The sequence below is a fragment of the Lithobates pipiens genome, unplaced genomic scaffold (assembly GCF_037356315.1).
Source record: "Lithobates pipiens isolate NorthernLeopardFrog02 unplaced genomic scaffold, aLitPip1_a1.2 Scaffold_23, whole genome shotgun sequence".
Classification (NCBI taxonomy): domain Eukaryota; kingdom Metazoa; phylum Chordata; class Amphibia; order Anura; family Ranidae; genus Lithobates; species Lithobates pipiens.
Genome location: NW_027507785.1, coordinates 21,922,636 through 22,066,814, shown reverse-complemented (window position 1 = coordinate 22,066,814; position 144,179 = coordinate 21,922,636). Strand labels below are relative to the sequence as shown.

Sequence of the window (144,179 nt, the reverse complement as noted above, 5' to 3'; positions counted from 1 at the left end):
AGGAGAGATCGACTTTACATTTTTTTTCAAGATGGAGTTTTGTGAAAAGTTATTTTTTTGTTGTAACAAGTTGTAAAACAAAGATATCCCTTTTGTAGTCCCATTTGGGTCTTTCCAATAGGCCCATTATGTGGTACCCTAATGGGGTTTAATTCAGGCTGGACTTCTGTTGTGGGGAGTCAGTGGGGAAGCATAAATTGGTCATTATAGTGAGGGAGGTGGGCTATCGGAAGGCATGGTCAATTTGGCCCTGGATGGACAGGTGACAGCGTCTCTTTTCAAATAATATAATCTCACAAAAGTGAGTACACCCCTCACTTTTTTGTAAATATTTTCTTCTATCTTTTCATGTGACAACACTGAAGAAATGACACGTTGCTACAATGTAAAGTAGGGAGTGTACAGCTTGTATAACAGTGTAAATTTGCTGTTCCCTCAAAATAACTCAACACACAGCCATTAATGTCTAAACCGTCGGCAACAAAAGTGAGTACACCCCTAAGTGAAAATGTCCAAATTGGGCCCAAAGTTTCAATATTTTGTGTGGCCACCATTATTTTCCAGCACTGCCTTAACCCTTCTGGGCATGGAGGTCACCAGAGCATCACAGGTCGCCACTGGAATCCTCTTCCACTCCTCCATGACGACATCACAGAGCTGGTGGATGTTAGAGACCTTGCGCTCCTCCATCTTCCATTTGAGGATGCCCCACAGATGCTCAATATGGTTTAGGTCTGGAGACATGCTTGGCCAGTCCATCACCTTTACCCTGTGTTTGGGGTCGTTATCATGTTGGAATACAGCTCTGCGGCCCCGTCCCCTAAGGGAGGGGATCATGCTCTGCTTCAAGCGGGATTCCGCTCTTTTTTTTTTTTTTTTTTTTTTTTTCTTACCTGTGTCACAGGTGGGCGACTGCTACCTTCGCTTAGCATCCACGTCCGGCGTTTTTTTTACCCCCGGCGCGACGATTCTTTTCCTCGGGATGACTTTTTTAAAAGTGCCCTGGCGTTTTCCATTTTAAGTGTGGGCGTCTGAAGCCCACAGGCATTTACTTCCTGTATATCGATGACGCTCGGCTCCCAGCATGCTCCGCTCCATCTCGCGCATGCTCAGTGATAGCAGTGGTAATGGCAGATACAGCTGCCTGCCCACTTTAAAAATGGCAAATTCGGACACGCCCTTGTCACGTGACCGGCGTCCTAACGAAATCTCGCGAGATTTCGCAATTTCATTGTCCCCCCATGGATTCTTGGGAAATAGCTTAGAAATTTCCCAGGGAGCATTGCGAGGACGATAACCACGCCTACTCCCATGGGAGGACAACCCGGAAGTCAGCAGAAACATCTGAAATAAAAGGTAAGTAAAGAATAATTTTTTTTTTTTTAGGGTTCATTTAGGCAAGTATTCAATCTGGTGATTTTAATAATATGAAGTTTCATTTTTAGGTACCAAACCGCTTTCAGTATGTCACAGTACATGTTGGCATTCATTGTTCCCTCAATGAACTGTATCTCCCCAGTGCCGGCAGCACTCATGCAGCCCCAGACCATGACACTCCCACCACCATGCTTGACTGTAGGCAAGACACACTTGTCTTTGTACTCCTCACCTGGTTGCCGCCACACACGCTTCACACCATCTGAACCAAATAAGTTTATCTTGGTCTAATCGGACCACAGGACATGGTTCCAGTAATCCATGTCCTTAGTGTGCTTGTCTTCAGCAAACTGTTTGTGGGCTTTTTTTGCACATCATCTTTAGAAGAGGCTTTCATCCATGCAGACCAATTTAATGCAGTGTGCGACGTATGGTCCGAGCACTGACAGGCTGACCCCCCCCACCCCTACAACCTCTGCAGCAATGCTGACACCACTTATACATCTATTTCCCAAAGACAACCTCTGGATAGGACGCTGAGCATGTGACCTCAACTTCTTTGGTCGACCATGACGAGGCCTGTTCTGAGTGGAGCCTTTCCTGTTATATTGCTGTATGGTCTTGGCCACCATGCTGCAGCTCAGTTTCAGGGTCTCGGCAATCTTCTTATAGCCTGGGCCATCTTTATGTAGAGCAACAATTCTTTTTTTTTTCCTCAGAGTTCTTTGCCATGAGGTGCCATGTTGAACTTCCAGTGACCAGTATGAGAGAGTGAGAGTGATAATCCCAAATTTCACACCTGCTCCCCATTCACACCTGAGACTTTGTAACACTAGCGAGTCACATGACACCAGGGAGGGAAAATGGCTAATTTGGACCTTTTCACTTAGAAGTGTAGTCACTTTTGTTGCCAGCGGTTTAGACATTAATGGCTAATAAAGGTATTTTCAGGGGACAGTAAATTTACACTGTTATACAAGCTGTACACTCACTACTTTACATTGTAGCAAAGTGTCATTTCAAGTGCCATTCCATATAGAACCTGTGCTCGCCGCTCCGTCTCGGGAATCCATAATCTATGCGAAATGCGGTGAGGCTAGTTGAGCGACACTGACGTCACATCCTGCCCTTGAACAGTAGCGAAATTGATGCTTAAATCACATGCCGGCTTCCTGAGATGGAGCGCCAAGCACAGGCTCTATTTGGAGTGCTGGATAGACTTCGCGCCGGTCTAAAGGTGTATATATACTATACATAGAGTGAACACTTGATAAAAAAAATTTTAAGCTAAATAAAGTAATATTGCACAATGATGGCCATTTGTTTTGAATGAGAATCAATGAATACTAAATGATGGAGATATACGAAAAGATTATTGCTGCATCCACTGGGGAAAATTTTGGTACATTTATATAGAGAACCAAATGAACCAGGCTTTGGTGAGGCTTTTTTGGTTACTGCTTTCTGGTGAGTGACCACTTTTGAAGGTGGTGCTGAATCCCGAGCTTTGGATTGCTCAAACACACATTTATATTTGGATACTTGGGATTATTTTGTGAAGAAATATCACTGGAACTTTTGTGCAGTGAATGAGGTTTTTTTTTTTTTTTTTTTAATCACACAAATAATAATTTATTATAGTTTTATTTGTTGATATAATTGAGCACTAGATAAAAATATAAAGGTTGGGGTTGGCGCAGCTTCTTATTCCTACCGATATACCATACACCGCAATTAGTGGGGAAATTGTAGCTGCAGCTGACCTTGTATTTTTAATAATGTTTTTTTCGCCGGTGACACCTATTGTACAATTTATATATATAATTATCCACATCACTGTCTTGTTTATCCATAGATTATGTCTGAGAGGCGCAGTACACGCTCACTGGTGGATGGACTTTTCATGGACCATTCGAGAATGGTGGACATTCCTTTCCAAGGTGCCGCATTGCAGCCTCAGACCTCATTCACACTTCTGCATTAGAAAGCACATGTGTTTTTACATCTATCCAACTGGCATTTTAGTGTTTTTTTTCTTGCATTGCTTTTAAATATTCACATTTTCTTGGTGAAGTTCTGTGACAATGCTGTTCTCCTGTGTCTGCTTTAGAGGTCGGCCGATAATTGGCGTTTTTTAAAGTGGTTGTAAACCCTTACAAACCACTTTGACCTACAGGTAAGCCTAGATTAAGGCTTACCTAAAGGTCCAAGAAATATCTCCTAAACCTATACGGTTTAGGAGATATTTGCCCGAAGACGGGCACCGCTGTGTACGGCGCATGCGCCGTAGACAGCGGTGCACAGGCGCACTGGGCAGATATGCAATATGCCGCTCGTGTCACGTCCCATGCGCATGCGCGGGAGTGACGTCATCGCGGCTCCGGCGAATCACAGCGCCAGAGCAGCGAGACCCGGAAGTCACTCCGGGATACATGGCAGCGGTGAACATGAAGACGGAGGACCGCTTCGGGGGGCTTCGTTCTCAGGTAAGGTATTCATAATGAGCTAGTATGCTATGCATACTAGCTCATTATGCCTTTGCCTTGCAGGTTGCAATTTTTTTTTAGCTGCCTTTACTTCCTCTTTAATCGGCATCGGCCGATTGTGCTGTTAAAAAAGGCCGATGAATCATTGCGACTTGCAAATGACTTCAGTAATAGAAGTCAATGTAAGTTGCCTGAAGACATCAGTGAAGCGACTTTCCTCCTCTCTGGGCAGTTTGCCAAGAAAAGAGCAAAGAGATACAATGTTTCCACTTCTGAATGAATTCAACTCAGTGTGTAGAAGTTGTTTAACCATTTACAAAAATCTTTTCTGACACTTGATGCTTACAAATAAAAATCCTGTATTTTCTGCTAGAAAATCACTTGGAACCCGCAAAACTTATATATATATATTTTTTTAGCAGAGATCCTAGGGAATAAAATAGCGGTTGTTGCAATATTTTATGTCACACGGTATTTGCGCAGCGGTCTTTCAAACACAATTTTTTTGGGGAAACAAATGCACTGATTTAAAAAAATAAATAAAACGGTAAAGTTAGTCCATTTTTTTTTTCATCCAAAAGTTTTGATTACCTGTTTTTGTGTGTATATATATATATATATATATATATATATATATATATATATATATATATATATATATATATATATATATATATATATATATATATATATATATATATATATATATATATCTAAATCATACATACAAGTGAACTGATTGGTGTTTGTTTTGTTTAATAAATGTAAGACATTTTCTGTATCACTTAAGGCTGCTTTCACACTAGAGCGGGCAGGCGTTGACGGTAAAACGCTGCCAGTTTTAGCGGCGTTATTCGGCTGCTAGCAGGGCACTTATAATCCAGCTAGCGGCCGAGGAAGGGGTTAAATGTGCCCGCCAATCGCCGCTGCCAAATCGCATTGCAGGTGCTTCGGCAGCGGTGCCCATTCATTTCAATGGGCAGGAGTGGTGGAGGAGTGGTATATACCACTCCAAACATGCTGCTTGCAGGACTTTTTTTTTTTTAACGTCCTGCCAGCGCATCGCCTCAGTGTGAAGCACACAGACTGCAGGGGAGCCGTTTTGCAGGTACTTTACAGGCGCTATTTTTAGCCGAAAAGCGCCTGAAAAACACCCCAGTGTGAAAGGTGTCTGTTAGATTTTATGAGATGAAGGGAAAAAAAAAATAATCGGCCCAAAAAAACGGCATTAATATATCGGCCACGGCGATTTCTAAATATCGGCATCGGCCAGAGAAAAACCCATATCAGTCGACCTCTAGTCTGCTTTGTGCTAGCGCAGTGCCGCTTCCTTTGTTCGTGATGCTTTACTCCTTCTGTGTCTGCCCTGTGATGGCCCTGTACTCCTGTGTCTGCCCTGTGATGGCCCTGTACTCCTGTGTCTGCCCTGTGATGTCCCTGTACTCCTGTGTCTGCCCTGTGATGTCCCTGTACTCCTGTGTCTGCCCTGTGATGGCCCTGTACTCCTTCTGTGTCTGCCCTGTGATGGCCCTGTACTCCTTCTGTGTCTGCCCTGTGATGGCCCTGTACTCCTTCTGTGTCTGCCCTGTGATGGCCCTGTACTCCTTCTGTGTCTGCCCTGTGATGGCCCTGTACTCCTTCTGTGTCAGTTCTGTGATGGCCCTGTACTCCTTCTGTGTCAGTTCTGTGATGGCCCTGTACTCCTTCTGTGTCAGTTCTGTGATGGCCCTGTACTCCTTCTGTGTCAGTTCTGTGATGGCCCTGTACTCCTTCTGTGTCAGTTCTGTGATGGCCCTGTACTCCTTCTGTGTCAGTTCTGTGATGGCCCTGTACTCCTTCTGTGTCAGTTCTGTGATGGCCCTGTACTCCTTCTTCTGTGTCTGCCCTGTGATGGCCCTGTACTCCTTCTTCTGTGTCTGCCCTGTGATGGCCCTGTACTCCTTCTGTGTCAGTTCTGTGATGGCCCTGTACTCCTTCTTCTGTGTCTGCCCTGTGATGGCCCTGTACTCCTTCTTCTGTGTCAGTTCTGTGATGGCCCTGTACTCCTTCTGTGTCTGCCCTGTGATGGCCCTGTACTCCTTCTTCTGTGTCAGTTCTGTGATGCTGTTGTGATCCTGTCTGCTCTGTGATCATCTGTTCTTTCTCTGAGATGTTGCTCTACACCTGTTTCTGCTGCGTGATGACCCTATACTCCTACTGTGTCTGCTCTGTGATGCCGTTGTATCTCTCCTGTGTCTGCTCTGTGATAGCTCTATATCCCCCCTGTGTCTGCTCTGTGATGGCCCTGTGTCTGCTCTGTGATGCCACTGCATTCCCCCTGTACCTGTGTTGGCCCTTTACTCCCGTGTCTGCTCTGTAGCTCTCCCGTGTCTGCTCTGTAGCTCTCCCGTGTCTGCTCTGTAGCTCTCCCGTGTCTGCTCTGTAGCTCTCCCGTGTCTTCTGTACTTGTACTGTTTTCCTTCATGGATAATATGAGCAGGAAGGCCTCATTGTTAATCTTTCTGCAGGATGTTCTTGCCGTGTTCTTGACAAACATAATTATCTTAATTGTCAGTTCAATCCACATGCACCTATAGTTATCCTCTTCTGATCACCTTTTCCTTCTCTTTCAGTTGAATTTCCAGCCCCAAAGAATGAACAGGTTCAGGGCTTCCAGGTGTACTATCTGGGCAATGTTCACGTCACCAGGCCTGTAGGTAAGTGGCATGGCCCTGTTTGACCCTTCCTGGTTGCCATTGATTCTGTGATATGGCTCAGCAGTTTTTATACCAGTGATTCTCCCCCCTGACATAAACACACCATTGGTGACTGGTCTGATAACATGTAGAACGCTCCAGGCTGTGTATCTGTCTTTAATTCTCGGCAGGGCTACTCCCTCAAATACTGGTCTGATACCTGTAGTATGCTTCATGTGTTCAGCATGCATTTCCACACAGTGCACTGAGGTGTTCAAGAATCAACATTAACTAGTTCAGGTCCACCCTATAGCAGTTAGTTAAACTGCTATGTAAACAAGGCAGATTGCCATTCTGTCAGTAGGGAAGGCTGTGATCTTGTGTTCCTGGAAAACTGGCATGGATCCATGCCTTCCCCTAGTAAAAGCGCCTCCCACACAGTGCATAAACACTGGCTAGGCACACAGCTTTGATCACCACTGATGTTAACCCCTTCCCAGCCAATGTCAGTACAGTGACAGTGCATATTTTTAGCACTGATCACTGTATTAATGTCACTGGTTATCAAGTGTCAGTTTTCAAATTGTCTGCTGCAATATCGCAGTCCCACTAAGTCCCTCATCGCCACCATTATTCGTAACAAAAAAAAAGAAAATACATAAAAATATCCCATAGTTTGTAGATGCTATAACTTTTGTGCAAATCAATCAATATACAATTATTGGGATTTTTTTAACCAAAAATATGTAGCAGAATACATATTGGCCTAAATTTATGGAAAAAAAAAATGATTTACATTATTTCTATTGGATATGTTTTATAGCAGAAAGTAATTTGTATTTTATTTTTTTTTTTTCAAAATTGTAGGTTTTGAAAAAAAAAAAAAAATCTGAGGTGAGATCAAATACCACCAAAAGGAAGCTGTATTTGTGAGGACATACATTTTATTTGGGTACAGCGTCACACGACCGCACAGGAAGGTCCCATTCACACCTGAGCGTTTTGTAGCTTGAAGTCTGAAGCTACAAAATGCTGGAGGGGAAAAAAAAAACAATTATTCTCTATGGAGATGGTTCACATCTCCACTCCAAAACGCCTGAAGCTCAAACAAGTTTTGGAACTTTTCTTTTAGGCAGATGTGAGCTTTTCTGCTTTTTACATTGGTGACCTTTTGACCTGTAAAAAATCGCGCGACTTTCTGCCTGAAAACGCTACGCTCAGGTGTGAATGGGGCCTTAAAGTAACGCAGTGCCATATTGCAAAAAAAATGACCTGGTCATGAAGGGGGGTAAATCCTCTGGAGGTCAAGTGGTGCAGATCAATACTTACTACACCTCCTCTTCGCTTAGGAATTTGGCTAGGGGAAACTGAGGCTGAGCTGCCTGTTTTTACTGCCCATGTGAAAGGCAATAGATCATTCATCCTTTGACTCACAGGGAACGCTGAGGGAAAACAAAGTGGAATTATTGGCCCATAGAATTGAATTCTGTTTGTCCAGTTTTCTCATCCAGACACACGAGCAAGATCCTCGCCACTTCCTTTTTTTTTTTTTTTTAAGTTTATTTTTATTATTAACAAAGAAATGTTAGAAAATCAGCGAGACTATGCAATCCAAGCTCTATCTGATCTTTATTTCTCCTTTTGCCTTCCAGGAATGGATGTGATAAACAACAACCTGCAGACAGCGCTGAGCACAGATAGATCCAGCTGGGTCCCCGTCATTGTGAACGTGGCATCAGCAACTGTTACCGTCTTACATCAACAGGTGTGTGGACAGGAAAATGTCTGAGCGTGAGGACTAATGCTACAGCAAATTTGTGGCCCCAGAGCCTCATCTGGCTCTTTGGCTGTGGCCCTCAATTCCTCTACTGTCTGCATGCCTCTCTGAGCCTGTCAAGCTTCCTCAGTGAGGGAGTTGATTGGCTCAGAGGCACACGGCTAGATACACTATATTGTCAAAAGTATTGGGACACCTGTCTTTTTACACACACACACACACACACATGAAAGGGCATCCCAGTCTTAGTCCGTAAGGTTTAATATTGAGTTGGCCCAACCTTTGCAGCTGTAAGACATTCAACTCTTCTGGTAAGGCCGTCCACAAGGTTTAGGAGTGTGTCTATGGGAATGTTTGACCATTCTTCCATAAGGGGATTTTGTGAGGTCAGGCACTGATGTTGGATAAGAAGGCCTGGCTCAGAGTCTCTGCTTTAATTCATCCCAAAGGTGTTCTATCGGGTTAAGGTCAGGACTCTGTGAAGGCCAGTCAAGTTCCTCCACCCCAAACTCACTCATCCAAGTCTTTATGGACCTTGCTTTGTGCACTGGTCCAAATCATTTGGTGGAGGGGGGATTATGGTGTGGGGTTGTTTTTCAGGGGTTGGGCTTGACCCCTTAGTTCCAGTGAATGGAACCTTTTAAGGTGTCAGCATACCAAGACATTTTGGACAATTTCATGCTCCCAACTTTGTGGGAACAGTTTGGGGATGACCCCTTCCTGTTCCAACATGACTGCGCACCAGTGCACAAAGCAAGGTCTATAAAGACATGGATGAGCGAGTTTGTGGGGGGAGGAACTTGACTGCCCTGCACAGAGTCCTGGCCTCAACCCGATAGAACACCTTTGGGGATGCATTTGAACAGAGACTGCGAGCCAGGTCTTCTCATTCAACATCAGTGCCTGAACTCGCATTTGCACTACTGGAAGAATGGTTAAACATTCCCATAAATACACTCCTAAACCTTGTGGGCAGCCTTCCCAGAAGAGTTGAAGCTGTTATAGCTGTAAAGGGTGGGCCAACTCAATATTGAACCCTACGAACGAAGACCGATGTGCCATTAAAGTTCATGTGCATGTAAATGCAGGTGTACCAATACTTTTGACAATATAGGAGCTGATCGGTACAGCGGCAAAGGCTTGGTTCTGAAAACATGACCTGTCGATGGCCCCTGGAGACTAGTTTGATAAACCCTGGGCTAAGATGATGATCATGGTCCACCATCAAAGAAGCAAGGCTCTATCCCTAGTAGGGCATTTTGGGTCAGCTGTATCTGTCATTTCCCTAACCATCTCCTTTTTTTTGTCCTTCCAGAGCGAAGAAACGATCACCGAGTGCCGTGTTCGTTTCCTGTCTTTTATGGGTGTCGGACGTGACGTTCACACGTTCGCCTTCATCATGGCGGAGGCTTCTGGAATATTTGTGTGCCACATGTTCTGGTGTGAACCCAATGCAGCTCACCTGTCGGAGGCGGTACAGGCTGCCTGCATGGTAAGACTGAGGCTTATTTTATAATATTTCCTAAACATCCATATGGGCCTCATTTATAACCACTTGCCATCCGTCCTATAGCGGTTTTAGAGCAGTTTTAGTGCTACAGGGAGGCTCTCCTGTGCAGAATTATATATATATATATATATATATATATATATATATATATATATATATATATATATATATATATATATATATATATATATATATATATATATATATATATATATATATATATATATATGTGTGTGTGTATATGTATGTATGTGTATGTATGTGTGTATATATATATATATATATATATATATATATATAATAAATTTTATGTAGTTCTGCACTTCCGTCTGCCGGTGCTAGGCACTTGATGTCCTCCGGCACCTGCCAAATGTCGATAATACACACGTTTTGGTGGAGGAACAATGTTTTTTTATTTGTGTAGTTTTTTTTTTTTTTTTTTTTTAAACCTTCACTTAGTGCTACAAAACCAGCAACTGTAAATCAGTCTGTATTTGCAATAAAGCATGATTGTTATACTCACAGTGGAAGGGGTTAATCCTCTGGATTGTGTAAAAAGACTGTTTGACCCTGTCTTCCCTGATCCTCCCCTTCTGTTGACCCCAATCCATCTGCTGATAGAACAGAGCCTTGGGGGCATTCTGTACATGCTCAGTTTGGTGTGTATTTTTTTTGGGGGGGGGGGGGGAGGGTGCATGTGATCAACAGAGCTAATCACTGTCCAGACAAAATGTTAGGGGTCCTTCAGCTCAATAGGACAGTCAGAGGAGAATGAAAACTTCTCCTACAAGCTTTAATCAGACACTGATGGAAGTCACTGCTGATGAGAAAAGGAGGTATTTAGCAGTTTATATTTACTAAACTAAGTGCATTTCCATGTTCTGTGTACTTTAGGAGACCAGATATAGTAAATTCAGGCTTCTTGGTTTAGTAACACTTTAACCTGTTGCATGCATAAAACACATGTGCAGTGGCAAAAGGGTGAGCTTTAAAGCCTAAATGCTTCATTAGACGGCCGATGTGTCTGTGCTTAGAGTGCACGCCCAGCAAAGAGTCTGCACCAAGAGCTGTCTTAGACAGCTCAGTCTAATGATGAGTACCCCAGGGGACGGATTCCTAATCGTGTGATCACTGTGATAGCCAATTACAGTGGTCACATGATTGATGATCCTTGATTGATGAACTTTTTATAGGAGATGCTGGGGTGTGCAGGAAGAGGATAACTTCACGTTCTATAGCTTCCAATTATAGGGCTACGTTGTTAGGCTTCATGTACACTACGGCTCATGAATTTGAGTCTAGAAGCTGCTTTTTTTTATTTTTTATTTTTTTTTGCCAAAGCTCCTAAACTTAACTCCATAAAAGCCTATGTGTTGACTTCTGGTTCCGGCACCACATGAGGAGGAGGTAGGCAGAGCAAGCTCCCGCTGCACACCTTTCCAAACTGCATCCAAAGCCTGCTAATGCCTCGGGCACACCCCCTTCTATCTCCGCTACCAGGCAAGACCCTCGTGGATCGGTTTGGGGAGCGATCCCACAACCGATCTCTCTCCTCCATTATGCAGCCCTCAGCCGACAAAGAGACGGCCGTCGATGGCGCTATAGAGGCTATGCAGTCTCACACAGGCACAACAGCCAGCGATCCTACCTCTCCTGCAGGCATAGCCCAAGTGGATGTAGCCCTTTTTACACCCACTCTGGCTGCCACAGTGGATGCAGCAGGGCAGAGAGGTATGGAGCAGCTCCATATGGAACTCCAGAACCAGGCTCAATGCATCTATCATATAGAGGAGCAGATCTCCTCACTGGAGGATGATACTACAGCTAACGCTGCTGTCATTGCACGCCTTACACACTCTTAATAGAGAACTGTGGGAGGATTTAGAAAATCGATTGCGACAAAATAATCTGCAAGTTATTGGCTTGCCAGAATCATTCTGAAACGCACAGATCTCTGTGCCAAAACTATCCCTGAGCAACTTGACCTCCGTACACCATGTGTCATTGAGCGTGCTCACCGCATAGGCCAGCACACAGAACACAATGCTAAACCCAGACTAGTCATCGCCAGATACCTCAAGTACGCCATCTTACAGAAGTTCCATCGCACGCGAACCCTCTCTGTTGATGGCGTAGACCTGCTACTGTTCGCCGATTACTCTATTGAGGTGATGAAACAGCACAAAGCATTCCCATCAGTTTGCTCGACCTTCACCCTGGCCTGCCCGGCTATTCTCCACATCCAATCTCCTACAGGGAAACATCTCGCTTTTTCATCTCCAGCTGAAGTGGAGCACTACACCAATCATCCTTCAGACATGGACATGGAGCACAATAGTTCTGCTGCTGACTCTCCCGTTTAAGGCCTCCTGGGCTTCAGCTAAGAGCCAACCCAGTCCTGAAAAGCCCCCGTACAAGTGTAGTCTTTTTTTTTTTTTTTTGTAAATAATTTTTTATTGAGTTTTACAGTAATACAGAAGCAGGTATAACAGAAGTCAATCGCATAAGTTGAAAACAGTCATCAAGATGTCATCTAGATACAAGACATTTTAATTATATTCTTTACTTCTACAAAACGTTTGCTAATTAACTTGGAGCTGGGAGGTCTAACCCTCTACCCAGACGCCCCAATGGGGTCTAACTGCGACCAGGAGAGGAGTACCCCAGCCAACATTTGAACTTTTAAAACCGTTTTTATTGAGGTTTGGAATAGCCTAACAAGGACTAACATATCCTGAATGATTAGTAAACAATTGCGGATGCAGCCGCTATGATTCTTATTCTTATATTTTGCAATAACAATATCTATAGTATTGTAAATAAAATCCAGTCGTTTTCAGTATTTTCATCTTGTGTTGGCCGTTAAGCCTACTAAATATGGAATATTTATACGTATACTGTATTATCGTTCTCAGAAGTTCAGAAAGATAATTCTAGTGTTTGTTTGGGGTAAATTTGAGTGTTGGTTGAATGTATGTATGAAATTGCTGATGATAGCTATATCTATCTATCTATCTAATGTGTGTGTGTGTATGTATGTATATGTGTGTATGTATATGTATGTGTATATATATAAATTAGGCTTTGAGGAAATGAAAAGAGGGCAGTTAGGAAAGATAGCGTTTACGTTATGTAGTTGGTTGTGTAGGTTTCATTGAGTCACCACAGCTCTTGTCGGTGTATTACATAAGTCGTCTGCGATATTCGTTCGTTGTACAGAAATGTAACCAACATGACCACGTTTGGGTAAATTTGAAAGGGGTGTCTCTTGCTTGGTGGATTAAATCCTCAATTTCTATGGTTTTGTTGACCCGGCGGAACCAGTCTATCAGGGAGGGAGGTTTTGTGGGTTGCCATTTGGCGGGGATGCACATGTTTGCTGCCATAATGCAATGCATGGTAAGTGAGCGCAGGTATGTGCGTTTTTGTTGGGTTGAGTGGTGTAGTAAGAGTTGCGCCGCAGAGTATTCTATTGTGTAGGTGGTGATTTGTTAGGTAAGTTTGTGTACCTCTTTCCAGAAAGGTTGGAGCAGGACCACCATATATGTAATAATGAACCATTTTCTTTTCCACATCTCCAACATAGTGGAGCGCTTGTTGGGTAAATACTATGTAATTTGAGGGGTGTTCTGTACCACCTTGAGAGTAGTTTAAAGGCATTTTCTTGGGCATATACCTTTAACGAACCTTTGTGTGTAGTCGTGTAAATGTTTTCCCAGTCCACGTCTGTCAGGCAGATACCAAGATCTTTTTGCCAGTTGCTGGTGGTCCAGTCGTTCGAGGAATGTTGGAATGTTGGTTTGGGAATAGTAGATTGTATGTCAATGAAATAAGGTGTCTTTTTTTTCCTACACGTTTCTTTGAAGGGTGTTTGTCGTCTTGACCAATCTGCACTCTTAGCTTTTGGTGTCAAGGAAGTGTCTAATTTGTAAATATATCCAAAACGGGAAGTTATCAGTATTCAGTTTGGTCTTTAAGTTGATGTATGAAAGTGGGGAATTGTTTTCGAAGAAGTGTTTAGCTGTTACTGTGGTGCATGGCCATGATTCCGCTAGGAAGGCTGGTTGCATTCCTGGGGTAAAGGCAGGATTCATTCTGAGTGGGGTCATTGGTACAAGTGAATTGAAAGGTGGAGAGTGTTGGGGAAATTAATGGATGGGAGATGTATGCAGTCGGGATTTGTTTCGGATCCAGCCATGGAGTTTGGGCCACTGGGATAGAGGCTAAGGAATTTTCTAGATGGACCCAATCTTTGGTGGTGGAGAGGATATTCCAATCGTGATTCTGGATAAGTGACAGGCTTGGTAATATTTCTTGATGTCTGGTATGCCTAGGCCTCCCTTAAATTTGGGTTTGGTGAGTTTGTCGTAGTTCAATCTGGGTTTCAATGTACCCCAGATAAAATTTGTACATGTTCTGCGATATGTTGTGAAAAATGAGGCTGGGATTTTGATCGGCATTGTTTGTAATAAGTATAGAACTCTGGGTAGAATATTTATCTTCATTTATAGCAGTTCTGCCAAACCATGAAAAAAGACTCCCATAGGCCATTTTTTTTTTTTTTTTAATCTTTGGCAACATTTTGTAGTAAAGCCAGGTGGTTTGCATGATATAAATCTGCTAAGGAAGCAGTTAATTGTATGCCTAAGTCAGGGCTCGACAAAACCCGGGTGCCAGGTCGCATTGGCGACTAGAAATAGCGACCTCGCGCCTGGGGCAGCACAGCTGGGGGTATCCTGTCTCTGTGGACCCCCCCAGCGTGATGGCGTCGGGCCGTTCCGCCGGCGGCCGAAAATTTAGGCCGCGGCTTTGAGGCCTTCTGCGGTCCTATGATTCCTTATGGAATCTGGCGCCCTCTTGTGGTCGCTGTTGGTATGACAAACCAGCAATGCTAATTTCCTCTGCAAAGTTTCCTCTGCCTGTTTTATATTACCTGCATCTTCTTCCCTTTATTTAGAACCCCCTAAACATTATATATATTTTTTATTCTAACACCCTAGAGAATAAAATGGTGGTTGTTGCAATACTGTCTGTCACACCGTATTTGTGCAGCGGACTTACAAGCGCACTTTTGTTGGGAAAAATAATTTAGTTAATAAAAAAATAAGACAACAGTAAAGTTTGCCCAATTTATTTTTTATATTGTGAAAGATAATGTTACGCCGAGTAAATTGATACCCAACATGTCACGCTTCAAAATTGCACCCGCTCATGGAATGGCGACAAACTTTTACCCTTTAAAATCTCCATAGGCGACGTTTAAAAAAATTCTACAGGTTGCACGTTTTGAGTTACAGAGGAGGTCTGGGGCTAGAATTATTGTTCTCGCTCTACCGATCACGGCGATACCTCCTATGTGTGGTTCGAACACCGATTTTATATGCGAGCAGGACAGGGCGCGTTTAAAAATTATTATTTTTTCTGCTTATTTTAACTTTTTTTTTTCCCACTGTTCTTTTAAAAAAAATGTTGTGTCACTTTTATTCTTATTACAAGGAATGTAAAAATCCCTTGTAATAGAAAAAGCATGACAGGTCCTCTTAAATATGAGATCTGGGGTCAGAGAGACCTCGGATCTCATATTTACACTAAAATGCAATTGGAAAAAAAAAATTGTCATTTGAAAAAAATAAAAATAAAATGTCCCTCTAAGAGCTATGGGCAATGACTTGGAGACGGGGGGGGGGGGGGGGGGGGGGGCTCAGACGGCGCTATCTTCCCCTCACTCGTCTCCATGTCAGGCCAGGGACAGGTCCGGATCGCCGTCACGGACCTGGCTCCTAACTTTTTAAGCTGGCTCCTAGATTCCAAGCAAATTTGTCAACCCCTGGCCTAAGTATGTCAATTTGTCAGTGTTACAAGTGTAGTCATTTTACCAACCAAGCTAACCACTCAAATTCACAGAATTGTCCCGATACCATTTTGATTTCAGAGTCCTGTTGGGAGCTGGTAATTTCATCTTCTGCTCCCTCTACGCTTCCGGTTACGTACAATGTAACCACTAGCTTAGTTGCTGTTAGATATGCACTGGTTTAGCAGCACTTGGTTTATTAGCCACTTTATATGTCCCTTATATTGTCACCTGTTCTCTTGCTCACTCGGTGGGTTAAAACTCTAAATCCTGTTTGGTTGCTTGTGTACTGACTGCTCCTACCTGCTGTAAGCGGGCCTCTTTCCCTCATCCCCCCCCCCCCTCCCCCCTTGTGGGGGCTCTCCCTTGGTTTCCCCTCTCCCCCCGAGGCTTGATTTTTCACCCCTGAGAGAGGAACAAGCATTAGCTGGGAGCTCTGCGTGGGTAATGATCCCCATGTGGAAAAAAAGTGGCGTCAGTAATGTACACCAGGTGGTTTTTCCACTTGGCTCTGTTTTTGATTTATTATTTTTCTTCGTGTTTGCTTGAGTAATTTACCTGTTATGCCTCTCTACCCTCAGAGGATTTCCAATGTATTTATCCCCCTCATTTTGCTGGAAGAATGACTATCATAAGGTTCGATAACATTTTAACCACTTAAACCCGGACCATTTTGCTGGCCAACGCCCAGACCACTTTTTGCGATTTCCGTACTGTCGATTTAGCTGACAATTGATCACCCCTGCGGTTTTTATTTTTTGCGCTATAAAACAAAAAGCGCAACAATTTAAAAAAAAAACTTATATTTTTTACTTTTTGCTGAAATAAATATCCCCCAAAAATGTGTATATATATATATATATATATATATATATTTTTCTCTTATCCTCCGTTTAGGCTGATACTTATTCTTCTACATATTTTTGGTTAAAAAAAATCGCAATAAGCGTTTGATTGGTTTGCGCAAAAGTTATAGCGTTTACAAATTAGGGGATAGTTTTATGGCATTTTTATATATATATGTATATGTATGTATGTGTGTATATATATATATATATATATATATATATATATATATATATATATATAATGTGTGTGTGTGTATATATATATATATATATATATATATATATATATATACACACACACACACATATATACATACATACATACATACATACATACATACATACATACATACATACATACATACATATACACACACATATATATATTATATATATATATAGTGTGTATATGTATATATATATATATATATATATGTGTGTGTGTGTATATATATATATATATGTGTGTGTGTGTGTATATATATATATATGTATATATATAAATATAAATTTAATTTTTTACTAGTAATGGCGGTGATCAGCAATTTTTTTTATTTTTATTATTGTGACTGCAACATTGTGGCGGACACTTCAGACATTTTTGACACATTTTTGTGACCATTGTCATTCATACAGCAATCAGTGCTATATAAATGCACGGATTCCTGTGTAAATGACAGTGAAGGGATTAACCACTAGGTGTCAGTGTAGGTGTTAAGTGTGTCCTAGGGGTGTGTTGCTAACTGTGGGGGGGCGTGGCTGTGTGTTACACATCACTGATCTCTGCTCCAATCACAGGGAGCAGAGATCAGTGTCACTGTTTCTAGGCAGAACAGGGAGATGCTTGTTTACTTTAGCATCTCCCCATTGTTCCTCTCCGTGAGATGATCGCAGGTATCCCCACGGCGATCGAGTCCGCGGGACCCGCAACCCAACTCACGGAGGTCCCACACGCGATGGCACGGCTGCAAATTTAAAGGGACGTACCTGTACGCCTATTTGCCTGTCCGTGCCATTCTGCCAACATACATCGATGTGTGCCGGTCGGGAAGTGGTTAACATTTTTTTCAATCTTTTGTTCAACAGACATGGCTCAAAGTGATGGGGATCACCTAAAGATTATAACCTGGAATGTTAACGGACTTTGTTCCCTCAATAAGCATATGCAAATTCTTAGACATCTAAAACGTCTCCAGTTCAAGAGACCCATCTATCCGCTGATAATTTACCACATCTTTATAAATTATGGGTTGGGAATGTAGGCCGCAAAGCTGTGGTGGCTATTTTGCTTCATAAAAATCTGAGACACACTATTCGGGATATCCAAGCTGACTCGACTGGCCGCAAACTGACACTACATTTTATCATTGGCTTCTAGGGACATCGCTATCACCAACATCTATGCTCCCAACTCCCCTGATAATCTCTTCTTTCAGGACATGGTGTCTTGGATATTGAACGCTCCTGAGGCTCTCCTCCAAACAGGCGGAGAGCCTCAGGAGCGGACTATAACTTTGTCATGCGTCCATCAGAGGACTGAAGGATGTCGATCCCAGACACCACAGAATCCTGACTGTCCGACTGCAGACCTCTTCCTACTTGCCTGGGCCATTTCATCAATACATTTTGTAGACTTGGGGTGCCTAACTCCCCTGACTGACCGAGATTTTACTTTTTTTTTTTTCATGCGCCCCCCCCATAATTCTTTTTCACATAGATTATTTTTTTGCCTCCCAAGCTTTACTGTTAACGATCCGTGATGCAGAAATTGGCAATACAGTGATCTCAGATCACAGTCCAATTATTGTACACCTGACCAGTGTCAAACCGTCGTCGCCCTTGCCCACTTGGCGATTCCCCTCATATTTAGCAAAAATCTCAGATTTTTGTCACATACGCTATGATGCCTGGGCGGATTATGCCTGCACAAACGGAGCACACCTTACCGATCCAAACCTCTTTTGAGAGACGGGTAAGGCCTTCCTTGGAGGAAAGATTATCTCATGTACTGCGCAATTCAAAAGAACACTCCCGACAGCAATATTTGCATGCTAGTGAGATGTTACGATCAGCACATGCTACTTTAACGCGTAATCGCACCTTGGATAACATTAAAGCCTGGCAGCTCGCTAAACAGAACTTTGCTCTGTGGGCAGAGCAACAGGAAGCAGCCAAGACATCCTTCTCTACACTTTGTTTCTACAGATTCGGTAACAAGGCGGGGAAACTTTTGTCTCGACTGTGTACAGGTCCTCAATGGCGTAACTGTATTTCTGCTCTTAAGAATACTGCTGGCTCCCTTGTTACCTCCCCTGCAGAAATTGGTAAATTACTTACTTATTGTTATACATCCCTCTACTGTGAGTATCCGGCCGATTAGGAGCTGGCGGAGATTTTGTTATCCAGGGTGCGACTGTCCCAACTCCCCTCCGCACACTTGTAGGCCCTTAATGCTCCCATTTCAGTGGAAGACATCTCTTCCTAGCCTCATCAAAGGCCCCAGGCCCTGATGGATACACTGCCAAATTTTTACAAACTGACTAGTGATTTCATCCCTGACAGTTTGAAACATGTCTTTATCGCCATGTTGGAAGGGGGCACGTACCTCCCCACAGGAAATCGGGCACACATTAACCTAATATCCAAAAAAGGGAAAGACCCGTTACACCCAGGTTCGTATAGGCCAATCTCGTTGATTAAATGTAGACGTAAAGATTCTTTCTAAAATAGTTGCCTCACGTCTAGCTATCATACTCCCTTCCTTGCTTCACCCAGCTCAATTGGTCTTTGTTTCTGGGAGCTCAGCGACTTTGAACATTTGTAAAGTCTTGCTGGCACTGGAATTTGCCAAATTACATCTGGATCAGGACAATGCTATCTCTAGACCAGGCATGTCCAAAGTCTGGCCCGCGGGCCAATCGCGGCCCGGTTTTGAACAGCCCGCCTGGTTATCTAAACATATATATCTTTTGTGGCCCCCGACGATCTCCCAGTGCCGGGGCCACAAAAGATATATAGTCTCAGTCTGGCTGAGATGGGAGGAGATACGAGTGCCGTGCACACAGGAGTGTTTCCTGTTTACACGGCAGCCTCTGTAATAGGAAGTCCCGTCTCCGCCATGGGACGACTGTTCTGTCCATCAAAGGAGGCGGGACTTTCTCTTAAAGAGGCTGCGGTCTAAACAGAAGATTCTCCTGTTCTTTGGCGCTCGTCCTGCCCCCTCCATGTCCCCTCCAAGGCTGCACTGATGGCAATGGTGAGTACATTCCTGGCTAATAGTGAGTGAAATCCTGGCTAATGGTGGCTGCATTCCTGGCAATGGTGGGGGCTGCATTCCCAGCAATGGTGGGAGCGCGCAGATGGGCACTGACCCTTATTTTGCTTCAGTTTTTTTTTATTTAAAAAAAAAATTCCTGAAACTTCCCTCTTAAAGTGAAGGTGCGTGCTATTCGCCAATAAATACGGTATATCCAAATAACACGCCCAAGCTCATCTCTTCAACACACACAGCCACAAAGGCAAAAGAATTCTTGTTGGGCCGTGTATTCGTGTTCGAACGAACACACTTAAGCCCCGTACACACTATCAGATTGTCTGCTGAGTTTTTCCTTCAGATTTACCAAAACCATGTAGTAGAAGGGCCTGCCTGATTGCATACACATTGAAACTCCTAAGGTTTGACCTCATATTATATGGTTTTGGTAAATCTGAAGGAAAAACTAAGCAGACAATCTGATAGTGTGTACGGGGCTTTAGACTGAATTTTAATGGTTCAAAGAATGTCAGGCAAAATGGTCGGCCCTCGCGCATGTTCACTTCATCAAATCTGGCCCTCTTTGAAAAAAGTTTGGACACCCCTGCTCTAGACGCCAAAAAGGCTTTTGACAATATTCATTTTTCATTGTTATTTAAGGTAATGAGTGCATTTGGTTTTTCAGATTTGATTATACGTTTTTTACATCAAATGTATGCATCCCCAACAGCCCACCTCATTACTCCAGATTTTATCTCAGACGACATACCTCCAACTAAGGGAAAAAGACAGGGCTGTCCCCTCTCCCCTCTGCTCTTTGATATAGCGATTGAACCTCTATCTAGAATCCTTAACTCAACTGCTGATGTTAGTGGTGTCACTATTGGCAACCAAACTTTCTGTTCTGCTTTATTTGTGGATGATATTCTACTTTTCTCATCCAATCCTCTCTCAGATTTTAATACACTTTGTGACCTATTTGCGGCCTTTCGACTCAGCTCTGGCTTTAGAATGAATTTTGACAAAAGTGAGGTTCTAGCATTAAACCCTCGGTTATCCAATAAATGGCAGTTGTCTTCTCATTTACTTTAGCCACTCATTATATCACATACTTGTGCATGCACATAGGCCGAGAGCCATCATCCTTATACACTCTCAACTACACACCTTTAATAACAATTATAAATGAGTTGGAAGCTTTGGCAACCCTCCCCCTCTCGCACTTTGGGAGATGCTGCCTCTTTAAAATGGTGTAATTTGCATGATTATCCTCTCTTACTAAAACACCCAGATGTGCAAAAAATACACAAGGCTCTAACTGCCTTCTTATGGATAAACATAAAACCACATATAGCTCTCCAGAAACTTTGTCTCCCTAAGTCCGAAGGTGGTACAGGCTTGCCCAACTTACATTTTTATAATCTCTCATGTCTATTTAGACAAGGTCTAGATTGGCTGTTGGGTAAATCTCGATGTTCAAACTATATGCTTGAGGGAGCTTTGGTTACCCCGCACACCTTTCCAGCCATCCTCCACTCCACTCTTAAAGCTTTTCCCCTACATCTTCGATTGAATGTTCTCATCAGGGACACAGTGGTTGCTTGGAGGGAGGTGTGGAGGTTGCTAGGGCAACCCTCAAATATTTCCAGCCATCTTTACCATCCAGGGTAACCCCATGTTCCTCCTTACCACTTTCTACACAGCCCTCAACTTTTGGAACACACGTGGCCTCACTACTGTTACTCCTTTATATTGTGACAAACCGGGTGAATTTAACTCAGGTTCTCTCACAGGATTTCTCTTTGCCACCATCCCATGCTTTTCACCACCATCAATTGCTCAGCTATCTACAAACTTGTCATGGACCTCAAACAGATCCCCTTCAAAAATCCTACCTTGATGTAGTGCTCCAGAAAGACGATTACTTCCAGTCTCTACTCTTATTACTCATCAATCGGATAAATATCTCATCCCATTGCAGAAGTGGTCCTCAATCTTCAATGACACTGAACTGCTGGAAAGGATCCTGCAAAGCTATCGCCACATTCACAAACGCACTATATCAGAAGCGTGGTGGAAAACCCACTTTAAAATCATCCACAGAGCATGTTCTCCATTCTGCACCAACATCTCGGAACCTACCCAAGCTCAATGATCTTGGTGCTCTTTATCCCGCCCTACACTGCTGCACCGTTTGTGGGAATGCTCTGCAATATCTATGGTTTGGGAATCCGTGCTCACATATATCTTTAAGGTTAGCAAGATATGGCTAATGAAAGATCCACTCTCTTGTGTCTATTTGGATGTGATCCACCAGTCTCCCCCCTCCAGGATCACCCACTCCCACACAATGGTCTCATATGTATGTACTGGTGGCTCACAGAACGATCATGTGCCACTGGTTCAAACCATCTCCACCTTCCCTACAAGCTGTGAAGCTAGTAATACTGTCGCTTTTCCATATTGAGAGGCTGGACACCATAGTCTTAAATTTCCGCTCAACTACTCATTTTTTTTTGCCAGGTGTGGAAAATGTATGGAACGTACCTTCCCTACCGAAGAATTATAATCTATCATACATCCATTCCGATATACTGTACTTGTACTTGAAAGGAGATCTCACTAACACCTTGGGCAAACTCAAAATATCTGATCTGCCCAATCCTTTCATCCCATATGTCACTTTTGAGCCCCCCTCATTGTGCCACTGTTCTAGTATTATTCACTGGTCACAATCTCTTAGTCCCAGACGGGCAACCCTATTTATCAATATTTGAATTTTTGATTTTATACCACATATGACAGTCCTCACTCTAATACAGAGAAGGTTGCTTCCACTCCTGAGGGTTTCACAGCTTATGCTGCTATTGTGTCTTCCATGATATGTAATAATTCACTATAACATTGTTTACAGGTAAATACACCCCCTTTTCTCCCCTTCCCCTACTCCCTCCCCTCCCCCTTAAACCCCTTATCCCTCTAACCCCACCCCCTCCCTTTTATCCCCCCTTGCTTATCTTGTACATTGGAATGCTACCGTGTTTCAGCGTTTCTCGGCTCTATACTTTCCATTGTAGGCTGGTTTATACCATGTATTGTAATAATCCAATAAATATTTTACAACAAAAAATAAAAATAAAGCCTGTGTGTCAATACACATAGGCTTTTATTAGAGTTTAGGAGCTGCTAGGTGAGGTTCAGCCTTCCTCTCATGATCACGGAAGAGTCGCGTTCAGGATAGGAATGTTTTGATCACTGGCCATCAAAAACGCAATACTGTGATGTGATTTTTTATTTTTTTTTGTCTTGTTTTGCGTTTTCACACAGTAAAGGTAACTGATGGCCAAGTGTCCATGAACCGTGACTCGGACTGTAATATTAAAGCTGGACCTCCGGCCTCCACTTTTCTCTTGCATAGTAGTACCGGCCTCCTCTCCTGCACTGAAATGGCTTACTCCAATTTCCCTGCACATTGTGAGCTTCCCACAATGTGCATTAGAAGCTGCAGCAAGTCAAATAGAGCACGCCTCATTGCATGAATGGAGTGTACAGCACCATCAGGCTCTTTCCTCTCCAGCCAGACAGTCTCTGGTCCGTCCCTTTCATTGGAACTCCGTTCTTACATGTGGGTGTTAACTAGGGCGATGTGCATGCAATTACAGCTGTCTAGGAACACCCTTCAAGGTATTTTATTTGCATAACTCCTCCCAAGGTCCAGCCCACTGCTTGCTTTAGGACTGAAGTACTAAGGAGTACTGAGGCAGGGTGCTGCGATGTTTTTAAGAAGCTATGTACAGCAGGTAAGTTTGAAGATATCCAGCGCACACATTGGGGAGCTTACAGTTCAGTTTGCAAGATCATCTGTCAGGTGCCCAGGCTCAGTGTGCCCTTATACACCACAACACAACCAAGTAAAGGGATTGAGCCAGCAACTGTAGTCCATATAGTGATTTTAATGGTTGGTTACATGTAGTGAGAAGCAAAACAGCTGACGTGTTTCGGCAACAACCTCAGTCGCGCCCTGCCAGCCCCGCCCCCCCAACCATAAGTATTGCACAGAGACATATTGATGACATTGCCGGGTCTAAAATAAGATATGTAATTTATAATAGGTTTTATATAAAAAAAAAATTGTTGATGTGGAGGGGAGGGAGGAACCATGGAAGGCAAAATATTAAATTATTTAATTTCAGCTTTAAATGGTACATTTGTTAATCCAAATTCATAGAAATATTTATATGAAGAAAACCCAGTGTCCTCAGTAGAGGCGACTGCAATACTGAACGTTTTTTTTAGGTTGAAACTTTCTTTTTTTCTGTATTGTAATGTGATCTTATCATTCATGTCTCCCGCAGCTCCGCTATCAGAAGTGCTTGGACGCGCGGCCTCAGAGCTCCTCCTGCCTACCTACTCCTCCCGCTGACTCCGTGGCTCGTCGAGTGGGCACCTCTGTGCGCCGAGGGGTGCAGACACTACTTGGCTCCTTCAAAAACAAGCGTCCTGGTGGGCAGACGCCGTGACCTCCCCCCTCCCCACCACCTATAACCCTTGAGTTCACCATCCACGTCCCTTGTCCTGCGCGCTCTCTGCCTGTTAACGTCCTTATTAATTCCGCAGGCCCGAGGTGCAGCACATCCATAGGCGGTCTTATTTTCCACTGGAAGGGCAAGAAGACACTTCAGGAGTCGGGTTATCTCTAGTCATGGAACCCTCAGAGGCCTTATCCATAGCAATAAGGCACCAGGAAGCTGTTTGGGAGGGGGGGGGGGGTTGAACGGTGTCCTTGGCAGCCCCCCTCCCACTTTGCACAGCTGTATTTGTGCTGTGTAACTATTGTGTGTGTGTATGTGTGGCATAGCGTATTACTATTCTCTGTCTTATGTTGGCTAATTATTCCCGAAAAGTTTTAGAGGACATCAATATCATCTTAGGGGCTCTAGTTATTGACAGGGTGTCATTCATCACTTCTTCAGCGACATTGGCGCTCTCATGCTACACGTTCATAAGCGGTCTTCCTGGTACCGACTTTCCTGAGGGACTTCTGCTGCAGTTCTCGGGGTCTGGTCTCTCTTCTTACCTTCCTGGAATAATCGCTTTCCTTCAACTCACTATATTGTGTATAGTATGCAGGTCACGTGACACCAAAAGCTTAGTGATGTCTGCGATACATTTCCTCTGATCGTCTTATAGTGGCCTCACAGAATTGGCAATATCTTTAGGGGGTCTCCTAGACTGGCTTTAAAGGATCCCCTCTAAATTTATCCACTCACGCTCAATTATTTATTGCATCGTTACAACAGCCATTTTGATCAAATCCATAATCTGATCAATTGCAGTTTACGAATTTCTGCATTTTTCCAATTGAGTGGTAAGACGTGCTTGTATGATTTGCAAACACCCATAGTCATGTGATATTAAGGAGAAAAAAAACAATGGGTAACCCATGTGGCCAGCATTAGCATCCCTCCTCTATCCTCCCCCCCCCCCCCCCTGCCGCCAGTTGGTGTGACAAGTGTGTCGGTGCGTACGGCATGTCTCCTGCTGACTAAACACACCGGACCATATAGCTGCTATGCCATGTACTAATAACACTAAATGTATATTATAACCCCTATCATCTCAGTCCCTGTGGTGCCGCATCTCCGGCGTGTTCTGAGCGCTGTCCAACTATTAATCATATCTTCCTCTGCTAACTATAAATCCGGTGTACGTCAAGATCGATTTTATTTTTTATATATTGTGCCTGAAGTTGTACAGCTCGCGGTGAGACCGCCCAGCATCGAGCGCTCGCGGGTGGTGCAGGCGGCACAACCCATCAGTGAGCGATGAGATTTTATTTACAGTCTTATTTATTTGTCTGAATTTTCTGTGTATAATGTAGACTAACATCGTTATGGACTTTTGCTTGATTGTGTGCAGATCACTTGTGATCTCATGTAATATATTTGTCATGTGTGTCCCCCGATTTATTGTGTAAGAGAAACCTGTTACATGGAGTCTTATGTAGAAACAACTTTAGGGCCAGTGTCAAGGGGCTTTTGGTGGGACAATGCAGTCTGAGAAGGCTCTGAGATCATTCAGAATTCATTGCAGGGGCAGTTGCCTGAAATCGACCTGCTTTTGTCTTGCATTTGACCTTCTTCAACTGGTTTTGCTTTGCCATAGGTTTGCATGGAATGAAAAGCAGGTCTTAAAGAGGGATTTCACTGTAAAAAAAATATATATATATATATATATATTAATACTACAAATACTGCAGCTGCTGACTTTTAATAAATGGACACTCACCTGTCCCAAGATCCAGCGATGTCGGCAGCCGAGGCCGATCGATCTCTCGGCTGCTGCCGCCAACATTTTCTAGGTGAGGGAATCGGCAAGTGAAGCGTTGCGGCTTCACTTTCCGGTTCCCTCCTGCGCATGAGCGAGTCACGCAGCGCAATAGGAATGGTCCGCGCTGTCTCTGGGACCCGTGTGTGTCCCAGCAGACAGCGTGCCAGGACAGGAAGAGGCATAGACTCTGTGGGAGTCTATGCCCGGAAGTGGGGGCAAATACCTGTCTTAGACAGGTATCTGCACCCCCTTCCCCCCCTGAAAGGTGCCAAATGTGACACCGGAGGGGGGAGGGTTCCGATGAGCAGAAGTTCCACTTTAGGTTGGACCCCCGCTTTAAGTCAATAAAAGCCATTTGTGTAAACAAAGAAGGTGGTTGCACTCTAATGACATTTAACATAGACCAAACTTTATTGTTCTGGACAAGATCAAAAGAATTTGTCCAGGCCGTCCTTGCTTTTAGAGCAAGGGTAAGCAACCTTAGCAACTCCAGCTGTGGTAGAACTACAGAGCCCACCATGCCTTTTGTAGCTTTGGGTCATGTCTGGGGCTGTCAGTCTTGCAATGCCTCATGAGACTCTTAGTTCCACAGAAGATAGTGCCCAGGTTGCCTACCCCTTCTCTAGAGTGAGATTGATCTCGTCTGGAACAATAAAGCTTTGTCTATGCTGGAGTGTGGCTACAAGGGCAGGCTGAATGGAATTTGGCAGCACTCCCTATGTGTAGTAAACAGAGGTGGGCCGACTGAGCAACACCTTTTTCTCATTACTTAAAAGCCATTGGACCCTGGCCCTTAAAGTGACTCTATCACTGGAATAGTGAAAATGGCCATTACTGTATGGTAGAAGGTCCTGCTTCATACCATTGGCTTGTTAGAATTGCTTACCTAAATAGTACACTAGTTTATATAACATTACTCAGTAACAGATTTTCTTGAATTAGTACAGGTGTGTGTGCTGTATGTGATCCACCTGAACACGCTCCTGTACCACTCGTGTTGTATGAACCGGTAATACGTCATTGAATGTCAGGAGTGTTGTATAGTACCTGTTAACCTGTATTCACCTTAGGGTAGCACACATGTTGTATGTAAGTGAGGAGCCGCCGGTTGTGTGTCAGAGGTCTTGTATGTATGTATGTATGTGTGAGAAATCGTCCCAGAACACGCCTGGGGCCCGCAGGGAAATGTCTATATGTGCACTACTAGAGGTGTAAACACTGAATTTCCTCAGCACCTAGAAACTATTGTACCGAATTTACTTCAATAAAACTAACATGTCAAGAAGATGGTGTGCGTCTGATCTGTGACCACAAGAGAAATGTTACTGTACAGAGTTCATACATACAGAACAGGAGAAGTGATACTGTGCAGAGTCCATACACACAGAAGTAATACTGTGCAGAGTCCATACAGAACAGGAGAAGTGTTCTGTTCTGCATATATGTATTCTGCACAAGAACACTTCTCCTTGTGTAGACATGCAGAAGTGTTACTGTGCAGAGTCCATACATACAGATTCTAGAACATAACACTTCTCCTGTTCTGTATGGACTCTGCACAGTATTTCTTTTGTTCTGCATGTATAGACTGCACAAGAACACTTTTCCTGTTCTGCATTTATGGACGCTGCACAAGCAGTGTTAGGCTGCGTACACACGGGCGGACTGTTCGCCCAACCTTGTCCGCTGAACAGTGTTTGGGCGGACAGTCCGCCCGTGTGTGGGCTTTCAGCGGACAGTTTCAGCGGACAGTTGGACGGACAAAGTCTTTCGGAAATTCCGAAAAACTGTCCGCTGAAACTGTGTTTGAGCGAACAGTCCGCCCGTGTGTGGGCCTGTCCGCTGTACTTTCGAAATGAGCGGACTGTTCCCGCTCGGAAAGTCCGCCCATTTCGAGCGCGTGTACAGGTAGGCGGGGCCCGCGAAGGAGACGTCGCGGGCTCCGCCGCCTGGAATGGGCTTAAAGGGGAACCCCAACGCCGAAAAAAATCGGCGTGGGGGTTCCCCCAAAGTCCACACCAGACCCTTGTCCGAGCACGCTACCCGGCCGGCCAGGAAAGGGGGGCGAGCGAGCGCGCCCCCCCTCCTGAGCCGTACCAGGCCGCGTGCCCTCAACATGGGGGGGTGCCTTGGGGAAGGGGGGGCCGCGCGGCCCCCCCACCCCAAAGCACCTTGTCCCCATGTTGATGAGGACAAGGGCCTCTTCCCGACAACCCTGGCCGTTGGTTGTCGGGGTCTGCGGGCGGGGGGCTTATCGGAATCCGGGAGCCCCCTTTAAGAAGGGGGCCCCCGGATACCGGCCCCCCACCCTATGTGAATGAGTATGGGGTACAATGTACCCCTACCCATTCACCTGTGAAATAAAGTACAAAAAAAAAACACAACACAGGGGAAAAAATATTTTATTGCACAGCTCCGGGGGTCTTCCGTCTTCGGGGGTCTTCTCGCCGGACTCCTCCGCTATCTGTGTGTAGCTCTTTTACTAGCGGAGGAGTCCGGCTTTCTTCCTCCCCGCCGCCGGCCTCTTCTCCCGACTTCGGGGGTCTTGTCCCCCTCTTCGGTTCTTCTGCCGGGCCACCGCGCCTTCTTCTAGCTCTTTTACAGGCGGTGGCCCGGTCTTCTGTCGCCGCTGACTTCCGTTCGTGTTCTTCTTCTTGTTCTTCTTGTTCTTCTTGTTCTTCTTGTTCTTCTTGTTCTTCTTGTTCTTCTCCAGGAGATGTTGACACGTCGCTCCCTCCGGCCGGAATGCCAGAGCCTCGCTGTGCGGTCACTTATATAGTGACAATGGGGCGGGGTCACATGGTATATGTCACATGGGTTGGTCACATGGGTTGATGTCACATGGGGACTATGACATCGTAAGGGGGCGGGGTCACCATGTGACCAACCCATGTGACATATACCATGTGACCCCGCCCCATTGTCACTATATAAGTGACCGCACAGCGAGGCTCTGGCATTCCGGCCGGAGGGAGCGACGTGTCAACATCTCCTGGAGAAGAACAAGAAGAAGAACACGAACGGAAGTCGGCGGCGACAGCGGCGACAGAAGACCGGGCCACCGCCTGTAAAAGAGCTAGAAGAAGGCGCGGTGGCCCGGCAGAAGAACCGAAGAGGGGGACAAGACCCCCGAAGTCGGGAGAAGAGGCCGGCGGCGGGGAGGAAGAAAGCCGGACTCCTCCGCTAGTAAAAGAGCTACACACAGATAGCGGAGGAGTCCGGCGAGAAGACCCCCGAAGACGGAAGACCCCCGGAGCTGTGCAATAAAATATTTTTTCCCCTGTGTTGTGTTTTTTTTTTGTACTTTATTTCACAGGTGAATGGGTAGGGGTACATTGTACCCCATACTCATTCACATAGGGTGGGGGGCCGGTATCCGGGGGCCCCCTTCTTAAAGGGGGCTCCCGGATTCCGATAAGCCCCCCGCCCGCAGACCCCGACAACCAACGGCCAGGGTTGTCGGGAAGAGGCCCTTGTCCTCATCAACATGGGGACAAGGTTCTTTTGGGTGGGGGGGCCGCGCGGCCCCCCCTTCCCCAAGGCACCCCCCCATGTTGAGGGCACGCGGCCTGGTACGGCTCAGGAGGGGGGGGCGCGCTCGCTCGCCCCCCTTTGCTGGCCGGCCGGGTAGCGTGCTCGGACAAGGGTCTGGTGTGGACTTTGGGGGAACCCCCACGCCGATTTTTTTCGGCGTTGGGGTTCCCCTTTAAGCCCATTCCAGGCGGCGGAGCCCGCGACGTCTCCTTCGCGGGCCCCGCCTACCTGTACACGCGCTCGAAATGGGCGGATTTGCCTCCTCCTTACGTGGGCGAGTCCGTTCATTTAAAAAGTTGAGCCAACTGTTTGGCAAACAGCTCGCTCAAACAGTCCGCTCGTGTGTGGGCAAGTCCGCTCATGCAAATTTTGAGCGGACTGTTTGATGAAACTGTTTGACGAACAAGGTTGGGCAAACAGTCCACGCGTGTGTACGCGGCCTTACTGTGCAGAGTCCATACATACAGAACAGAAGTGTTACTGTGCAGAGTCCATACGTGCAGAATAAAAGTGTTACTGTGCAGAGTCCATACATGCAGAACAGGAGAAGTAAAACTGTGCAGAGTCTATACATGCAGAACAGGATAATTAACAATGCAGAGTCCATACATACAGGATAAGAACAGATACTGCAATTGCTTCTTAAAGGAATTTATCACAACTGAAGCAGACAGAATCTGGAGCTATTGAACAAGGCAACCAACTCATGGCTTCTGTCTTTCATTTACACAATGAGTGTAAACAAGACAATGAGTCTTTTGAACAGTTCATTTTTTTTCCAGAAGTTTTTGGAAAATGTGTAAATAAAATGAAAACACTTTTTCTCAAATCGCCTTTCAGGACAACCCCGGAGAGAGTGTAGCTCCACCTTGTCATTATGAAACACATGCCCACTTTAAAAACACCTCCTCTTCCTCCATGGCTTCAGTTATTGTGTTTCCTCCTTGGAGGAAGCATGTGCCTGAACCAGGGGAGAGCTACACTCTCTGCAGGGGAGTAAGGCTTACCTTTCGTTACAGGTTGTTTTTTCTTTTGACCCCCAGCAGCATCTCCAGTGGGGGAGGACTCCTGGAGCTCCTGGTCCCGCAGTTTTACGGGAGTAAGGACCCTTGGAGTGCCGGCGTCGGGTGCCCGGTGTCCGCTGATTTAGCACAGGGAGGGCTCTGTCGCTGGCAGAGGTCGCTGCAGGTCAGCGGCGTGGCTCCGTTTTCGGTCCCGGGCGGCGACAGCGTCGTTTACGGTGACGCGCAGGCGCTCTGAGGGGGCGTGGCGCCGTGGTTCAAGCGCCTGGAATGCAGGGATCATGGGGCGGGTCAGGTGACGTGTGCTTCCGCTTCCGGCCGGCCCTGATGACGTGGCGGCCGGGAAAATTAAAAAAATTACGGAGCTGTTTGTGATAGCTGCCTTACTCAAGCGATGGAGGAGTGTAAGCCAGCTATGGCGGAGACAGGCGCCCCTAGCACCGGTCCAGCCCAGGTACGTAAGGTGCCCTGGCACCCTCTGCTTCACTGTTGGGCTATGTCTTTGTCTGTTCCCCCCTCTTGGGGGGCCTGTCGCTGCAGGTCAGAGGTGACTTCGCTCTGACCTTTTGCAGCCTGGTTCTGGGGTCTCACTAGTGGTCTGTTTGGTGGTGGGTCTCTGCACTGGCTTGGTGTTAAGCAACTGGTTGTTGAGAGCTTTTAGTGAGTTAAACCTGCATGTCGTTTCAGGAAAAATCACTAGGAAAAGCTAGACCAGGTCAGAGAAAATGCAAGACCCCCCTCAGAGATTCATGGCAGAAGGCAATGTGCAGAAATTGTATCAGAGAATTGGTGGAAGAGGAAACATCCCAGCAATATAAGGATTTGTTTTCTTCAGTTAAAGAGCTGACAAACTCCTTGAGTTCAGTCAGGTCCATCCTGATACAAAACCCTCCCGCACAGACCGAGCCTCAGAACTTACCGCCCAGCCCCAGGGCGTCGTCGTCCAGACAGGTGGATACCGAGGATTCTGGAGACGAAGGGGGTAGTACTCTCATCTCCTTCAGGGATTCTGAGGAGGAGGAAAAGGAAGAAGATAGCAGGGGCTCTAAATACAAGCTATCACTAGAGGAAGTAGATGACATTCTTAAAGCAATCTACACTACTCTAGAAATTCAAGAAGAAAAAGTACAACTGTCAATTCATGACAAAATGTACCAGGGGTTGGACGAAACAAAACGGAGAGTTTTTCCAGTCCACAGGGTCCTCTCAGATTCGGTGAGAAAAGAGTGGAAGGACCCAGAAAAAGCCCCTTTCTTCTCTAAAGCTCTCAAAAGAAGGCTTCCCTTCGAAGATAAAGACTCAGAGGTTTGGAACAAAAAACCCAGAGTTGATGCAGCTTTCTCGCAGGTATCCAGACGAACGGATCTAGCCTTTGAGGATATGGGGATCCTTAAAGACCCAATGGACAAAAAAGATGACTCCATCCTTAAAAAGGCTTGGGATGCTGCGTCAGTCAGTCTAAAACCAGCTATGGCAGCTACGGTAGTGGCCAGGGATCTGGAAGGTTGGGTAGAGAAGCTGAAGAGCCATATTAAAGCGGGGACACCCCGCAAGGATCTCTTAGAGTCCTTTCCACTGATCCTGAATGCAGTCAAATATATGGCGGATGCATCAGCAGAATCGGTTAAACTGGCCGCTAGGTCTTCGGCTCTTGTAATTTCAGCCAGGAGAGCAGTTTGGCTGAAAACATGGTCTGGGGACACTGCTTCTAAGGTCAAACTGTGTGGTCTCCCCTTCTCGGGTGACTTGCTCTTTGGACCCGATTTAGAGTCTGTGCTGGATAGGACAGCCGATAAAAAGAAGGCTTTTCCAGCTAAGAAAAAGCAGGTTGCGAAAAAGAATTTTCGTGCTTTTCAGCAATCCCATAAAAAAGACCAGGATCGCAAGAGCAGATGGGGTTCACAGAAGGGCAAAGGCAAGGGTGGAGTCCTCTTTAGATCTCCCCCAGAGCAGTCCCCTAAGAGCAAGTGACAATATCTCCCCAGTGGGGGGGAGACTGTCAGCTTTTCGCGAACAATGGGACAGGCTGTCTCCAAATCTGTTCGTGAAGAGTATTGTCGATCAGGAATTTTCAGAACCACCCCCGAGCAGGTTTTATGTGACAACATTGTCAGGGGATCAGGAGAAGGCCTCTGCAATGAAGCTTTTGTTACAGGAGCTGATACAGCAAAAGGTTCTGATTCAAGTCCCAGTAAACCAGCAGGGCAGGGGTTTTTACTCATATATTTTTCTGGTGAAAAAACCCTCAGGGAAGTACCGTTTAATCCTGAATCTGAAAGTTCTGAACAGGTTCATTCGGTACAAACATTTCAGGATGGATACAATTTTCTCCATCACAAAGTTGTTGACCCCAGAATGCTTCATGGCATCCCTGGATCTAAGGGATGCCTACCTTCATATACCCATTCATCAGGCATCGCAGCAGTTCCTGCGCCTGGCATTGAAGGTGGGGAGTTCGGTATGGCACCTCCAATTCAGGGCTCTGCCATTCGGACTCTCGTCCTCTCCCAGGGTCTTTACGAAGATTATGGCAGAGGCTTTGGAGCCCCTGAAGTTGAAGGGGATTCCAGTCGTCCCTTATCTGGACGACCTTTTGTTTTTTGCAGACTCCAGGGAGCAGGTCCTAGTCAATCTCCAGAGGGCCCAGTCTCACCTTGAGGGCCTGGGATGGCTTCTAAATCTAGAGAAGTCAATCCTGACCCCCTCACAGGAAATGAAATTTCTGGGGTATACGTTAAATTCGATTCTCCAGAAAGTTTTCCTGCCGCTGGAAAAACAGGAAAAGTTGCAGCTAGCTGTATAGCGGATACAGAGCAACCAGACAGTCTCAGTCAGGACGGCTATGGCAGTTCTGGGCCTGCTTACGGCAGCAAACCCGGCTGTTCAGTGGGCCAGGTTCCATTCCAGACCCCTTCAGAGGGAGGTTCTGTAAAGCTGGTCCCATCAGGATCCTTTGGAAAAACAGCTAAAAATTTCGTCAAGGACGAAAAGGGCTCTTTGGTGGTGGAGAGACCAGGCAAACCTCTCAAGGGGCCTGGTGTGGACCTTTCCTGTGGACAAGCGCCTTACTACAGACGCAAGTGCCTGGGGCTGGGGAGCCCACCTGGATGGTCAGACATCTCAGGGGGTCTGGTCCAAACAGGAAGCTCAAAGATCATCCAACTGGAGGGAGTTGAAGGCGATCTTTCTGGGATTAGTGGCCTTTCGGCAAAGTTTGAGAGGCCACCATGTCCAGGTGTTGTCAGACAACACAACAGCGGTTACCTACATTATGAAGCAAGGGGGAACCAGGAGCTTGATGGAGCTGGCCAATCTGTTGTTAGCCTGGGCAGAGCAGAACACAGCCTCACTATCGGCAGTGCATCTGAAGGGCTCTCAGAATTTGTTTGCGGACCTCCTAAGCAGGCGCAAATTGCTAGAGGCAGAATGGAGTCTGAATCAGGAAGTGTTCCTGATGATCTCCGAGGCCTGGGGGGTTCCACAGGTAGACCTTTTTGCCAGCCAGCAGAACTCAAAGGTGGACAGATTCTTTTCTCTTCACCGAGGAGATGCAGCAATAGGGTTGGATGCATTTGCTCACCCCTGGCATTACCAGCTGTGCTACGCCTTTCCCCCCTTTCCTCTAATTCCACTAGTACTGAGGAAATTCAGGGAAGAAGGGACAGACTTAATACTAGTCACTCCTTTTTGGCCAAAAAGGCCTTGGTTCGCGGGTCTTCGAAACCTAGCCTCGAAGCCCCCATGGAGGTTACCACTCAGAAAAGATTTGTTATCCCAGGGGACAGTAAATCATCCAGAGGTGGAACTTCTACAGCTAACCGCCTGGTTTCTGAGGAGGACCTATTAAAAGCCAAAGGTCTCTCAGATAAAGTAGTAAAGACCCTGCTGTCTAGCAGGAAGGCAGTTACACAGGCAATTTACATGAAAGTCTGGAAAAAGTTCAACTCCTGGTGTAGTTCTAGAGAGCTCAAGGTCAAGAGCACGGTGTCCGTATTGGAGTTTCTCCATGAGGAAATGGAGAAGGGTCTCGCAGCCAGTACCCTGAAGACTCAGGTGGCTGCCTTATCAGTTTTCTTTGAAAAGACTTTATCTAAAGAAACTTTAATTTCTAGATTTTTTAGGGCTCTTGCTCGAAGTAGACCAGTAGCCCTTAAAGACTTTCCCAGTTGGGATTTGTCTACAGTTTTACAGGGTCTCTCGGGAGCACCGTTTGAACCCTTACAAGAAGCTTCTTTACAGAAGGTGGTTTTAAAAACAATCTTTTTGGTGGCCATCACCTCGGCCAGGAGAGTCAGCGAGCTCCAAGCTCTAGCTATTACAGAACCCTTCCTTAGAGTTTATCAGGACAGGGTGGTACTGAGGACGGATCCAGCATTCCTACCGAAAGTATCCTCAGCTTTCCATCGATCGCAGGAAATAGTGTTACCTACATTCTCTGCAACCCCAGCGAATGCAGGAGAGGAAGTTTTTCACACATTGGATGTGAGAAGGTGTCTATTACAGTTTCTGAAAATGACTAAAGATTTTAGAAAATCAAACGCCCTTTTTGTGATTTTTTTTTTCTGGATCATGCAAGGGGGAGAAAGCTTCAAAAAGTACGCTGGGTAGGTGGCTTAAGTTGGCTATAATAGAAGCCTATAAAGCAAAAGGAGAAAAACCTCCCTCAGGTATTGCTGCCCACTCTACTAGATCCACGGCAGTTTCCTGGGCTGAAAGGGCCGGTGCAACGCCTGAACAAATCTGCAAGGCTGCCACTTGGTCCAGTTATTCGACATTTCTCCGGCACTACCGGTTAGATCTACTGTCTGCAGCAGATCAGGCCTTCGGCAGGAAGGTACTGCAGGCAGTAGTCCCGCCCTAGGGTAAGTTTCTCGGTTATCCTCTCTGGGATTGTCCTGAAAGGCGATTTGAGAAAGACTAAGTTAGACTTACCGGTGACGGTATTTCTAAGAGCCTTTCAGGACAACCGTTACTTCCCTCCCTAGGTTATGCTTAGTAAATGTATTAAGTTCTACCATGGTGTTGTGCTTTCTGTGCTTTGTTTTCCAGTGTCGGAAGGCCACAATAACTGAAGCCATGGAGGAAGAGGAGGTGTTTTTAAAGTGGGCATGTGTTTCCTAATGACAAGGTGGAGCTACACTCTCTCCGGGGTTGTCCTGAAAGGCTCTTAGAAATACCGTCACCGGTAAGTCTAACTTAGTCTTTTTTTTTTTTTTTTTTTACACAAAGTTGTCAATTTATAAGATATTGCTAACACAGAGCATGTATATAGGAAAAATGAAACCCCAAAATACATTCTGCTACTCTTCCCGAGTATAGCGATACCACATGCGTGAGGCTTTTACACAGCCTGGCCACATACAGAGGCACAAAATTGAAGTAGTACTTTCAGGCGTTCTACGAGCATAATTTACACATCTCATTTCATTCCTACCTATCACACTTTTGAAGATCCTTGAGCACAAGGACAGTGAAATTACCCACACGATGACCCAATTTTGGAAAGAAAACACCCCAACATATATTCTATGAGGCATGGGCTGCAGATAGGTACTCGGGTACTCTGATGGCCTGGTGACAGGTACTCTGATGGGCTACAGATAGGTACTCAGGGACTCTGATGGGTTGGTGACTGATATTTGGGTTCTCTGAAGGGCGGTAACAGGTACTCGGTACTCATGAACTGTGACAGGTACTCAGATGGACTGTGACAGGTACTTTGATGGGTGATAACAGGTCTTCTTTATGGGAGGGGGGGGCACAATCACTGTGTGTTGGTGTACACTGTAAGCAGTAACAAGATGTTACCGCACTCTCCTTCTTGCACACAATCGGTGTGTGAGGAGGAGAACCTGATAACATCTTGTTACCGCTCTATGTTTACATTTAGTGATGGGCTGTGAAAGAATCAGAGCTGATCAAGTGCTAAACAGTCACCGGCCAATGGCTGTTTACCAGTGTTGGTGACGAGCAGTGTTCCCGGAAACATGCCGCCACAACGTGCGCGCTCATGCACATGCGCCGTGCAAAGTGGGGGGGGCGCCATCTGTGATCGGCCATGATCGCGTAGTAAACGGCCATGCCCAGTGGTTGTTCACCCCCCCCCCCCCTCGGTGGCGAGCAGTGTCTCTGTGACACGCCGCCACCCAAGGTACAGGCCTGCGTGCATACGATCGCGCGCATGCCCTGCTTAAATGGACAGACGTAATTTCTTTCTTATACATCACGGGACACAGAGACTCAATAATTACTGATGGGTTATAGGGTATCACTAGGTGATTGGACACTTGCACACCCTAGACAGAAAGTTCAATCCCCCATATAACCCCTCCCCCTACTGGAGGTACCTCAGTTTTTTCGCCAGTGTCTTAGGTGTTGGTCACAAGTAAAGTCGTACTGTGCTGAGCTCCACTGGAATATCCTTACTGGGGCCAGCTATGCAACCGGATCCAAAGTGTCTTTTCCAGACTGAATTGAATGGTGCCCGGGCCTCGTGTCTGAAGAAACAAGTTTTTACCTATAACGCTTCTCTTTTTAGAGAGCTGGACCCTGGGACCCAGTATTGTGTTTTTTTTTTTTGTTTTTTCAGCCATATTCCTGGCAGGGTGCTTTACGGGCCCAGAACTGCGGATCACCCTATTCAAGGGGGCCCCAGTCTCTGAAGGTTTTTTTCCCTAATGGAGTCCACCGTGAGAGGTGAAGATTGGGTCTGTTATTCAAACCCTGCAGCTGGATAAGGTAAGGAAGACTCCAAGAATTTTTATAATTCTAGTAGGTTTTCTCCTTTTAAGTACATGTATGCTATGCCTATAGTCGCCACTGGGGGCTGCCAAGAGCACATACCTTTCATGCCTGATCTGTCTGCTTGGTGTCTATGCTCTATGCTCCTCCAGGAAGGATAAAGGTAATAGGGTTTTTTCCTTCTGTGATTCTCCCTCCACGGATTAGGGGACTGAGACAAGCCCCATTACAGCGGCTTCATGTCCACCGGCCCTTCTCTCTCCTCTGCCCCAGCCTCCCCTCCATTCTTGTCAGCAGGGTTAGAGCCTCTACTCACGCGGGAAACGCTTGTTTTAAAAAAAAAACGAGCAGGGGGGCGGAAGTGGGCGGAGCACTAGGCTACACAGGCTTTAAAGTGCATTTTTTCAGATGCACACAGCCTATGGAGGGATACAGAGCTGACAGGCGCATGTGTGTGGAGGACACAGGCATTCCCAGGCATCATTTACCGGGTGCCAGACTGAGTCTTGGTAGCAGCGGCAGTTGCTGAACTACCGTGCTCAGCAGTCAGTGCATTTTTTGTGGTACCTTTTGTTGCTTTGCACTATGGGTAGAAGAGGTACAAGTACCCTGAAAAATCGGGGCTCAAAGGGGTCCCCTTCAGACTCTGAGGACCCCCCTCTGCAGGACCCGGGGAGGCTGGCCTTGGAGAGCCGTCGGGCTGCAGCTGCTTCTGGCCCTTCAGCCCCTGTATACATTAGACAGGAGGTTTTTTCCTCAACGATAAACGGTTTAGAGGAAAGATTAGTGGCCTTAATTGCATCTTCACTCAGTGGAAGAAAACAACCTAGGCCCCTCTCTGTCACCCAGGACCCTCAGAGTGAGGAACTCTGGGATAAAGGAGAGGAATCCCCCTCAGAGGATCGGGAGGAGACTGATGATTCCACTATCTGAGGAATCTAGTGGAGATTGGCCCTCTTCAGCTTCTCAGGATGAGAAGATGGTGCAAATTCTTGCTGGATTGGTCTGTTCCACATTTAAGTTACCCATTCTTAAGTCAGTTAAAGAACCCACTTCTTCTCTGGGTTCACTGAAACCTCCTCAAACTGCACATGCCTTTCCTGTTCATGGTTTATTGGAAAAGCTTATCAATTCTGAGTGGGATCACCCAGATAAACATTTTTTTCCTCCTAAAAAGTTTTCTACACTTTATCCTATGGAGGAAAAATTTACTAAGTCTTCTTCGGGCTACTTACTGGGGTATACCGGCAGTGGACGCCGCCATTTCCTACGTAAACAAAAGCCTGACTTGTCCTGTTGACAACGCTCAGATGTTTAGGGATCCAACTGATAAGAAAATGGAATTCCTATTAACAAATGTTTTCTCCTTGGCAGGTTCAGTAGCTCAAGCTGCAGAGGCAGCAATTGGAGTCTGTCAATATTTGAGAGACCATGTTAAACAGGTGCTTAAAGCTTTACCTAAACAGCAAGCCCGGGGGTTAGCTAACCTACCAGCGGCTTTGTGTTTTGCTGTTGATGCTATCAGAGATTCTATCCTTCAGACCTCTCGCCATGGGTGTCCACAGGTAGGGGCAAGGGGGGTCAAGTGCCCCCCCCCCCCGGAATCGGGGATCAGATCTTAAATTCAATACAGTTCCATCGCTATCGGGGTGCGGGCAGCCCACACCCGTGTGCAACCAGCCAGTGGGGTGACACCATCACTGTCAAGCCTCCCTATCAGTGTAGTGTGACAGGCTCGTTTTCTTGCTCAGTCCAGCAAAGAACTCGGGGCACTGTGACAGGAGAAAAACGAGCTGTGGGCTATCAGGTTTCCTCTGGTCACCCCCCCCCTTTCTCCTGTCAGGGAGAAGAGCCGACGGCTCTCACCAGGTTCCTCGCCCAGCTTCCTTCCCGCTCCGTTCCTTCCCTATTGGCCATAACTGAGGGCCAATCAAAGGAGACTAGGAGAGGAGAGCATCATGGGACATGTAGTTCCAAAGATTGGCGGCCCCATTTTCCACAGGGAGGAGGCTACAGCTCAATCAAGAGAGAGATTGAGAGACTGCAGCCTGGAAAAAAGCTGAGGGAGAGAGTGCTACAGGAAAAAGAATGAGGAGTGTGCTGGGCAAAAACCAGAGAGAGAGAGCTACACTGCCCTGCAACACCAGAGAGAGCCATACTGTCCAGCGCCACCAGCGTGAGCTACGCTGCCCAGCACCGCCAGAGACAGACTGAGCCACTTTCAGGGTACAGACATGTTACACTACTGACCAGAGTCGTCCCGGGGAACCCAGAGTGAGCGAACGTCCAGCCGGACGGATCACTGTTGTAGTTTCACTGGGTCTAGTAAGAGGGCCTGTTGGCCATTATTCATTACGTATCCTAAGGATTGTACTACATCTGCAGTTTCTGACCATGATAATGACATTGTCGAAAAGGGGCGGCGCATGGGTGACCCTAAAATTATGCCCCCCCTGAAAAAAGTTCTGCGGACGCCCATGCCTCTCGCCTTACGTTTGGGTTGGTACACATGCATAGAATTTTATGGCTGAAAAATTGGTCACCCGAATCACCATGTAAGAAACTCCTGGCGGGATTTCCCTTTCGTGGTGCAAAACGATTTGGAGAAGATTTGGACAATTATATATGTAGCGGCCATAACCCGTTGCAGGGCGGCCTTGACTTAATGGGCTTGCCGGTTTCCTTCTCTCGGCCTGCTCTTCCACTTCTAGGGGTTCCCAGGGTTGATACCCAACGACTTGTAGACTGACACAGAGGAAGTCCTTTCAAAAAGGTTTTATTTTGCAGTAGAACTTTCAATTAGCACAGTCTCTTATGCCGCGTACACACGATCAAACAAGCGGGTGGAAAAGTCCGGTAAACTCAAGTCCGCCGGACAATCCCCCCGTGTGTAGCCTCCGGCATACTTTTTTGACCCGAAAGTACGGCGGACTTAGAATGTAGTTTTACACTCCAATCTTCCCGCCGGACTCGCATTTCGGCGGACAATCCGGCCGTGTGTGCGCCAGTCCGCCGTACTTTTGAAATGAGCAGACTTTTCCCGCCCGGAGAAAAGTCGGCTCATTTCGAGCGGGTCTCCAGGTAGGCGGGGCCCGCGAAGGAGACGCCGCGGGGCCCGCGAAGGAGACGCCGCTGGCCCCGCCACCTGGTATGGACTTAAAGGGGAACCCCAACGCCGAAAAAAATCGGCGTGGGGGTCCCCCCAAGTCCACAACAGGCCCTTGTCCGAGCACGCTACCCGGCCGGCCAGGAAAGGAGGGGCGAGCGAGCGCTGATTGGCTCAGAGAAGGCTGATACCTGAACATCCAACCAGACTTGGTTCTAGCCTGTCATGTGCACCTGACTGTCCACATGACCAGGCAGAACTTCCAAACACAGCCTGGCCAGACTGGTGTTAAGGCCCACCTACACGATTAACCCTCAGAACCTTTACTTTTCTGAGGCCAAAAACTAAATTTACAAGCGTGTGACATTTGATCCAAAATGTCATCCACTACATATAGAAAGAATCTCTAGTGGGAAAAGCACCCCTTTTCCAGTCAAGAAAAGGAGTAAACGTCCCTCCTTTAAACGGGAGCTTTCTCCAGTGCCAGGCTCATTAGCCTCCAGACAGTCACGACGGCCTCCTCTGTCAGGCTCAAAGGTTAAATCTCAGAGTCAACCCCAGGAACAAAAGAAGTCTTGGGGGAGAAGGTCTTCAAGACAAAACTCTAAGACCTCCTTATGTAGGGGCGCCCCCGCTTACTCGAGTGGGGGGAAGAATACTAAAGTTCTAAGGGCTCTGGCACGACAAATGGGTGGTCTCCACAATAACTCTAGCTTACAAACTAGAATTCCGAGAATTCCCTTCTCCTTGTTTCCTCAGATCAAATGTACCCAGAGAAAAATAAGTCTCTCCTAGCGTTGGAGCGACTATTGTTGCAAAAAGTTATCATGGTAGTTCCCATGCAAGAGCAGGGAATAGGGTTTTGTTCAAACCTTTTCACAGTACCAAAGCCACACGGAGATGTCAGACCCATCCTAGATCTCAAAGATCTAAACCGATTTCTAAAGATACGGTCCTTGCGCATGGAATCGATCCGATCGGTAGTATCCATCCTGCAAGGAGGAGAACCTCTGGCGTCAATAGACATCAAGGATGCGTACCTGCATGTACCTATTTTCCCTACTTTATCAAAAATTCCTGCATTTCGAAGTAGAAAAACGCCACTTTCAGTTTGTAGCTCTGCCTTTCGGGCTAGCTACTGCACCTCAGGTGTTTACAAAGATCTTGGCCCCCTCCTCTGGCCAGATTAAGGGCCCAAGGTATAACAATAATAGCATACCTAGACGACTTGCTCTTGATAGACCGGGCGGTAGCCTGCCTGGACCAAAATTTGGTCACCACAATCAACTACCTAGAATGCCTAGGTTGGGTCCTGAACTTAGAGAAATCTTCTTTAAAACCAGTAAGAAGACTAGAGTATTTGGGTCTGGTCATAGATACAGCCCAGCAGAGGGTATTCCTACCCCAAGCAAAGATCGGTGCTATAAAAGAACTGATTCAGGTAGTCAGGGCAAAGAAGGGTCCTTCTGTTCGTCTTTGTATGAGGTTATTGGAGACAATGGTGGCTTCATTCAAAGCAGTTCCCTACGCTCATTTTCATTCAAGGCTTCTGCAAAACTGTATCCTATCGGCCTGGAACAAGAGGGTTCAGGCGTTAGATTTTCCGATGCATCAGTCCCCTACAATGCGTCAGTGCCTCAGCTGGTGGTTGATACCCGAAAATGTGCGGAAAGGGAAATCCTTATTACCAGTTACCTGGACAGTGGTAACAGATGCCAGTCTTTCGGGTTGGGGGGCAGTTCTGGAACAGTCGACTGTCCAAGGGAGATGGTCCAAGACCGAGAGGGCCTTACCCATCGACATTCTGGAGATCCGTGCGGCGTATCTAGCCCTAAAAGCATAGACACACAGGTTGCAGGGTTGCCCTGTCAGGATCCAGTCCGACAATGCCACAGCAGTGGCTTATATCAATCACCAAGGGGGCACCAAGAGTCGTGCAGCACAGAGAGAAGTAAACCAGATCTTAATCTGGGCAGAAAGACATGTGCCATGCATATCGGCAGTCTTCATTCCGGGAGTAGAGAACTGGCAGGCGGACTACTTGAGCCGCCAGCAGTTAGTCCCAGGGGAATGGTCTCTTCACCCCCACATCTTCTTGGCCATTTGCCAGAGAGGGGGGGTTCTGGATGTAGATCTTTGTGTCCAGGTTCAACAACAAGGTTGAAAACTTTGTGTCAAGAACGAGGGATCCTCTTGCATGTGGGACAGATGCATTGGTAACTCCTTGGCATCAGTTCTCTCTGATTTATACATTACCTCCTATTCTGCTACTGCCAAGACTTCTTTGCAGGATCAGGCAGGAAAAGAAGTCGTTGCTGCTGGTGGCCCCAGCATGACCCAGTAGGCTTTCCTTGGACCTTACCGTCCCGCCCAGACCTGCTATCCCAGGGACCAGTATTCCATCCTACCTTACAAACGCTAAATTTAACGGTTTGGGTATTGAAACCCACACTCTGAAGAATCATGGGCTTTCGGGCCCTGTGATATCTACCTTGATTAATGCAAGAAAGCCAGCTTCTAGAATGATTTATCACAGAGTCTGGAAAGCATATGTCTCCTGGTGTGAATCCAGTGGTTGGAACCCCAGAAAATATGTCATAAGCAGAATCCTCAAATTTCTGCAAAATGGGTTAGAGATGAAACTGGCCTTGAGTACCATCAAGGGCCAAGTCTCGGCCTTATCGGTTCTGTTTCAACGTCCACTTTCTTCGCATTCTTTGGTTCGAAGCTTTATATAGCCCTTAATCCTCCGATTAGGGCGCCTCTGAACACCTGGGATATGAATTTGGTTCTGTCAGATTTACAGAAGCAGCCTTTTGAACCAATACATCAAATTCCCTTAGTTCTGTTGACAAGGAAATTCATTTTTCTGGTGGCCATTTCTTCTGCCAGAAGAGTATCAGAATCAGCGGCCCTCTCTTGTAAAGAACCGTATCTGATAATGCACACGGATAGAGTGGTGTTACATCCTAGTTTTCTACCGAAAGTGGTCTCAGGTTTTCATCTAAACCAAGATATTGTTCTGCCTTCCTTTTTTCCAAATCCCTGCTCTATGGAAGAGAAGTCACTACATTCTTAGGCTTTGAGTGCTCTCACTACATCCAATCTGGAAGCGACTGCTCAGGTTCGCAAAACTGATGTTTTGTTCGTATTGCCAGAGGGTCCTAAGGGAGGACAGGCAGCGTCAAAATCTACCATTGCTAAATGGATTTGACAAGTAATTGTTCAAGCTTATGGTTTGAAGCAAAAGATTCCGCCTTTTCAAATCAAGGCGCACTCCACTAGGGCTATTAGTGCTTCGTGGGCGATGAATCACCAGGCCCCCATGGCTCAAATCTGAAAGGCCGCAACCTGGTCATCAGTCCAAACATTCACCAAATTTTATCAGGTGGATGTGAGAAGGCATGAGGATATCGCCTTTGGGCGTAGTGTGCTGCAGGCAGTGGTACAGGGTACGCTATGTTGTCTGGTTTCCCTCCCCTCAGATAGCATTGCTCTGGGACATCCCATCAGTAATTACTGAGTCTCTGTGTCCCGTGATGTACGAGAAAGAAAATAGGATTTTTATAACCGCTTACCTGTAAAATCCTTTTCTTTTGAGGTACGTCACGGGACACAGAGGTCCCTCCCCTCTTCTAATACACTTATATTGCTTTGCTGCAAAACTGAGGTACCTCCAGTAGGAGGAGGGGGTTATATGGGGGATTGAACTTCCTGTCTAGGGTGTGCCAGTGTCCAATCACCTAGTGATACCCTATAACCCATCAGTAATTACTGAGTCTCTGTGTCCCGTGATGTACCTCAAAAGAAAAGGATTTTACAGGTAAGATGTTATAAAAATCCTATTATGACGCCCGCCCAGAATATGATGGCCGGTGGGTGGCAAGTGGTTAAAAATAATAAACCTTTTACACTTACCAGTGCTTTTGCACAGAGCAGCCCCTCCACTTTTCGGATCCCTCGCCGGTGTTTCATCAGAATAGGCGACCCATCAGAATTTTTTACGGAAGTGACATTCCGTCGCCACCATCTTGCTATACCCCGCACTCATCCGGAGTAAGGATACAGTGAGACGGTGGTGAGCGGACATCTTGTTACACCCAACGGAGTCTTATTACATTTCACACTTGTTGTTACCACTAAACTCTGCTTATATAGTGAAATACAGTATTTGCAAATCCGTCTGACTGTTTTGACTGTCTGCTTGCCGCCTTATCACTGTATACTTACTGTGGAGGAGTGTGGGGTGTAGCAAGATGGCGGCGACAGAACATCACTTCCATTACCAAACCTGACGGGTCACCCAATCTGATGAAGCACTGTCTTTCTTAGCCCTTTCCTCTTCTCGAGTGGGGTGGAGGGGTGACCACCCAGGACACATTGGCTTTTTAATATTAATGATCATGCAATAAAATATCCTTCTGGACTCTAGTGGCGTTGTGCTCTTGCTATGTTTTACATTTCATGACTTCTCAGCTTCGTGCTGAGAAGTCACATTATGTTAAAGCCCTGAAGAAAGGGGAGTGTGTGAACTCCTGAGATGCGTTGGCTCTTTTATATTATTGATCATTCAGTGTGGTACCCTTAGTTAGCTATAGTTTTCATACCATGACGTCATGAGAAAGTGTATGAAGTGAAATTATTTCCTCGGGAGAGAGAAGTGACAGTTCATTTTTTACTTTTCTCCCCTTATTCCATTATCTGCTCCCTCAATGCCTCCTCTATCTTTATAATAAACAAAATAGTGCAGCGCTAAAAATACCCTTTAATCGTTATACATAAAGTCTCTCAAAAAATGAAAAGTATCATAAAAAACGTATTAAGGAAACAATAATATATTCCTCTAGGTTGATAGAGATGCATACAGATATCCTTAGATGTCAGGAGACTCAGTGATCCTACCACCAGACAGCCAAACCACTCACCTTAAAGTATAGACCTCTGACTGAACAGATAGGTCAAACAAACATTCGCCACTGCCAGTGGTCACACACCAAGGTTCAGGTAGGCCAGATAGATGAAGCTCGGCTTCTTGGATGCTATGGAGCTGTCATCAATGGTAACTCGATTTCCCAAAGTATGGTATCATAAAATAAAAAGATACATATAGTGCAGACCGTATAGGTAAAAAAAATTGATTTTTTTTACTAATGAACAGGTACTTGTATACAGAGCACTAAACCTAGTGCTGGATTGTAAACATGAACAAAAACGTTCCACAAGCTAAAAAGCAGTAAGGTGGTTGCAGTGACATTCCAGGGTCCTCCCGCACACGTATCGTCCTGAACGGGACTTCGTCAGCAGGACTTCCTCTATCTTTACACAGCTGTCTGTGAGTTGCTTCTCTGTGGAAAATGGTCAGCTGCAGCTCCTCTCCCCCTTTCACCTAGAAACAATCAGAACATTCTCTGTCTCCTCTCCCAATGAAAAATTATCAGCTGCAGCTATTCTTTCCCTTGAACTTCCAAGAACAATCAGAACGTTCTCTGCCTCCTCTCCCTTCCTACTCCCAGGAACAATCGGAAAGTTCTCTGCCTCCTCTCTCCCACCTGCAAGGTACAATCAATGTTCTCTGCCTCATCTTTTCCTTCCACCTCCCAGGTACAATCAGAACATTCTCTGCCTCCTCTGTCCCTTCCACTTCCCAGGAACAATCGGAACGTTCTCTGCCTCCTCTCTCCCTTCCAAACCCCAGGAACAATCAGAACATTCTCTGCCTCCTCTGTCCCTTCCACTTCCCAGGAACAATCAGAACATTCTCTGCCTCCTCTGTCCCTTCCACTTCCCAGGAACAATCAGAAAGTTCTCTGCCTCCTCTCTCCCTTCCACCTCCAAGGTACAATCAATGTTCTCTGCCTCCTCTCTCCCTTCCACCTCCCAGGAACAATCAGAACATTCTCTGCCTCCTCTCTCCCACCTCCAAGGTACAATCAATGTTCTCTGCCTCCTCTCTCCCTTCCACCTCCCAGGAACAATCAGAACATTCTCTGCCTCCTCTCTCCCACCTCCAAGGTACAATCAATGTTCTCTGCCTCCTCTCTCCCTTCCACCTCCCAGGAACAATCAGAACATTCTCTGCCTCCTCTGTCCCTTCCACTTCCCAGGAACAATCAGAACGTTCTCTCCCTCCTCTCTCCCTTCCACCTCCAAGGTACAATCAGGCAGAACCCCAAAACCATTCTGCCTATCGGAAGCCATTAAAATAATAATATTCAACCGAGACTCCACTTTTGTAGAGGAAAATAAAAAAAATAATCCCTTCTAGGTGAGCTATGTACATTTTAAGGATTTTAACAAACATTTTAGCAGAGTCCTATCTTTCTCTGTTCTGAAGAAGAGTATTTCCCCCCCCCCCATCATGTCCTTTGTAGATTGAGTCCTGAATGGCAAGGGGCTCGTTCAATATAACCTCCTGGTGCGCTCTGTTCTAATAAGGAAAGTTGCAGTGTCTGCATTCCTTTAGAAGAACAGTATTTAACCCTTAGAGAGTATCTCGCCAAAAATGAAATTCATATTGCAGAAGATGCCTAAATGCAGTAGACCAATAACACAAGTAGGAAATACATTTCTGGGAGCATTCTGTACACATACTGTGTACAGAACACCTCCAGGATACCATATTGGATGAATGATAGCAACCTCTGATTAAAATTGTAGGGTTATTTTTAACAACATTAACTTACACAAATTTTTATGAGAGATATATATATATATATATTTATTTATTTATTTTTTTATGAAAGTGGATTTCCTCTTTAAGAGACTTTCTCTGCCTAGTGCAGGTTAAAGCATTCAATAGATAAACATGCATGTTATCTCCTTTACAAATTGTGCACATGTGTGGGGCCATATATTTTGTTCATCATCACTGTTCTTTGCACTGCTTCATACTGTGTACCAGTTCTTAGATGTGGTGGCTGCATTAGTTGTCTTTTTGCAGACTTATTGCTTCCTGTCCTAAGGTGACAACCTTCTCCCAAGCTTCATCTTTGGAGCAGCAGTGTTGTCACCAGAGGATAGGATGTTTGTTAATCTCTTGGCGCTGATGGCACGCAAATATGTGGCCTCTTGGAGGGTGGGTCTTAGAGCTGAGCAGCCACATATTTGCGTACCACATTGCAAACACAGCAGTGCCAAGAGCGTGCGCTGCACACTCCCGGCACAGTTACTAGCAACTAAAAGGAAGCTTCTGAATGCCAGCAGCTTTCCGATTATGTGATTGCTGTGACAGCCAATCACGGTGGTCATGTTATCATAAACCCCCTCCCCGTCTCCCGGCATCCGAAACTCCTTAAAGCAGTGGTCATCAACCCTGTCCTCAGGGCCCAATAACAGGCCAGGTTTTCTGTATTACCTTGGGTAGATGCAGACTAGAATACTGCAATCACTGAGCAGCAAATGATATCACCTGTGATGTATTTCAGTTATCTTGCAAACCTGGCCTGTTAGTGGGCCCTGAGGACAGGTTTGATGACCAATGCCTTAAAGGACCTGGAGGCGCTGGAGCCTGCGTCAAGGGGTTAAGACTACAGAACAACCCCTCCCCTTATTTACATAACATGTGAGTGGGTGTGCTGTAGTTTTCAAAGAGAAATAGGGAGGGCTGATAACATTGCAGAGTACTCAGAAAAGCATTAGAATTTTGGCAGGATCAACAGGTATAGAAATCAGAAAAAAGCAGGGGGCGCCTCTGTCTGAGGGTGGAGTATTAAAAACAGCTATTTGGTAGTGATGAATAAATATTAAACTCACATTTGATGGAGGAAATATTGGCTTGTCATCTGTGGAAGTCTTAACATCTCTAGCAAAGATCGTCAGGCAAGCAGCTGGAGTTGTGCAGAGATCGGCCTGGGCAGCTGCTGGGTGGTAATAAAGAAGCGCTGGAGAAAGGCGAGGCCAGGGGCGTGGTGTGCATCAGCGTCTGAGTGTCCTTGGCTTGCTTGACACTCTTCTGAAATGCAGAGTTTGGTCAGGAAGCGGCTGGGCAGAAACAGGCCATCGAGAAGCCGGCGCTCTACAGCATTGTGGTTTAGCTTCCCCAGGCACAGCGTTCCTGTCTGTTTCTGCCTGTTCTTTGCTTGCCACCCCCTAAAAGAAAAACCCATCAGCCGCCACTGCCTAGACCGACAGCCACGGGGAAGAATAATCTCCCCACATCTCATCACAATGTTGGACAGTGCTCAGATCCCAGAATTAAACCCAATAAAGGACCTTGGAATGGAAATAGACACAATTCCAAGAAAGGACAATGGAACAGACCTAAGAAATCTGACCAACCCACGATTAACATCCCTAACTCCAAGCATCCCCATGGACAATTTCCCCACCCCAAGGGAAATAAACTGGAACACACAAACAAGGTCACACACCAAGATTACAAGGATCTTTCTAGGACAAGGAGACTTGCCCTAACCATCCCCCATGGATCATCTCCCTATAGAGACCACTACACAATATCATATGTCTACATCCATAGATTGCCAAGAAAGATATAATTTGGAAGGATCATGCCCTAAGAAATTCCCCTCTCTACGAGGATAATTTTTTTGGATCACCTTTCACACTTGCCATAAAACGGTAATTAGAAAAAAAAACATGAGGATGTAGAGGAGGGCACAAAAAGGCTAAGAAGCAAGAGCTCCAAGATTCCAGAGCTACAGTAAAGATCTTCAATTTATCTTCTAAGCCCTTGTACACACGGTCGGAGATTCCAACAGAATGTGTCCGATCGGACCGTTTTGTCGGATATTCCGACTGTGTGTGGTCTGCATCAGACTGTTTCTGTCTGAGTATGCGACGGACCAACTTTTCCGGTAAAATTTTCCGCCAAACTGCTCCGATCGGACATACTCTGATCATGTGTAGAGAATTCCGATCGGACAAAGTGCCACGCATGCTCAGATCAAATTCCTACACCAAAGCTATTGGCTACTAGCGTGAACATAGTCCCGTCGTAACAAAATAACGCCATCACGTCGGATTTTCCGACAACTTTGTCCGACCGTGTGTATGCAACAGTTTCGGACAAAATCCGTCGGACAAAATCCGACAGATTTGGTTGCCAGAATCTCCGACCGCGTGTACAAGGGCTAAGACTCTTAATCCCTACAAAATATCCCTGCTGTACCAAGGTCTCAACTTTGCACCATCCACTACACCCAATAGCTTTAATCTCTTTAAGTACCTTAACAGGCTCACATGGTCCTTATCCATCATCAGATTTTACCACAGACGCAATCTTGCAGATAAGAAGTCATTCTTGCAACCACCAGATGATATTGACACTGTCACCACGTCCCCTGAATTTCTGGATCCATACATTTTGGAAATATTACAAGATTTATGGTCCACTAACTCTTTGGAAGACTATCAGGATTTTTACAACCTTGAACTACAGGATTACAGGCCTATGATTTTCTATATTAAGTTGCGCTAAACCCTCATATGATGTACATCCGTGCAATAAACATTGATAGTGCTAAATTTTTGTACATAAAGTGACTCAGTGCAAATAAAAAATCCATTATTTAATTATGATATTGCATCACATTATGAATAGTACACTGTATTAAAGATGGTTTCAAATGTGAAACTGACACACAATGCACCCAAGAGTCATGGTTAGGAAAGATAAACCTCCACCTCTAGACAAACTGCTGCTTACCGACTCCAAATGATCTTCTATTACAGGAGATCAAACACACTTTTGGTTTAATACCCAGCCCGGGCATCTTCCCAGGTATTATCCAAAGGCATGTATTGCCAGTTGATCCCCATAAAGAAATGAAAGCTTCCATAGTGTAAAATCTCGTACATGTGTGGGTGTGAATGTCATTACTACACATGGCTCACACCTGATTCAGGCCTATGATTCACACCCACTTCAAACCCCCTTTGAAAATGTAATCCTTATCAGAATAAAGGTCTGTATGTAGAGACCTTTTACTCCTTGGTATACGAAGACCTCGAGGCTTTATGTACATCAAGCACCACACACAATAACCTTACATGTTAAGAAGAAAGGGCTTTACACACTCTACAATCCAATACCGAGATCATAATCAGACAAGGGAGGAGGGATAGTCCTCTTAGACAAAAAAAGGCTATCTTGCAGAAGCAGAGAGGCTCTTGGCAGACTCTGTTACTTACAAGAAACGTAAACAGGGTCCCCTTCGGATTTTCAAGGGGGAACTCAAGGATCTGATAGAATTAGCCTACCAGAAAGGCATCCTCTTCCTTATTCCTTATTTTCATTTCCCGCCCAAAATTCATAAAGACCCCCTTCAGCCTCCAGGGTAACCCATTTTGGCTTCTATGGATGGTCGTCTCACCAGTCATCTCTCTGATTATGTTGACCATTTTTTACAGCCGATTGTACAAAAACTTCCTGCGTATGTAAGAGACTGGGGCCATCTTCTCTAAACTTTCACTCAATACCAATGGGATAATGAATATCATTGGATTCCTCTTGATGTAACATCTTTATATACTTCCAATTCAGAAGAATTAACAGCCATACAATATTTCTTGTCCAAAGATTGTTTCTACCCCTTACAAACAAGTTTCCCTTTTCAGGCTATTGAGTTCATACTACACCATAACCATTTTCAGTTTGATGGTGACATTTTTCTCCAAACTCACGGGACAGCCATGGACACTAGTTTTGCTCCCAGTTATGTAAATGTATTAATGGATGCGTATATTTGGGCATCCAATTGATTCTCACATCATCTAGTTTTCTATGGCCGCTATATAGATGGTAACATCATCATCCAATAATTTTCAAGTACTGCAACAATAATTATCGTGGGATACAATTCACCTTGGTATTAGATCCCCATACACTCATCTTCCTGGATTTAGAACTCTTTCATGACCAGGATTGAAAAATCTGCTCCAGAACACATTTTAAACATACCGCTGGTAATTCACGTGTACATAAGTCCAGCTTCCACCATACGAAATGTATCCAGGATAGTCCCTAGAGACAGTTTTGTAGGCTGAAACATAACTGCAGCATCATGGAGGACTACAAGTCCCAAAGCCTTATTCTCAAACAAAAATGTCTCAAAAAAGGCCACTCCGAGGAGGCTATAGATCAGGCCATTCAAAAATATCTTGATCAATGTGCGACAACGGCCCCTGCCAATATTAACAATGAACTACCTTGCAATAAAGGTCAATTTTTTATTACTCAATATAACATTAAACATTGGGCAATTAAAAAATCCCTGTATAATTATTGGGGTATTCTACTAAACGATCCTAAATTACGGGATAATATCCCCTCCAAACCTGGTGTTGTCTTCAAGGAGGCAAGAAACATTAGAAACAGGGCAGTCGTCAGAAATGTTGGGGCCCCTTACACATCTTCAGGCCTGGGCCCCCCCGGGGCCTGACCACCAACATTCCCATGGGCCTTCGGTGCACCCACTTTTATTTTAACACTATCCCCACCTCCGCCCAGCATCATCCATCCCTCTCCACAATATATCCCCACCTCCGCCAAGCATCATCCATCCCTCTCCACAATATATTCCCAATGGATGAGGTGAGAGTATATTGTGGAGAGGGATGGATGATGCTGGGCAGAGGTGTGGATATATTGTGAAGAGGGGTGGATGATACTGGGCAGAGGTGGGGATATATTGTGGAGGGAAGGAAGCTGAGCGTGTGCCAGCCGCGATCACCGCCCGGGGGGTTGGATTTGTGCTAGTGAAAGGCATCGGCGGTGGGGGCCCAGGCTTGTATTCTATATAGTTCTCTTTTGTGGGTGCCGCGCGGCTTGCTGCAGATGATAGTTTATTTTCAGGAGCGGGGCCACCACCGGGCCCCTTGAGGCATTCGGGCCTCTTACAAGAGTACTGCCTGTACCCCCCTGATGATGGCCCTGATTAGAAATTACATTGCAAAATCAGGTCAAACAGCAACCATGACGTCCAAATCTCCACCCCCAGGTTACTATCTCTCATTGGTATGTGCCGTTCCTGCAAGAAGCCCTTTCTTACATGTGCTCATGTCACACATGGCCAAAAAACGTTCAATGATCAAAGTGGCAATACATATACCATTCAGGAATTCCTCACCTGCACTTCATGCTATGTTATCTACCTTATCACCTGTCCCTGCAAGAAGTATTATGTAGGACGTACCATCCGGATGCTTCGAGACAGATTTGGAGAACATAGGAGGAGCCTCAATGATGACCCACCTAGATTCAGTATAGCATGCCACTTTGACACCCACCATAAAAAATACCCTACACTTCTCAAATTCACAGCTGTCCAATCAATTCCAATTTCTTTACCGGAAGGTGAAAGGTTTAGGAAACTGCGCACAAGAGACATTCTGGATATACAAACTTAACAGTTTAAAGCCTGAAGACTTGAATGAAGAATTGGAGGTGAACACAATCCTTGAATTTCTAGTCTTTTAGGTCCTCTACCCATTGTTTCATCTTTGACCTGTTACATTGTTGACTAGCTACCCTCAAACCGTGTTCTCCCACCCTTTCCTCATATTTCATTCTATCATCATAACACCATAATACATTAATACGTTTACTCATCCATCATGTACACTATCCCATCATCCCTTTAATTCAGGCTGGTTTGTTTTCCTTTCCACTCACTTTTTGATCATTTTCTATTCTTCACATATACAATGAGGCAAAAAAGTATTTAGTCAGCCACCAATTGTGCAAGTTCTCCCACTTAAAAAGATGAGAGAGGCTTGTAATTGTCATCATAGGTATACCTCAACTATGAGAGACAAAATGGGGAAACAAATCCAGACAATCACATTATCTGATTTTTGAAAGAATACTTTGTTATATATCCTATATTGGCAAAGACAGAGGTCAAACGTTTTCTGTAAGTCTTCACAAGGTTGTCACACACTGTTGCTGGTATGTTGGCCCATTCCTCCATGCAGATCTCCTCTAGAGCAGTGATGTTTTGGGGATGTCGCTGGGCAACATGGACTTTCAACTCCCTCCAAAGGTTTTTTATGGGGTTGAGATCTGGAGACTGGCTAGGCCACTCCGGGACCTTGAAATGCTTCTTACGAAGCCACTCCTTCGTTGCCCGGTGGTGTGTTTGGGATCATTGTCATGCTGAAAGACCCAGCCACGTTTCATCTTCAATGCCCCTGCTGATGGGAGGAGGTTTGCACTCAAAATCTCATGATACATGGCCCCATTCATTCCTTCGTGATCAGTCGTCCTGTTCCCTTTGCAAAGGAACAGCCCCAAAGCATGATGTTGCCACCCCCATGCTTCACAGTAGGTATGGTGTTCTTTGGTTGCAACTCAGCATTCTCTCTCCTCCAAACACTACGAGTTGTGTTTCTACCAGACAGTTTTACTTTGGTTTCATTTGACCATATGACATTCTCCCAATCCTCTTCTGGATCATCCAAATGCTCTCTAACAAACCTCAGACGGGCCCGGACATGTACTGGCTTAAGCAGGGGGACACGTCTGTCACTACAGGATCTGAGTCCCTGGCGGCGTAGTGTGTTACTGATGGTAGCCTTTGTTAAGTTGGTCCCAGCTCTCTCTCTCTCTATATATATATATGTATACACAAAAAACATTTACTTTTCCAACAGGGTCATCATCCCTGTCTTTTAGTTTTTTTGTTTATGTTTTTATTTATTGCCATTTTTAACCACCTCCCGCCCGCCCTATAGTCGAATGACGGCCGTAGAGCAGGCGGGTTCCTTCGCCTGGACGGCCTTGTGTTTTGCGGAAGTTTTGTATTCGCCGTGTCTCCCGGAGACAGGCAAACACAGATCGCTGTGAACGGCCAATCAAAGCGGCCGTTCACAGCGGGATCGCAGCTGCCAATGGGAGATGATCTCAAATGTAAACATATGAGATCATCTCCCATTGCCGTGTCTCTCCCTCCTCACACAGAGACAGCGTGTGAGGAGAGGATCTGTGAGTCAGCCCCAGTGCCATCTGTCAGCCCCAGTGCCATCTGTCAGCCCAGTGCCATCTGTCAGCCCAGTGCCATCTGCCAGTAGTGCCAGTGCCGCCAGTGCCACCTGCCAGTGCCACCTGCCAGCCTTCAGCCCCAGTGCCGTCAGCCCCAGTGCCGCCAGTGCCAGTGCCACCTGCCAGTGCCACCTGCCAGCACCAGTGCCAGCGCCAGTGCCATCCGTCAGCCCCAGTGCTGTCAGCCCAGTGCCGCCAGTGCCACCTGCCAGCACCAGTGCCACCTGCCATCCGTCAGCCCCAGTGCCGTCAGTGCCACCTGCCAGTGCCACCTGCCAGCACCAGTGCCACCTGCCAGTGCCCTCAGCCCCAGTGCCGTCAGCCCCAGTGCCGCCAGTGCCACCTGCCAGTGCCAGTTCCACCTGCCAGCACCAGTGCCACCTGCCAGTGCCACCTGCCAGTGCCATCCGTCAGCCCCAGTGCCGCCAGTGCCAGCGCCAGTGCCACCTGCCAGCGCCAGTGCCACCTGCCAGCGCCAGTGCCATCCGTCAGCCCCAGTGCCATCAGCGCCAGTGCCGCCAGTGCCAGTGCCACCTGCCAGTGCCACCTGCCAGCGCCAGTGCCATCTGCCAGCTGCAGTGCCATCTGCCAGCCCCATTTGCCAGAGCAATTAGCCAAAGCAAATAGCCAGCACCATCTGCCAGTGCCATCTGCCAGTGCCAGCCCCAGTGCCATCTGTCAGCGACATCTGCCAGCGACATCTGCCAGCCCCATCTGCCTGCATCATCTGTCAGCCCCATCTGTCAGCCCCATCTGTCAGCCCCATCTGCCTCCAGTGCCATCTGCCTCCAGTGCCATCTGTCAGTGCCACGTGTTGTCAGTGCCACGTGGGGTCACTTTGTGGGCATTTCCATTGTCCTGGTGCTCCAGGGCCTTCAAAACTGTAATAGGTGGTTGAGAAATAAGATGTGTAATTTATGCTCCTAGAACGCCTGATGGTGCTATTTCAATATTGGGCCTCTGTATGTGGCCAGGCTGTGTAAAAGTCTCACACATTTGGTATCGTTATACTCAGGAGGAGTAGTAGAACGTATTTTGGGGTGTCATTTTTGCTATGTACATGCTATGTGTTGGAAATATCTTATAAATGGACAACTTTGCGTAAAAAAAATGCGTTTTCATTTTTTTTTCCACATTTTCCCAAAACTTCTGGAAAAAAAATGAACCATTCAAACGACTCATTATGCCTCATAGATTATACGTTGGGGTGTTAGCTTTCCAAAATGGGGTCACTTTGTGGGCATTTCCATTGTCCTGGTGCTCCAGGGCCTTCAAAAATGTAATAGGTGGTTGAGAAATGAAATGTGTAATTTATGCTCCTAGAATGCCTGATGGTGCTATTTCAATATTGGGCCTCTGTATGTGGCCAGGCTGTGTAAAAGTCTCACACATTTGGTATCGTAATACTCAGAAGGAGTAGCAGAAGGTATTTTGGGGTGTCATTTGTGCTATACACATGCCATGTGAGAGAAATAACCTATTACATTGAAAATTTTGTGAGAAAAAAAAAAAATCTTAATTTTGCAAAGAATTGTGGGAAAAAGATGACAACATCAAAAACCTCACCATGCATCTTAGTAAATACCTTGGAATGTCTACTTTCCAAAAAGGGGTCATTTGGGGGGTATTTGTACTTTCCTGACTTGTTCGGGTCGCAAGAAATGAGATAGGCCACCAGTACATCAGATGTGATCAATTTTGTGCGATTCGCACCACAGCTTGTAGACTCTCTAACTTTCACAAAGACCAAATAATATCCACTAATTTGGGTTATTTTTACCAAAGATATGTAGCAGTATAAATTGTGGCCAAAATTTATGAAAAAAAAAATATAATTTGCAAAATTTTATCACAGAAACAAAGAAATATGCGTTTTTTTTCAAAATTTTCGGTCTTTTTTCATTTATAGCGCAAAAAATAAAAACCACAGAGGTGATCAAATACCACCAAAAGAAAGCTCTATTTGTGGGAAAAAAAGGACACAAAATTCATTTGGGTACAGTGTTGCATGACTGAGTAATTGTCATTCAAAGTGTGAGAGCACCAAAAGCTTAAAATTGGTCTGGTCAGGAAGGGTGTTTAAGTGCCCAGTAAGCACGTGGTTAATGTTAATTTTAATTTTTATTTTCATTTATTTTTATTTTTTTATTTCTCATCTTTATTTAGATTTTTATACTTATTTTTTTTTTTTATAGTTCATTTTTCATTCACTAACACAGATCCAACAGGGCTTCCATCCTTATCCCCATAGATCATTTATTTTTATCATATCAGCCCTTCCACATATTCAGATATTGCATTTTTGTTATATACTGACATATGTCACCATTTCTGCTTTTCACAGCCTCCGATTTACACACACACATATACATTATACATACATACATACATACATATATATATATATATATATATATATATATATATATATATATGCACTTTTTGGTACTTATATTACTGGATATAGCAATTTCCCACAATCTTCAGAATTTTTCGGCTTATAGGTACCACTGGCTCTTTCTAGTTTTATTTACATCATTTATTTATATTGTGTATTTATATAATTTTTTGATCAGTTACTTGTATCAGCAAACCGCCTCACATTTTTGTTAAATTGATACTTAGAATTGTAAATAACAGCAGCTGATTCCCCCTGCATTATTACACCTGTGGATAATGTTGACATCTGCTCAGGGCTACAAATACAATCAGCCGCTCCTATAAATTCCCAGAGGTATTCTCATCCCATCAGGCTGACGAAGGAGGCGTGGCTAGCTTCCAAAACGCGTTCCAATTGGTCCCCACAGTGGATGGGCTGGCAGCTTTTTTTGACACTCCAGCTGGAGAATCAGACACACCCTGAAAGATATCCTCATGCCGGACGACTCATCCCAGCCTTTGAGGGCCACCTGATGCTTCGTGACGGTTCTCTGGCTCATCCCGCTCCCTCCATACGGCTCTTTATACCATCCCGGATAGAGACTCCTCACATTCGGACCTTCCCTTATGATCTGTCATACCTCACCCAACCCGCTTGTGAGTGCATTTACACACTATGTTATACTTTTAACTCATATTAAACTATGCTACACTATGCCTGCGTGGCGCTAACTTTCCCTGCTCTCTTGTTTAAGCCCTTGTACACACAGTCGGACATTCCAACAGAAAATGTCGGATCGGACCGTGTTGTCAGATAATCCGACTGTGTGTGGGCTCCATCGGACTGTTTCCGTCGGAATATCCGACGGACAAAGTTTTAGAGCTGGGCTATAAAACTTTCCGACAACATGATCCGATCGGACTTTGTCCGATTGTGTGTAGAGTATTCCGATCGGACAAAGTGCCACGCATGCTCAGATCAAATTCCTAGACCAAAGCTATTGGCTACAAGCCTGAACATAGTCCCGTCCTAACTAAATAACGTCATCACATTACGTACGATCGGATTTTCCAACAACTTTGTCAGACCGTGTGTATGCAACACAAGTTTCGGACAAAATCCGTCAGACAAAATCCGACGGATTTTGTTGTCGGAATGTCCGACCGTGTGTACAAGGGCTTACAGATTATGGATCCACTTTTAAAAGGCAGACTGCAAACATCCATTTGTGTTAGCCAGACTTTTAGATAGATTCTCCTACCTGCGGGAATACAGACTCTTTTATTGATCCAAATATTTCCAGTTTTGTTATATTTTATGAATATGGTATTAGCACAGAGTTAGTGCTGTATTATATTGTGGTTTTTGCTTATTTCTTCCCTCTAAATGTTGATCTTTTTAACCCCCTTTTCATCCCTCACATCCACCCTACTGCATTACTGGTCTGGCTACAGCAGCACCATCTTTTTTTTTCTACTCAACAGGTCTATTTTGCACTCAAATAATTATAACACAATGCTTTCATTGGTACATTTAATGGACCATAAAGGAGAAAATTTGTGAAGTTTATTGTTAGGCTTTATATACACTTTAAATGTGGTATTATTCTGTAGCTATTAAATGTTACTATTTATTATAGTAATTATTAACATTGGTTTCCATAAAGAGCCAAATGAACATAATCTGGGATCTGATGGCATTTCATGGAGCTTCCCGTGTCTTTATCTGTATTGTACAAGCATATGGGTCATTTTACCCTTCAGCTATTTCACAAAAATAACGATAGAAAGAGTGAGAAAATATTACTGACTGAAACTCTGAGTTGTTAGGAAATTGCTTACAGCTTCTACCAGCTCTACCAGCTCACTAGATAAGTAATTAAGGGCAAGAGAAACATCACTGGGGTCGATCCAAGTGGTTTGCTGAAATATTTGATCTATTATTTGGTCTATTTTGTTTTTAATCCAATTCATTTCTTCATCAGGAAGAGTGTTAGATAAGCTTTCAGCTAAAACTTTCAAAATTTCAAGAACTTGAAGAAGGTCACGAGCTGGTGGATATAGATTGTCCCCTGGTAAGGTGGAGGTTGCAGTTGAGGCAGAGATTATAGTTATGGGCACAGAAAGTGGTTCTGTTGAGAAGGTCATTTCAGGGGGTGTTTTAATTATGGTTGTAGGTGGTGGTATAGGCGTTGTTGTGTCTAGGTTAGGAATTGTAGTCGTTGGGGTAGTTGGTGTACCTATAGGTGGGGGGGTGATTGTTGTAGTTGGAGGAATCTGTGTTGTTGTCATTGTTGTTGTAGTTGGGGGAGTAGGTATTGTTGTAGAAGTAGGGTTGGTTGTTGTAGTGATAGTAGTGGTTGGGGGAGTAGGTGGCATTGTAGTTGGGGGAGTAGGTGGTGTTGTAGTTGGGGGAGTAGGTGGTGTTATAGTTGTTGGACTGGTAGTAGTAGTTGTGGGAAACGGGGTTGTTGTAGTTTGGCAACAAGTTACTGTTGTGGTAGAGGTTGTTGTAGTTAAGGGACTGATTGTTGTAGGCGGGGTTGATGTTAGAGTAATCCTTCTAGTTGAGGATGTATTTGGGAAATTGATTGCTGCATCTGAAATAAAACACCAAAATAAATGTCAGTAATTTATGATATATAATGCATTCTATTGGTATCTTTAACACAGCAGTTTTTATTTCTCTGACCCCCTCCATAACATAGTTAGGATACCCAGGTATCCTGCCAATAGATACTTAATTTTCCACTTCCTTTAACAGTGTGACAACTGATGGGTAGTCTTAAGCTGGCCATACACTAGCAGAATTTGGTTTGAAAGTTTTCATTTCAAGGATGTTTGGTTTTCTAACCATTAGTTGGGTCAAATCGAAGGACCAGGATAGAAGATTTTTCTCTCACAGATTGTATGTGGTTTTAGTTAGGGAAAGTCCATTCACTCCAAAAAAGAAAGTTGAAAGCTAACTTTTTTTTAAGTTATTTTGAACGAAATTCATCACATCATCATCCTTTACCCTTATTGAGTAGACCATGGACAGGTGACCTGGTCCTCCTCTACATTCTCCCAGTAAAAGGGAAAAAAACAGCTACTGCCCCCCCCCCCCCCCACCTCTCAGCAACAATCAGTCACTCCCTATACTTTTCTGTTTTTGTTTTCAGCAACAATCAGTTACTCCCTATACTTTTCTGTTTTTGTTTTCAGGAACTTATGTGCTTTTTTTGAATTTCTCAAAATGATCCAACAAAGTTCTTTCAATAATATATGTTCAACAGACCAAAGGGGACCAAATTAGAGACTTTCATTGTTGGAGATTACATACACATGAAGCAGATTGCTAAAGAGGATGATCATGCGTCCCATTGAATTCTGTGTAAAGCCCCGTACACACGAGCGGACTTTTCGACATCCAAAGTCTGACGGAATGATTCCGTCAGACTTTTCGATCGTGTGTGGGCTGCAACGGACTTTTGATTCGCAAAAGTCTGACGGACTTTAGAAAATGGAACATGCTTCAAATTTTTCCGACGGAACTCCGCCGGACCCGGTCTTTAGAAAATGGAACATGCTTCAAATTTTTCCGACGGAACTCCGCCGGACCCGGTCCCTCCGAAAAATTTGCTCGTGTGTATGCTATTTCGACGGACTAAAACTGACGCTAGGGCAGCTATTGGCTACTGGCTATGAACTTCCTTTTTCGAGTCCAGTCGTACGTCATCACGTTCAAATCCGTCGGAGTTTGGTGTGATTGTGTGTGGCCAAGTCCGCTCAGTCGAAAAGTCCGTCAGAACTCTGTCGGAACTCCGGCAGAACTCCGGCAGAACTCCTTCGGAAGTCTGTCGAACATAAGTCCTCTCGTGTGTACGGGGCTTAAGGCTAAATTTAGATGTGTGGCAGACCTTACAGCCCCTCTGAAAAGCAATTTGCAGTCATTTACTTTTCAGAGGTGGTTGGCAGGTGATCCTCACCGCCTGTTTTTTACCCTGTAAATGCCACCCTACAGTGCCACAACAATGTGCAATGAATGTGGTTGCAGGGCAGTTGTGGCATGGCTCCATTCACTTAAAGCCCCACCAAATGTAAACATTACCTAAATCTAAACACAGGAGTAATGGCTGTGTTAAGGACAGGATAGGTCTACTTCCACCATATAATAAAGGCAGCCATATGGTACTCCCTATACTTAATCAACTGCTGCTCTACCTACCTCTCTCCCATCCACAATCATCTTCCACTCTGTTGGCCAACAATGCTTAACCGCACATTATGTATTCTTGGTCACAGACCTCTTTCACTGTCCGTAATCATCTAATCCAGGTATGTCAAACATGTGGTCTAAGGCTGCCCACTGAAGGTGCCCTCTGTAGGTGGAAAGTGTGGCAGGGGACACATCTGCACTGATTGATGATGGTGTGTGAGGAGCTGCCATTGATGTAGAGTGACTGACAAAAAGGTATCACCTGCAGGTGATAGAGGTTCCATTCTAAAGATGATGGGTGGACAGGAAAAAGCTTGGCAAGTATGGCAAAAAAGACTGTCTGAAAGTGGTGGGAGGGAGATGCTAGAGCAGCAATAAAGTTGCCCCCCATTAGGTAGATTCCCCCCATATTTGTCCTCCTGGTAAATCTTCTAATGGGCACACCTGTTTTGGTGATTACAGGCATACCCCACTTTTAAGTACACAATGGGGTGTATTTACTAAAGCTGGAAAGTGCAAAATCAGGCTCTCTTCTGCATAGAAACCAATGAGCTTCTAAACCCAGCTTGTTCAGTTAAGCTTTGGTAAAAAAAAACAGGAAGCTCATTCGTTTCTATGTATAAGTGAGCCTGATTTTGCACTTTCCAGCTTTAGTAAATAAACCCCATTGTGTACTTAAAAGTGGGTTATGCCTGTAATGTCTTGTTTTGTAGCGATTTTCACTGACTTTCTCTTCAGTCTCTGGGACAGAAAGTAAATCTCCCCAACAAGTCACAACCAGAAAATAAACTAACATGGGTTTCAACCCATTCTATGACATTCCCACAACTAACATAAGATATTTTGTCTATACATACTAGGGAACACATATACAGTATCTCACAAAAGTGTGTACACCTCTCAAATTTTTGTAAATATTTTTTTTATATTTTTTCATGTAACAACACTGAAGAAATGACACTTTGCTACAATGTAAGGCCCCTTTCATACGGATCCGTAATGATCTGTCCCATGATGATCCGCTTGCTCAGCGGGGATCGATCCGTTTGTTCCCGCTGAGCCAGCGGATGACAGAAGACCGGGCCACTGCTAGTAAAAGAGCTATAGGAAGAAAGCAGAGGCCCAGCAAGAAGAACCGAAGAGGGGGACAAGATCCCCGAAGTCAGAAGAAGAGGTGGCTGCGACAGAAGACCGGGCCCTAGTAAAATAGCTGGGAGAAGAAAGCGGAGGCCGGGCAATAAGAACCGAAGAGGGGGACAAGACCCCCAAAGTCGAAAGAAGACCCCCGGGCGGCGGCGGGGACAAGGAAGAAGAAAGCCGGGCTCCTCCACTAGTAAAAGAGCTAGCAGAAGATAGCGGAGGAGCCCGGCAAGAAGACCCCCCAAGACAGAAGACCACCAGAGCTGTGCAATAAATTATTTTAAAACCTTTTGTTGTGCTTTATTTATACTTTTTTCACCAGGTGAATGGGTAGGGGTACATTGTACCCCATACTCATTCATATAGGGTGGGGGGCCAGTATATGGGGCCCCCCTTATTAAAGGGGGCTCCCGGATTCCGATAAGCCCCCCGCCCGCAGACCCCGACAACCAACGGCTAGGGTTGTCGGGAAGAGGCCCTTGTTCTCATCAACATGGGGACAAGGTGCTTTGGGGTGGGGGGGCCGCACCCCAGATGTTGAGGGCATGCGGCCTGGTATGGCTCAGGAGGGGGGGCGCTCGCTCGTCCTCACCCCCTTTCCTGACCGGCCGGGCTGCGTGGCTGCGTGCTCGGATAAGGGTCTGATATGGACCTTGGGGGGGACCCCCACACCACTTTTTCGGCGTAGGGCTTCCCCTTTAAGTCCATACCAGGTGACGGGGCCAGCGACGTTTCAATCTCGCCGATGGAGGGGGCGTCATTGACCTCCTGCGCTAGTCCCGTCTCCGTGTGGGAAAGTCCGTTGGCGGTATGGCGGACTAGCTCACAGATGGCCGCATTGTCCGCCAGACTGCCGAGTCTGGTGGACAATTTTGAGTCAAAACTTCTTTGAGTCAATTTTGAGTCAAAACTTCTTTCTAAGTCTGCCGGACTTTTGGGGGAAAAAAAGTCCACCGGAGCCCCCACACGGGCGGATTGTCCGGTGGACTCTGGTCCACCAGATCGTGTGTACGGGGCATTAGGCTGACCACAATAAAAGGCCATTCTAAAATGTGCAGTTTTATCACACAGCACAATGCCACAGATGTTGCAAGTTTTGAGGGAGCGTACAATTGTCATGCTCACTGCAGTAATGTCCACCAGAGCTCTTGCGCTTGAATTGAATGTTCATTTATCTACCTCAAGCCATCTCTAAAGGTGTTTCAGAGAATTTGGCAGTACATTCAACCAGCCTTACAACTGCAGACCACGTGTAACCACACCAGCCCAGGACCTCCACATCCAGCATCTTCACCTCCAAGATCGTCTGAGACCAGCCACCTGGACAGCTGCTGCAACAATCAGTTTGCATAACAAAAGAATGTCTGCACAAACTGTCAGAAACGATCTCAGGAAAGCTCATCTGCATGCTCGTCGTCCTCATCAGGGTCTCGACCTGACTGCAGTTAGTCATTGTAACCAATTTGAGTGAGCAAATGCTCAAATTTTGTGTCTGGTACTTTGCAGAGGTGTTCTCTTCATGGATAAATCCCAGTTTTCACTGTACAGGGCAGATGGCAGACAGCGTGTATGGCATTGTGTGGGTGAGTCGTTTGCTGATGTCAACGTTGTGGATCGAGTGGCCCATGGAGGCGGTGGGGTTATAGTATGGGCAGGCGCATGCTATGGACAGGAGATACCGTGACGAGATTCTGAGGCCCATTGTTGGCCATTCATGCACGACCATCACCTCACGTTACAGCATGATAATGCGTGACCCCATGTTGCAAGGATCTGTACACAATTCCTGGAAGCGGAAAACATCCCAGTTCTTGCATTGCCAGCATACTCACTGGACATGTCACCCATTGAGCATGTTTGGGATGCTCTAGATCATCGTATACAATAGCACGTTCCAGTTCCTGCCAATATCCAGCAACTTTGCACACCTATTGAAGAGGAATGGACCAACATTCCACAGGCCACAACCTGATCAACTCTATGCATGTGCTGCACTGCGTGAGGCAAATGGTGGTCACACAAGGTACTGACTGGTTTTCTTATGCCCCAATACAGTAAAACTGCACATTTTAGAGTGGCATTTTATTGTGGCCAGCCTATGGCACACCTGTGCACTAATCATGCTGTCTAATCAGTATCTTGATATTCCACACCTGTGAGGTGGATGGATTATCTCGGCAAAGGAGAAGTGCTCACTAACACAGATTTAGACAGATTTGTGAACAATATTTAAGTTAAATAGGCCTTTTGTGTACATAGAAAAAGCCATAGATCTTTGAGTTCATCTCATTATAAATAGGGGCAAACACAAAAGCGTTGCATTTATAATTTTGCTCAGTGTAATTTCTGCGTTGTTTCACTCTGCATGGTATTGGATCAGCTCTGCTCTACCTCTCCACTCCCATATTGTTCATGAGCTCCTGCATTGCCTCCTTTCTGACATGTTGGTGATCAGCTCCTGCATTGCCTCCTTTTCCCCTGTTGGTGATCAGCTCCCGCAGGGCCCCCTCTCTGCCATGTTGGTGATCAGCTACCGCATAGCCCTATCTCTTCCCTGTTGGTGATCAGCTCCCGGACTGCCTCCTCTCTCTCCTGTTGATGATCAGCTCCCGGACTGCCTCCTCTCTCTCCTGTTGGTGATCAGCTCCTGCACTTCCTCGTCTATGCCATGTTGGTGATCAGCTCCTGCGCTGCCTTCTCTCTGTCCTGTTGGTGGTTAGCTCCCAGACTGCCTCCTCTCTCTCCTGTTGGTGATCAGCTCCTGCACTGCCTCCTCTATGCCATGTTGGTGATCAGCTTCTGCACTGCCTCCTCTATGCCATGTTGGTAATCAACTCCTGCACTGCCTCCTCTATGCCATGTTGGTGATCAGCTTCTGCACTGCCTCCTCTATGCCATGTTGGTGATCAGCTCTTGCCTGCCTCCTCTATGCCATGTTGGTAATCAACTCCTGCACTGCCTCCTCTATGCCATGTTGGTGATCAGTTTGTGCACTGCCTCCTCTATGTCATGTTGATGATCAACTCCTGCACTGCCTCCTCTCTGTCCTGTTGGTGGCCAGCTCCCACACTGCCTCCTCTCTGCCATGCCCTGCCTTGTCCATGATAAGCTCCAGCACTGCCTCCAGTATCCATTGTCCATGATAAGCCCCAATACCATCTATTTTCTTCCTTGCTAATAATAAGCTCCTGCGCTGCCGTTTCTCTCCATTGGGCATGATAAGCTCCAGCGCTGCCTCTTCATAAAAACCTATTTTATTCCCATCTGTGATCAGCTACCACACTGGTTCCTCTCTCCCCTGTCTGTGATCAGCTACCAACTGCTTTCTCTATAGCTTGTCTGTGATCAGCTCCTGCACTGTTCCCTCTCTCTATTGTCCAAGATAAGCTCCAGCACTGTCTCTTTTCTTCCCTGTCCATGATAAGCTTCAGAACTGTCTTCTCTACCCATTGCCCATGATAAGCTCTAGCACTGTCTCCACTCCCCATTGTCCATGATAAGCCCCAGGACTGTCTCCTCTTCCCATTGTCCATGATAAGCTCCAGCATTGTCTCCTCTCCCCATTGCCCATGATAAGCTCTAGCACTGTCTCCACTCCTTATTGTCCATGATAAGCTCCAGGACTGTCTCCTCTTCCCATTGTCCATGATAAGCTCCAGCATTCTCTCCACTCCCCATTGTCCATGATAAGCTCCAGGACTGTCTCCACTCCCCATTGTTCATGATAAACTCTAGCACTGTCTCCACTCTCCATTGTCCATGATAAGCTCTAGCACTGTCTCCACTCCCCATTGTCCATGATAAGCTCCAGGACTGTCTCCACTCTCCATTGTCCATGATAAACTCTAGCACTGTCTCCACTCCCCATTGTCCATGATAAGCTCCAGGACTGTCTCCACTCCCCATTGTCCATGATAAACTCTAGCACTGTCTCCACTCCCCATTGTCCATGATAAACTCTAGCACTGTCTCCACTCCCCATTGTCCATGATAAGCTCCAGGACTGTCTCCACTCCCCATTGTCCATGATAAACTCTAGCACTGTCTCCACTCCCCATTGTCCATGATAAACTCTAGCACTGTCTCCACTCCCCATTGTCCATGATAAGCTCCAGGACTGTCTCCACTCCCCATTGTCCATGATAAACTCTAGCACTGTCTCCACTCCCCATTGTCCATGATAAACTCTAGCACTGTCTCCACTCCCCATTGTCCATGGTAAACTCTAGCACTGTCTCCTCTCCCCATTGCCCATGATAAGCTCCAGGACTGTCTCCTCTCCCCATTGCCCATGATAAGCTCAAGGACTGTCTCCACTCCCCATTGTCCATGATAAGCTCCAGGACTGTCTCCTCTTCCCATTGCCCATGATAAGCTCCAGCATTGTCTCCTCTCTCCATTGTCCATGAAAACCTTTTTTTATCCCTGTCTGTGACCAGCTCCCACATTGCCTCCTTGGTCCCTGTCCACAATCAGTTCCTGTTCCCCCTCATCTCTGCCTTGTCTGTGATCATATGCTGCTCTACTTGAACTACTTTCCACCCTCCAGCCGCAACCTGCACTTCCAATGGTCCATGATCAGATATCACTCAGCATCCTCTCTCCACAGTGCATCATTTGCTCCCTTTTTGTCTTTTTTATCAACTCCATCACAACCTATCTCTGTATAAGTTGAGCTTCTATTCTTTCCCTGTTCCATAATCAGCCCTTGCCTTGCCTCTATACTCCCCCCCCCCCCCCCCCCACTCCCATTCAGTTAAACTCTGTCCCCTACACATGACCAATCTGGTGATTCAGGCACTAATGCCAGTCTATTTGTTCAATCAGAGGGCAGAAACCATTCAGACTAAAGCAACTTTCAGCCATTTTCACTTATGATGACAATGGTCACCAGAGCAAACAGAGAGGGAGAATTCACAAAGCAGGGACACATACAGTAATAAAAAAAACCTGACAGGGGTTCCAAACACTATCCACTCTATCCAAAACTAAGCAAAAGGTTCTTTTAGATAAACTTTAATCAAAATAAGTAAAAATATCCCCTAAGACGCATATTTATAAAGCTGCGTAAATGTGACTTTCACAAAACATTTACTAGCATTCACTTTTGGTCCATCAATCACTATCATTGAACTGTAGACAATTTGTGGTACAATAAATAAAAACACTTACACTGAGGTTAAAAACTATCAGCATGAGGAAAATCCTGCAGCGGTGCATCTCCTTGCTTGTTGGTTCAACAGACTGTGTCACTCAGAAACCCATAGAAAGCTGTCCCCTGGCTCTGTACATTCTATGGCTCAGATGGTAATACAGAGGAGAGATCTGAGGTGTTCGTGGACCGCAGAGGCGTCTGACGTCACAGGAAGTGTTTGCAACGCCGTTTTTCTGAGCCTGCGCACTGTCAGTGGAATGGACAGGCGCGCTCCTTTGTCAAGCTCACCTCAGACCTCTCTGACCTATCTGAGCCACAGAGTGTACAGAGCCGGCAGATGGCTTTCTATGGGTTCCTGAGTGACACAGCCTGTTGAACCAGTGAGCAAGGAGATGCACCGCTGCAGGATTTTCTTCATGCTGATTGTTTTTAACCTCAATGTGAGTGTTTTTATTTATTGTACCATAAAGTTTCTACAGTTCATACTTAGAAGGTGCCTCTTTCTTTACCCTTTTTCTACATGTTTTGGGGTGTGCTTCTGCTATCCTGAAGAGGCCTGCCCTGAGTTATGGACCGTTTCTTCTTCACCCCTGGATATCACCAGCCATCTTGAACGGTTTGTGCTCTCCCCTGATCCACACCATTATGATAGCGCAGACCCAGGTTCTCTGGCATCATTTGAACTACAGTTTGCGCCAGAACCACCCCCATTTATGCGCACAAAGGAGAAGTGGCTAAAGATTAATTCTGGGCAGATATAAAAGAAAAATGAATGCAGCTCTGTAATTATTAACAGCTTGCCGACCAGCCTCCACCAGCATAGCTCGGCTGCGCGAATCACCATTATGCTATGTCGGTAGCATAAACGGCCACTAGGGGGTGCTTGCTCGCTCCCTGAGTCGATGCGAGTGCCCGGCGGTCTCAATCACAGCCCGTCTCCCGCAATCGCTCGGGTCACATGGAGAATTGGAAGCTGTGTATGTAAACACACAGTTTCCGGTTCTCTGAGTAGTGAACTGACAGATCGTCTGTTCATACAAAGTTTGAAGAGCAATCTGTTAGTTTCCCTGCACAGTCCCATCCCCCCTTCAGTTAGAACCTTTCCTAGGATACATGTTAAGTTTTAACACCTACACTGCCAGTGACATTTTTACAATAATCAATGCAATTTAAATCGCACTGATCGCTGTATTAATGGCAATGGTCCCAAAAATATGTCAAAATTGTCCGACGTGTCCACCCATAATGTCGCAGCCATTACTAGCTGATCGCCGCCATTACTAGTAAGAAAACAATTATTAATAAAAATGCCATAAAACTATCCCCTATTTTGTAGACGCTATAACTTTTGCGCAAACCAATCAATATATGCTTATTGCGATTTTTTTTTTTTTTTTTTTTTTTTTACCAAAAATATGTAGAGGAATACGTATTGGCCTAAACTGAGGACATTTTTTTTTTATATATATTTTTAGGGGATATTTATTATAGTAAAGTTAAAAAGAATGCGTTTTTTGTTCAAAATTTTCACTCTTTTTTGGTTTATAGCGCAAAAAATAAAAACTGCAGAGGTGATCAAATACCACCAAAAGAAATCTTTATTTGTGGTAAAAAAAAGGATGTCAATTTAGTTTGAGAGCCACGTGGCACGACCGCGCAATTGTCAGTTAAAGCGACGCAGTGTCAAATAGCAAAAAGTGGTCTGGTCTTTGGCCAGCCAAATGGTCCGGGGCTTAAGAGGTTAATACATTATTACATTTTTTTTGTTTATATATGCAGTTTAAGTACCTCAATGTGACCTGGTATGAGCCTGTTGTAGTTCCTGTACAGCAGGGCTGGAGTGTGAGAAGATGCAGCAAAAGGAGACATTCAGCTCCAGCTCTAAAAAGAAGCATGCTGATAGGAGAAGAGAGCATAGTGACAGAAAACTGAGCTCATCGCTGTGCTACTTCTTGTTTTACTGTCCAATAACAGACTTTGGGTGGCTACACGATGACCTGGAAGATTTCTGTGGAATAATGCTGGCCATTAGACAGAGGACATCTAGTAGCCGAATCTCTGGACTGAAGGTAAATATTGTAACCAGATTTGTTTTTTGTTAATTTATCTTTTAATAGGCCATTCACTTTTATCTTTTTATTTATTTTGAGCCAGTGTTCTGCCTTAAAAGACAGCTAAACCCAAGAACAAAAATGCAATATGTTGCAGCTTACAGTCCTTAGATGCGGTGGCTGCACTTGTTTTCTATTTTTTATTTTTTTTTTTCACATTAGGAGCTAAGATCCTGCCAGAAACATTGTGTCCTTGTCACTTTCTATGAGCTGAACCAAAGAATATCTTTCCTCCTTGTTATCTTCTGTAGACTATCAATTGCCTTTCCCCTTATATAAAAGAAACTTGAAAATAGAAAATGAATGCAGACATCACACCAAGGACTAGTAGGCTGCAATATATTACATTTTTGATTTTAGATACACTTAAAGCCTCAAGATGGTAGGTGAAGGTTTAATACTCACTCTGTGCTTGGCTGAATGCAAGACAAAAAGTCAAACACAGGATGCCCAGCAAACACCCGGTCTTCTTCTTATCCATGGTATCTGAAGGGAAATCCATTCAGGAGGAGGAGGAGGTCAGACAGAGTGAAGATCCTCCAGTATTCAAGAAAAGATTTTGATGGATCTATTGATAGTCGGGTTGTAAGCTAGAGAAGAAAGGAGACACAAGTTAGGAGAAGACATATCTAATGATTACTTAACTCCAGGTTAGAGTAGTACTGGATTGGGGAGCCCCAATGCTAGTCAGCGCTCAATCTTGTGATGGTCTGGTCATTGAAGTCCTACATACCTTCTAAGTCCTAGACAAGTCTGAGGAAGTAGGGAGAGGTTCCTTTAGAATAAATCCCTGCATCTAACATCATTGCAACGTCAGTATAACAGGTGTGGCTCATATTATAATAATGGTAATTAATATGAAATAAACCATTAGTGATATCCTGCTAATGTCAGATGTCCCTCTCTAACCTTCCAAAATAGCTCAGATCTGGCCCCAAAGATAAGTGGTACACAGCAAGTGTAAGGTATGAAGATATAACATGCTTATCTAACAAGGAAAAGTCCTTGAGACTATAAAGGAGTTGTCCTGTGAAGCGTTAACTCTTTTACTTCTACTTCCTAGCGGGATCTTAAATTTCCCAACAACAGATTTCCTAAATTGTATTTAATTTTTGTTTCACCCCCCCTGTTTTTCTAGCCTTATGTAAGTAATCAGATTATAATAATTTTCTTTTTTTTTTTGATGCCGTAGTTCTTACCAGAACTTATCGGTATCTTTATATTATTATTTCTTACAGAGTCCATCCACTCCTGATGAAGTGTCTTTACACAAAACACGTTGAGACACAATGCAACTTTGTTTCAGTTAGTCATCATTGTCCCTCTCATTACCTGCTTTTTTTACTGTTTAACTACCCCATATATTGGTAACTGCAATGTGCTGCTACATCAATTTCAGAAGTTGTAGTTACAGTACATTAATTATTTGGATTATGTGGTTGTATTGTCTAATTATATTGTACATGAACTGTACCTTACTCAACAATTACATGTATGTACTAGCTTTTAATGTTTTTCATATTGAGTGCGATTTTATACCCTCTTTGTGTCAATAAAATGTATAATTTTTGTTTCCAATGGACAGCTTTGAGGCAGATAAGACCTTCATCTAGCAACAGTAGTTGGGCGATTTTTCTTGTGCAGATGGGGTGTTTGATTCAATTCGGTCTTTTTAAATTGGATTTGAATTTCATTGTGTCTGGGGCAGCTGGAGATATGTTAACTCACAAAAGACTCTCAATGTAATGTATATTTTTTCCTTTAGTAATGCAATTTCAATATACTATAAGCCCTTGTACACACGGTCGGGCATTCCGACGGAAAATGTCTGATCGGACCATGTTGTTGGATAATCCGGCTGTGTGTGGGCTCCATCGGACTGTTTCCTTCGGAATATCCGACCAACAAAGTTTTAGAGCTGGGCTATAAAACTTTCCGACAACATGATCCGATCGCACTTTGTCCGATTGTGTGTAGAGAATTCCGATCGGACAAAGTGCCACGCATGCTCAGATCAAATTCCTAGACCACAGCTATTGGTTACTAGCCTGAACGTAGTCCCGTCGTAACTAAATAACGTCATCACGTTACGTACGATCGGATTTTCCGACAACTTTGTCCGACCGCGTGTATGCAACACAAGTTTCGGACAAAATCCGTCAGACAAAATCCGACGGATTTTGTTGTCAGAATGTCCGACCGTGTGTACAAGGGCTAAGACGGAAGGGGGTATTCCCATGCACCAATGGCCACTAGTATAAAGCTTACTTTTATTGAGATTTTATTAAAAGTGTATAGTAACTGTATTCAGTCCTATTATCACCCATTTTTGGATGGAATGAAAAGTCCCAATATCATTTTACTACTCCCGGGGGGGGGGGGGGGGGGGGGGGGGGTCTAATAGTTACTGTCTTCCAACCAAATCAGGCCTTGGAACAGTCCCTGTAGAAATACAGTATCGCCACAAGGATCCAAAACTGCAAGCGGGGAAAGATAATGCATTCTATATCTTATGCCATTTAAATTGCCTGATCAAAGCTGTATGTTACTCACCAAATGAAAGCAACAGTGCTCAACCAGAGTCTGGAACCCCCTCAAAAGGAAACCACGTGTGCATCAAAAAGAAGAAGAATTAAATATGTGCTCCCAAAAATAAACCTAAGGCCGCGTACACACGCGGGGACTGTTTGCCGAAACTAAGTTCGTCAAACAGTCCGCTCAAACTTTTGAATGAAGGAACTTGCCCACACACGGCACTTTTTTGAGCGGACTTAGTTCGTCGTACTAAGTCCGCGCAACTTTTGAAAGCCCACACACGATGCAACAGTCCGCTCATTTCGAGCGCGTGTGAAGGTAGGCGGGGCCCGCGACGGAGACGTAGCGGGCTCCGCCGCCTGGAATGGACTTAAAGGGGAAACCCAACGCCGAAAAAAATCGGCGTGGGGGTTCCCCCAAAGTCCACAACAGACCCTTGTCCGAGCACGCTACCCGGCCGGCCAGGAAAGGGGGCGAGCGAGCGCGCCCCCCCTCCTGAGCCGTACCAGGCCGCGTGCCCTCAACATGGGGGGTGCCTTGGGGAAGGGGGGGCCGCGCGGCCCCCCCCACCCCAAAGCACCTTGTCCCCATGTTGATGAGGACAAGGGCCTCTTCCCGACAACCCTGGCCATTGGTTGTCGGGGTCTGCGGGCGGGGGGCTTATCGGAATCCGGGAGCCCCCTTTAATAAGGGGGCCCCCGGATACCGGCCCCCCACCCTATGTGAATGAGTATGGGGTACAATGTACCCCTACCCATTCACCTGTAAAATAAAAGTACCCAAAAAAAAACACAACACACGAGATAAAATATTTTATTGCACAGCTCCGGGGGTCTTCCGTCTTCGGGGGTCTTGTCCCCCTCTTCGGTTCTTCTGCTGGGCCACCGCGCCTTCTTATAGCTCTTTTGCAGGCGGTGGCCCGGTCTTCTGTCGCCGCCGCCTTCCGTTCTTCTGTCGCCGCCTTCGGTTCTTCTGCCGGGCCACCGTTCTGATATTTCCATAGGGGATGCTCCAAGGCCTGCTTTGGTTTAATCTGGGTGGAAGATAGTAAGTCCACAAGGGGGTCACAAATTAGACCTCGAACTAGGATTACTAAACTTATATTAGAACTTTTTATTCCACCCAAAATTGGTGATAATAGTACCTCTGTTTGAAGTTCTTGACAATTCACTCCATATTGCAGTCTTTTGAAAGATTTAAATTGCAATTGGATTTGTAGACCATTAGTTAAACTGGCCTTTGTAAACTACCTAATTGGTTGGGAGGTCTATCCCAGCCTGGAGGGAGCATAATTGACTTCTTTTCTAACTTATTTTCTTTACCGGAGCTCCTTACCTCTCCCTATGAGTATATGAGTCACAATCAAACATACAATTACTACATACAGTAATCTCATAAAAAGTCAAGTTTTATCCTAGTGACCATTGCTGCATGGGAATTTGCACTTCCGCCTTATAGTATATTAAAATTGACATGCTATAGGAAAAAATATCCTTAAAATTGAAGGCCTTTTGTGAATTAACATACAGTATCCATAATATAAAGACTGTCCTATAGTATATTGTACCTGGAGATATGTGTAGCGCCCTGCTCCTAATAAGCAGACACTATTGTTTTTGTAAATTTAAGTTTGTCTTAAGCTGCAGTTTGGCTCAGACTAATTATGTCAAAGTTTTGCTTTCTGTACTAGTTCAGCTGGGTTGTGCTAGTTTCCACTTGGCCGTCACCGCCGGTAAGTGTTGGAAATGCAACAGGCTGAATGCATTGGGTACCCCTTTTACTCAGAAATAGCCCAGTGGGAGTGATTCACCCGCTGTGCATTCTGGGTAAGGGTACTTAAGCTACAGACACCATATTTTTGGGGTTCCTTATCCTGACCTCCTGGCCCTCCTGGCCTGAGGTGTGTGCTGCCTGTCTCTATGTCTTGGGGCCGGCTGGCCCGAGGCTTTGTAACTGAAAGGGTGGACCCAAAGGTCTTGGGGCCTACCTATCCAGGGGTGGTCCTGTGCTGTCTTGCCTGTGGGGAGAAGCCAAGCGACTGGAGGATCCAGGGGAGGACTTTTTCAGGAGAGGACCGAGCAACAAGGCTGGTATCTCAGGAAGAGCCTGGAGACTCATCCCGGGTCACCTAGTACACAGTATCGCCGGATCGGCTGAAAGAAACTGGTACTGTGTGACAACTCTTTAATTTTCCAACAAGATGCTGGTTGTGATTTCCTGTGGCAGAGCATTGCCCAACGATTTTGTTGAATTGACAAGTCTGTGGCAGAGACTTTGTTCGAGCATCTCACCGGCTGCTAGGTCAGTAAGAGAGGCCTCTCCGGTGATTGCTAGATCCAGCCTCTGGAAGATGTTTATCCTCTGGATCAAGGAAATACCTCTAACCTGCAATTATAAGGTACCTGAACTCCCCTTAACCCTCTATCCCTCTATTGCAAAACTTCATGTTCTTTCAAATAAATCTTTGGAAAAAGGATTAAGTTTCAGAGCTAACATTCTTTAATCCACTCTTCAACTGGACCCCTAAGGTGGGCACAGTGAGCTGGTGAGATAACGGTAAGCCCAGCAAAAACCAGCAGCTCCTTCAGGGGTTAGTGCTACATATGGTTTTCCTGTTTGGACAAATTATACAAACATGGAAGAGTGACTACAGAAAAAAAGATCAAGTGGCCCATCCAGTCTGGCCAATTTCTTTATATATTTTCTCTGTGTGTAGATTTACTTTTGTCCCAGGCATGTCTGAATCCCCTTACTGTTTACTGACTCGCTACCTCTGCTGAAAGCCTCTTCCCAGGTTCCACTCCTCTTTCAGTAAAATACAACTTTCTAAGGTTAGTTTTGAACTTTCATCCTGCTAGTTTGAGGTCATATTCCTGTGTTCTAGATTTTAGCTTTCTATTGAAAATACTGCCCTCTCTTGAACCTTTTTGTGGGATATACAAGTCCCCTACCAAGAGGTAGTAAAATATTCACGCCAGAAAATTTCGTTTTGAATGCATTTTGTTAATTGAAGTATTTCATTTTGTCATATTGGTTATGTTGACCCGATTTATTTTCGGAATTTGTTTTGAATCTTTTGCATTTGTTTAGTATATTCTTTGGTCTGGGTGGCGTTGAAAAATTTTGCAGTTTTTTCAGAAGATTGCTATATGTTCAATATATTTATGTAATGAATAAGCGCCATGGGGCATGAAATGCGTTAACGTTACTCCTATTTGCACTCCTATCCTGTGTGCTATGTTTTTCTACACATTTGTGAGAAGGATCAATAAAAATATTTTGTCCTAACAGAGTGTGCAGCCATCCAATCAGGGGCGACCGTCCATCCATATGTCCAGCCCCTTTCGGGACACTGCCACATGGATTCCAATTTTTTTTTTTTTTGAAGCACCAATTAGAACCAGACAATCTAATAGGCTTCATTAAAGGGTGGGCTCAGGTCGCAGAGAGTGCGATCCGATCCCACCCAGGTGTGTTACAACAGCAAATGAATATTCACTGTTGTAACACTGATCCTCCTCCCAGCCAATCAGGAAGCCGCTTTTGACACCAGTCACCCGATTGACTGAAAGGACAGGCGTTCCTATTGGATGCCTAGGAGGAGGATAGGAACTGGAAGCTGCCATGGAGGAGAGGACACAGCGTCGCTGCACCACACTGCCTGCCACCGATGGGGTAAGTGCCGGACCAACCGGCAAAAAGGGGGGGTGGTTGATTGTTTGCCATCCCCTCTAAAAAAAACACCAATAGCCACTGCAACCAATTCCCCTTTTACTGCTTCTGGAGGCGACACGGCGAGCACCTTTGCAGTGGATGTGCAGTGTGGATCCAGCTTTACACCTACCTTGAGCGGTATAATTCTCAATGTATCATATCAAAATATTATTAAATCGGACCGATTCAAATCAAATGGATTCAATATTTTCGGACGCTAGTCCAACTCAACGAGAAAAATGGCATGAGCTGATTGGACAATATTGACTGTGCATCATGTGCATCCAAATTATAGAATCAAATGAAATTTGGATCCACTCGTTATCCGAATCAAGATGATCAAACATTCAATTAATTTCCCCAAGGGCCCGAAGTATTATTGCATCATGCAATTTCATTTGAATGAAGTGATTGCATTCAGTAATTTTATATAACTTTTTTCGGATTGGTTAACATTCAGAGATTTGTATACATCCACATTTCTGTAAATGACATTTTTGTTTGAAAACCAAATTGTAACAAAACGCATGTCTAACAATTAGTATTCCTAAGTGGCCTTACATTATATGCCCAAAAAAAGATGCAAACCCACCTCCAAATTATTGAGTTCAGTTATTTCCAGTGCATACTTGTGGTAAAATTTTGGTGAAGACCTTTTTTCTGTCCAAGCATGACTGTGCCCCTGTCTACAAAGTCAGCTCCATAAAGACATAGTTTGATGAATTTGGTGTTGAGGAACTCAAGTAACCTGCACAGAGCCCTGACCCTGCTGTGAGGCAGGCATTCTCATCCAAAATCGGTTGACCTTACAAAATGCTCTTTTGACTGACTGGACACAAATTTCCAAATACTCCAAAATCTTGTGGAAAGCTTTCCCAGAATAGTGGAAGATCATTGGCGGCCCATCAATAGAGGGCACACGGGCGCTGCCCCCCCCATACATGAGTCCTGCCCCCTGATCTACATATCAGACCATAAGGCTATAGATTCCAATGCGGGGGTGTTTTTTTGAAGCACGTGATTAGAGCCAGAGGCTCTAATAGGATTCAAAAAAGAGTAGGCTCGGGGGGCGCACAGCACTGCGCTCCGAGCCCACCCATTTGTGAAGACAGTAGCAAATCCATTTTTGCTATGTTCACACTAAGGTCCCCCCCCCCCCAATCAGGAGGCAGGTTGTGAGGCCTGTTTCTCAATTAGCCAAAGCATCAGGTGATCCTATTGGAAGCCTAGCGCTTAGGTGGAAGAGAAAGGAGACACACAGCGGAGGAAGCTGCTGGGGGAGGGGACACATGACAGGCGAACCATGCTGGAGGACACCACAGCCCGCCACCTAGATTGGGTAAGTGCCGACCGCCAAACCACCCGGGCTGAAAAAGTGGTAGTGCTGCGCTGCCGCCCCCCCCCAAAAGAAAAACCCACCAGCTGGCACTGTGGAGGATGTTATAATAATATTAATGGCCATGATTTTGGAATGGTTGTTCAAAAAGCTCCTTATATTGTAGGTGTGGTGACCAGGTGTCCACCAGCATTTAACCATATAGGAGCATAATTATAAAGTAGTTATTCACCAAACATTCACTGGTGGTGAACCTCTCACTATAATTTAAAACACATGCACCAGGACGATTTGCCTGCAATGAATACTGGATGAATGTCAGATTCACTGCTTTATAACTATGGCCCATAGTGTATCTGGCACCAAGTTTTATTGACTAAAGCATAAAAGTGTTGTGAGACATGTGGGTGTATTATCTTTAGAGTATGTGAGACAGGAAAAATGCCTGGCACTAATCTCTTGCAGGATTTTCCCCAGACTGAAGACCACAAACACGTAGAATATAAACCATTTATTTTTTATTTTTAACTGTTACTGGAGCCAAAAAAATCTTCACTCAGAGATATAAGGGTTATTGATTTGCTAATGGCTAGTGGGCTGTTCCCAAGGTTTTGTTAATGACGTGAAGCTCGGAGGACTTCCATCATCTAATCACTTGCAAGCAGAAATTATTTTTTTTATTTTTTTTGTCCTTGCATGTGTTTGGCTAATCTTTGCAAAGAGAATTTTCAACACACTTACTAAGCTAATGGAACATTCTCTTTTAAAGTAAACTGTCTATTTGTCTTTAGTAAATCAATCCCATTGTATTACCTATACCTGGGGGCTTATAGAGATGGGAGCAGTGGTGGCTGGTGAAGTTTTAGGATAGGGTGCCCTTCCTTTTTGACCCCTTCCACTTCTAATAAGCCCCACCCCTTATAGAATTCACCCACTCTGTCCTCAGTATTCCACTTGCTCCCACTCATAGTGTCAGAAGTATACAGCTCGGCATCACAGGGCAGGGTATGCAGCCCCAGAATCACAGGACACAGTATACAGCTCAGCCTCACAGATCAGGGTATACAGCTCAGCATTACAGATCAGGGTATACAGCTCAGCCTCACAGATAAGGGTATACAGCTCAGCATTACAGATCAGGGTATATAGCTCAGCCTCACAGATCAGGGTATATAGCTCAGCCTCACAGATCAGGGTATGCAGGTATACATCATCTGTTCTGTATACAGCTATTTATATACAACCACCTTTCTTCCTGTATATAGAGACCTGCCTCCATCATCACTGACTGCAAATATACATCATCTGTCTTGTATACAGCTATATATATGCAGTAACAGGACAGATTATGTATATCTGCATTGAGGAAGGTCTCTAATTACAGGAAGGAAGAAGGTGGGTGTATATAGCTGAATACACTACACAGGACAGATGTACTCACAATTTGTGTATATTATGTAGTGTATACAGCTTTATATATACACACACACACACACATGACATCCAGGAAGAGTAAAAATAATCCCCAATATGTCACCCTAGTGGCTCCAGTCAAGTCACGTGATCATCTGCCCTGGCCTGGGCCCAGTCTGAGTAGAGTGAATGACTGCTGAGAAGCACAGGGAAGTGTGTGTGGAGGAACAGAGGGGCGGCTAGATCTCAGTATGAGACAAGCCTGAGTGCAGTGCAAGTCTGGCCTTCCTCAATCCATCACACCAGGTCCAATGCGCACAGTCGACTGAGACTCCACTCCTCACACAGCACACTGACTCATTGAATGGTGGCCAGGAAACCATAAGTGACGCTGCAGTGCTGCAAAAAGCACCACCCACCATCCCTCGGAACCCCCCAATCAAACACAGACAATGAGCCAAAGGGACAAATGAGTGCAGAGTGGGAGTGTGTGCGGGCGCACTGGCAACACTGGCAAATCAGCTTCCCAGCTTGCAATCAGCTGATTGCAAGCTGGGAAGCTTCCCATAGACCTCTGTGTTTCGGGCACTTGGACATTCTTGAAGTGACCTTTTTTTGTTTTGAGAATAGCTTAGGGGGGGCTGGGAAGAAGCATAATAGGAAAGTACTAGCACCATCTCTATTAGCGTTCAGTGTTGGGGTCATTACTTTTTACCTATTTATAAATGATAAAGTACAACTCTGTGTCTGAAGATGACTCCGATATATTGCAATTATATGCCTACAAGACGTCTCTAACAAGCTGAACTCAATGCACTAATTCATGGGGCAACTTTTTGGTAAATTAAGTATAATAATGATAAAAATAAAGTCTAATGAGAATTCATCATGGGAAAAGAATACCGTAGAGGATATATCAATTTGCCCAGTGGTACTCTGTAACATGCCTAAAAATCCGCTGTTGGGCAGAAATGAGTACACTTTAGTTGTAGCCAGTACTGGACCCCCTGAGGATCTCTTGAGGACCCATAGAATTCCACAGAACACCAGTTGAGGAAACCTGCTATAAAGTGTTATCCCAGAGAGTCTTCAATTGCCCCAGGGGATTAGGAGGCAAATTAGACCATACTTTATAAGTAATGTTTTGTTTCCTCTGGATCAGATTTGGGTTAAAGTGTTTGTTAACCCAAAAAAAATAAAAAATCTGATTCTGGTCCCTTAAAGCAGATTACACAGCACAGTGCTTGAGCTGTGTAATCTGCCTCCCTCTAAACTGTGAAAAAAACTCCCTGAACCTGCCACTTCCTGTATGCCCTCAAGATACTGACCATGATAACCAGGGCTGCTCAGCCCTGACCCCCGCTTGGTCAGAGTATGTCCCTCCATCATACGTAGCTGTCCTCTCTGCTCTCCTCTCTTCTCCCCCTCCTTCCTGCCCGCCAGCGCCTTCTCTGTGTCTCTGTCTCCACCCAGGCCCCCCACCGCTACTATTAAAAATAAAAACCCTATATTGGTCACTGCCAGCCTCTCTATTAGATGCTGGCATACCACATTATGCAAGTCCTTTGTAAAAACGAGAATTCTAAATACCTCTTTAGAGCTGTCTTCAGGCCAGTCACATGACTCCTGGCTGCTTTAGAGCTCCAATACATTGCTTCTGTGGGAGGTCACATGATCTCCCCAGCTGATTCCAGATGGAAATCAAGGCCCCTCCCACAGACCGGCCTGAAGACAGCTCTAAAGAGGTATTTAGAATGCTAATTTTTACAAGAGACTTGCATAGTGTGATATGCCAGCCTCTAATAGGGGGGCTTGTAGTGAATAAAATAATAGTCTTAACAAACACTTTAAGGTTTCTGGAGATGCAGGTTTTTGTCTTTTGGTTGAACTGGATACAGTTGGACAAAACTGAGTTGGTGAAGGACTTGGGAATAGTGACTTACAGAAAGGTTGGTAGCACCAAGTGGCAGCTGCCAAAGCAAACAAAATCTTAAAATGGATAACAAGGGAGATAAAAAAAAAACATGCACCGGTAATTCTATTTACCTCTATGCAAATCACTTGTAAAGGAATTTTGGAGTAGGTTCAAATTAGAGAGAAGGGATGGAAAATATTTCTTACGGTGAAAGATTAGAAAAATTTGTCATGTTCATTTTGGAAGAAAAGGCACCTTAGAGGCAACTTAGTTTACATGTTCAAATAAATCCAAGGTCAGTATAAAGATTTGGTAAATGTATGTATTATATCAAGAACAGTACAAGGGAGAAAAGAAACGTCTGAATAATATTTTACCATGTATCTGAGAAGTAGTTATTTATGGCAAGAGCTGAGGCATTGACAAGTATGTTGATATGAAGGGGATGCCTTTCTTCCTTCAGGCTAGGTTCACACTTTTGGAAATTAGACGTAGGTTTCTTTGCATCCAATTTGCATGTCAGGAGATTGTGAATGGCTCTGAATGGTATGGTGTTCTGTCAGATTACCACTCAGCTTGTGTAACGAAAGTGACGTTCTGACCAAAAATACTTACTGCCTATGCGCTATGCATTCCAACATGCGTTCCATGGCATGCTATGCGTTCCACACACTTCTCCACTTCACTACCAACAGAGCCCATCAGATTGTTCAACTACAGCAGCAGTGGGCATCTTACTACACCCAGCTACGCCTTGAATCTCAGAGTCATTTTTTTTTTTTTCATATGAAATTTTTATTAAGAATAAATTCTACACATTTACAATACACATTTTTGTGCAAACAAAAGGTGGTTGAACATCATGAGCATGTACCGAATTGGTATGGTCTTACTGTTTACAGCATAGCAAAACAAATAACATAACCAGAATTTATAACTAATAATAATAATAATGATTATTATTTATTAAATTATAGGTATTGAAATTTCCTTTCAAATTTCGCTGTTAGTGAACATAACAAATACAAATTAATCTGAAGCTCCCACTGTGTGACGCTTCTCTTCTTCTGACAGTTCTTTTATAACGGAGGGAGGGGCCACCCGGTGACTCCGCCCCCTCTGACGCATAGTTCCATGCCTCCGTTATAAAAGAATTGTCAGAAGAGAAGCGTCACACAGCGGGAGCCTCCCATTTTGCGGAGCGGCCCGTGAACCAAGAAGAGACGCTGTGGAGGAAGATGCCGGACGAGAACACTGGACCAAGAAGAAGCGGATCGAAGAAGAAGAGGATCTGAGGAAGAAGAAGATGGAGGAAGAAACCGAAGGATGGAGAAAGAAGAAGGAAGAAAACCAGAAGAAAGAAGATGAAAAAAAACTTTAATAAAGGAATGGTCAAAGACCGTCTCCTGTAATTTTTAACACTTTTTTTTGTCACTTTTTTGGTGAACTGATAGGGGTGCTTTTGTACCCCCTTACCATTTCACACAGGGGGAGGCCCAGATATGGGGGTCCCCTTGTTAAAGGGGGCTTCCAGATTCCGATAAGCCCCCCGTCTGCAGACCCCCACAACCACCGGCCAGGGTTGTGGGGATGAGGCCCTTGTCCTCATCAACATGGGACAAGGTGCTTTTAGGGGCTCCCTCAAAGCACCCTCCCAATGTTGAGGGCATGTGACCTGGTATGGTTCAGGAGGGGGGGTGCTCTCTCTTCCCCCCTCTTTTCCTGTGGCCGGTCAGGTTGCGTGCTCGGATCAGGGTCTGGTATGGATTTTGAAGGGGGCCCCCACGCCATTTTTTTGACACGGGGTTCCCCTTAATATACATACCAGACCCGAAGGGCCTCGTATGCTCTTGAAGGGGGACCCATGCCGTTTTTTTTTACATTAAAGTCGTGTTGTAAGTGGCGCTGTGATTCACACTCAAGTCGTGTCCAAGTTGCCTTGCCTCCCAAGGTCGTGCTGGAAGTCGTGTTGCCTGTGTCAATGAATGGACTGTTATGATACAAGTTAAATAAACACAGATTGTTATTGTTAGAGTCACGTCAAATCTCCTATCTGTATCAAACTGTGTCAAAACAAAAACAAAAATAAAGCATTTATGTCGGATCTTTCTTTTTTCAGACTCTGTGCTTTCGTTATCGTTTGTCAAAATGATAACGAAAATACCTGAAATTCGGACGAAAATGCATTTGGACAAAAATGAATGCACATGTCTAACATACATGCCTGGCACACGTGGACCGCTCTGACCCATGGCTCGGGTAATTTTGAACTCTGAACCTTTGAGTGCTCAGCATTTCTATGCAGGTCCTGGCTGCCTGGGATGTTTTTCCATCTTTCCCTGTTTGTCATCCAGTTACCGCTGAATTCACTGTGAGGACTGATGCCGGAGCATTCGCTATGTAGATGCCATGTCCTCCTATGTGGGGCAGGGTTCACCCACACCACCTACACCTCTCCTGCAAGAATGGTCCCCAGAGTGTGCGACGCACAAAGTAACCCCTCGCCCACATCCAAGATGGTGGTGTGGGTGGGGTGACGTTATGCATCGCGCTCCCACCGACACGTGTGTGCACAGATCCAATGGAAACTGCAATGACAACTGTAGAGTGGACGGCACAGTGGTAGTGGGCGGCACAGTGGTGTAGTGGTTAGCACTCTCGTCTAGCAGTAAGAAGGGCTGGTTCATATCCCAACCATGACACTACCTGTCTGAAGTTTGCATGTTCTTCCTGTGCCTGCATGGGTTTCCTCCGGGTACTCCAGTTTCCTCCCACACTCCAAAGACATGCTGGTAGGTTAATTGGCTTCTGTCCAAAATTGGCCCTAGTATATGAATGTGAGTTGGGGACCTTGGATTGTGGGGTCCTTAGAGGTAGGGACTGATGTGAGTGTGCGATGTATGTGTGGAGCACTGCGTAAATTGACGGTGCTATATTGGTACCTTAAAATAAAAATAATAATATAATAGAGTGATAGTGACAATTGTAGACATGCACCCACACTCACCCAGGTTGAACTGGATGCCCTGGTGTGTTTATTCAACCTTACTAATAGGGATGAGCTTCGAGTTCGAGTTGAACTCATGTTCGACTCGAACATTGCCTGTTCGCCTGTTCAGCGAACAGTGAACAATTTGGGCAAATTCAAAAAGCCGGAACACCCTATACAAGTCTATGGGAGAAATCTAAAGTGCTAATTTTAAAGGCTAATATGCAAGTTACTGTCCTAAAAAGTGTTTGGGGACCCGGGTCCTGCCCCAGGGGACATGGATTAATGCAAAAAAAAGTTTTAAAAACTGCAGTTTTTTCAGGAGCAGTGATTTTAATAATGATTAAAGTGAAACAATAAAAGTGTAATATTCCTTTAAATTTTGTACCTGGGGGTGTCTATAGTATGCCTGTGAAGGGGCGCATGTTTCCCATGCTTAGAACTGTCCGTGCACAAAGTGTCATTTTGCAAAGAAAAAAAGTCTTTTAAAATCACTTTCCATTGTCGGCTCTCGTAATACAGAGAACACTCAATGAGTGTTCTCTATATTAGCCGACAATTCATTCATTGATAAAAATAAAAAAATAAATAAAAAAAAAGCGTGGGGGTTCCCCTAAATTCAATTACCAGGCCCTTCAGGTCTGGTATGGATATTAAGGGGAACCCCGTGTCAAATAAAAAAAAAAAAACCTGGCAGGCCGCAGGAAAAGAGGGGGGTATGAGAGACCGTACCAGGCCACATGCCCTCAACATTGGGAGGATGCTTTGGGGGTCTGTGACCCCTCAAAGCACCATGTCCCCATGTTGATGTGGAGAAGGGCCTCATCCCCACAACCCTGAGCGGTGGTTGTGGGGGTCTGCGGGCGAAAGGCTTATCACAATCTGGAAGCCCCCTTTAACAAGGGGACCCCCAGATCCCGCCCCCCCCCTTTGTTTGAAATGGTAAGGGGGTTTCCTTTACGTCAGAGGGGGCGGGGTCACCCATACGTCATTAGGGAATCCCTGGCTCCCCTCACCAGCGTCAGAGGGGGCGGGGTCAGGTGACGGATGGCCCCGCCCTCTTAATATAAGAAACTTCAGCGCTTGGATCCCCGCAGTGTCTCCGCAGTGGAGACAGAAGATGGATGTATGGACAGCGCTGGACTGAGAGATCCCCCGTCGCTGGATCAGATAAGCCATCGCTGGACCCCGGAGATCCGTCGCTGGATAGCAAGAGTAGATTAGCACCGCTGGAATCTTTTTTCTATTTATTTTTTATTTTTAATAAAGGAATTTTTCAAAAGTGTGTTTGTCTTATTTAACCATTTTTACACTTTCTTTGTGAAATGGTAGGGGTACTTTTGTACCCCCTTACCATTTCAAACAGGGGGGGGCTGGATCTGGGGGTCCCCTTGTTAAAGGGGGCTTCCAGATTCTGATAAGCCCCCTGTCCGCAGACCCCCACAACCACCGCTCAGGGTTGTGGGGATGAGGCCCTTCTCCACATCAACAAGGGGACATGGTGCTTTGAGGGGTCACAGACCCCCAAAGCATCCTCCCAATGTTGAGGGCATGTGGCCTGGTACGGTTCATGGGGGGGGGGGGCGCTCTCGTCCTCCCCTCTTTTCCTGTGGCCTGCCAGGTTGCGTGCTCTGATTAAGGGTCTGGTATGGATTTTTAGGGGGACCCCCACGTCAATTTTTTTAAACAAATTGATGCGGGGTTCCCCTTAATATCCATACCAGACCTGAAGGGCCTGGTAATTGAATTTAGGGGAACCCCCACGCTTTTATTTTTTTTATTTTTTATTTTTTTTATCAATGAATGAATTGTCGGCTAATACAGAGAACACTCATTGAGTGTTCTCTGTATTACTAGAGCCGACAATGGAAAGTGATTTTAAAAGACTTTTTTTCCTTGCAAAATGACACTTTGTGCAGGGACAGTTCTAAGCATGGGAAACATGCGTCCCTTCACAGGCATACTATAGACACCCCCCAGGTACGAAATTTAAAGGAATATTACACTTTTATTGTTTAACTTTAATCATTATTAAAATCACTGCTCCTGAAAAAATGGCCGTTTTTAAAACTTTTTTTTTTGCATTGATCCATGTCCCCTGGGACAGGACCCGGGTCCCCAAACACTTTTTAGGACAGTAACTTGCATATTAGCCTTTAAAATTAGCACTTTAGATTGTGAACGTTCGAGTCCCATAGACTTTAATAGGGTTCTAAAGTTCACACGAAGTTTAGGTCTGTTTGCAGGTTCTGGTGCGAACCGAACCGGGGGGTGTTCGGCTCATCCTTACTTACTAACTATGCAACTATGTAAATATGCTATATTCCCTGGATTGATGTCTGCTTTGGTTGTGGATCCTTCTTAAGCTAGACTGATGTGGGGATGTTTTTTTGTTTTTAGATGTTTTTTAACCGGCTACTTCACAGTTCCAAGATTTCGGTGTACCCTTTTTTTTTTTCCTGTTTCCACCTTTTTACATATATTGTGATATGCACTAGGTCCCAGCTATGTGGTCGTTTGTACCTTGATATGGGTATATTGCTATCATACCATATTAGATTCTTTGTAGGGGATATCTGTATATAAGAAACACTTGTCTGGTTTCTTTCTTTCCCCCTTTTGCCCTGCTTGACCTCATAGGCATTTCTCAGGGCCTTGAGGGGTATACCCATCAGACTGCATCACATATAAGCTGACTCACAGCCATCATTCATTAGCTACAGTCTATACCCACAATTATCCCAGGTATTATTATTATTATTATTATTCACGATTTATATAGCGCCAACAGTTTATGCAACACTTTACAATGTATAGGGGGAGTGGACAACACAATTACAGTTCAATAGAAAAGGTACAGGAGGGTCCTGCTCATAGAGCTTACATTCTAAAGGGAGGGGGAGGTGGTACAAAGGGTGATAGATGCGGGGAAAGATTTGATGGGGGTGGCTCGGGGACAGTTGTTAGGTGGGTGTGGGATAGGCTTCCCTAAATAAATGAGTTTACAGGGATCTCCTAAAGGTGGACAGGGTAAGGGCTGATCGGATATACTGGGGCAGGGAGTTCCAGAGGATGGGAGAGGCTCTGGAGAAGTCCTGAAGGCGAGCATGTGAGGAGGTAACAAGGGAGCTAGAGAGCAGGAGGTCCTGGGAAGAGCGGAGAGGACGATTTGGGCGATATCTGCAGATGAGGTTGGTGATGTAGATGGGGGCGATGTTGTGAATGGCCTTGTATGGTATGGTTAGCATTTTGAATTTTACATGGTGGGGTAGGGGAAGCCAGTGAAGGGATTGGCAGAGAGGAGCAGCAGTCATTGATCGGTTAGTGAGGAGTATTAATCTAGCAGCAGAATTCATAATAGACTGAAAGGGGGGGGGGGATAGGTATGTCCAATATGGAAGTTATAATATTGTGTCTTGCAAACCTGGATAAACTTGTCCAGGAATATAAATATACTTTATATCATTATACTTTCTATATTTTACTTTTTTTCTTTCCCATCACAGGGATGCCGCTTGGTCCCAGTATGTGTGTTTGTGGCTTCATATCCAGATATCTTTGACCAATTGTCTTACTGTGTCTTTTCTCGGTCATCTATTTATTCTTGGTCCTCTGCATCTTTTTATTTATTTTTTTGTTTCTCATGCCATGTGTGGGGATCAGTAGCCAGGGGCAGTGTAAGTATCATAGGATGTGGACATATGCCCTATTGTTTTTCTGCCATTAAATATGTGATGGATATACAATGTACATTCTCTTTACTTTTTAGATTATAAGTGTTACTAAAGTACATTTTGAATTATCACTGAAGAAGGAGTCTTAGCTACTCTGAAACACATAGGATCTGTATGTGCAATCTACGCCATTGTGTGCACTGTCATGTTAAAGTGGTTGTAAACCCTCCCCCACAACTTTGTCCCATGTAAATTAGCATAAACAAACCCTAATGAACACTGCTTGTAGATATCTCCTTACTTGCTTAGTATTGTTTAATCCTTTTTGTTCTTTAGAATGACTTCCCTGAGCATGCCCAGATCTCCCTTGATTTACGGCACACTCTCTATGTGCTTGTCTATCTGTTATCAGGAATTTCTACAGCACACCACTGATATCCCAGGAGACTTCATAATCACTCAGCTTCCTCCTACACACCATGTGACATGTGACCTCACATGCAGTGTAAAGCAGGGCATGGGACAGCATTACTGCAGTCTTATCAGCTGAAGCTGATATGATTCACACAGGCAAACACTAGATAATCAGCACAAGTAAATACTATGAAATAAAACAAGCTATTAACAGGGAAGCAGGGTTGCCATAGAAACATTGGATTGAGAAGGAGGCTTGGTTAACAGTACAGGAAGCACTCAATGTAAGGGTGGAAATACACTCCACTGTGGACTCAGAAAACAATATTTAACATGGCCCCTGCCTAACCCTTGGAAACAAGTTTTTAAAAGTTTCTTTAAACAGTAAGTAATATGTGATTTGGGCTGGATTACAGTGGCTATAGTTTGATAATTACTTATTATAATGGACTAAATGAAAAGAAGCATCAGAGTGGGAGAGTTTACTTCCTCTTTAAGTACATCATATCAAATTATGTTGTCCGTACAATTATTTGCCTAGTATTCTAACTATACATTGTTTTTATTGTATTTCATAATTTCTTTATGTATTCACTACTTTTGATACTATTAAAAATTTAAAAAAATTTATAAATTGTTGTCACCACTCTGTGCCTTCAAAGTCCCACCCCTAGGGGATACAGTAAGTTGTATTTTTATGCATCTGAACAAATGGAACATAACAAATGTACATTTTTCCAAAGTTACAAATTTACTCAAAATAAAATTACATAGGTTGGACTTGATGGACTTGTGTCTTTTTTTCAACCTCACCTACTATGTAACAAATTTCAATCATAACGAATGACCCAAAAAACTAAATAAATACATAAAAGGAACAAATCAAATGAAGACGTAAACATACAAATTTTTTGGTAGTGCATATATCTAATGTTGTACCTGTATTTGTCTACAAGATAAAGCCAAAGGGTAAATTGTTCCCAATGGACAATGTTGTACCAGTATTTGACCACAAGATGGAGACAGAGAGTAGAATGATTTCCCAATGAGTGATGTTGTACCCATATTTGTCCACATGATGGAGCAAAAAAGAAAAATTATTTTGCAATGGGCAATGTTGTATCCATATTTAATCACAGGATGGAGCCAGCCAGTAGAGTGATTTCCCAATGGGCAATGTTGTACTGGTATTTAAAGTGGTTGTAAACACTTACAACACACTTTGACCTACTGGTAAGCCTAGATTAAGGCTTACCTGTAGGTCCAAGAAATATCTCCTAAACCTACACGGTTTAGGAGATATTTGCCGAAAGACAGGCACCGCTGTCTACGGCGCATGCGCCTTAGACAGCGGTGCACAGGCGCACTGAGCGCGGCACCCATCAACTGCGATATGCCTCGCGTGGCGGCTCCCGTGCGCATGCGCGGGAGTGACGTCATTGCAGCTTCGCCAAATGAGAGCGGCGGAGCAGCGAGACCCACCGAGAAGATGGATGCACCGGACTACAGGGGACAGCGGTGAATTTGCTGGCTCCTGTGTCAGGTAAGTGACACATAATGGACTACTATGCGATGCATAGTAGTCCATTATGCTTTACCTTTGCAGGGAATGAAAGAGGAAGTAAACTCATCAGGGTTTACTTCCTCTTTAACCAGAGAATGGAGCCAGAGAGTATAATAATTTCCCAATGGGTGATGTTATACCCATATTTGACCACAGTATAGAGCCAGAGAGTAAAATGGTTTCCCAATGGGCAATGTTGTACCAGTATCTGTGAACAGGATGGCGTCAGAGAGTAACACAATTCCCAATGGGCAATGGTGGACTGTATTTGACCACAGGGTGGAGGTAGAGAGTAGAATGATTTCCCAACTGTGTGATATATAAAATTGCCCATTGTGAAATCATTCTACTCTTTGGCGCAATCCTGTGCTCAAATACCTGTGTAACATTGCCCCTTGGGAAATCATTATTCTCTGGCTCCATCTTGTGGTCAAATATGGGCACAACACCGCCTTACAGGAAATCATTTTACTTTCTGGTGCCATCTTGTGGTCAAATAAGGGTAAAACATGAAATAAATGGAAACTAAGGCTAATCACAGCTAGATACAGCATTTGTTCTGTAATACTAATATAGAGATCACTGGAAACAATCTAAATGATAGGAGTGCAGAACAGGCAGAGCACAGGAATTTATCAGCTCTCTGGATTTCTGGCAGGATCAACAAGTATTTTATGCACTTTTGAACAGATATAACTAAACACTTCTAGGCTCCTCTCCTGTACTGGAATGTCTCTGATTTCACTGCACACTGTGAGCTTCTTACAATGTGCATTAGAAGCTGCAGCAGGTCAAACAGAAACCTGCCTAATTTCCTGACATCACTGTGTATAAAATAAGATATGTAATGGAAACAGAAAAAGTTTTGTTTAATAACTTTATCATGTTGATGAGGGAGAAGAGGAACATGGGAAGGGAAAATAAAAGTAAATTAAACTTCAGCTCTGAATGCTCTGTGCAGGAAAAGGACGCAGTGCACAGCCATATTGTTCAGAACGCACCTACTGGAAATGATATAATGTTGTGCTCTGCCGCCATCTGGTGTACATACATGGTTTTGCAGTGCACTGAGTGCTGGTGAGTTTCCTGGACAAGAGAAGTGGTACTGTGCAGAGTCCATACATACAGAATAAGAACAGATACTGAGAATTTGACCCAGCATACAGGGCAAGAGAAGTGCTACTGTGCAGACTAACATCCATTCATCAAGTCATTTTGATATTAACATAATTTCCTTCCACTGCTTACATCAGGACTGATGGCTCCTGAGAGGAGTATGGTGGGGTGCTGTTTTCAAAAGCTAAGTACAGCACCCTGATGGCCCCTCCCCCCAGACGTGATCCTTCTGCATTGCATAGAGAAGCTCAGAGAGCCAGTGATGGGTCACACTAAATGCAGAGGAGGCATCAGGATCGAATAAACCACTAGATTACCTTCCACTGTCTATATATGATTACACCAAGGCTTTGTAAGAGAGGTTAACTGATTTAATTTATTTTTTTCCTACTGCAGATTGACTTTCACTTACAAGTCCCACCCCCAGCCTATGACTGGATAGTGAAAGGAAAAGCAGAAGACTGATGAGCTGATGTTGCTATCACTATGCTCTCTCCTCCTATCAATGTGCTCATTACATAGTTACATAGTAGGTGAGGTTGAAAAAAAGACACAAGTCCATCAACCTATGTGTGTGATTTTATGTCAGTATTACATTGTATCCAGAGAGAGAATAAGTTCAGTGCTCACAACCTTTCCCCATAACTAATATCCTCCAGACCCTTTATAAGCTTTGTTGCCCTTCTTTGGACTCGCTCCATTTCCAGTACATCCTGGAATTATTGCCCTGCTTAGCTGAGTATCATCAGCAAATACAGAGATTGAACTGTTTACCCCATCCTCCAGGTTGTTTATGAATAAATTAAATAGGATTGGTCCCAGCACAGAACCCTGGGGGGCCCCACTACCCACCCCTGACCATTCCGAGTACTCCCCATTTATCACCATCCTCTGAACTCACCCTTGTAGCCAGTTTTCAATCCATATACTCACCTTATGTTCCATGCCAACTGACTTTATTTGCACATCTAGAGAGGGACATTTTTGACCATTCTTCTTTGCAAAATAACTCAAGGCCTGTCAGATTGTATGGAGAGCGTTTGTCAACAGCAATTTTCGAGTCTTGCCACAGATTCTCAATTGGATTTAGGTCTGGACTTTGACTGGGCCATTCTAACACATAAATATTCTTTGATCTAAACCATTCCATTGTAGCTCTGGCTGTATGTTTAGGGTCGGTGTCCTGCTGGAAGGTGAACCTCCCCCCAGTCTCAAGTCTTTTGCAGACTCTAACAGGTTTTCTTCTAAGATTGCACTCTATTTGGCTCCATCCATCTTCCCGTCAACTCTGACCAGCTTCCGTGTCCCTGCTGAAGAAAAGCCTCCCCACAACATGATGCTGCCACCACCATGTTTCACGGTGGGGATGGTGTGTTTAGGATGATGTGCAGTGTTAGTTTTCCACCACACATAGCATTTTGCTTTTAGGCCAAAAGGTTCATTTTTGACCAGAGCACCTTCTTCCATATGTTTGCTGTGTCCCCCACATGGCTTCTCACCCACTGCAAACAGGACTTCTTATGGCTTTCGTTCTCTACAATGTTTTTCTTCTTGCCACTCTTCCATAAAGGTCAGATTTGTGGAGTGCATGACTAATAGTTGTCCTGTGGACAGATTCTCCCACCTGAGCTGTGGATCTCTGCAGCTCTTCCAGAGTTACCATGGACCTCTTGGCTGCTTCTCTGATGAATGATCTCCTTGCCCGGCCTGTCAGTTTAGGTGGGCAGCCATATCTTGGTAGGTTTGCAGTTGTGCCATACTCTTTCCATTCTCAAATGATGGATTGAAGAGTGCTCCGTGAGATGTTCAAAGCTTTGGATATTTTTGGATAACCTAATCCTGCTTTATACTTCTCCACAACTTTATCCCTGACCTGTCTTCTTTGGCCTTCATGATGCTGTTTATTCACTAAGGTTCTCTAACAAACCTCTGAGGTCTTCACAGAGCAGCTGTAGTTATACAGAGATTAAATTACACACAGGTGGACTCTCTTTACTATTTAGGTGACTTCTGAATGCAATTGGTTCCACTAGATTTTAGTTAGGGTTATCAGAGTAAAGGGGGCTGGATATGAATGTACACCACACTTTTCAGATATTTATTTGTATAAATGTTGAAAACCATTTATCATTTTCCTTCCACTTCACAATTATGTGTTGGTCTGTCACATAAAATCCCAAAAATAAAATAAAATTAATTCATGTTTTTGGATGTAACATAACAAAATGTGGAAAATTTCAAGGGGTATGAATACTTATTCAAGGCACTGTACTTGATCTATTACAACACTATGGATTTAAGGATGATTTTTTTTACATGGTTTACAAGCTCTGTATCACCACCCTAAAACTAGAGTAAAAATTCCTGGTTGTAATTCTGGATTTTCACACTGAGAGATACACATCAGGTCTATCCCATAAAATCCCAATAAAATACACATTTCTGGTTGTAACATGACAAAATGTGGAACATTTCAAGGGGTGTGAATACTTTTTCAAGGCAATGTACATCCTCCTCCAGCCTTTCCTGACTGGTTCCTCTGCTGGTTGCCAGGATGGAGAGGGAGTGCATGAGAAAACACACACACACAACTACACACAACTACTACGAAGCTGAACATCATGGGAGTTCTGGGTGAAAGGCGGCTGGTGCACACGTGTTCCGCTGTTTGCACCGATCCCAGCAGTGTGGGGGAGGGATTAACACAGCTGGCGGAACACCTGGCTACACACTAAACTAGGACTAAAGCCAAACTAGCTCTCCCTGTCCCTCTTGTTGCATCACAATTGTGTCCAATGCTAACGAGTTGGCCGAAGTGATGAGAGGGCTCCCCTTGTGGCTGGAGGTGGTGACGGAGTGCTGCGCCCAAAGAGGCACCAGTCGCCAGCTGTGTAGTTGCCTGAAGATCTGGGTTGATGAGGCACCAGATGGAGACAGGACCGGACAGGCTGGTGACACTCTGGGTGAGCAGGACAGGAGACAGAATGAGAAGCCAGGGCCAGGATCATACTCAGGAGGTCAGTCAGGATCAAGAACAGGAGCGTGATAAAGATCAAGTTGGGGTCATGCACAGGAAGGCAGGCAGTAGCAAAGTCCATGAGAAAAAGTCAAGGTCACAGCCACAATAGAAGCAAAGATAGGTCCAAGGAGAAGCCGGGTCAGTAACGGGTAATCCAAGAAAACAGCAAAGGAACACAAGATACAGGGGGCTGACAATTATCCAGCAACTTGTGAGCAAGACTGCTGTACTTGTAAAGGCCACTGGGTATAAGAACCGATCACGCTTTGTATGTGTCATGGGCTTTGAGCAGCTCTGGGAGGTTTCTCGACACAGCTTTGGCAAAGACAAGTGTTAAATCAGTCAGAACAACAGATCAACAGTACCTTATACCGTATTTATCGGCATATAACGCGCACAGGTGTATAACACACACATTCATTTTAAAAGGGAAGTTTCAGGAAAAAGAAACTTTGGGTCAGTGCCCATCTGCAGCCTCACAAGTGCCATCAATGCAGCCTCATCGGTCCACATCAATGCAGCCTCACCATTGCCATCAGTGCAGCAGCCTCACCATTGCCATCAGTGCAGCCTGGTCGATGCCCATCTGCAGCCTAGAGGGGACAGGTAGGGGGGTGGGACAAGCGCTGACAGATTACATACAGGGAGAATCTCCTATTATAGACAGAACAGTGGTCCAATGGTGGCCCAGGAGACGGGAATTCCTATTACAGAGGCCGCCAAGTAAACAGGAGATTCTCACCATATGTAATGTGATGGCGCTCATCCCTTCCCTCTCCCTGTCCCCTCCGAGGCAGCTAAAATTGAAGTATTGGCGTATAACACGCACACGATTTTCACGGTGAAAAAGTGAGGCAGAGGGAATCTTGACATCTGGTGATCCTACATTCTCACTTATCACAACATACCAGCAAACTTCTTAATTGGATGTACAAATTGTAGTTCCCCTATATTAGGTTAAAGTGGTTGTAAACCCTTACAAACCACTTTGACCTACAGGTAAATCTAGATTAAAGCCATGTACACACGGGCGGACTGTCTGGCCAACTAAATCCGTCAGACAATCCGACAGACAGTCCGTCCTACTTTCAAATGAACGGACTTGACCACACACGATGAACAAACAGTCCGTTGAAAGCTTGCGCGATGACGTGTACAGCACGTACGACGGGACTAGAAATAGGACGTCCAATACACAGCAATGCAACCTTCGCCGTGTAAATCCTTTCTGATCATGCACCATACTTGGTCCATCCAACTTGCCTACTCATGAGCGGACTGTCCGCTGAAACCAAAGTTGGACGGACAATATTACGGAAATTCCGAAAGACTTAGTCCGCCAGACTGTCCGCTGAAAAAGTCCGTTGAAGCCCACACACGAGCGGACTGTGCGCTGAAATGTGTTTCAACGGACTAAGTTGGACAGACAGTCCGCCCGTGTGTACGCGGCTTAAGGCTTACCTGTAGGTCCAAGAAATATCTCCTAAACCTACACGGTTTAGGAGATATTTACCCGAAGACAGGCACCGCTGTCTACGGCGCATGAGCGGGAATGACGTCATCGCAGGTCCGCCGAATCACAGCGCCGGAGCAGCGAGACCCACCAAGAAGATGGACGCTCGGAACTACAGGGGACAGCGATGACTTCGCTGGCTCCTGTGTCAGGTAAGTGACACATAATGGGCTACTATGCGATGCATAGTAGTCCATTATGCTTTACCTTTGCAGGGAATCAAAGAGGAAGTAAACTCATCAGGGTTTACTTCCTCTTTAAGCAACAGTTGGCTTCTTAGCAAAACAATGTATTACTGCTGAAATTCAAGTCTCAGCAAGGCTTCTGGCCTCTTTCACTTGCATCAGAGAATGGAGGAAGGGAAAACCGTAATGTCTACAGTTTATAGGCTATAATTATATATAGTACCCTAGAAGTTTATTATCTTTCACCTGAATCAAATAATATTGCACAAATATATGTGTACGTAATGTAAAGTTCTTTTGTTCTTTCCTCTAGTAATGTCTTAATAAAAAAATATTATAGTAGAAAGAACTTTGTTACTTTATGACCTCTTTAAATTACAAAGGTGTTAAATACTGTAGGATGCTTCTATCTCATGCAATGTAGGATGGGGGGGGGGGGGGGGGGGGGGGGTGCCCATGCCTAATGAATACTATCTGTTAGGCATGCTTGAAGCTTTCAAATACCAAAAATATAGATTCTTTTATATTTGGCTATGCACCCAAACTGACTTAATAAAAAATTCATGCTAACATCCATCCATTCATACATACACTACATTGTCAAAAGTATTGGGACGCCTGCCTTTACACACATGAACTTTAATGTCTTCCCATTCTTAGTCCGTAGGGTTCAATATTGAGTTGGCCCACCCTTTGCAGCTATAACAGCTTCAGCTCTTCTGGGAAGGCTGTCCACAAGGTTTAGGAGTGTGTCTATGGGGATGTTTGACCATTCTTCCAGAAGAGCATTTGTGAGGCCAGGCACCGATGTTAAACGAGAAGGCCTGGCTCACAGTTTCCGCTCTAATTTATCCCAAGCGTGTCCTATCGAGTTGAGGTCAGGACTGTGTAGGCCAGTAAAGTTCCTCCACCCCAAACTCGCTCATCCATGTCTTTATGGACCTTACTTTGTGCACTGGTCCAAATAATTTGGTGGAGGGTGGATTATTGTGTGCACAGAGCAAGGTCCATAAAGATATGGATGAACGAGTTTGGGTTGGAGAATCCTGACTGGCCTGCACAGAGTCCTGACCTTAACCCAATAGAACACGTTTGGGATGAAGTAGAGCAGAGACTGCGAGCCTGGCCTTCTTGTCCAACATCAATGCCTGACCTCACAAATGCGGAAGAATGGTCAAACATTCCCATAGACACACTCCTAAATCTTGTGTACAGCCTTCCCAGAAGAGTTGAAGCTGTTACAGATGCAAAGGGTGGACCAACTCAATATTAAACCCTACAGATTAAGATTGGGATGCCATTAAAGTTCATTTGCATGTAAAGGCAGGGGTTCCAATACTTTTAGTAATATAGTGTATAATTATTATGAGTATTTGTAATATGTAGGTACTGTAAATATATATTATATTCTAACAAGGATCCACCAAAATCTCTTACCTAGAATTGTTTTATAGTGTCTCCTTTTATTTTGTAAAGCTCTGAGCAACCTTTTGGTGTGATATAAAGTATCTCACAAAAATGAGTACACCCCTCACATTTTTGTAAATTATTTATTCTATCTTTTCATGTGACAACACTGAAAAAATGACACTTTGCTACAATGTGAAGTAGTGAGTAGGGATGAGCCGAACACCCCCCGGTTCGGTTCGCACCAGAACTTGCGAACGACCCCCGCATCGGTACGAACGTTAGAACCCCATTGAAGTCTATGGGACTCGAACGTTCGAAATGGAAAGTGCTAATTTTAACGGCTAATATGCAAGATAGTGTCCTAAAAAGGGTTTGGCGACCTGCCTCCTGCCTCAGGGGACATGGGTCACTGCAAAAAAAAGTTTTAAAAACTACCGTTTTGGCGGGAGCACTGATTTTAATGACGATTAAAGTGAAAAAAAAAAGTGAAATATTCCTTTAAATATGGTGCCTGGGGGGTGTCTGTAGTATGCCTGTGAAGTGCCACGTGTTTCCGGTGTTTAGAACAGTCCCTGCACAAAATGACATTAAACGGAAATAACACCATTTAAAACTGCTTGCGGTTTTAATGTTATATCTGGTTCCTGCAATATGGTTGAAAATCATTGAGAAACATGGCATGGGTAGCCCTCCCTGCCCATTACCAGCCTATTTGGGTCTTGTACGCATATTAAGGGGAACCCTGTACCCATATTAAAAAAAGGAAATGCGTGTGGCCCCCAGGCCCTATATACTCAGAACAGCAGTATACAGGCGGTGCAAACAAGACAGGGACTGTGTAGGTTTGTTGTGTTAAGTTGAATCTGTTTGTCATTTTCAACCGGTACATTTTTAAAGTGTAGCTCCAGTCAAAAAAAATATCTTTAAGCTTTTTGGAAAACATAGGGAAGGGTTATCACTCCTGTATAATTTGTTTTGTCATCCATCTTTTTTCATCTCACTTGCTGCTGTCTCCTTGCGTTTGCAAGTGGGAGATGTTTGTAAGTTGGATGTTTGAAAGTAGGGGCCTGCCCTATATTATAGCGGTATGTACTGGGTACAGAGCACGCAGACAGCACGCACTATCTCCTCACACTACTGACTGCAAGCTCTATTATTAACCACTTGTTAGCCCAATGTTTGCATAAAGTGAAAGATGAAGTTATGCTGAGTAAATAGATATCAAACATGTCACTCTTCAAAATTGCACATGCCCGTGGAATGGCGCCAAACGTCGCTACTTAAAAAATCCCCATAGGCGACGCTTTAAATTTTTTTTTACTGGTTACATGTTTTGAGTTGCAGAGGAGGTCTAGGACTAGAATTATTGCTCTCGCTCTAACATTCTCGGCGATACCTCACATGTGTGGCACATGCGAGCACATGGGGACATGGGCGCTTTAATTTTTATTTTATTTTTTTATTGTTCATTTTACTTTATTTATTTTAGTTTGACATTTTTTTCCCCAAAAATATATTTTTGATCACTTTTATTCCTATTACAAGAAATGTAAACATCCCTTGTAATAGGAATATGGGGTGACAGGTCCTCTTTACAGTGAAATCTGGGGGGTCAATATGACCCCACATCTCACCTCTAGGCTGGGAAGCCTGAAATAAAAAATAAAAAAAATATTCTGGCTTTGATCGTACTGGCGAGTTGGTAGAAGCACCGGAGGGCGGTGACGGGTGGGGGGCGTCTAAGGCTGGGTATTTCAGGGTATCACCGAGTATGGCTGGGTATCTCTGAGTATGGCTGGGCATGGCAATTTATGGCAGGGTATTACAGAGTATTGGCGGGGTATTGGCGGGGTACTACAGAGTAATAGCAGGGTACTGCAGAGTATTGGGGGTACTGCAGAGTAATGGCGGGTACTGCAGAGTAATGGCGGGTACTGCAGAGTATTGGGGGGTACTGCAGAGTAATGGGGGTTACTGCAGAGTAATGGGGGGTACTGCAGAGTAATGGCGGGGTACTGCAGAGTAATGGCAGGGTACTGCAGAGTAATGGCAGGGTACTGCACTGCAGAGTAATGGCAGGGTACTGCACTGCAGAGTAATGGCGGGGTACTGCAGAGTAATGGCAGGGTACTGCAGAGTAATGGCAGGGTACTGCAGAGTATGCACTGGTATTGCAGAGTATTGGCAGGGAATTGAGGGGTTAAATTCGGTGAGCAGCGATGTGGGCACTGCAGATGCAGCCCACATCGCTGCTGACACCGATCTCTTTCCCCTCCGCTGTACCGATCGGTACAGAAAGGGGAGGGAGGAACAGGCGTCATAACATGACGCCGGTTTGTTTCCAAGTGATCACTCCGTCATTTGACGGAGCAATCACGTGGTAAACGGCCGCTATGAGCGGCCGTTTACCGTGATGCGCCGGGTCCTATGGACCCGGCGGTCACGGATGCTCTCGAGTGCGCACACCTCGGGGCACGCGAGAGCAGAATTCTGGGAGGCCGTTAATTAACGGCCTCTCTGAGTTAAACAACCGCCCTGAAGCCGTTAATCGGCAATGGGCAGTTGTTAAGTGGTTAAAGCTAGATCACTAGCTATATAGGTGAGGTGAATATAGTGGTGTATACTGCAGTCAGGGCACAGACAACAACCACTACACAGCAGCAAGATAGGAAATCAGCCAAAAACGATTGGTGTGTACTGTGTTGAAGGTACACAGAACACCCACTGCTTCAGATGCAAAGTAACACACTACAGGAGGCCGCCTTAAAGGCGGCCTTATATAGTGTGGGGCGTGCACTACACAGCCTGAGCTATGATTGGCCACAGGCATCCTGCCTGTGGCCAATCATGGCTCTCCTCGCTGCCGGCGCTGAGATTGGCCAAGCATGCGGGGTCACAGTGCATGCTTGGCCAATCATCGGGCAGCAATGCACTGCGCCAACGCAGTGCATTGTGGTCCGCACGCGCGTCACTCGAATTTTGAAGCGAACAGCCAAAACGTTCGGAATTCGCCGAACGCACGAACAGCCAATGTTCGAGTCGAACGTACGTTCGACTCGAACACGAAGCTCATCCCTAGTAGTGAGTGTACAGCTTGTATAACAGTGTAAATTTTCTGTCCCCTCAAAATAACTCAATACACAGCCATTAATGTGTAAACCACTGGCAACAAAACTGAGTACACCCCTAAGTGAAAATGTCCAAATTGGGCCCAAAGTGTCAATATTTTGTGATGCCACCATTATTTTCCAACACTTCACCAGAGCTTCACAGGTTGCCACTGGAGTCCTCTTCCACTCCTCCATGACCTCAGCTTCTTTAGTAAGGCAGTGGTCGCCTTGGAGGTGTGTTTGGGATCATTATCATATTGGAATACTGCCCTGCAGCCCAGTCTCTGAAGGGAGAAGATCATGCTGTGCTTCAGTATGTCACAGTACATGTTGGCATCCTAATTCTTTATTTTTATTGTTTTTCATATTGCAAAAATTAAAAGCATACAGCATCATGAGTCAACATAAAATATTGCATGATGCAAGAACACAATTATTATTCTATATTCCCTCTCCCTCCCTCCTACCTAACCTGATCCCACCCCTCTACCACACATCATTCAATCATTATCTATACATGTCTTCATATCTATTGTCTGCCTATATAGCCAAAGCGAAAGATAAAATACTCTCTATGGACAGACAAAGGGTATAGGAAAGAGACCACAGAAAGAAAAAAAGGCGGAGACGGGGGTATGGTGATGAGCGGGAGAGAATTCTCCGCAGCTCACCCACATCACCTCATACGGGACACCCCATCTCCTCCTGCCAGGGTCTCCACATTTTCTCAAACTTTCTGAGGTTATCTTGTCTAATATACATCACTCACTCGCTCGCTCGCTCCAAACAATTGGAGTGATGGTTTCAATCCAATTCTCCACAGTCGGGGGGGTCTGAGTCTGCCACTTCTGTGTAATTCGTTTTCTCGCTTGGAACAGACATCTCAACACTGCCACAATGGAACCGGGCAGGACTCTATCTTCCTCCAAGCTCCCTAATAGGCATGTCTTGGCCTCAGGTTCTAATGAGCTCCAAAAAAAAATTATTTATCCTAACAATTATCCTCACCCAATATTTACAAAGCTTTGGACACAACCCAGACTCAATTGGTCCAAGTTATTAATGATATCCGTAGAATGGAGCATATGACAGCCATGACGGAGGATGCCGTTGATAGATTTGATAGGATATGGGAACCCTGGGAGCATTCTATATGTACACCGCCTCCTGAAGAGCACGCACTATGGTTTTTCAAATTTAGGCATGGAACTATGGCCTGGTTGGATGTTTAAAGCGGTTCTTCACCCTAAAGGGGAAGTTCCGCTAGTATTATCCCTCCCCCCCTCCGGTGCCACAATCGGCACCTTTCGGGGGGGAGGGGGGTGCAGTTACCTGGATAATCCAGGTAACTGCACCCACTTCCGGCCAGACCGCCGCATAGCTCCGCCCACCGCCGCATGGCTCCGCCCCCCCCGTTGTGTTCTGGGAAACACACAGTTCCCAGAGACACAGCGGGGAACCAGCGCAGCGCGACTCGCGCATGCGCAGTAGGGAACCGGGCAGTGAAGCCCTCTTGCTTCACTTCCCGATTCCCTGACAGAGGATGGTGGCGGTGGCTGCAGCGAGACGAGCGATGGCTCGTCATCTGCCGCCGACATCGCTGGAACCTGGGACAGGTAAGTGTGATATTATTAAAAGTCAGCAGCTGCAATATTAGTAGCTGCTGGCTTTTAATATTTTTTTTTTTGTGCAGCTCCTCTTTAAGTTAAGGAGGGTGATTGCGGTGGATCCGAAATGGTAACAATGTTTCTGAGTGCGGCCTGTTTACTCAGAGCTACCACCTAGTGGTCAGACGGGGTATAACACCGGGGTGTGTGTGCAGTACAAGGCGATGAATAGAGGGATGTATAGAGTAAGAATGTGGAGATGATCTCCACAATCCATAGAGAATCAACATGGGACTAGAAGATGATCTGGAGACATCCAGAGCCCTGCAGAAAGTCTGACTAAAATGTCATAAAAAAGCCCCAATTCTAATCCTGAATCTAATAGAGATCTGATCAGTAGTGATGGACGAACCTCTGATGGGGCGTTTCACAAATGCGATCTGCGAACGTGCCCAAAAGTTCGTGAACCTTGTGGTTCGCAGTGGACCCCATTTACTTTAATGGCAGGCGAACCTTAAAAACCTCCAGGTCATATTTTCAGCCACAAAATACTTACTAGCTGTGCACATATAGTCCCACAACATGGACACTGACATACCAGAAGTATTAAGTGAATCTGGGATCGACAACGACAAGCATTCTTTTTTTATCTGTGAAATTTCGTCAATTCAGGAGCTCATGAAGGCCATGGAGGAGAGGCAAGGTCAGGCAAGGCTATGAAGGGGGCGCAGGAAATGATCAGTTCCACAGTCAGGGCAACGCAGTCCTGTGCCAGTGTCCCAGTGTGCCATCATGTGCTTGAGGCCCTCCCTCTGCCCGGCCCTTACCCCCATCTATGCAGGGCTCCACTGCGGTGGTCCGGAGGTGCCAGTCCAGTGCTGATCCTCAGCCATGGTGCTGGCACTGCATGCTGATTGGCTTCTCCGCTGCTATCTCCCTCACTGTCTGACACCAGCACTGAGATAGAGACTGAGCACTGACACCAGCACCACGATACAGAGCACTGACACCAGCACCGAGATAGAGAGCACTGACACCAGCACCGAGATAGAGAGCACTGACACCAGCACCGAGATAGAGAGCACTGACACCAGCACCAAGATAGAGAGCACTGACACCAGCACCGAGATAGAGAACACTGACACCACACCAGCACAGTGATAGAGAGCACTGACACCAGCACCATGATAGAGAGCACTGACACCAGCACCGAGATAGAGAGCACTGACACCACACCAGCACCGTGATAGAGAGCACTGACACCAGCACCGAGATATAGAGCACTGGCACTAAACCAGCACCGTGATAGAGAGCACTGACACCAGCTCCGAGATAGAGAGCACTGACACCAGCAACTCACTGCGGGACACAAAAATATGACACCGCTCAAGCTCTTCAAACAGGAGGGTACGGGCATATAGTACGGTTTGCTTTTTTGTACAAGTGAGCCAAAGGTAGAAAAAAAGGTCCGTGTGCTAGATTATATAAATCATTTATAGCATTATGCATATACATGGTCTACTGGTCACATGTGTTGAATTCCTCCGAGATCCATGCCTCATTCATTTTTATAAATGTGAGGTAGTCAACACTGTCGGGAGCTAGGCGAGTGTGCTTATCGGTCACGATCCCCCCTGCTGCGCTGAATGTCCTTTCGGACAGGACACTGGACGAGGGGCAAGCCAACAGTTTGATTGCAAATTGTGCAAGCTCTGGCCAGAGGTCAAGCCTGCCCACCCAGTAGTCCAGGGGTTCATCACTTCTCAGAGCGTCCACATTGGCCGTTAACCTGATGTAGTCGGACACCTGACGGTCTAGGCGTTCCCTGATGCTGGATCCAGATGAGACCTGTCGATGGGTCGGCTGAAATAATGATCTTATATCAGAAGTCACCAACACATCTTAAAACCGCCCTCTTCTTGCAGGCGCTGTTGAATGGGTACCCGCAACTCTTTCTCTGGGAGTGGGAATTCCTCCTCTGCCAGCGCACACAAAAGCAGAATGCAGCATTTCACAAAGCAAGGCCTGGAAGTGCTGCATTCTGACAGCCCTCTGTGACGGCGGTAACATTTCCGCCATTTTGTGTTTGTACCGGGGGTCTAAGTACGTTACCACCCAGTACTGGTCCTTGACCTTTCGCAAATAAGACGTCTGACCGGCAGATTGTGTCGCCGCTGAATGTCAGCAAGGCGAGCCATGGCTGTGTAAGATCTTCTGAAATGGGCCGAGATTTTCCTTGCTTGCCGCAAGATGTCCTGGACCCCAGGGTATTTGACAACGAATTGCTGCACGACCCAGTTTAAGACGTGTGCCATGCATGGCACGTGTGAAATTTTGCCTGTTTCAATGCGCTAAGCAAATTGGCACCATTGTCACACTCCACTTTACCAACTGTCAAATTGAGCGGTGTTAGCCACTGATCTGCCTGTGAACGCAAAGCTGAAAGGAGTGCCGGGCCAGTGTGGCTCTTGGCTTCCAGGCACAACAGACGCAGCACGGCATGGCAACGTCTCACCTGGCATGTCGAATAGGTTCTGGGGATTTTGGGCGGTGCAGCGGAAGAGACGCTAGTAGCGAAAAAGGAGGAGTCAGCCGAGGAGGAGAGGGAGGAGGATGGAGTAGGAGGAGAAGAAGAGGCAGGCCTGCATGCAATGCGTGGTGGTAAAACCAAATCTACATGGATGCGCCGGGTTACATGCTTGACGGCCGTCAGAAGGTTTCTCGGCACCAACACTGTGTGCCAGAGGTACATTCACTTGCCGCTGAACATGGCCATATAGCTCTGGGATGCCCTTCTGTGAGAAATACTTCCTTCCTGGGACCTTCCATTGCGGTGTTCCAATGGCCACAAATTTTCGTTAGGCCTCCGAGTCTACCAGTTTGATGCACCTTCCGCAATTTGCCACTTTGGCTCAAGCCTGTTGCTCCTGCCCTACCCCCCCCCCCCCCCCCCCCTGTGGAAGGGCCTGCCTCTTTCTCTGCCTGTCATTTTTTTGAAATGACCCTGTGACAAAAGTCTCTAGTGAAGTGCGGTATCGCTGCAGAACCGCTCAGCAGTCACAATGCTGCACAGTGGAAATGCACTATACTATATTTTCTATATTTGAAAGTGTTTTATATGTGTATTACACCCCTATATACTGCACATCAAATAGTACACCTATACCAGTCCTTAAAAGGACCTTTGTGGACCTAATAGTAGCTAGCTAGTAGCTAGTGAATTACAGACTGTCCCTCCCTAACGACAACTGCAGAATCGGTCAGCAGCACTGCATGCAGTCAGTGCACTCTAATATGCTTTCTACATTTGAAAGAAAGTATATTATAAGTGTATTACAACCCTATATACTGTACACCTATACCAGTCCTTAAAAGGACTTTTGTGACCTAATAGTAGCTAGCTAGTAGCTAGTGAATTGCAGACTGTCCCTCCCTAATGACAGCTGCCGATTCAAAAAAAAAAACAAACAAACAAAAAAAAAAAAAACTTAGAATAGCTGAAGGCCCCGCCATCCTTTTATAGATACTGTGCGGACCTGATGGGAAACTGCCTGTGAAGAGGCGGAGTCATGTTCTCTCATTACACAGAACAGAATTTCATTCATGTGTAAGCTTTATAAACAATCTATCAGTTTCAGATACTTTTAAGCAACAACAGTCCATCTTCAGAAGACAATTGTAGTCTTCCTTCTCAGTGGTTTTCTATTTATTCCTCCTCCGAGAGAGAAAAAAAAATGACTTTCATCTCTTGTAACAGAAAATGCAATCAGCAATTGCTAATAAATATTTTCTATTTATAAAAAATGTTGCTTTGAACAGAAAGCAACAATACAAATATTACCAACTCCTCCCTCTCCCTTTTATACCTCTATGCGGACCTGATAGGAGACTGCTGGAAGGGGCGGAGTCACAACCATTCTGTCCTGTGCAGAGAATGACACCTATTTAGAGCCTTGTAAACATTTTTCTCAATTTTAGTTACAAAGAAGAAATCAAATTGGTTCTTCCGGCATGACATATTTGCTTTAATCATTCATTGTATAGATTTATCTGGCAGTGTTATGATTACTACATAAAGTACTTCCCCATGTCTTTACACAATTCTTTTTAGGAATGTTCTGGTTGGGATAAGGGCAACATCTGTAACTGCAGCATTTGTGAAAGAGTGACAAATACACATCGCTCAGTGACATGATGGAGATCCGGGGATTAAATGCACACTACTCTATTCCCATAGAAAGGTAGAGATCAAGAATAGCAGTCACTTCTCTATCATGTCTTCTGTACACAGCAGAGGGATTATCCTGGATTCTGAGGACTTGGAATAAAGGAGAAGGTGTGGAAGTATTTTACATGTTTCAGGGAAGTTGGGTCAGTTCTGGTGGGAACCCATCATAATGGGCAGGGTGGGTGTACAGACCTGGGGCCTAAGCACATGATTGGTGGGAACGCCTCATAATGGGATGAGTGGGTTGACAGTCCCGGGAGATCAGTACGTGCTTGGGAAGAACCTCTCAAAATGGGCCCAGCAGGTTTACAGACCTGGGAATCTCAGCATAGGGCTTATGGGAACCCCCTCATAAGGGGCAGAGGTGCTGTACAGACCTGGGTACTCAGCACAGGGATTGTTGGAATGCCTCATATTGAGCCCAGCAGGTTTGCAGACCTGGGAATCTCAGCACAGGGCTGGTGGGAACCCCCTCATTATGGGCAGAGGTGGTGTACAGACCCGGGAACTAGGCACAGGGATTTTGGGAACCCCTCATAATGGGATCAGTGGGTTTACAGATCAGGGAAGTTGGGTCAGTTCTGGTGGGAACCCATCATAATGGGCAGGGTGGGTGTACAGACCTTGGGCCTAAGCACATGATTGGTGGGAACGCCTCATAATGGGATGAGTGGATTGACAGTCCCGGGAGATCAGTACGTGCTTGGGAAGAACCTCTCATAATGGGCTCAGCAGGTTTACAGACCTGGGAATCTCAGCATAGGGCTTATGGGAACCCCTCATAAAGGGCAGAGGGGGTGTACAGACCTGGGTACTCAGCACAGGGATTGTTGGAATGCCTCATATTGAGCCCAGCAGGTGTACCGACCTGAGACCTCAGCACATAGCTTGTGGGAACGCCTGATAATGGGATGAGTGAGTTTATAGACCCGGGAAATCAGCAGGTGTTTGGGGGGGAACCCCTCATAATGGGCCCAGCAGGTGTACAGACCTGGGAATCTCAGCATAGGGCTCATGGGAACCCCCTCATAAAGGGCAGAGGTTGTTTGCAGACCTGGGAACTCAGCACAGGCATTGTTGGAATGCCTCCTATTGAGCCCCACAGGTTTACAGACCTGGAAATCTCAGCACAGGGTTGTTGGAAACCCCCTCATAATGGGCAGAGGTGGTGTACAGACCCGGGAACTAGGCACAGGGATTTTGGGAACCCCTCATAATGTGATCAGTGGGTTTACAGACCAGGGAACTTGGGACAGTTCTGGTGGGAACCCATCATAATGGGCAGAGCGGGTGTACAGACCTGGGACCTCAGCACATGATTGGTGGGAACGCCTCATAATGGGATGAGTGGGTTGACAGTCCCGGGAGCTCAGTACGTGCTTGGGAAGAACCTCTCATAATGGGCCCAGCAGGTTTACAGACCTGGGAATCTCAGCATAGGGCTTATGGGAACCCCCTCATAAAGGGCAGAGGTGGTGTACAGACCTGGGTACTCAGCACAGGGATTGTTGGAATGCCTCATATTGAGCCCAGCAGGTGTACCGACCTGAGACCTCAGCACATAGTTTGTGGGAACGCCTGATGATGGGATGAGTGGGTTTATAGACCCGGGAACTCAGCAGGTGTTTGGGGGGGAACCCCTCATAATGGGCCCAGCAGGTGTACAGACCTGGGAATCTCATCATAGGGCTCATGGGAACCCCCTCATAAAGGGCAGAGGTTGTTTACAGACCTGGGAACTCAGCACAGGCATTGTTGGAATGCCTCCTATTGAGCCCCACAGGTTTACAGACCTGGGAATCTCAGCATAGGGCTGGTGGGAACCCCCTCATAATTTGGCAGAGGTGGTGTACAGACCCGGGAACTAGGCACAGGGATATTGGGAACCCCTCATAATGTGATCTGTGGGTTTACAGACCAGGGAACTTGGGACAGTTCTGGTGGGAACCCCCTCATAATGGGCAGAGCGGGTGTACAAACCTGGGACCTCAGCACATGATTGGTGGGAACGCCTCATAATGGGATGAGTGGGTTGACAGTCCCGGGAGCTCAGTACGTGCTTGGGAAGAACCTCTCATAATGGGCCCAGCAGGTTTACAGACCTGGGAATCTCAGCATAGGGCTTATGGGAACCCCCTCATAAAGGGCAGAGGTGGTGTACAGACCTGGGTACTCAGCACAGGGATTGTTGGAATGCCTCATATTGAGCCCAGCAGGTTTACAGACCGGGGAATCTCAGCACAGGGCTGGTGGGAACCCCCTCATTATGGGCAGAGGTGGTGTACAGACCCGGGAACTAGGCACAGGGATTTTGGGAACCCCTCATAATGGGATCAGTGGGTTTACAGATCAGGGAAGTTGGGTCAGTTCTGGTGGGAACCCATCATAATGGGCAGGGTGGGTGTACAGACCTGGGGCCTAAGCACATGATTGGTGCAAATGCCTCATAATGGGATGAGTGGGTTGACAGTCCCGGGAGATCAGTACGTGTTTGGGAAGAACCTCTCATAATGGGCCCAGCAGGTTTACAGACCTGGGAATCTCAGCATAGGGCTTATGGGAACCCCCTCATAAAGGGCAGAGGTGGTGTACAGACCTGGGTACTCAGCACAGGGATTGTTGGAATGCCTCATATTGAGCCCAGCAGGTTTGCAGACCTGGGAATCTCAGCACAGGGCTGGTGAGAACCCCCTCATTGTGGGTAGAGGTGGTGTACAGACCCGGGAACTAGGCACAGGGATTTTGGGAACCCCTCATAATGGGATCAGTGGGTTTACAGATCAGGGAAGTTGGGTCAGTTCTGGTGGGAACCCATCATAATGGGCAGGGTGGGTGTACAGACCTTGGGCCTAAGCACATGATTGGTGGGAACGCCTCATAATGGGATGAGTGGGTTGACAGTCCCGGGAGATCAGTACGTGCTTGGGAAGAACCTCTCATAATGGGCTGAGCAGGTTTACAGACCTGGGAATCTCTGCATAGGGTTTATGGGAACCCCCTCATAAAGGGCAGAGGTGGTGTACAGACCTGGGTACTCAGCACAGGGATTGTTGGAATGCCTCATATTGAGCCCAGCAGGTGTACCGACCTGAGACCTCAGCACATAGTTTGTGGGAACGCCTGATAATGGGATGAGTGAGTTTATAGACCCGGGAAATCAGCAGGTGTTTGGGGGGGAACCCCTCATAATGGGCCCAGCAGGTGTACAGACCTGGGAATCTCAGCATAGGGCTCATGGGAACCCCCTCATAAAGGGCAGAGGTTGTTTGCAGACCTGGGAACTCAGCACAGGCATTGTTGGAATGCCTCCTATTGAGCCCCACAGGTTTACAGACCTGGAAATCTCAGCACAGGGTTGTTGGAAACCCCCTCATAATGGGCAGAGGTGGTGTACAGACCCGGGAACTAGGCACAGGGATTTTGGGAACCCCTCATAATGTGATCAGTGGGTTTACAGACCAGGGAACTTGGGACAGTTCTGGTGGGAACCCATCATAATGGGCAGATCGGGTGTACAGACCTGGGACCTCAGCACATGATTGGTGGGAACGCCTCATAATGGGATGAGTGGGTTGACAGACCCGGGAGCTCAGTACGTGCTTGGGAAGAACCTCTCATAATGGGCCCAGCAGGTTTACAGACCTGGGAATCTCAGCATAGGGCTTATGGGAACCCCCTCATAAAGGGCAGAGGTGGTGTACAGACCTGGGACCTCAGCACAGGGATTGTTGGAATGCCTCATATTGAGCCCAGCAGGTTTACAGACCTGGGAATCTCAGCACAGGGCTGGTGGGAACCCCCTCATAATGGGCAGAGGTGGTGTACAGACCCAGGAACTAGGCACAGGGATTTTGGGAACCCCTCATAATGGGATCAGTGGGTTTACAGATCAGGGAAGTTGGGTCAGTTCTGGTGGGAACCCATCATAATGGGCAGGGTGGGTGTACAGACCTGGGGCCTGAGCACATGATTGGTGGGAACGCCTCATAATGGGATGAGTGGGTTGACAGTCCTGGGAGATCAGTACGTGCTTGGGAAGAACCTCTCAAAATGGGCCCAGCAGGTTTACAGACCTGGGAATCTCTGCATAGGGCTTATGGGAACCCCCTCATAAAGGGCAGAGGTGGTGTACAGACCTGGGTACTCAGCACAGGGATTGTTGGAATGCCTCATATTGAGCCCAGCAGGTGTACCGACCTGAGACCTCAGCACATAGTTTGTGGGAACGCCTGATGATGGGATGAGTGGGTTTATAGACCCGGGAACTCAGCAGGTGTTTGGGGGGGAACCCCTCATAATGGGCCCAGCAGGTGTAAAGACCTGGGAATCTCATCATAGGGCTCATGGGAACCCCCTCATAAAGGGCAGAGGTTGTTTACAGACCTGGGAACTCAGCACAGGCATTGTTGGAATGCCTCCTATTGAGTCCCACAGGTTTACAGACCTGGGAATCTCAGCATAGGGCTTATGGGAACCCCCTCATAAAGGGCAGAGGTGGTGTACAGACCTGGGACCTCAGCACAGGGATTGTTGGAATGCCTCATATTGAGCCCAGCAGGTTTACAGACCTGGGAATCTCAGCACAGGGCTGGTGGGAACCCCCTCATTATGGGCAGAGGTGGTGTACAGACCCGGGAACTAGGCACAGGGATCTTGGGAACCCCTCATAATGGGATCATTGGGTTTACAGATCAGGGAAGTTTGGTCAGTTCTGGTGGGAACCCATCATAATGGACAGGGTGGGTGTACAGACCTGGGGCCTAAGCACATGATTGGTGGGAACGCCTCATAATGGGATGAGTGGGTTGACAGTCCCGGGAGATCAGTACGTGCTTGGGAAGAACCTCTCATAATGGGCCCAGCAGGTGTACCGACCTGAGACCTCAGCACATAGTTTGTGGGAATGCCTGATGATGGGATGAGTGGGTTTATAGACCCGGGAACTCAGCAGGTGTTTGGGGGGGGAACCCCTCATAATAGGACCAGCAGGTGTACAGACCTGGGAATCTCAGCATAGGGCTCATGGGAACCCCCTCATAAAGGGCAGAGGTTGTTTACAGACCTGGGAACTCAGCAGAGGCATTGTTGGAATGCCTCCTATTGAGCCCCACAGGTTTACAGACCTGGAAATCTCAGCACAGGGTTGTTGGAAACCCCCTCATAATGGGCAGAGGTGGTGTACAGACCCGGGAACTAGGCACAGGGATTTTGGGAACCCCTCATAATGTGATCAGTGGGTTTACAGACCAGGGAACTTGGGACAGTTCTGGTGGGAACCCATCATAATGGGCAGAGCGGGTGTACAAACCTGGGACCTCAGCACATGATTGGTGGGAACGCCTCATAATGGGATGAGTGGGTTGACAGTCCCGGGAGATCAGTACGTGCTTGGGAAGAACCTCTCATAATGGGCCCAGCAGGTTTACAGACCTGGGAATCTCAGCATAGGGCTTATGGGAACCCCCTCATAAAGGGCAGAGGTGGTGTACAGACCTGGGTACTCAGCACAGGGATTGTTGGAATGCCTCATATTGAGCCCAGCAGGTGTACCGACCTGAGACCCCAGCACATAGTTTGTGGGAACGCCTGATGATGGGATGAGTGGGTTTATAGACCCGGGAACTCAGCAGGTGTTTGGGGGGGAACCCCTCATAATGGGCCCAGCAGGTGTACAGACCTGGGAATCTCATCATAGGGCTCATGGGAACCCCCTCATAAAGGGCAGAGGTTGTTTACAGACCTGGGAACTCAGCACAGGCATTGTTGGAATGCCTCCTATTGAGCCCCACAGGTTTACAGACCTGGGAATCTCAGCATAGGGCTGGTGGGAACCCCCTCATAATGGGCAGAGGTGGTGTACAGACCCGGGAACTAGGCACAGGGATATTGGGAACCCCTCATAATGTGATCTGTGGGTTTACAGACCAGGGAACTTGGGACAGTTCTGGTGGGAACCCCCTCATAATGGGCAGAGCGGGTGTACAAACATGGGACCTCAGCACATGATTGGTGGGAACGCCTCATAATGGGATGAGTGGGTTGACAGTCCCGGGAGCTCAGTACGTGCTTGGGAAGAACCTCTCATAATGGGCCCAGCAGGTTTACAGACCTGGGAATCTCAGCATAGGGCTTATGGGAACCCCCTCATAAAGGGCAGAGGTGGTGTACAGACCTGGGTACTCAGCATAGGGATTGTTGGAATGCCTCATATTGAGCCCAGCAGGTTTACAGACCGGGAATCTCAGCACAGGGCTGGTGGGAACCCCCTCATTATGGGCAGAGGTGGTGTACAGACCCGGGAACTAGGCACAGGGATTTTGGGAACCCCTCATAATGGGATCAGTGGGTTTACAGATCAGGGAAGTTGGGTCAGTTCTGGTGGGAACCCATCATAATGGGCAGGGTGGGTGTACAGACCTGGGGCCTAAGCACATGATTGGTGCAAATGCCTCATAATGGGATGAGTGGGTTGACAGTCCCGGGAGATCAGTACTTGTTTGGGAAGAACCTCTCATAATGGGCCCAGCAGGTTTACAGACCTGGGAATCTCAGCATAGGGCTTATGGGAACCCCCTCATAAAGGGCAGAGGTGGTGTACAGACCTTGGTACTCAGCACAGGGATTGTTGGAATGCCTCATATTGAGCCCAGCAGGTTTGCAGACCTGGGAATCTCAGCACAGGGCTAGTGGGAACCCCCTCATTATGGGTAGAGGTGGTGTACAGACCCGGGAACTAGGCACAGGGATTTTGGGAACCCCTCATAATGGGATCAGTGGGTTTACAGATCAGGGAAGTTGGGTCAGTTCTGGTGGGAACCCATCATAATGGGCAGGGTGGGTGTACAGACCTTGGGCCTAAGCACATGATTGGTGGGAACGCCTCATAATGGGATGAGTGGGTTGACAGACCCGGGAGCTCAGTACGTGCTTGGGAAGAACCTCTCATAATGGGCCCAGCAGGTTTATAGACCTGGGAATCTCAGCATAGGGCTTATGGGAACCCCCTCATAAAGGGCAGAGGTGGTGTACAGACCTGGGACCTCAGCACAGGGATTGTTGGAATGCCTCATATTGAGCCCAGCAGGTTTACAGACCTGGGAATCTCAGCACAGGGCTGGTGGCAACCCCTCATAATGGGCAGAGGTGGTGTACAGACCCGGGAACTAGGCACAGGGTTTTTGGGAACCCCTCATAATGGGATCAGTGGGTTTACAGATCAGGGAAGTTGGGTCAGTTCTGGTGGGAACCCATCATAATGGGCAGGGTGGGTGTACAGACCTGGGGCCTAAGCACATGATTGGTGGGAACGCCTCATAATGGGATGAGTGGGTTGACAGTCCTGGGAGATCAGTACGTGCTTGGGAAGAACCTCTCAAAATGGGCCCAGCAGGTTTACAGACCTGGGAATCTCTGCATAGGGCTTATGGGAACCCCCTCATAAAGGGCAGAGGTGGTGTACAGACCTGAGTACTCAGCACAGGGATTGTTGGAATGCCTCATATTGAGCCCAGCAGGTGTACCGACCTGAGACCTCAGCACATAGTTTGTGGGAACGCCTGATGATGGGATGAGTGGCTTTATAGACCCGGGAACTCAGCAGGTGTTTGGGGGGGAACCCCTCATAATGGGCCCAGCAGGTGTACAGACCTGGGAATCTCATCATAGGGCTCATGGGAACCCCCTCATAAAGGGCAGAGGTTGTTTACAGACCTGGGAACTCAGCACAGGCATTGTTGGAATGCCTCCTATTGAGTCCCACAGGTTTACAGACCTGGGAATCTCAGCATAGGGCTTATGGGAACCCCCTCATAAAGGGCAGAGGTGGTGTACAGACCTGGGACCTCAGCACAGGGATTGTTGGAATGCCTCATATTGAGCCCAGCAGGTTTACAGACCTGGGAATCTCAGCACAGGGCTGGTGGGAACCCCCTCATTATGGGCAGAGGTGGTGTACAGACCCGGGAACTAGGCACAGGGATCTTGGGAACCCCTCATAATGGGATCATTGGGTTTACAGATCAGGGAAGTTTGGTCAGTTCTGGTGGGAACCCATCATTAAGGGCAGGGTGGGTGTACAGACCTGGGGCCTAAGCACATGATTGGTGGGAACGCCTCATAATGGGATGAGTGGGTTGACAGTCCCGGGAGATCAGTACGTGCTTGGGAAGAACCTCTCATAATGGGCCCAGCAGGTGTACCGACCTGAGACCTCAGCACATAGTTTGTGGGAACGCCTGATGATGGGATGAGTGGGTTTATAGACCCGGGAACTCAGCAGGTTTTTTGGGGGGGAACCCCTCATAATAGGACCAGCAGGTGTACAGACCTGGGAATCTCAGCATAGGGCTCATGGGAACCCCCTCATAAAGGGCAGAGGTTGTTTACAGACCTGGGAACTCAGCAGAGGCATTGTTGGAATGCCTCCTATTGAGCCCCACAGGTTTACAGACCTGGAAATCTCAGCACAGGGCTGGTGGGAACCCCTCATAATGGGCAGAGGTGGTGTACAGACCCGGGAACTAGGCACGGGGATTTTGGGAACCCCTCATAATGGGATCAGTGGGTTTACAGACCAGGGAACTTGGGACAGTTCTGGTGGGAACCCATCATAATGGGCAGAGCGGGTGTACAGACCTGGGACCTCAGCACATGATTGGTGGGAACGCCTCATAATGGGATGAGTGGGTTGACAGACCCGGGAGCTCAGTACGTGCTTGGGAAGAACCTCTCATAATGGGCCCAGCAGGTTTACAGACCTGGGAATCTCAGCATAGGGCTTATGGGAACCCCCTCATAAAGGGCAGAGGTGGTGTACAGACCTGGGACCTCAGCACAGGGATTGTTGGAATGCCTCATATTGAGCCCAGCAGGTTTACAAATCTGGGAACCTCAGCACAGGGCTGGTGGGAACCCCCTCATTATGGGCAGAGGTGGTGTACAGACCCGGGAACTAGGCACAGGGATTTTGGGAACCCCTCATAATGGGATCATTTGGTTTACAGATCAGGGAAGTTGGGTCAGTTCTGGTGGGAACCCATCATAATGGGCAGGGTGGGTGTATAGACCTGGGGCCTAAGCACATGATTGGTGGGAACGCCTCATAATGGGATGAGTGGGTTGACAGTCCCGGGAGATCAGTACTTGCTTGGGAAGAACCTCTCATAATGAGCCCAGCAGGTTTACAGACCTGGGAATCTCTGCATAGGGCTTATGGGAACCTCCTCATAAAGGGCAGAGGTGGTGTACAGACCTGGGTACTCAGCACAGGGATTGTTGGAATGCCTCATATTGAGCCCAGCAGGTGTACCGACCTGAGACCTCAGCACATAGTTTGTGGGAACGCCTGATGATGGGATGAGTTGGTTTATAGACCCGGGAACTCAGCAGGTGTTTGGGGGGGAACCCCTCATAATGGGCCCAGCAGGTGTACAGACCTGGGAATCTCAGCATAGGGCTCATGGGAACCCCCTCATAAAGGGCAGAGGTTGTTTACAGACCTGGGAACTCAGCAGAGGCATTGTTGGAATGCCTCCTATTGAGCCCCACAGGTTTAAAGGTCCTGGGAATCTCAGCACAGGGCTGGTGGGAACCCCCTCATAATGGGCAGAGGTTGTGTACAGACCCGGGAATAGGGATGAGCTTCGTGTTCGAGTCGAACGTACGTTCGACTCGAACATTGGCTGTTCGGCCGTTCGGCGAATTCCGAACGTTTTGGCCGTTCGCGTCAAAATTCGAGTGGCGCGCGCGCGGACCACAATGCACTGCGGTGGCACAGTGCATTGCTGTCTCATGATTGGCCAAGCATGCACTGTGACCCCGCATGCTTGGCCAATCGCAGCGCCAGCAGCGAGGAGAGCCATGATTGGCCACAGGCATCCTGCCTGTGGCCAATTATAGCTCAGGCTGTGTAGTGCACTATATAAGGCCGCCTTTGACGCGGCCTCGTGTAGTGTGTTAGCATCTGAAGCAGTGGGTGTTCTGTGTACCTTCAACACAGTACACACCAATCGTTTTTGGCTGATTTCCTATCTTGCTGCTGTGTAGTGGTTGTTGTCTGTGCCCTGACTGCAGTATACACCACTATATTCACCTCACCTATATAGCTAGTGATCTAGCTTTAACCACTTAACAACTGCCCATTGCCGATTAACGGCTTCAGGGCGGTTGTTTAACTCTGAGAGGCCGTTAATTAACGGCCTCCCAGAATTCTGCTCTCGCGCGCCCCACAGGACCCGGCGCATCACGGATCACGGTAAACGGCCGCTCATAGCGGCCGTTTACCACGTGGTCGCTCCGTCAAATGACGGAGTGATCACTTGTAAACAAACCATGTTATGACGCCGGTTCCTCCCTCCCCTCTCTGTACCGATCGGTACAGCGGAGGGGAAAGAGATCGGTGTCAGCAGCGATGTGGGCTGCATCTGCAGTGCCCACATCGCTGCTCACCGAATTTAACCCCTCAATTCCCTGCCAATACTCTGCAATACCAGTGCATACTCTGCAGTACCCTGCCATTACTCTGCAGTACCCCGCCATTACTCTGCAGTACCCCGCCATTACTCTGCAGTGCAGTACCCTGCCATTACTCTGCAGTACCCCCCATTACTCTGCAGTACCCTGCCATTACTCTGCAGTACCCCCCATTACTCTGCAGTACCCTGCCATTACTCTGCAGTACCCCCCATTACTCTGCAGTGCAGTACCCTGCCATTACTCTGCAGTACCCCCCATTACTCTGCAGTACCCTGCCATTACTCTGCAGTACCCCCCATTACTCTGCAGTACCCTGCCATTACTCTGCAGTACCCCCCATTACTCTGCAGTACCCCCCAATACTCTGCAGTACCCCCCAATACTCTGCAGTACCCGCCATTACTCTGCAGTACCCCGCCATTACTCTGCAGTGCAGTACCCTGCCATTACTCTGCAGTACCCCCCATTACTCTGCAGTAACCCCCATTACTCTGCAGTACCCTGCCATTACTCTGGAGTACCCCCCAATACTCTGCAGTACCCTGCTATTACTCTGTAGTACCCCGCCAATACCCCGCCAATACTCTGCAATACCTTGCCATAAATTGCCATACCCAGCCATACTCGGAGATACCCAGCCATACTCGGTGATACCCTGAAATACCCAGCCATAGACGCCCCCCACCCCTCACCGCCCTCCGGTGCTTCTACCAACTCGCCAGTACGATCAAAGCCACAATCTTTTTTTTCTTTTTTATTTCAGGCTTCCCAGCCTAGAGGTGAGATGTGGGGTCATATTGACCCCCAGATTTCACTGTAAAGAGGACCTGTCACCCCATATTCCTATTACAAGGGATGTTTACATTCCTTGTAATAGGAATAAAAGTGATCAAAAATATATTTTTGGGGAAAAAAATGTCAAACTAAAATAAATAAAGTAAAATGAACAATAAAAAAATAAATAAAAATGTTTTAAAGCGCCCATGTCCCCATGTGCTCGCATGCAGAAGCGAACGCATGTGTAAGCCCCGCCCACATATGAAAACGGTGTTCAAACCACACATGTGAGGTATCGCCGAGAACGTTAGAGCGAGAGCAATAATTCTAGTCCTAGACCTCCTCTGCAACTCAAAACATGTAACCAGTAAAAAAAAATTTAAAGCGTCGCCTATGGGGATTTTTTAAGTAGCGACGTTTGGCGCCATTCCACGGGCATGTGCAATTTTGAAGAGTGACATGTTTGATATCTATTTACTCAGCATAACTTCATCTTTCACTTTATGCAAACATTGGGCTAACTTTACTGTTTTTTTTTGTTTGTTTTTTAAGCACAAAACTGTTTTTCCCCCCCAAAAAACACGTTTGAAAAATTGCTGCGCAAATACCGTGTGAGATAAAAATTTGCAACGACCACCATTGTATTCTCCAGGTTCTTTGCTAAAAAAAAATATATATAATGTCTTGGGGTTCTCTGTAATTTTCTAGCAAATAAATGATGATTTTTACATGTAGGAGAGAAATGTCAGAATTGGCCTGGGTGCTTCAGAACGCCTGATGGCGCTCCCTGCATGTTGGGCCTCTGTATGTGGCCACGCTGTGTAAAAGTCTCACACATGTGGTATCGCCGTACTCGGGAGTAATAGCAGAATGTGTTTTGGGGTGTAATTTGTGGTATGCATATGCTGTGTGTGTGAAATAACCTGATAATATGACAATTTTGTGGAAAAAAAAGAAGGAAATAGGCCGTCAGTACTTCAGGTGTGATCAATTTTCAGATATTGGCACCATAGCTTGTGGACTCTATAACTTTCACAAAGACCAAATAATATCCACCAATTTGTACTTATTTTTACCAAAGATATGTAGTAGTATGAATTTTGGCCTAAATTTATGAAGAAAAAATTACTAATCTGCTAAATTTTATAACAGAAACGAAGAAAAATTCATTTTTTTCGCAGAATTTTCGGTCTTTTTTCTTTTATAGCACAAAAAATAAAAAACTGAGAGGTGATTAAATACCACCAAAAGAAAGCTCTATTTGTGTGAAAAAAAGGACAAACATTTCCTATAGGTCCAGTGTTGCATGACTGAGTAATTGTCATTCAAAATGTGAGGGCACCGAAAGCTGAAAATTGGTCTGGTTATTAAGGGTGTTTAAGTGCCCAGTGGTCAAGTGGTTAATAATAGAGCTTGCAGTCAGTAGTGTTAGGAGATAGTGCGTGCTGTCTGCGTGCTCTGTACCCAGTACATACCGCTATAATATAGGGCAGGCCCCTACTTTCAAACATCCAACTTACAAACATCTCCTACTTGCAAACGCAAGGAGACAGCAGCAAGTGAGATGAAAAAAGACGGACGACAAAACAAATTATACAGGGGTGATAACCCTTCCCTACGTTTTCCAAAAAGCTTAAAAATAGTTTTTTTGACTGGAGCTACACTTTAAAAATGTACCGGTTGAAAATTACAAACAGATTCAACTTAACACAACAAACCTACACAGTCCCTTTCTTGTTTGCACCGCCTGTATACTGCTGTTCTGAGTATATAGGGCCTGGGGGCCACACGCATTATTTTTTTTTAATATGGGTACGGGGTTCCCCTTAATATGCGTACAAGACCCAAATAGGCTGGTAATGGGTAGGGAAGGATACCCATGCAATTTTTCTCAATGATTTTCAACCATATTGCAGGAACCAGATATAACATTAAAACCGCAAGCAGTTTTAAATGGTGTTATTTCCGTTTAATGTCATTTTGTGCAGGGACTGTTCTAAACACGGGAAACACGTGGCACTTCACAGGCATACTACAGACACCCCCCAGGCACCAAATTTAAAGGAATATTTCACTTTTTTTTTTAAATTTAAAAGTCATTAAAATCAGTGCTCCCGCCAAAACGGCCATTTTTAAAACTTTTTTTTGCATTGACCCATGTCCCCTGAGTCAGGAGGCAGGTCCCCAAACCCTTTTTAGGACAGTATCTTGCATATTAGCCGTTAAAATTAGCACTTTCCATTTCGAACGTTCGAGTCCCATAGACTTCAATGGGGTTCTAACGTTCGTAACGAACGTGGGGGCCGTTCGCAAGTTCTGGTGCGAACCGAACCGGGGGGTGTTCGGCTCATCCCTACCCGGGAACTAGGCACAGGGATTTTGGGAATCCCTCATAATGGGATCAGTGGGTTTACAGACCAGGGAACTTGGGACAGTTCTGGTGGGAACCCATCATAATGGGCAGAGCGGGTGTACAGACCTGGGACCTCAGCACATGATTGGTGGGAACGCCTCATAATGGGATGAGTGGGTTGACAGACCCGGGAGCTCAGTACGTGCTTGGGAAGAACCTCTCGTAATGGGCCCAGCAGGTTTATAGACCTGGGAATCTCAGCATAGGGCTTATGGGAACCCCCTCATAAAGGGCAGAGTTGGTGTACAGACCTGGGACCTCAGCACAGGGATTGTTGGAATGCCTCATATTGAGCCCAGCAGGTTTACAGACCTGGGAATCTCAGCACAGGGCTGGTGGGAACCCCCTCATTATGGGCAGAGGTGGTGTACAGACCCGGGAACTAGGCACAGGGATTTTGGGAACCCCTCATAATGGGATCAGTGGGTTTACAGATCAGGGAAGTTGGGTCAGTTCTGGTGGGAACCCATCATAATGGGCAGGGTGGGTGTACAGACCTGGGGCATAAGCACATGATTGGTGGGAACGCCTCATAATGGGATGAGTGGGTTGACAGTCCCGGGAGATCAGTACGTGCTTGGGAAGAACCTCTCAAAATGGGCCCAGCAGGTTTACAGACCTGGGAATCTCTGCATAGGGCTTATGGGAACCCCCTCATAAAGGGCAGAGGTGGTGTACAGACCTGGGTACTCAGCACAGGGATTGTTGGAATGCCTCATATTGAGCCCAGCAGGTGTACCGACCTGAGACCTCAGCACATAGTTTGTGGGAACGCCTGATGATGGGATGAGTGGGTTTATAGCCGGGAACTCAGCAGGTGTTTGGGGGGAACCCCTCATAATGGGCCCAGCAGGTGTACAGACCTGGGAATCTCAGCATAGGGCTCATGGGAACCCCCTCATAAAGGGCAGAGGTTGTTTACAGACCTGGGAACTCAGCATAGGCATTGTTGGAATGCCTCCTATTGAGCCCCACAGGTTTACAGACCTGGAAATCTCAGCACAGGGATGGTGGGAAACCGCCATTCCTCTCCTTGACAGCGAGGTGAGAGGTTGCTAGTCCCTTTGCTCCTGTGCTTCCAGAGACCAGGGGCTAGAGTTGCTTCTCTGCCCCAGGAGGGATGCTGGATCCTGGGGAGGACCCCGGCGGGGGCCCCCTGGCTAGGCCTGTGGAAGATTTTGGGCCTGGCCAAAGGAGTGATGAGTCCCTGCCTGCCTTTAGACAGAGGATTGTTGGGAAGCTGAAGCAGATTGAGAAAGAAGAGGAGAGATTGTTGATGTTGATGACTGAATTTCGGAAGAAAAAGCAAGTTTGTGCCAAATTGTACAGCAAGAAGAGACCGGTCTTCTCACTAATACAGTCCGCCCATCATATGCTGTCCGCTCCGTACTGCGCATGCGCAGTACGGAGCAGCCGAAGCTTCGGAAAAACTCCGAAGTTGAACGGCGCCTGCGCCGTGAGTGGAGGAGGTAGGCCCACTATCCAAGGGGACATAGGGTTAAGAATTTTAGAGGGCCCCTCGCGGGCGAGCTTCGCTCGCCACGCTTCGGGCTCGGCCTCGCTCCGCTCGGCTCTTTTTTATTCTAACTCTATGTCCACTTGGATAGTGGGGATAGAACCTGGACTCACGGCGCAGGCGCCGTTCGTCCTCGGCAATTTTCGGAATCTGTGTTCCTGTGTACTGCGCATGCGCAGTACGCAGGGGACAGCATCTGATGGGGGACACTATTTTACAAGACACCGGCTCTGAGGCCTGAGCTGAAGGACTTGGAGCAAGCTGTTAAGAAGCAGAAGGAGCTGGTGAGCTCTCTGAAGGAGAACAGTGGCATATTTAAAGAGAAATATAAGAATGAGGAGCGATTTAATCGCATGAGGAGAGGAGCCGTGTCCTGCATGGAAGGTGATCCCACCAGTGAGGAGATGCAAGTACAGACAGCAGAGACTGAGAAAGTGGGCCCGGAGGATGAGCCCAGTTCTTCAACACCTCAGACATCTGCTGAGCCCTCAATGGCGGAGGCCTCTGTCCCCTTCCCTCCCCAGCAATATGGAACATCTGAGCAGGAGGATGAAGGTCCTGACATGTTGGATTTGATCAACAAACTGGAGTCCAGTCCTAATGCAGCTCCCCAGGATGGTGAGGAGAAGATGGACACCATTCCTAGCCCTGTGGAAGAAAGACCTGTGAAGAGAGCAGGTGCAGGTACAGTGTGTGTGCAGGATGGTGGGACCTTTAATGACAATGGGCCTGCTGAGGGTTGTAGTGCTACAGACAGTCAGCCCAGACCCATAGACAATGTACAGCAAGCAATAAATAACTGTCAGCTTCAGTCTGCAGAGAGGTCCATGGACAATACAGAGACTTTGCCTTGACCTATGCATTCGGTAATTACCCCTTCCGTAAATATTCCCTTTTACTACCCATACCTGTACCGTTCCATTTTCCCTCCCCCATTCCCAATAAATAGACCACACCGGAGTTTGGAGTATAAATTGGCCATAGCAGCCTTTTATTTAACCAAAACCTTTAACCAAAATAAAATAAATAACTTTAATGTTAAATAGAAACATACTTATATATATATATATTGCAGCAGCAATTACAACTCCCAGTCGTTTGGTCTTTGACGGTACCTCGGTTCCATTTAACGTTACCCTTTTCCAAACCCACTACGGGACCAAATTTTGTACCATACAAGGCCTCCGGCCGTTTAACAGCCCGGAGACAACCCCCACCTTCCCGCAGTGTCACCAAACCCGTATCCCAGCCTACCCTTCCACTGGGATACACCAAAAAAGGGGGACATACCACCTATGAGCCCCCCACACCGTTCCATCACCTAATTTCCTTTACCCCGTCAAAGACCAAAGACACCGCCTTCCACTGCTATGACGACCTCCTCAACCGAACCTGCAAGAAAAATGAGACAACCGACAACAACCTGAAAACAAACATAGCATCTTAACCTAAAGGGGCGGGTGGGCGGGCAACTTCTTGCTTGTGACCCCACGCTTCCTGCCGTAGCTCCTCCCCTTACTTTTATATCGCTCCGCCCTCTCCTCTTTCCTTCCTGCCGCTCCACCCCTCCCTCTGTCTTCTCACTAGGTTTAACCCTATAGGGGCTACCTAGCATCAGTCATGCCAGCCCTGCACCTCCGTCCAGCCTGCGTTTTCGGGCTTCCCTGGACCAGGCACAGCGGCTGTTCCTGTGAATGGTGGAGGAGATGCTGGCTGTAGTAGTGCTACAACTCTCCAGGAGTCTGCAGCAGCCAAGACTGTGATGGCTCCCAGGATTGAAGCAGAGTGTTCGGGGGAGGGGGTGGGTCCTGCTAATCAGAAGACTGCTATCCCAGCTGATTCAGACTCTCTGCCAGCAGGTTTGAATGTATCTGAGGACAAGACTGCAAATGCTGGTGGTGGAAAAAAAACTTATGCTGGTGTTGCTGCCACAGGATCTGGGAAGGGGGAACAAGCAGGAAAGGAGCATGGGGGTGTTTTATCTTCCTCCCTGTTTAAAAGGAGGAATGTTGTCCAGTTGAAATGGGAAGGTGATGGAAACCCCCCACATAGGAGGACAGTGGTGGATAAAATCCTGCAGATGGGGTTTAGGCCTGCAGATATCTTCGCCCTGATCAGTCCGGCAGGTTCCTATGAATATGATTTGTCCTTTATCTGTCCGGAGTCTTTGGACATATTTTGGGAGAAGTTTGAACACGTGTGTAGGGGCCTGCCGGACTGGAAAGGGCTCATCCCCAAACTTATTTCACGCCAGCCCCTCATTAAGATGGTGACAGTTCTGGTACGCAATGAATTCATACCCCAAGGGGATCTGACTGTATGGTTGAGGAGGTATGGGGACGTCCTGAGCCCCCTGAGAAAGATTTTGGACGATCGGGGAAAATGGACAGGGGGATGGTCTGTGCAGCTAAAATTCAAGGTTATTGACAATGTTGTCCAACATCTGCCATCCTCAGCTTTCCTGGGGAGGGACAGGCTGACCATCTTCTACCTGGGCCAGCCAAAGCTCTGCAATAAATGTGGAGATAAAAGGCATCTTGCATCCTCCTGTCCAGTGATGAAGTGCTCTCTGTGTCAGGGTATAGGACATTTGGCAAAAGACTGTAATATCATCAGGTGTAATCTGTGCAATGCAGTGGGACATCCTTACAGTCAGTGTCCTGAGGCAATGCACAACAAGCCTGAGCTCCTGAGGGAGTTTTTCCATCTGGACATGGAGGATGCACAGAGCTCAGCAGCTGGAGGGCCTGTGAGTCCATCTGAGTCTGTGCTAATACCCAATGTGTCTGTGTCTCCCCAGTCTGTGCCCATACCCAATGTGTCTGCGTCTCCCCAGTCTGTGCCCATACCCAATGTGTCTGTGTCTCCCCAGTCTGTAGGTAAGGTTTCAGTTGCCAAGAATGTGTCCAATCCTTCTGTGTCTTATCCTTCTGTGTCTTCTAAAATTTCAGAGGCAGCAAGAGGTGCTGAGGCAGGTGCATCAAGTGCAGTGCCAGTCCCCCTCCCCCGACGCTGCAGGGTCTCTGTTATGGGTCATGGGGTGCAGAGGAGTGGGGTGGATGGTGAAGAGGCTGGCCTGGTGGTAGATAAGGGAAGGGAGAGTGGGGGGGAGGATAGGTGTGGGGAGGCTGTTGACTCTGATTTGTCCAAGGATGATATGGAGTGGTTGGAGGATAAAAGGAAGAGGGGCAAAAAGAAGGGGAAGAAAAGAGGTGCAGTTACCTTAAGTCCTGAGGTTTTGCATGTAGAAAATAAGTTTGAGGTCCTGTCTTATGATGATGATGATGAGTGGGACTCGTTCAGTTCAGCGTCCTCTATGGACGATGAGTGTCAGGGTGCAACGAAGCGTGCTGGTTCTCTCGGCAGAGGGAGTAGTCAGGCTAAGAAGCGTCTGCCTCAACTACCCTAATGGCAGTTCCCACTCCGTTTCTATAGAAGGCTCCATGCATGGTGACGGTGATGTTCCTTAGTCTGGCTCTCCCGTAGGGATTATGTTGTATGCTTTTTGGTTTGCACCATTTATTATGTTCTTGTTTTGTATAGTCATATTCAATTATTTTGTAAATATGTTTTATTTATTTATTATGGTTTTATTGTATATAAGTTGTTGTTTGTAAGATTTTCAATAAACAAAATTAACCCCCTCATAATGGGCAGAGGTGGTGTACAGACCCGGGAACTAGGCACAGGGATTTTGGGAACCCCTCATAATGGGATCAGTGGGTTTACAGACCAGGGAACTTGGGACAGTTCTGGTGGGAACCCATAATAATGGGCAGAGCGGGTGTACAGACCTGGGACCTCAGCACATGATTGGTGGGAACGCCTCATAATGGGATGAGTGGGTTGACAGACCCGGGAGCTCAGTACGTGCTTGGGAAGAACCTCTCATAATGGGCCCAGCAGGTTTACAGACCTGGGAATCTCAGCATAGGGCTTATGGGAACCCCCTCATAAAGGGCAGAGGTGGTGTACAGACCTGGGACCTCAGCACAGGGATTGTTGGAATGCCTCATATTGAGCCCAGCAGGTGTACCGACCTGAGACCTGAACACATAGTTTGTCGGAACGCCTGATGATGGGATGAGTGGGTTTATAGACCCGGGAACTCAGCAGGTGTTTGGGGGGGAACCCCTCATAATGAACCCTGCAGGTTTACAGACCTGGGAATCTCTGCATAGGGCTTATGGGAACCCCCTCATAAAGGGCAGAGGTGGTGTACAGACCTGGGTACTCAGCACAGGGATTGTTGGAATGCCTCATATTGAGCCCACCAGCAGGTGTACCGACCTGAGACCTCAGCACATAGTTTGTGGGAACGCCTGATGATGGGATGAGTGGGTTTATAGACCCGGGAACTTAGCAGGTGTTTGGGGGGAACCCCTCATAATGGGCCCAGCAGGTGTACAGACCTGGGAATCTCAGCATAGAGCTCATGGGAACCCCCTCATAAAGGGCAGAGGTTGTTTACAGACCTGGGAACTCAGCACAGGCATTGTTGGAATGCCTCCTATTGAGCCCCACAGGTTTACAGACCTGGAAATCTCAGCACAGGGCTGGTGGAAACCCCCTCATAATGGGCAGAGGTGGTGTACAGACCCGGGAACTAGGCACAGGGATTTTGGGAACCCCTCATAATGGGATCAGTGGGTTTACAGACCAGGGAACTTGGGACAGTTCTGGTGGGAACCCATAATAATGGGCAGAGCGGGTGTACAGACCTGGGACCTCAGCACATGATTGGTGGGAACGCCTCATAATGGGATGAGTGGGTTGACAGACCCGGGAGCTCAGTACGTGCTTGGGAAGAACCTCTCATAATGGGCCCAGCAGGTTTACAGACCTGGGAATCTCAGCATAGGGCTTATGGGAACCCCCTCATAAAGGGCAGAGGTGGTGTACAGACCTGGGACCTCAGCACAGGGATTGTTGGAATGCCTCATATTGAGCCCAGCAGGTGTACCGACCTGAGACCTGAACACATAGTTTGTCGGAATGCCTGATGATGGGATGAGTGGGTTTATAGACCCGGGAACTCAGCAGGTGTTTGGGGGGGAACCCCTCATAATGAACCCTGCAGGTTTACAGACCTGGGAATCTCTGCATAGGGCTTATGGGAACCCCCTCATAAAGGGCAGAGGTGGTGTACAGACCTGGGTACTCAGCACAGGGATTGTTGGAATGCCTCATATTGAGCCCACCAGCAGGTGTACCGACCTGAGACCTCAGCACATAGTTTGTGGGAACGCCTGATGATGGGATGAGTGGGTTTATAGACCCGGGAACTTAGCAGGTGTTTGGGGGGAACCCCTCATAATGGGCCCAGCAGGTGTACAGACCTGGGAATCTCAGCATAGAGCTCATGGGAACCCCCTCATAAAGGGCAGAGGTTGTTTACAGACCTGGGAACTCAGCAGAGGCATTGTTGGAATGCCTCCTATTGAGCCCCACAGGTTTACAGACCTGGAAATCTCAGCACAGGGCTGGTGGGAACCCCCTCATAATGGGCAGAGGTGGTGTACAGACCCGGGAACTAGGCACAGGGATTTTGGGAACCCCTCATAATGTGATCAGTGGGTTTACAGACTAGGGAACTTGGGACAGTTCTGGTGGGAACCCATCATAATGGGCAAAGCGGGTGTACAGACCTGGGACCTCAGCACATGATTGGTGGGAACGCCTCATAATGGGATGAGTGGGTTGACAGACCCGGGAGCTCAGTTCGTGCTTGGGAAGAACCTCTCATAATGGGCCCAGCAGGTTTACAGACCTGGGAATCTCAGCATAGGGCTTATGGGAACCCCCTCATAATGGGCAGAGGTGGTGTACAGACCTGGGAACTAGGCACAGGGATTTTGGGAACCCCTCATAATGGGATCATTGGGTTTACAGATCAGGGAAGTTGGGTCATATTGAGCCCAGCAGGTTTACAGACCTGGGAATCTCAGCACAGGGCTGGTGGGAACCCCCTCATTATGGGCAGAGGTGGTGTACAGACCTGGGAACTAGGCACAGGGATTTTGGGAACCTCTCATAATGGGATCATTGGGTTTACAGATCAGGGAAGTTGGGTCAGTTCTGGTGGGAACCCATCATAATGGGCAGGGTGGGTGTACAGACCTGGGGCCTAAGCACATGATTGGTGGGAACGCCTCATAATGGAATGAGTGGGTTGACAGTCCCGGGAGATCAGTACGTGCTTGGGAAGAACCTCTCATAATGGGCCCAGCAGGTTTACAGACCTGGGAATCTCTTCATAGGGCTTATGGGAACCCCCTCATAAAGGGCAGAGGTGGTGTACAGACCTGGGTACTCAGCACAGGGATTGTTGGAATGCCTCATATTGAGCCCAGCAGGTGTACCGACCTAAGAACTCAGCACATAGTTTGTGGGAACGCCTGATGATGGGATGAGTGGGTTTATAGACCCGGGAACTCAGCAGGTGTTTGGGGGGGAACCCCTCATAATGGGCCCAGCAGGTGTACAGACCTGGGAATCTCAGCATAGGGCTCATGGGAACCCCCTCATAAAGGGCAGAGGTTGTTTACAGACCTGGGAACTCAGCACAGGCATTGTTGGAATGCCTCCTATTGAGCCCCACAGGTTTACAGACCTGGAAATCTCAGCACAGGGCTGGTGGGAACCCCCTCATAATGGGCAGAGGTGGTGTACAGACCCGGGAACTAGGCACAGGGATTTTGGGAACCCCCTCATAATGGGATCAGTGGGTTTACAGACCAGGGAACTTGGGACAGTTCTGGTGGGAACCCATCATAATGGGCAGAGAGGGTGTACAGACCTGGGACCTCAGCACATGATTGGTGGGAACGCCTCATAATGGGATGAGTGGGTTGACAGACTCGGGAGCTCAGTATATGCTTGGGAAGAACCTCTCATAATGGGCCCAGCAGGTTTACAGACCTGGGAATCTCAGCATAGGGCTTATGGGAACCCCCTCATAAAGGGCAGAGGTGGTATACAGACCTGGGACCTCAGCACAGGGATTGTTGGAATGCCTCATATTGAGACCAGCAGGTTTACAGACCTGGGAATCTCAGCACAGGGCTGGTGGGAACCCCCTCATTATGGGCAGAGGTGGTGTACAGACCCGGTAACTAGGCACAGGGATTTTGGGAACCCCTCATAATGGGATCAGTGGGTTTACAGATCAGGGAAGTTGGGTCAGTTCTGGTGGGAACCCATCATAATGGGCAGGGTGAGTGTACAGACCTGGGGCCTAAGCACATGATTGGTGGGAACGCCTCATAATGGGATGAGTGGGTTGACACTCCTGGGAGATCAATACGTGCTTGGGAAGAACCTCTCATAATGGGCCCAGCAGGTTTACAGACCTGGGAATCTCTGCATAGGGCTTATAGGAACCCCCTCATAAAGGGCAGAGGTGGTGTACAGACCTGGGTACTCAGCACAGGGATTGTTGGAATGCCTCATATTGAGCCATGCAGGTGTACCGACCTGAGACCTCAGCACATAGTTTGTGGGAATTCCTGATAATTGGAAGAGTGGGTTTATAGACCCGGGATCTCAGCAGGTGTTTGGGGGGGAACCTCTCATAATGGGCCCAGCAGGTGTACAGACCTGGGAATCTCAGCACAGGGCTCATGGGAACCCCTTCATAAAGGGCAGAGGTTGTTTACAGTCCTGGGAACTCAGCCCAGGCATTGTTGGAATGCCTCCTATTGAGCCCCACAGGTTTACAGACCTGGAAATCTCAGCACAGGGCTGGTGGGAACCCCTCATAATGGGCAGAGGTGGTTTACAGACCCGGGAACTAGGCACAGGGATTTTGGGAACCCCTCATAATGGGATCATTCGGTTTACAGATCAGGGAAGTTGGGTCAATTCTGGTGGGAACCCATCATAATGGGCAGGGTGGGTGTACAGACCTGGGGCCTAAGCACATGATTGGTGGGAACGCCTCATAATGGGATGAGTGGGTTGACAGTCCCGGGAGATCAGTACATGCTTGGGAAGAACCTCTCAAAATGGGCCCAGCAGGTTTACAGTCAGTGCAAAATAAAATACAAAATCTGAATTACACACCCCTGCTCCACCGCACCTACTAGCTTGGGGGGGTGTGTATTTTTTCCATTATCTGTGCCCATATCTGATGATCATAGCCGTCTGCCTGTTTATCTCCTTGCCTTCCCTGGTGGAATGATCTTCCTCCGCTCCCCACTCAGTAGTAGTCAGGGCCCAGAGAGTGAGTCCTGAGAGGCTGTGAGGCGGACAGTGGCGACGTTGGGCAGAGAGAGGCAGCTGAGCTCAGTATTTTGCATGTTTTAGTAATAATCAAAATCCATTGGTGGTCATTCCTGACTAATCAGATTATCTGCTTGAAATGAAAGTGTTGATGATATTTCTCGGTTAAATGTCTCATCTGACGATCTCCTCGGATCTCAGGGTCGGATTTGGCGATATAATAATAGGGGTGATTATTTGTCTGTAACACTCTATATAACTCCGGCGGGAAAATTTGAAATTCAATTTGAAATCTGAACCAATCACAGTTATGGGTGTTTCATTCATCAACCAGTCATATCTTTTGAGGTTTCCAGGAAAAGATTTCTTTTCATACTTGTTCGGTAGACTTTTCATTGATTTCTATAGCAAAAATCTTATACAGGGCGGATTTTCAATCTTAAAAATAGAATCAAAGACAAAATGAATTTGATATAAATAACGATTCTTGAAGTGTCGGAAATGAAAGGGTCCGGAGCAATGTTCTCCGGGAAGTATGGAAAGCTTCCTATCGGATTTGGCAGTTGGAGGGCGGATTGTCTGGAACGTTCCATGGAATTCAGTTTGAAAGTTGAGCCAATCACAGTCAGGGGTGTTTCTCTCCGATATTATTTTTTGTATTGCTCTGAGGAAGGAGAGGAGATCTGTGTTCCTTTCCAGTCGGGGGACAATTGGAATCTATTGAATGATCGTTGGAAGAAATTAATCAGAAATAAAAGATGGAGGAGAATGAAGAGGAGTCCCTGTAATGAGATCTCATTGTTCTATAAACTGAAAGCTTTATCCAATACAATCTATTCTGGTAACATGTGTTGGTATGGAGAGGTGTGTGGTCATTATCACATTGTTCTCCCATGGAGATCAAACTTTCCATTATCTGTATTTACAAAAAGATATTTTATTTAACAGAAATGTACTTCTTGTTCTTTGCATGGGGAGGTGGGTGGCTCTGAGAAGAGCCCTTGTGTTGTATAGAAGAAATGAATTGATAGCCTCTGAGCCACCCACATACTACACATCAGAGCTCACATCTCATTCCAACCATTTACCCAATTATTCTGGATTATTCGATGGGCTTTGCTAGCCAGGCACATCTATCTCCACCCAAACAAACAAACAAAGAAACAAACAAAAAAAGTCGAGTATCTAGATGGCCGCTTGTGTTTCCAATTCACTAGATCCCCAGACATTGTTCTGGTTCAGCTACCAAAGTCTACATTGTAAAAAAAAACTTGGGAATTGGGAAGGAAAACATTACAATGAATCACATTGTATCTCTTTGCAGATCTCAGTACAGATGCCATGTATCCTGTCACCGCCAGGTGTCAGTGTTGCACCTTCATTTGGAATAGAGTGGGATCATTTTTTTTATTTTATTTTTTATTTTATTTTTTTTATACCTTTTATTGAATATTATCAGTGATCAGAGTAAATCTCCAGAGGGTCACTTCCAGGTAACTCCCTGATATAAATCAACTTGCAGGAGTTACATGACATCAACATGGTTCATGTGTGGTATTTGTATACCGCAAGTATGGAAAATAGAGCAACTCCTCCAGTCCACAAACTGGAGGGTGGCCCAGTTAGATGGGGAGGTCCTCCTTATGGAGATATCGGTGGTCTTTCCAGCCCCAATGTCTCCCCTCCCCCATATGTGATAGTATTGGTCAGGTGACATGTCATCTTCATGGAGATATTGGTGGAGTCGTGATAATTAGGATACAGCGGAGAAGTGCTATTCGGGATATAGAGGTGCGATGCTTTGTACATACAGTGGAGCGGTGCGCTATATATTGAGTATAAATCCGAATAAAGTTGAGGGGAGGAGGCGGACATCATGTGTGACGTTTCTGGGGAACTATTTATCCATCTTTTTTGTACTTCACAATAATCTAGTCGTTATTTAGAATTAATATCTGTGTCTCTGGTGATTTATTGTATTATGAGATACATGTACTTTCCATGTGATTGGGATCATTGGATCAGTGAAAGTTTTTAGCGCTGTATATTTTCAGGATTAGCCGGGATTCACCCACACTAGTAGATCGGTGCTTTGGGGATACAGAGGAGAGGAGATATTGAGTAATAGAGGAGCGGTACTATTAGGGATACAGGGGACCTGTACTATATTTTACATGGGGGGGGGGGGGGGTCAGCAACGATTGTAATATGATGGATACAATTTAATTGAATTTATTCATTTATAATTTAAATATAACAAATGATATATTTAGATACAAGTATTTAAAGCAAACAATATACCTGAGTACTCTATATAGATTTGCAGCAATATGTGGGATAAACTTACTCTAATTATTGAGATAACTAGATGTATGTATCATGATGACCGGATAATGATACATAGCACATAAAACATGAGATTGTGCAATCAGCTGAGACATTTGTATGTTATAACAATATCTGCCATCACATCCCACAAGGATCTCATGTCACCGGCTGATGTTTTTGTTCCAGGCTCCTTCTACTCAGCTATAGATGAGCAGAGTTCTGTATTAGAGGGAAATGTTTCCTGATGGTCACTCTTCACTCATCTAATGTGAAGATCATTCTAGTGCGAGATGTGAGAAGATTGTTTTCTGTGTAGAATTTGTGTAGAAAAGAAGATAGAAGGAAGAATGGGAGCCACACTCAGGAGGATGGTTGTGTTTGCAGCCTCTGTGTTCAGACTCCTCGGCAGCTCCTGACAGCTGTAAGTGACCCCCGATAAGTGACAGTCCAGTGAGCAGATCGGGTCCCCGATGACGATGGGACATCGTTCTATTTCAGTATAAAATCGTTTTTTTCTCTGCCCGGGAAACACAACAAGAGGGAGAAGATACTCTAACTAGTCCATGATACTGAGTGGGCGTGTCTGATGTGTAACCAATAGCGGAGAAGGAGGGTAGTTGATACCGACCAATAGCAGTGCAGGAAGTCTATCTATATAATCCCAGAAGAGCGCAGTAGGGAAGTTTATCTGTCCAATAGACTTTGTGAAGAATCATGACGGAGACTGAGAGCGCCCCAGCCGCCGCTCCTCCAGCGGAGCCCGCCGCCGCCAAGAAGAAGCCGGCTAAGAAGGCGGCAGCCGGAGGAGCCAAGAAAGGCAACAAGAAGCCGTCCGGTCCCAGCGTGTCCGAGCTCCTCGTCAAAGCCGTGGCCGCTTCCAAAGAGCGCAGCGGGGTCTCCCTGGCCGCCCTCAAGAAGGTCCTGGCCGCCGGAGGATACGATGTGGAAAAGAACAACAGCCGCCTCAAGGTCGCCATCAGGGGGCTGGTGACTAAGGGGAGCCTCGTCCAGGTCAAAGGACACGGCGCCTCCGGATCCTTCAAGATCAACAAGAAGCAGCAGGACGACAAGGCGGCAAGCGCTAAGAAAAGCGCCAAGAAGCCATCGGCTGCGGCCAAGTCCCCCAAGAAACCGGCCGCCAAGAAGCCAGCCAAGTCCCCCAAGAAGAAGGCGACCACCAAAGCCCCCAGCGCAGCCAAGAGCCCCAAGAAGGCCGCCAAGAAACCCGCAAAAAAGCCCGCAGCTGCCAAAGCCAAGAAGGTGGCAAAGAGCCCCAAGAAGCCCAAAGCTGCAGCCAAGCCGAAAAAAGCCGCTAAGAGTCCGGCTAAGAAGGCGGCTAAACCCAAGAAGGCCGCTCCGAAGAAGAAATAATCCCCACCGGAGACCTCCTTTCATCTACACCCCCCAAAGGCTCTTCTCAGAGCCACCCACCTCCTCCTCACAGAGCTCTACATACCCCGACCAGGGGCACCATTATACCTCCTACCTACCGTCTACATCTTCCTCACATTACACTGGCTACTTACAGGTCATCAGCCACCTACCGACTCCTCACAGAGACATACATACACGGATCAGGGGCGCCATTATACCTCCTACATACATAGCGATGTGACAACCTTACACGATCCCCTCTATAGAATAATCTTTTCCTACAGCGGGAGATCCGATGATGGATCATCAGACCCCTCAAATGAGATCCGTCCCTGATACAAAGGATATCTTCAGCCCTCTCTCCCCCTATCTATATATAAACACACATCTGTGGTGCGGATCGATGACAATTCTCGCACTGTCTGTGGGATCTCCTCAGGCAGGTAGAGTTATAATAATCAGCGATAAGATCATTGTGTTATGTGGACAATGTACTCTTTACTAAATAAATATCCAGTTACCGATTTACCAGCCCTCTTCCCCCACAATATAGATCGGTTTAGCAGCCCCGAGATCACATTTGGAGGGAAATGGTTAAACCTCAGTCTCCATGTTAGAAGTCTCATTGGCTGACAGATGAAGCACAGGCTGCTATGATTGTCGGAGTTGGAAATTTTGTAAATGCCCGCCATCGTTTCACATTATGCAACAATTACCCCCCCTCCATGGGCAATAGTGAATAATGGAACACAATGTAACAAAGGGGGTTCAGGGGAGTTCCCCGGATTCTCCACACAATACTGGATGAATTCTTCCTTCTAGTCTCTCCATGTGAGCGGCCCCGGCAGAGAGCTCTGATCTCCTCCATCACACAGTGCTAGTAGAGGAGATGAAGTGACCCCCCCCCCCCCCCCATGTTCTAATCTGCTGATGAATGGGAAGAGTCCTAATAAAAGAAAAGATGTGTGGATGTGTCTCCTCTGTATCGGGGAATGATTGTACGAGGTCGGAGAACATCAGAGGAGATTGTACGGGAACAGAAGTATGAATTGTTACTTTGTGATGGATTGATGTTGGGAATAATTGTAGCAATAAATGACAACCCCCACCAGTCATAGATAATTCTCTTATTCCCATGAGCCCATTGTACACATATGGATCCCCCAACTAAACGTATTAATCTGTTCAGGTAGAAATGATCACCGATATAAGGCGGTGGTGTGTTGAACTAAAAGGAGAAAAGCGACTTAGCAGTTTCTTTCTCCTCCTAGTCATCCTTCGTATCTCCAGACGGGTCTCGGGAGAGTTTAGAAGTGACGGATATGGAAAGAGGGGGGGGGGTGTCCCGGGGGGCCTTGGCTGGACTGACATGATTATTGTACAAGTGAGAGTTGGAGAAAAGTCAGCAAATTACTATACAAAGATCGGACTATAGTTCTATCCAAGCATGGAGAAGCAGTTCAGAGGAAAAGATGAGTTTTTCCTACTAGTGTACCACATCAGCGTGCAGTGGGTGTAGATGTTTATTGAGGGAGGTGAGAAGATGTGGATTCTCCTAGTATACGTTTTGCAGTCATATAGTCGGTGTGAGGATGCAGTATATGGAGCTCTTTCTATAGGAGGATGTGGTGGCTCTGAAAAGAGCCTTTGTGTTGGGATGATGGAGGGAGTAGTAGCTAGGAGTGTCTCTATGCCCTCTCCCCGCGGATGCGGCGTGCCAGCTGGATGTCTTTGGGCATGATGGTGACCCTCTTGGCGTGGATGGCGCAGAGGTTGGTGTCCTCGAAGAGTCCGACGAGGTAAGCCTCAGAGGCCTCCTGCAGAGCCATGACGGCGGAGCTCTGGAAGCGCAGGTCGGTCTTGAAGTCCTGGGCGATCTCTCGGACGAGGCGCTGGAAGGGCAGCTTGCGGATGAGCAGCTCGGTGGATTTCTGGTAGCGGCGGATTTCTCGGAGAGCCACGGTGCCGGGCCTGTAGCGGTGAGGCTTCTTCACTCCGCCGGTGGCCGGGGCGCTCTTGCGGGCGGCTTTGGTGGCCAGCTGCTTGCGGGGAGCTTTCCCTCCGGTGGACTTACGTGCGGTCTGCTTGGTTCTCGCCATCACTGCTCAATGCTTCGCCGATACAGGGAATATGAGTTCATAACGCTCTACAGCGCTATTTATACACATTCCAGCCCTCTGATTGGACAATGAGAGCACGCCCCTCCTCCTCCTCCTCATTGGTTCACTTGAAAAGCGCCTTTATTTCAAATTGCCCGCCTAGATCTGCACGTTCTATTATTGGAATAGATCGCTATTTTGTTTTCCCAAATCCAGAGTGAAGTGTCCGCACATCGCACAATGCTCGGAGATCGCCGAACTCCTTCAGTGTGGATTGTTATACAGGATAGAAAGTGTGAGCGGGGTGTCGGATTTGGCGGTATAAAAGGGCTGATTGTTTGTCTGTAACGTTCTTCACTATTCAGGCGGGAAAATTTGAAACCAGGAATTTGAAATCTGAGCCAATCAGAGCAGTGGGCGTTTAATAATCCTAACAATATGGATCTTTAGATGAGGATCAGATTGGGAGGGGAATTAATGAACCTTCCTTCTATTCCCATCCCGGTTCTTCATGGATTGGAGAGATCATCTCCACTTTCTGGCTTTATACATTCCTCTATTCCTCGCCTTGTACTGCACTCACACCCCGTGTTCTACCAGAAATGACCACAAGGTGGCAGAGCTGAGTAAACACTTATGCCGCACTCACACATTGTTACAATAAAAGATCCTCCACAATCTCCCGCCTTACATTGTTACTTTATCTGAAAAGACAAATTGAGACAATCGTGGTGTTCTTAATCCACAGCACAATGGAGGAAAGAAGAAAGAAAACGAAACATTGTATCTACTCAATCAGCCCAGTCAAATCTTTGTCTATTTGTATCTATTTCAATCATCAACATCAGATCAATGTACAAAGATAAATCCTGCCTGATAGGTAAATGACACAAAATATATACAAAGTGTCAGCTACATAGAAATCTGATCACAATATCACCTCGGACAGCACACAGTCCTTTATAGAAGGTAGAGGTGGAAAATTGTTCCTAGGGACAAATAAGAGGATCCTTTTGCAGGCTTTGCAGGAACAGGGAGGCCATGCAGCGTAATTTAACTAAGGCATTTGGTCTGGAGTCATCTGGGTCACTAATATTGAATTGTGTCATTATGCACATGGTTTATTTTTGCCCTTGGACAGTGGCGGCTGGTGAAGTTTTAGGATATGGGGAGGGGGGGAGGGCTCAAGACCCCGCCCTTCCTTTTGGACCGCTCTTATTTGGTGAAAATGGGTGTGGTTTCAGCAAAATAGTGGGCGTGGCTCTAAGGTGGTGTGGTTAGTGTCTTGAATGAGGGACGGAGGGAGAGAGGGATGGAGGGACAGATCCTACACAGCAATAGAAAGATATTTCAAACACCGGGTGTTAGCTCTTCAATCATCCTGGCACCATGGTTGTTATGGTGTCAGAATGATAGAAGCACATTATTTATATTATAACATTGTAATATAAAATGAAATCATTTAACTCACCATAATGCAGAATCAGTGGGAGCCCTGAGCGTGTCACTAGCCACGTCGCCTGTCACCAAATGCCATCGGGCATCCCCAAAGGAGTCCCTCCTTACATGCAGTCTTTGTCCCACCAAATGCAACCTCTGTCACCATCAATTGCAGCAGTATGTGTGATCACCAAATTGCAGCAGCATGTGTTGCCATCAAATTGCAGCAGCATGTGCCACCACCAATTGCAGCAGCATGCGTCCCACAAAGTTGCAGCAGCATGCATCCCACCAAGTTGCAGCAGCATGTGCCCCACCAAGTTGCAGCAGCATGTGCCCCACCAAGTCGCAGCAGCATGTGCCCCACCAAGTCGCAGCAGCATGTGTCCCACCAAGTTACAGAAGCATGTGTCCCACCAAGTTACAGAAGCATGTGTCCCACCAAGTTGAAGCAGCATGTGTCACCAAGTTGCAGCAGCATGGGTCCCACCAAGTTGCAGCAGCATGTGTCACACCGAGTTGCAGCAGCATGTGTCACCAAGTTGCAGCAGAATTTGTCCCCAAGTTGCAGCAGCATGTGTCACCAAATGGAAGCAAAATGTGTCAGTAAGTTAGAGTAGAATGTGTCACCAAGTTAGAGCAGCATGTGTCACCAAGTTGCAGCAGAATGTGTCACCAAGTTAGAGCAACATGTGTCACCAAGTTGTACTTACATTGCACTGTGTTGTCCTCTCCAGCGATGTCTCCTCATACTTCCTGGTTCCTCTCTCCTGGACGTGATTGGAGAGAGAAAACAGGAAGTGACATCATCTCAGATGTCAATCAAACCGCCCGGCCATAGTAATATATACTATGAACGGCCAAAAGCTACTCATCGCTTCAAAAACCGCCACAAGGCAGGTTAAACGCCCGCAAATGAAGCGCCACGTCTGCAATCCCGTGATTGCATAGACGTGTCTCTTCCCATAGGTGCAATGTGTCCGGCATCCGAACACAGTGCATTTAAGGATTTTTTTAAAGGGCCAGCTTTAAATATATATATAATATATATTTTTTTTTTTGATTGCCTGGAGGGGCCACCCCTGTGTCTTGGATAAAATCTCTCTGCATTCAGGGTCAGATAACCACTGTGACCCAAGTAGGGATGAGCCGAACACCCCCCGGTTCGGTTCGCCCCAGAACTTTCGAACGGACCCCAAATTCATTCGAACTTTAGAACCCCATTGAAGTCTATGGGACTCGAACGTTTGAAATTAAAAGTGCTAATTTTAACGGCTAATATGCAAGATACTGTCCTAAAAAGGGTTTGGGGACCTGGCTCCTGCCCCAGGGGACATGGGTCAATGCCTAAAATGTTTTTAAAAATGGCAGTTTTGGCGGGAGCACTGATTTTAATGACGATTAAAGTGAAAAAAAAAGTGAAATATTCCTTTAAATATGGTGCCTGGGGGGTGTCTGTAGTATGCCTGTGAAGTGCCACGTGTTTTCCATGTTTAGAACGGTCCCTGCACAAAATGACATTAAACGGAAATAACATAATTTAAAACTGCTTGCGTTTTTTTTTTTTTTTTTAATAATTTTTATTAGGAAAATAAAGAAAATACAAAGACATATGATCAGGCACAATCAGTAAAGACAAGATACATATCCAGGTCATACCCTGGGGTGACAGAGAACCACAAAGCATAGAACGTTCCAAGACAGTGAGATTACGAAAAACCTAAGCAATAATGACCAGACTGGATAAATCAGGTACTGTTTTGGACCCTAAATAGTACAGGCAGTAATAATAAAAACCAGTACCCCAGGGGCCAAGTGCCTAACTGTAACTTAGAAAGCAATGTGTTGACTGAAATAAAGGGGAAAGAGAGAACAGGGAGGGACATGGATGGGGGGGAGGGGGGGGGGGTTCAATGGTGAAGTCTAGAAGAGGGTTTCTGGCGTGCGAGAGAGCTGAGGAGAGGTTTGAGGAGAGTCTTAAGAGGGAGGGTGTCGGCCTCTGCATAAGAGACTCACATTGGCATCAGGAAAGAAGCGGATCCTTGTAGATAAAAGAGAGTTGATCCAACTCGCGTTGGTCCTGTATAGACATGTTTGTGGTCATGAATAGTTGCCACCTGGCAAGGAAGTCAGCTTTTTGTTTACCATGCGAGAAGTCTGTTGTGAGCCTCTCTGTGTGTAGGAGAGATAGAAGGTCTTTGCGGAGTTGGGAGGCTGGAGGGCCAGAGGGCAGGAGCCAGAATCGTAGTATGAGACGGCGGGCCAACAGTAAGCACAACAGGGTCCAGTCCACTGTAGCTCATGTGGGAAGAGATCCTGAAGAGGGTCTAGTGCTAGCTGAGGTGGACCAAGGTAGCAGGATGGGATCCCAATAACCAAAGATTAGGAGAAGAGGTTCTTTAGGTAGTTTCATCAAGGTTACATCAAAAATGAAGGCCAAGACCTGGTCCCAAAAGGTAGAGATAACGGGACAAGACCATAGACGATGAGCGAGGGGTGGCTTCGGGAGATGACAATGTGGGCAGGAGGCCCCATTTGATTTTGATTTGGAGGAAAGAAAAGGAATGTAGGCCCTGTGGGCAATCTTAAGCTGGGTTTCCCTCCAGGTTTCATTAGGCGTCAGGTTGAGGACTTTGTTTAGTCCGAGCAAAATTTTATGAACAAGATCTGAGTCCGGGAAGGCCGATGACCATTTTGCAATAGATGTAGAGGATGCAGGTGGCTGTGATCGTTGCAGAAGCAGCTTGTAGATATCCAAAATTTTAAAATATTTGTTGCGTATCAGCTGATCCAGAAAGCTTGGTTGAAATCGACGGGAGTCCTCCTTACAAGTGTGAGTAATGTAGCTGATGCATTGTTGGTAGTGGAAGAAATGAGAGGTGGGAATCAGGAATGCGTCCATCACTTTCTGAAAGGGGAGCGGTTTGCCAGTGTTCGGGTCGCATAGGGAAGAAAGAAGGGACAGGCCCCTTGCTGACCATTCCGAGAAGGCCTTACAGTGGAGACCTGGAGTAAAGCATGGGTTTCCTTGAATAGGTAAATGAATAGATAAGAAAGGCGTGAGTCCGGCCAATTTTCTGGATTCTCTCCACGCTATTGCTGTGTCTCTGAAGACTAGATTGTGTTGGTGGGGGAGGGGTACCGATTTCCAGCGGCAGTGTAACAGGGCAGACAATGAGAAAGGGCGAGCCATAGCGGATTCCAATTCAAAATTAGAGTATCTGGACGAGTGTGTGATCCAGTCTAGGCTCGTTCTGAGTAAACAGGCTAGATTATACAACCTAATATTAGGTAGACTTATACTCCCATCGCCCCTGGGAAGGTGTAATTTTTTGAAAGCAATACGTGGTCTTTTGCCGTGTCATAAAAATTTAGAGATAGCAGATTCCAAAGAGGTAACATCTTTGTGTTTGAGCAGAAGAGGAAGAGATTGCATAGGATATGAAAGTCTGGCAAAACTAACCATTTTTACAAGGTGGCACCTTCCCAGGAGCGAGAGGGGCAGATCCATCCAGTTGGTCAATTGTTGGGATATCTTAGTTAACAAAGGGGGATAGTTTAGCTGATACAATGAAGAAGGCATTTTACCAATTTTGATTCCCAGGTAGGTGATGCATGAAGGAGCTACAGAGAATAAGGAGTCACTGACCCAGGAAGGAGTTGAGAGAGAGCCAATGGGTAAAATTTCACTCTTAGAATAATTAATGCGTAGCCCTGAGCACAACCTAAACTCATCGAAAGTAGTTTTAATGGTGTAAATGTCAAGTGAGGGGTTAGAGGTGAAAATATGGATGTCGTCAGCGAACAGGGATGTGCGGAGTTCCACTCCTCCAATTTTTATGCCCTGGAGGGGAGCTGAATGAGAAAGGTATCTGGAGAGGGGTTCCAAGGCTATGTTAAAAAGTAGAGGGGATAGGGGGCAGCCCTGCCTGGTACCTTTGTGTAAGGGGAAATTAGGTGAGAGGAGGCCTGCCGCTACCAGACGGGCGGTTGGTGAGGAGTACATCGAGGTTATAAGGTGACTGAATGGGCCTGAGAAACCTAATTTAGAGAGGGTCATGGATAGTCAGTCGAAACTGACGTTGTCGAAGGCTTTCTCAGCATCTAATGTAATAATGGCATAGGAACCATTAGGGTCCTGTTTGGCAGATTCAAGAGTGAGTAAAACTTTGCGTATGTTTAGAGTGGCTGTCCGACCTTTGACAAAGCCCGATTGGGCTGGGTGGATTAGATGGGGGAGGATATCAGCTAGCCTTGTGGCGACAATTTTTGAGAGGATTTTCACATCTAGATTAAGAAGGGAGATAGGTCTGTAAGAGCCGGGTTGTAACGGATCTTTACCTTTCTTAGAGAGAAGCTTAATTACCGCTTGATTCCCGGAGGGGAGGTAGGGACCCCCCCGCCCAAATAGAGGAGTAAACCGAGAGGAGAGTGGGCGCTGCAATGTGAATGAGGTGTTTGTAAAAATCACTAGTGAAGCCATCGGGGCCTGGCGCCTTGTGAGAGTGCAGATGACGAATGGTAGATTCAATTTCAGAAAGAGTGATGGGGGCGTTCAGGGTCTCTAATTGCTGTGCTGATAAGGTGGGAAGTGTCACTTTGTCCAAAAAGGCCTGAGCCTTTTCTCGTACTATGGGGTCTGGTGCATAGAGATCAGTGTAGTATTTCAACATGGTCTCGTTTATGGCTTGAGGGGAAGAATGTGTCTGTCCCGTGTGGTCACGGAGAGATGTGATGTGAGTGGGGCGATGGCCCCCTTTACATAGCCTGGAGAGGAGTTTTCCTGCTTTATTGCCATACTTGTGAAGGGTAGCATCCAAGTGAGCCTTTTTCGATCGTTCAAGAGTGTCAGCCCAAGTATCAAAAGCTGACTTGGCTGATACCCACTCGTCATGATGTAAGGTGGAATTGGAGGATGAGAACTGCCGTTGGGCAGCATGTAGTCTGGCACTGGCTAATTTGTAATGCTTGAGTGCGTTGCGTTTAAAGGATGTGGCGTAACAGATAATGCGACCTCTAAGGTACGCTTTCCCTGCATCCCAAAAAAGATTCGGATCAGCCGCATGTATGGCGTTTGCGGAGGAGTATTCTAACCAGGCCTTATCCATAAATGTCAAAAAATCTGAATTATTAGCTAAAAAAGCTGGAAAGCGCCAAAGGTTGGGATGCGGGGGGAAGATCCAGTCTGTCTAGGGAAATTGCCACTGGGGCATGGTCAGAAACCGCTATGTCATGAATTTCAGATTCGGATACCAAGGGTATGAGGTCATCAGAACCAAAAAAATGGTCAAGTCTGGCCAGGGACTTATGAGGGTTGGAATAGAACGTGAATTCTTTGTCAGTAGGGTGACTGAGGCGCCAAAGGTCCGTCATGTGTAGGGAGTCCATGGTGGAGGCAAAGAAAGTAGGGATCATTAAGGTGTCATCCTGCGGTCGTTTTTTTGGGGAGGATCTATCAATCGAGGAGTGCATAACGTCATTAACGTCACCCCCTACTAAATGAGGCAAGTGGGTGAATTTAAGTAACCACGACGAAAGTTCAGAATAGAATTGTTTAGAGGGGTTATTAGGGGCGTAGACATTGGAGATAAACATTTCCTTAGTGCCTATCCATACCTCGGCGGTGAAAAAACGACCCATGTTATCCGAGAGAGTGGATAGAATTGTGCAGGGAAGGTTTTTGTGAATTAAGAGCAATACCCCGGCTTTCCGACCCACTGACTCGGCTCCATGTATTGATCCCACCCAAATCTTTTGCATGCGTGGAAAATCAGATGCGTGTAAGTGGGTCTCCTGTAATAAGGTAATGTCTGCTTTGAGTCTTTCAAGGTGACGAAGGATCTTCATTCTCTTTTGGGGAGAGCGGAGACCCTTTACATTCCAGGAGACTACTCTAAGAGGAGCGGAATTAGTGGGTGTGAGTGGCAGGATATGAGATACAGGTGGCTGAGGATATTTAAAATGCCTAGGCCGAGATCAATGGTGGTACAGGGCATAAGGTGTTGACCAGGGAATCTTGACTGGTAGAGGGGAGAACCCAATAGGTCACGGGGAAAGAACCAGGGGAGGGCAGGAAAAAAAGGGGTTTGGGGGTTAAACAATAATAATAAAAGGATAACAACCAAACAAATAAACAACAGCATGTACTTCTCTTTTTTCCGCATGAGTTCACTGTGCATAGGGGGGGAAGCTCTCCAGCAGAGCCCCGCAGAAACAGGGGTAGAACGCGGGCAGTGCCGAAATGCCGTTTGAGGCCCGCTGGACTAGGATATGTGTCACAGCGTAACGAGTAAATGGTAGAGGGGTGGAACAATACACAGTGGAGTCATGCCAAGATCTAAACCAGGTGGAGGAGCAAAACAAAAGCCGGCATGGCAATGAAATCTTAAACAATAAACTTAATCAACGGTGCAAAGATAAGATTAGAAGCGCAATATGATAGAAACCTGAACATTCGTCCAAGGACGCAAGCGTGCAACCGAAAAGGAGAAGGTCATTTGTTGAAAGCTCGCGGCGTCCGTTGTCCAGAGCCTTCGGGACCGGCAGAGTATCAGCTCCCGGTGTTAAGTGATATAAAACTTGGTAGCGATGAGGCAAAGTACCCAAGAGCACGGGGAGCAGACAACTGATACTTAGCACATCATGGCTTGCAAACCGGGTAGAAGGGGGAAACAAGGAGAAGACATCAATCCATGGTAAAAAGGAATAGAGGTTTTTCAGCGAGGAATGTTGCGATGCCGATGATCCGGATCCGAAGCTCGGAAGTGTTTAGGGGAATCCTTTCTGGGGCTCCTCTGGTCCAGGGCACGGAGAGTTGAAGCAGATTTGGAAGGAGTAGCCGGAGAAGGATCTGAGCGAAGTGAGCGTAAAAAAGCTTCCGCTTCAGAGGGGTCCTGGAAGGAAAGTTGCTCCCCTTTGGGGGACTTGAGACGAAGCACGGCGGGGAATGCCAGGGAGAACTTAATTTGTAATTTAAACAGTTCCGAGCAGATCGGTTGGAAGGCTTTCCGTTTTTTTTGATACTTCGATAGAATAGTCCGCGAAAATTTAATTCTTGACCCCATCGACCTGCACTGAGGAGGACTGCCGGAATGCTTGTAGGATAGCAGCTTTGTCCGCGTAGTTCATATATTTGGCAATGATGGGACGGGGAGTTTTGCGGTCCGCGTTGAAGGATCCTATGCGGTGGGCCCTTTCCACCATGAAGGGGCCTGTAAGACCGAGGGCTTCCGGAATACGTTTTGCGCAAAAGTCGCCCAAATTGGCGTTGGGGAGCGATTCAGGGACACCAACGAAACGCAGATTGAAGCGTCTGGATCTGTTCTCTAAGTCGTCCAACTTTTGGAAGACATACTGAAGCGCTTTTTCCTGAGACCGCTCAGTGGCTTGGGATTGATACAGATCATCCTCTACCTCAGAGATTCTATGTTCAAGGTCATCAAGTCTGGTAGCATGCTCTGTGATTTGGGCCTTGATTTGTTGCATCCCAGCCTGTATGGCTTTCTCCACAGAAGCTGTGATCATGGGAGACAGCAGGGCCGCCACAGCCTGTGCTATGCGATTGGTGTGTCCATCATCCCCTGGGGGTGGCTGGTGTGTATCACCATTAAGGTTATGAAGGGGGCTTTGCAGTGTGCCCACGGTGGTGTGGTGGACCTGAGGTAGCTGGGGTTGTTGGGGTGGCGACCCCGCTTACCTCCATGTCTGTGTCCGGTCGATTTGCTGCATAGGCCTGAGAAGATGGAGCGGAATGCGCCGGAGCCGAGTAGGCCAAAGCCGGGGGCTCGATTTGCGGCCGATCCGCGGGCGCCGCCGCGGCCGCGTACGAGCGGGATCCCGTCTTTTCGACGAATCGATCCATAAGAGCGGGGATCGTGGGGGACCACCCGGAGCCTAGGTGGGGCACTGGGGCCGCTGTGGCAGGATTTTCAGGCCGGTTTGTGGGGCTCTGGAGCGGGAGCTAGGCGGGAGCACAGCTAGCTCATGCGGTGCCAGAACCGGAAGTGATGCTTGTGGTTTTAATGTTATATCTGGTTCCTACAATATGGTTGAAAACCATTGAGAAAAAATGGCATGGGTAGCCCTCCCTGCCCATTACCAGCCCCGTTGGGTCTTGTATGCATATTAAGGGGAACCCTGTACCCATATTAAAAAAAGGAAATGCGTGTGGCCCCCAGGCCCTATATACTCAGAACAGCAGTATACAGGCGGTGCAAACAAGACAGGGACTGTGTAGGTTTGTTGTGTTAAGTTGAATCTGTTTGTAATTTTCAACTGGTACATTTTTAAAGTGTAGCTCCAG

At 46.3% G+C, this 144,179-nt stretch overlaps 3 protein-coding genes and 1 long non-coding RNA gene across 5 annotated transcripts in view; 2 read left to right on the top strand and 2 right to left on the bottom strand.

The window, feature by feature from the left end:
* The window catches only part of APBB1 (amyloid beta precursor protein binding family B member 1), a 67,922-nt gene extending 40,530 nt beyond the window's left edge, over positions 1–27,392 (top strand). For both annotated transcript variants that reach the window (XM_077451295.1, XM_077451296.1), the window contains 5 exons: positions 3,233–3,317; positions 6,476–6,559; positions 8,191–8,303; positions 9,631–9,807; positions 24,133–27,392. In XM_077451295.1, the coding sequence (XP_077307421.1) occupies positions 3,233–3,317; positions 6,476–6,559; positions 8,191–8,303; positions 9,631–9,807; positions 24,133–24,297 (624 nt within the window). In that variant the 3' untranslated portion in view covers positions 24,298–27,392. The remainder of the gene's footprint in view (positions 1–3,232; positions 3,318–6,475; positions 6,560–8,190; positions 8,304–9,630; positions 9,808–24,132) is intronic.
* Positions 27,393–58,440: 31,048 nt separating this feature from the next.
* LOC143926900 (uncharacterized) lies at positions 58,441–136,635 on the bottom strand. Its single transcript, XR_013262151.1, has 3 exons — positions 136,591–136,635; positions 69,898–70,082; positions 58,441–59,488 (listed from the first exon to the last, which is right to left on the bottom strand). It is a non-coding gene; the product is annotated as an uncharacterized LOC143926900 (long non-coding RNA).
* LOC143927291 (uncharacterized) lies at positions 131,665–135,167 on the top strand. The gene has a single exon (XM_077451293.1). It carries the CDS (start codon positions 131,679–131,681, stop codon positions 132,333–132,335), a length of 657 nt encoding a protein of 218 aa, XP_077307419.1. The 5' UTR covers positions 131,665–131,678; the 3' UTR covers positions 132,336–135,167.
* Positions 133,965–134,437, bottom strand: LOC143927292 (histone H3). The gene has a single exon (XM_077451294.1). The coding sequence runs from the start codon at positions 134,435–134,437 to the stop codon at positions 134,027–134,029; it is 411 nt and encodes a 136-aa protein (XP_077307420.1). The 3' UTR covers positions 133,965–134,026.
* Positions 136,636–144,179: the final 7,544 nt, after the last annotated feature.

What these genes read in the sequence shown, in the direction of transcription:
- LOC143927291 (XM_077451293.1), top strand. Translation starts at nt 131,679, where the DNA reads ATGACGGAGACTGAGAGCGCCCCAGCCGCCGCTCCTCCAGCGGAGCCC.
- LOC143927292 (XM_077451294.1), bottom strand. Translation starts at nt 134,437, where the DNA reads ATGGCGAGAACCAAGCAGACCGCACGTAAGTCCACCGGAGGGAAAGCT.